Source organism: Gorilla gorilla, chromosome 4, assembly GCF_029281585.2.
Source record: "Gorilla gorilla gorilla isolate KB3781 chromosome 4, NHGRI_mGorGor1-v2.1_pri, whole genome shotgun sequence".
Lineage (NCBI taxonomy): Eukaryota > Metazoa > Chordata > Mammalia > Primates > Hominidae > Gorilla > Gorilla gorilla.
The window spans coordinates 32,513,269-32,645,997 of NC_073228.2; the positions used below are offsets into that span (position 1 = coordinate 32,513,269).

The 132,729-nt window shown below is 43.5% G+C and overlaps 1 long non-coding RNA gene and 1 other non-coding gene across 2 annotated transcripts; both read left to right on the forward strand.

Moving 5' to 3' along the window:
• Positions 1–8,077: 8,077 nt before the first annotated feature.
• Positions 8,078–8,218, forward strand: LOC115934708 (U4 spliceosomal RNA). The gene has a single exon (XR_004070475.1). It is a non-coding gene; the product is annotated as a U4 spliceosomal RNA (small nuclear RNA).
• Positions 8,219–49,710: 41,492 nt separating this feature from the next.
• Positions 49,711–113,201, forward strand: LOC109026839 (uncharacterized). Its single transcript, XR_010133595.1, has 3 exons — positions 49,711–49,882; positions 90,296–90,425; positions 107,847–113,201. It is a non-coding gene; the product is annotated as an uncharacterized lncRNA (long non-coding RNA).
• The last annotated feature ends 19,528 nt before the right edge of the window (positions 113,202–132,729 follow it).

Below are 132,729 nucleotides of genomic sequence, written 5' to 3' on the forward strand. Positions count from 1 at the left end.
GGGCAACAAGAGTGAAACTCTGTCTCAAAAAAACAAACAAACAAACAAAAATGGGCATGCATGAATATAGTTTCAAAGAGGCTAAAACTAGCTGGATGTGGTGGCTCCTGCCTATAGTCCTAGTTACTCCAGAGGCTGAGGCAGAAGGATGGCTTGAGCCCAGAACTTCAAGCCTGCAGTGTGCTATGATCCTGCTACAGCACTCCAGTCTGGGTGACAGAGGGAGACCCTGTCTCTAAAAAAAAAAAAAAAAAAAGAACACTACAGCTACATTAAACATATATTTGTGATTAGGAATTTTGAGGAGTCAGGTGATTTTCTCCAAAACGTACCTATGGTAATAAAAATAAAAATTTAAATTCAACAAATAAGTATTTACTTTGTGACAGGACTGTACTAGATATTTCAAGAACTATAATGCTAAAAATATATAGACTTTGCTTTCAAAACATATACCACATTAGTCAGGCACCATGGCACATGCCTGTAGTCCCAGCTACTTGGCAGGCTAAGGCAGGAGGATCCCTTGAGCCCAGGAGTTCGAGACCAGCCTGGGCAACATAGCAACAGAGCAACATAGCCTCTGCCTCTTAAAAGAAAAATCATATGCCATATTAAATGGATATGAGATGTGCAAATAAATAGAAATAATACCAGACAGAGTGTAGGGCTAGAATAAGACTAGAAGTAATTTTGGGCAGGGTGCAGTGGCTCACATCTGTAATCCCAGCCCTTTGGGAAGCAGAGGTAGGCAGATTTTTTTTTTTTTTAGACGGAGTCTCACTCTGTTGCCCAGGCTGGAGTGCAGTGGTGCAATCTCAGCTCACTGCAAACTCTGCTCCTGGGTTCATGCCATTCTCCTGCCTCAGCCTTCTGAGTAGCTGGGACTACAGGTGTCCACCACCACTCCTGGCCAATTTTTTTTTTTTTTTTGTATTTTTAGTAGAAACGGGGTTTCACCATGTTAGCAGAGGCAGACAGATCTCTTGAGGCCAGGAGTTCAAGACCAGTCTGGGCAACATAGACCTCGTCTCTATTAAAAAAAGAAAAAGAAAAAAAGAAGTAATTTTGCATTCAAGAAGGAGGAAGTACCTTCAACTTTGGCTAAATTGACTAACCAGCCACAAAGAAGAATTTAGGAGACATTCAGGCTTAGATGTTTTTGTGACAAAAAAAAAAGAAGAAGAAAGAAAGGCAAAAACTTTTCTTCTTCTCTTCTCTATTTATTTATTCTCAATTCAAAGTGAATCTGACAAACAACCTGTGAGTATATGTGGCTAAAGTAGATGCTATTTCATAGACTTCTACACTGATACCTCCCTCATTCTGATCTCTGCTTAAGTTTCCTTCCCAGAGAAGCCTTTCCTGATGATGCTACCTAAAAGAGTGTCTCATCACTCTCTATGCTCTCTTCTTTATTTTTCTTCTAATCATTGATTACTATTTGATATTATATTGTTTTTTTTTTCCTTTTGAGACGGAATCTCTTTTTGTCACCCAGGCTGGAGTGCGGTGGCACGATCTCAGCTCACTGCAACCTCTGCCTCCCGGGTTCCAGCAATTCTCCTGCCTCAGCCTCTCGAGCAGCTGGGATTACAGGTGCGTGCCACCACGCCTGGCTAATTTTTGTATTTTTAGTAGAGATTGGGTTTCGCCATGTTGGCCAAGCTGGTCTCAAACTTCTGACCTCAAGTGATCTGCCGGCTTTGGCCTCCCAAAGTGCTGGGATTACAGGCGTGAGCCACCGTGCCTGACCAATATTAAGTGTTTTTGTATTTATCATTTGTCTCCCCACATTGTTTTTAAGCTCCTTTCAGAAGGATCCATATGTCTTGTTCACTGTTGTGTCTCTAGCACTTAGATTAACACTTGGCATTCTGTTGAATGAATGAATGAATTTGACAAAAGGGTCTTTCTGACTACAACAACTCATCTCCAACTATTCCAGTCTTCACTTGAAGTTCTACCAGTTTTTCATTTTATGGTTATTTGACTTTTGCTACAGATTAATATCTTAACTATATTGAAGTAGAAATATACAGTTTTGAATCAAGGCACATGAAAGATTTGAACCCTAAGACATGCCTGTGGTTTCATGTAATCTTTTGAAAGTGAGTTGTTTCAGAATACTTCCCTCTTCTCTAGGCTCTAGCTTGGGTTACCCGGAAAACAGAACCTAAAAAAACGCTCATAGAGCTCATTTTTATTGTATGTGGGGAGAGGGAGGAAGATGAGTACCATCCTAGAGAAGGAGGAATCGGGGCTACAGCTTCTCAAAGAAACGCAACTGGTTGCCTGATCAAATGATAACATCGCTGGAAGGGCTGTATGGGTCTCAATAATCTGTTGGAGGACACAGAAGAAGAATAAATAATTCATCTCCCATGAGTCGTTACCTGACTTCTCCAAGAAGCCACTGGGGAAGCCAGAGCCTGCATACGTTCAGTCATGAGAAAGTAGGTTCCAGAAACTGCTGCTGCAGCCCAGTCCTCACCACCAAGAGGTTGCCTCTCCCTATTCCCTTGGTTATAAAGCCCTGGACTCAGCTACCATCTCCTAATACCCCTCTGGCAAGGAAGAAAGCCAAGTGACCGAGATCCTGAGAGGAAGACAGAGCCAAGCAGATCAAGGAGGGCATTTTTTGTTTGTTTGTTTCGTTTTTTGTTTGTTTGTTTTCAGACGGAGTCTCACTCTGTCGCCCAGGCTGGGTTGCAGTGACTGCAATTTCTGCCTTCCGGGTTTAAACAATTCTGCCTCAGCCTCCCGGGTAGCTGGGACTACAGGCACAGTGCCGCCATGCCTGGCTAATTTTTGTATTTTTAGTAGAGATGGGGTTTCGCCATGTTGGCCAGGATGGTCCTAACCTTGTGATCCACCCACCTCCGCCTCCCAAAGAGCTGGGATTACAGGCGTGAGCCACTGTGCTCTGCCAAGGAGGGCATTTATAAACACATCCCCTCCCCAGAAATTATTCAGGGAAATTATTTCTGGCAACCAAAGCCCAGGCACATGTGTGACATATGGATACATGTAGATTGTCTCCAAGTGCTCACTCTTCGGTGGTATTTTTAGTATAAATTCCCTAATTCTACACCTTGTTTGTTCTAAATGCCTACATTCTCTTCCAAAGTAGTAACGTTTGTTTTTGTTTTTTAACTTTGAGAATTTTGTTCAGCAATTTGAAATGATGAAAAACCCTGTGCATGGTAAAGTTATGCTTGAATATCCTTTCTTATATCAATTTGGCATCATTAATTCATTCAACAAATATTTAATGAGCACCTACTATATTTTAGATTCTATACTAAGTGCTAATGCTACTACTGCGAATAAAATAGACAGACATTCCTGGATCCCTGAAGCATACATTTTAGTGAAGGGAATCACAATAAACAATGTAAACAAAATATGTGTATTATGTTGGATGATTATAAGTGCCAGGAAAAAAAATAAAGAATGGTGATTTTCTTTTTGATTCAGTGATCTTTTGAATACACAATCTATGAAAGCCTTCAGGGAGAGAGGAAGAAGATGTAAATGGGGCAGTTAGACAATGAAGTGTTCAGTAGGATTAGAACTCTGAGTTAGGCCTGTGACCAGGGAGTAAGGAAGTAGCATGGAAGATGTAGAGCATCGTGGCATCTCTGTACGGGACACAACTTTTCATAACTTTCTTCAAGGAAGTAATAGGCAAGACACATGACACAGAGCAATGTATCTGTGTGAGATACAATTGCTATTAACTCAGCTTTACTCCACAAACAGATTATAGAAAGTACATACTACAGAGAGCTGGATTCTATCAGTTATACAGAAGGTAAATATACATTTTTTTCTATATAACTGATGAAGCCGCCTGATAACTCTAAGTTACTCTTCATGCTTACAACATGAGGTGTAAAGCTACAGAACTGGAGTTCTGTACTGGAGTGAGATACTGAGAAGCAACACTTAATTCTCCAAGATTTCTTGAAGTATATGCTGCACCAAGTTTTATGTTCCTTCTCTACAAATACTGGAAACTGAGCTATCATTTCCAAGCAGGGCACCTGAAATGCCCTTAACCATGAGAAGAACTTGGAGAACCTACAAACGACCCATATCGTTGGTGACCAAGAGAGCTGAGGGGAAGAATTCTCATATGGTAAATATCAGGTTGCTCTCTTAGGTGCAGATGAAGGACTTTTCAGAGAATCAGACAGCAGATGTCAGTCATTGATGACCTGTTTGATGTGGACATCTAGAAATGAATATCTTCAAATAAGGCATCATGTAAGCTGAACAGGTATTTGATTCCAGAATGGTAGAGCTGAATGGTCTTAACCAAACTGGATGATCAATTCTCATGATGCCAGGGCTCAGAGTAAAGTTTGGAGTTCCAGAAGCCAAAAAGTACAAATATTAAAGCTTACCTCTTAGACCACTGGGTAGATAATTCATTTCCCAATGAAGGATCTCATTTGTTCATGTATTCAAATAATCATAAGTGCTTACAAATTACCTGTACCAGGTACTTTGCTAGGTGTTGGAAAGACAAAGGTGAGCAAAAATTAACATGTATCTTGCCCTTACAGAGTTTATAGTTATAACTATAATTCTAACAAAGGCCATTAAGGAAAGCTTGAGACGGTGCTGTGGCTCATGCCTATAATCGTAGCACTTTGGGAAGCCGGGTCAGGGGAATCGCTTGACTTCAGGAGTTTGAGACCAGCCTGAGCAACATAATGAGACTTCTTCTCTACAAAAAAATTTTAAAAAATCATCCAGGCATAGGGTGCATGCCCGTAGTCCCAGCTACTCAGGAGGCTGAGGTGTGAGGATTGCTGGAGCCCAGGAGATCAAGGCAGCAGTGGGCCATGATTGCACCACTGAACTCCAACCTGGGCAACAGAGCAAGACCCTGTCTCAAAAAAAAAAAAAAAAAAAAAAGATAGAGAGACTAAGGATTCAAGGTTTTTTTTTAAAGTCATTAATAATTTTGATTTTTATTCAAAGATCAGTTACAAATCTATTACAGGTTTTTAAGTAGGAGATTTGAATTTTGAAATGATCACTCTGTCTGGGCGCGGTGGCTCACGCCTGTAATCCCAGCACTTTGGGAGGCAGAGGTGGGCGGATCACGAGGTCAGGAGATCCAGACCATCCTGGCTAAAACAGTGAAACCCCGTCTCTACTAAAAATACAAAAAATTAGGTGGGCGTGGTGGCGGGCGCCTGTAGTCCCAGCTACTCGGGAGGCTGAGGCAGGAGAATGGTGTGAACCCGGGAGGCGGAGCTTGCAGTGAGCCGAGATCGCGCCACTGCACTCCAGCCTGGGCGACAGAGCAAGACTCTGCCTCAAAAAAAAAAAAAGAAAAGAAAAGAAAAGAAAAAGAAAAGATCACTCTGGATGTTCATGGACAGAAGATTGTAGATGGATAGGAGGGGTTCAGAGACACCATTTAGAAGGCTGTTGCAGTAGTTTCAGGCAAGAGATAACAGTTGCTTTGACCAGGGAAGTAAGCCACTTACTTAGCAGAATTGCTTTTGAAGTGAACTTTATAATCAGCATTGTTCTTCAGCCTCCATCTCTTTCCCACCATTCCCCCATTTACTTTGTGTTTGTTGTTGTTGTTTTGTTTGTTTTTGAGGCTCCCAGGCTGGAGTGCAGTGGCACGATCTTGGCTTACTGCAACCTCCGCTTCCCGTGTTCCAGTGGTTCTCGTGCCTCAGCCTCCTGAGTAGCTGGGACTACAGGCACATGCCATGCCCAGCTAATTTTTATATTTTTAGTAGAGATGAGGATTCGCCATGTTCACCAGGCTGGTCTCAAACTCCCGGCCTCAAGTGATCCGCCAGCCTTGGCCTCCCAAAATGCTGGGGTTACAGGCATGAGCCACCATGCCTGGCTCCCCATCTACTTTTAAAACTTGTTTACGGCTGGGCATGGTGGCTCACGCTGGTAATCCCAGCACTTTGGGAAGCCGAGATGGGGGGATCACCTGAGGTCAGGAGTTCAAGACCAGCCTGATCAACATAGTGAAAACCGTCTCTACTAAAAATACAAAATTAACTGGGCATGGCGGCACATGCCTGTAATCCCAGCTACTTGGGAGGCTGAGGCAGAAGAATCGCTTGAACCTGGGAGTTGGAGGTTGTAGTGAGCCGAGATTGCACCATTGAACTCCAGCCTGGGCAACAAGAGCGAAACTCCATCTCAAAAAAACCCAACCAACCAACCAACCAACCAAACAAACAAACCTGTTTACAAGGACATTCCAGCCCTTTCCTCTGTGAGGTCACAGCCCCCAAAACACAGATTATTAAAGGTTTTTAAATGTCTTTGTCTCCGTTTTTTACTGATTCCAATAGATGCTCTCTACAAGCATCCATGCATTCTATGAGGTCCTTTCAGGCTAATGTGTGTTCCTTGAACAGTACTTTATTGCTCTGAATAAAAAAATTGAGAGAACGTAACATAATATAGGATATTTCGTAAGAACTTAAATGGAAGGTGTTGCCCTATTTTCTGAGAAACTCTTTAAGGAAAAATTCTGCTTTCTATTCAGTCATATAAACCACCTGCTTACTATGGACACTGTACGACAGTAAGAACTGAGGTTGCAATGGTTAAAAATAAAAATAAATGAAAAATTTAAAAAATAGCCCTTACTCTCACAGAGCTTATATTCTAGAATAGGAGGAAATTATAATAAAATACATTAAGCACTATAAGATATGAAGTACAGGAGACTAAGGAGACAGGATAACTAAATGCAATATGCTATCCAGGATTAGATCCTAGAACAGAAAAGGGACATTAGTGAAAAAAATTAGTGAAATGTGAATAAAGTCTGTAGTTAATAGTATCATAACTGTGTTCATAACTTAGTTTTGATCATGGTACCATGGTTATGTAACATGTTAACACTGGGGAAGCTGGATGAAGGGTACATGGGAACTCTGTGTACCATCTTTGTAGCTCTTCTTTAAATCTAAAATCATTTCAAAATTAAATATGTACTAGAAGAAGGAGAAGGGGAAGAAGAAAGAAGAAGAACAAGAAGAAGGAGAAAGAAGAAGGAAGAGGAGGAAAAAGAAAAAGAAAGGAAGAAGAAAGGGAAGAAGAAGAAGGAGGAGGAGGAGAAGGAGGAGGAGGAGGAGAAGGGGAAGAAAAAGGGGAAGAAGGGGAAGAAGAAGGGGAAGAAGAAGAGGAAGAAGAGGAAGAAGAAGAAGAGGAAGAAGAAGAAGAAGAAGAAGAAGGAGAAGAAGAAGAAGAAGAAGAATACAGGATGATTTGGGAGCTCCTAGCAGGGCACTCAACCTAGTCTGGGGGTGGGGGAGGCTTTCTGGGGAAGTGATGTTTAAGCTGAGACCTGAAGGACAAATAGAAATTAACCAGACAAGAGATATTGAAAAAGACATCCAGAAATAGTGTGTAGAATGTTTACAGTGCCAGAAGCAAGAGAAAGCATGACAAATTGTAGATAGTAAATAAAATTAAGTATGGCTAGAGCTTAGAATAGGGTGGGGAATGGGAAGGAGAGGAGTGGTAGAAGATAAACCCAGAGTGGTAGGACACCAAGTGCCTTAAAAATCATGTTGAGGAGTTTAGAGTCTAAGGACAATTTCAAGAAGAAATAAAAATGACTAATAAAATGTATATTTTAAAACCTTCTTTACTGGTAGTCAAATAAATGGAAATTAAAGTAATTGGATAATATTTTGACTTACTCATTTACCAAATATTTTAAAATTATAATATTCTTTGCCACCAAGAGTATGAAAAGAGAATTTCTTACTTTCTGCTGATAATATTAATATTTCTGGAATGCTATCTGGCAATTTAAATACAAAGGTCCAACAATGTTCATATCCTTTTATCCCTTCAGTTTTATGTCTGGGATGTTATTTTAAGGAAATAGTCAGAAATCTATTTTTAATTAACGTAAAAAGATGTTTCTTATCATTATTTATAACAGTACACAATTTAAAACAAAATTTAAAAAATTTAAAATTTAAAACAAAATAGGGACATAGTTAAATAAATGATTATGTTTCCATATGATTAAATAGTATGTGTTAAAAATAACATTTACAGCTTTGTGCAGTGGCAGTATCGTAGCCAATGAGGTTTATCCGAGGTGCGATTACTGCTAATTGAAAACTTTTCCCAATACCCCGCCATAATGACTTGAAATATAGTTGGCATTCGCAATTGTTGACAGTCTCTATGGAGACTGAACAAAAAAAAGAAAAAAATAACATTTACAAAGAATTTTAATGACACAGATTATACATATAATGTACATATTATATATAATATATATCTTACATATATGTTATTATATATATAATTAGTATGTGCATGTGCATCATCTGTAGACAGAACTGGATGTGTAATTTGCAGGGCCCAGTGCAAAATGAAAATGCAGTTCAAAATTATTAAGAATTTTAAGAAAGCAACAACAGAACCTCAAATCAAGTGTGGGACCCTTCTGAATAGGGGCCCTGCGTGACCGCACAGGTTGTACGCTCTTGTAACTGGTCCTGTCCCTAGAAAAAAAGATGAAAGGAAATATCCCAAAATGTCAATAGGGATTATCTTTGGTTTGGGGATTACTGATGATTTTTATTTCATGAATTTAAACAATTTTTCACAATAGACATATTTTATAATCAGAAAAAAACCCAGTATGCATCTTTTTTTAAAAGCCCCAAGTTACACTAAAAGCAGCACTACAATGAATTACATTATATTTTGCTTTTAGGCTCTTTTAAATATCCCTTTTGGGCCACTGGGAATAACAAATTCTATTTTTAAAGTTTCTATATTGTGTTTTTAAGTCACTGTAGAGAATAGAGCAGGATATAAAAATGAAATCAGTTCTTTGCTAAGTTTAAAAAAAAAGCAAGCACAAGCTGAACTACAAATAACACATTTCCATCTATTTTTGTCCCATATAGAATTAGCTATTTGGTTGGACATTGAACATTTGCTTGAATGGTATAATGCTGAAAATTCCTTCTCTAGCATCCTTAGACCTATATTCATATAATTGGCAGCCCACACTGGCAAAAAGAAGGCCTGCAAGACGTCTATTGCATCCTTGTCCAATGAAGAATTTAGCAATATATTTTTTATTTTAATTTTGATTTATTTGTTTTTGAAATGGGGTCTCACTCTTTCACCTATGCTGGAGTGCAGTGAAGTGATCTTGGCTCACTGTAACCTCTGCATCCTGGGCTCAAGCGATTCTCCCACCTCAGCCTCCTGAGTAGCTGGAACTACAGGCGCCCGCCACCATGCTGGGCTAATTTTTGTATGTTTTTGTAGAGATGGAGTTTCACTATGTTGCCCAGGCTATTTTTTTTAATGAAGAAAGGTTGCATCTGGAAGGCAATAAAAGACCCCTTAAATGAGAGAGCATTAAGTGACTTAAAAAATCATACAGATGGGCTGAGCACAGTGGCTCATGCCTGTAATCTCAGCACTTTGGGAGGCCGAGGCGGGCAGATGACTTGAGGTCAGGAGTTCGAGACCAGCCTGGCCAACATGGTGAAATCCTGTCTCTATTAAAAATACAAAAATTAGCTTGGAGTGGTGGCAGGTGCCTGTAATCCCAGATACTAGGGAGTCTGAGGCAGGAGAATTGCTTGAACCCAGGGGGCAGAGGTTGCAGTGAGCCGAGATCGTGCCGCTGCACTGCAGGCTGGGTGACAACAGCAAGACGCCGCCTCAAAAAAAAAAAAAAAAAAAAAAGTCATACAGATGGTATCTGCAACGTGAGAAAGAAAAGAAACTTTTTATCTGAGAAATGCAAGCCCCACTTTAAATTATCAGGCCCAGAGCATTGAAATGTAACAAGAGTCATGCTTCACTCCCCCTTGAGCTAGGTAATCACTTCATGAAGCTACTTGCTATGTGGGCTCTAGATTTACTGACCCCAAGTAGCTATAAATAAACCTAACAATGCCATACTCTGGACACCATAACTCATACTCTATAGTTCAGCAATGTATATTGCCAATCGTTAATCAATATTATTTCTGTAAACCAATGAAAATTCCTCACAAGGTAGCAGTGAGCCGAGATTGCGCCACTGCACTCCAGTCTGGGAAACAGAGCAAGACTCTGTCTCCAAAAAATAAAAAATAAAAATAAAAATAAAAGAAAATTCCTCACAAACGACTTCTGTAATCACCCCCTCTCCTGATTCATTATTTTTTCTTTAAAAACGTAAGCCTCAGCCAGGCTCAGTGGCTTACTCCTGTAATCCCAGCACTTTGGGAGACTGAGGCGGGCGGATCAACTGAGGTTGGGAGTTTGAGACCACCTTGACCAACAGGGAGAAACCCCGTCTCTACCAAAAATACAAAATTAGCCGGGTGTGGTGGCACAGGCCTGTAATCCCAGCTGCTCGGGAGGCTGAGGCAGGAGATTACTTGAACCCAGGAGGTGGAGGTTGCGGTGAGCCAGAGATCGCGCCATTGCACTCCAGCCTGGGCAACAACAACGAAACTCCATCTCAAAAAATAAATAAATAAATAAATAAAATTAAATTAAAATTAAAAAAATAAAAACGTAAGCCTCTCCTTTATTCTCTGGAGCACTTCCCAACATAACTAGGAAGTGTTTCCAGGCTGCAGTCCTCAACCTTGGCCCAAATAAACTATATTAATTTTGCCTCAGTTTCTTTCTTTAGGTAGACAAATGCATTCTTTTAGAAGTTACACAGAGAAGCCTTAACAAGTTGAGTTGTCAATTACATAACTAGCAAGTTTGGCACAAATGAAAGCCAAGGCAAATCATTTAATACTTTTAGTGCCCCTAAAGGACAATCTGTCTAATTACACAGGACTGTCCCTGCAGACCTCTTGAGTACAGGCTTCGTATTTTGGTATATGAGTACAGGCTTCATATTTTGGTATATGAGTACAGGCTTCATATTTTGGTGTATATATATATGTATACACACACATGCTTATAAATATATACATTTATAAGTTATACATATAAAACAAAACTATATATATCATTTTGTTTTGTTTTTTGAGACAGGGTCTTGCTCTGTCACCCTGGCTGGAGTGCAGTGGCACAACCAAGGTTCACTGTAGCTTCGACTAACTGAGCCCAGGTGATCCTCCCACCTCAGCCTCCCAAGTAGCTGGGACTACAAGCACACACCACCATGCCTGGCTATTTTTTTCTTTAATTTATTTTTTTGGAGAGACGGGGTTTTGCCATGTTGCCCAGGCTGGTCTCGAACTCCTGGGCTCAAGTGCTTCACCCACCTTGGCCTCCCAAAGTGCTGGGATTTCAGGGGTGAGCCACCACACCCAGGCTTTTTGGTATATTTTCTATTGTTTTGCGCTAAATGCACTACTGTTTTACGCACTCAATTAATTCTCCGCCCCACTTTGTGTAATCTCAGACAGAAGGAATATGAAAAAGAAAAAGAAAAATGATTATTTGTCATCCCTTCCTGTCTCCCATATTCTATTAATTGTGTATCCTGAAGAAAAGCTTTTCTTTAGAGTAGTTACTGGGGAGGTAGAGATGCAAACTGAAGAACCCAAAAGGGGGTCACTTGTTTCACTTCAGAAAAGGGAAGAGACCTACAGGGGAAGATAACAGGGAAAAAGAGGAAGAGGAAGAGAGGAAGTACGAGGGTCAAAGACGGGGGAGGGGGGGAGGCTGAACAGATTTGAGAGAAAGAAGAGAGAGGTCGGGTGTGGTGGCTCACACCTGTAACCCCAGCACTTTAGGAGGTTAAGGTGGGCAGATCACTTAAGTTCAGGAGTTCGAGACCAGCCTGGGCAACATGATGAAACCCCCATCTGTACAACAAATACAAATTTAGCTGGGCATAGTGGTACGCATCTGTGCTCCCAGCTACTCAGGAGGCTGAGGTAGGAGGATCATTTGAGCCCAGGAGGCAGGGGTTGCAGTGAGCTGAGATTGTGCCACTGCACTCCAGGCTGGGTGACAGAGTGAGATTCCATCTCAAAAAAAAAAAAAAAGAGAGGTGTGTGGTTCTCTCTCTCTAGGGAGAGAGAAATGCTTCAGGTAAGAATTGTTTGTTTGTGTGTTTGTTTTGAGACGGAGTTTCACTCTTGTTGCCCAGGCTGGAAGTGCAGTGGTGCAACCTCGGCTCACTGCAATCTCCACCTCCAAGGTTCAAGCGATTCTCCTGCCTCAGCCTCCCGAGTAGCTGGGATTACAGGCATGTGCCACCACGCACAGCTAATTTTTTGTATTTTTAGTAGAGACGGGGTTTCTCCATGTTGGTCAGGCTGGTCTCCAACTCCCAACCTCAGGTGATCTGCCTGCCTCGGCCTCCCAAAGAGCTGGTGTTACAGGCATGAGCCATCGCACCCAGCCTCAGGTAAAAATTTAAAAGGTGCTGGTAGTAGTGTATTTCATAACTTCCTCTTCTGTTTCCCTTGAAACCTTCAGTAAAAACATTACTCTCCAGTATTTTTGTAGTGGGATTTGCATTGTTTGGATGAGATGACATTTGAGAGTGGCCTTCCTAGGGAATCACAGAGTGCCGAGGAGGCTCAGGTATGTTCACATTACAGATCAGAGAGGGGAAACGAAGGATTCCATTCTTTCATGTTTATTTGTCACAGACAAAGAGGAGATGCACACTCATTTGTGTTTAAATTCATCTAGTTGCAAATGTGCACACATTTAAATTTCATTCATTCACTTATTACTCATCAGCTTAACAAATATCACTGCAGCTCCTACTGTTTGCCAGGTACTGTGCTAAGTTGTTCCTAGGGATAAACACCAAGTAATACAAACCTGCTTGCTGTGCTATTGTAGCTTACAGTTTAAAACTATATAGTCAAGTGTGAGGACAAGACCCAAAAGAAGTTATGAATAAATATAGTGTCTAAAGATACTATAATGTATGTTGTTGTTGTTGTTTTTTAAAAAGCAAAACTGGCCGGGTGTGGTGGCTTACACCTGTAATCGCAGCACTTTGGGAGGCTGAGGCGGGTGGCACACCGGAGGTCAGGAGCCTGACCAACTTGGTGAAATCCCGTCTATACTAAAAATACAAAAATCAGCCAGGCATGGCGGTGGGCGCCTGTAGTCCCAGCTACTTAGGAGGCTGAGGCAGGAGAATCGCGCGAACCCAGGAGGCAGAGGTTGCAGTGAGCTGAAACCGTGCCATCGCACTCCAGCCTGAGCAACAAGAATGAAACTCTGTCTCTCGGCCGGGCGCGGTGGCTCACGCCTGTAATCCCAGCACTTTGGGAGGCCGAGGCAGGCGGATCACGAGGTCAGGAGACCGAGACCATCCTGGCTAACGCGGTGAAACCCCGTCTCTACTAAAAATACAAAAATTAGCTGGGCGTGGTGGCGGGCACCTGTAGTCCCAGCTACTTGAGAGGCTGAGGCAGGAGAATGGCATCAACCACCCAGGAGGCGGAGCTTGCAGTGAGCGAGACAGTGCCGTTGCACTCCAGCCTGGACGACAGAGCGAGACTCCGTCTCAAAAAATATATATAAAAAAATTTAAAAAAGAATGAAACTTTGTCTCAAAAATAAATAAAAATTAAAAAATAAAAAAGCAAAACTTTTCAGACAATTTAGTTATAAGCAAATTGCAATGTTTTATTACAATCTGACTGCAAGGAAAAGGCCTCTAGCAGACCAATCCAAAGATTCACTCTTGGCAGAAATATTTTATAGGAAAACAGAAAGGTTAATCACTTTTAGATTAGATACAAAAGAATGTTTGTTTAAGGTCACTCTACTTAGTTAAATGGCTAGGTGATTGGTTTTCCCAGAACAAGTCATAATTTAAAGTTCAGAAAAATTCCTTAAGTATTTTATCAGGAATGCAATTCTCTCCCCAGAAGGAGCTTGTGAATTATATTCCAAAAAATATTCCATCCCAGTCCAGGTTTGGAACAATTTTTCTCCTATTGAATATTTTAAAATGTAGTTTTACAAGATGGTTCAATGTACTTATTCATCTCAATTTTTAGCAGCAAATACATTTCATTTCCTTACGTCTGTCCATACTTAGAACATAGTAATTGTTCCTTTCAGTTGTGAAACAAACAAAGGGTTAAGTTGGAGAATCACAATGGAAGTCCTGGTTTAAATAGAATGGACTGGGAAGACCTCTCTGAAGGGGTAAATTTGAGTTGCAGAAGTCATATTTAAGTTGAGGTCTAAAGGGAGACAAAAAAAGCTACTCAAGTGAGATGATAAGGAAACACATTTCACAGGGAAACAGCTTTACAGAGGCCCTTAGGAAAGGAAAGTGACTTTGAAGATGGTATTACCTGAGGAAGCCAACACAGAAAGTTGAAATTGATGCAGAAAGTTCAGAGATGGGTTCTGATTGGTCCATTCTGATGGGTTTTCTCTTCAAACCAACCCTTCGAGGTACAGTACTAAGAGTAGTATGGGAAGAACTAGGATGAGGTGCTATTACCAGAGGAAAGGGGATCAGAACCCAAGAAATGGGGAGGCAGAGGGAGTGACTCTCCTTAATATTTCCACATCCACAGACAAAAAGGAGACTTGTAGAAATAGACTCCCTGGGGGGTCCACACTGCACTATCCTTGCCTGCTCTTCCTTCAGGGAAAGATGAGTGACTTACCTGATTGCTGACATCAGGACAAGCTATTAGAAGCAGGAACCAGGAGCCATGCACTGAAAAGGGGGTTTGCTCTCTCACATATGCTTGCTATGCTATCTCTTCTGCAGTGCCAGGGTTTATGAAACAGATCTTGATCCTATGCACCACTGGCTTAAGGAGTGTCTTCCTGGCAGAGCCAACTTTTTCTAAAGATAGATTGGAAAGCCTGGATGTGAATAGAATTAGTGAAAGCCCTACTTCAGCTTTGGACTTAAGCCACATTGCTTCAACACAAGTTACAAGGAAACCCTCCCCAGATCTGCTTTCGGAGGGGTGGGATAGAGCTTGAAGGGAAAGAAAAAGGAAGAGCTTAGCCCTCAGACCTCTAACATGTGGATTTTGGTTAGATATGTGAATTTCCCTCCCTCCCTCCCTTCTCTCTCCCTCTTTCTTTCTTTCTTTGATGGACTCTCACTCTGTCGCCCAGGCTGGAGTTCAGTGATGATATCTTGGATCACTGCAACCTCTGCCTCCCAGGTTAAAACAATTCTCCTGTCTCAGCCTCCTGAGTAGCTCAGAATACAGGTGCACCCCACCACACCTGGCTAATTTTTGTATTTTAAGTAGAGATGGGGTTTCACCATATTGGTCAGGCTGGTCTCGAACTACTGACCTCAGGTGATCCACCCACCTAGGCCTCCCGAAGTGCTGGGATTACAGATGTGAGCCACTGTGCCTGGCCAGATATGTGAATTTCTTGAAATACAGGGCTATATTAGTTGGGACTCTTCATTATAAGGACAAAAATTCAACTCAAAGTAGCTTAAGCAAAGCAAAAAAAAAAAAAAAAAAAAAGTGGTTTATTGGCTCACATACTGGGAAGGACAGGGTTGTATGTGTCATTATGACTTTCTGCCTCTTCTTTGTCATCTCTACTTGGCTTGGCTTCATTCCCTGATTACTTGGTACCTTCAAGCTTTCTTCAGGGTGACTTTAAAGGTCGGGGAAGATAGCTCCAGTAGGCCCAGGCCTACATCATAGCCTAAGTACCTCAACTTTTCTCTCCAAACATGTACACATTGAATCCTAGGGAAGATCTATGGATCAAATGGGTAAGAGTTAGTTCCCACATGGTAAGGGGCACTCAATTATCAAAATACGGGGACGAAAAGGGCTGGGCACTGTGGCTCATGCCTGTAATCCCAGCACTTTGGGAGGCCAAGACAGGTGGATTATTTGAGGCCAGGAGTTCAAGACTAGCCTGGCCAACATGGTGAAACCCCATCTCTACTAAAAATACAAAATTAAGCCAAGCGTGTGGTGTGCGCCTGTAATCCCAGCTACTTGAGAGGCTGTGGCACAAGAATCAACCTGGGAGGCAGAGGTTGCAGTGAGCTGAGATCATGCCACTGCACTCCAGCCTGTGTGACAGTGAGATTCTGTATCAAAAAAAAAAAAAAATGGTGATGGGGGGTGGGGAGGAGGAAAAAGATGCTAAAGAGACAAAAATGACAAAATTTGGAATAATAAAGGAAGTTAAGTATAAATTGTCTTATGAGAGAAACACAAAAGATGTGTAAAAATTACACAATCCAGCTTGGCTTTACTCTCCCAGCATCCACTTAAAATACTCTGCCTAAAGAGTAATTTTTTTCATGAAATGAAACTCACGTTATTGAGAAAATGCAGCAGGATGGGAAATAATCTTGCTTTCCTCAGAGGTGTAGAGAAGGGCAAGAACTGGAAGAGAGTTCCTCCACCAAGGTAAAACAGGCATGGAAAGGGACAGCGATGGGCACAGGTGGGGTGGGGGGTAAATCTACCTTGGGCAGGTACAGCAAGAGACATTAGGTAACAGTCCAAGAAAAGTCTGTACCCACAGCCTGGGCAACATGGAGAAATCCTGTCTCTACAAAAAATACAAAAACTAGCCGGGTGTGGTGGTGCAAGCCTGTGGTCCTAGCTACTCAGGAGGCTGAGGTGGGAGGATAACCTGAACCCAGGTAGGTCAAGGCTGCAGTGAGCTGAGATCGAGTCACTGCACTGCGGCCTGGGCAACAGAGCACGACTCTGGCAAAAAAAAAAAAAAAAAAAAAAAGCCAGGATCAGTGGCTTATGCCTGTACGCCTGTATTCCCACCACTTTGGGAGGCCGAGGCAGGTGGATCACCTGAGGTCAGGAGTTCGAGACCAGTCTGGCCAGCATGGCAAAACCCCATCTCTACTAAAAATACAAAAATTAGCTGGGCGTGGTGTTGCACGCCTGTAATCCCACCTACTCAGGAGGCTGAGGCAGGAGAATCGCTTGAACCTGGGAGGCAGAGGTTGCAGTGAACTGAGATCACACCACTGAACTCCACCCTGGGTGACAGAGCAAGACACTATCTCCAAAAAAAAGAAAAAGAAAAAGAAAAAGAAAAAAAAGAAAAGAAAAGAAAAAATAAAGAAAGAGGAAGGAAGGAAGAAAAGAAAAGTCAGTACCTGTCGTCTCAATACAAAGAAGATGGAATGTCTCAGATGGTAGATGTTAAGTGTTTCCCTGAATAGATCTCCAAATATGGAGAGTTATCTGTCAGATATTTAGGCTGAAGTTGTGGAGCACACCTTCTGTCCCTAGGTATGATAAGAATAGAGACTCATAAGAACAAGGCAGGCCTCCAGGTCTAAAGAAAGTGTGGTTCTCAGTAGGTTTCTAAGTCAGGGATCCAGGCACAGGGAACAGACAGGGATGTAGTTACAAAAACTGGTTACCAGAAAGCCTGGTTTTGGAGACAAGTAGGAAGTCCAGTTATTGGAGCATGTCAGAGCTAGCCTAGCAATGAGTATGACTTTGTGTGCCAAATCTCTGAATGACGGACATGAGTGCCCTCCTGGGGCTGAGATTTGTTTTAGGGGCTGGAAGGTTGGTATCTGTTGGGAGATGAAGGATATAGAAGTAAGGAGTTAGGCAGGTTCTGACAGACACAAGGAAAGATTTTACTATGCAAGTTGAATAGCATGTATTTTGATCAGATCAATTCTGAAGCTATAAAGTACAATAAAGGAGATGTTTAAAAAATAAGAGGTCAGGCGTGATGGCTCACACCTGTAATCCCAGCACTTTGGGAGGCTGAGGTGGGTGGATCACTTGAGCCCAGGAGTTTGAGATCAGCCTAGGCAACATGGCGAAACCCCGTTTCCACCAAAAATACAAAAAATTAGTCAGGCATGGTGGTGCATGCTTATAATCCCAGCTGCTCAGGAGGCTGAAGTGGGAGGATCGCTTGAGCCTGGGAGGCCAATGGTGCAGTGGGCTGTGATCACGCCACTGCACTCCAGCCTGGTCAACAGAGTGAGACCCCATCTCAAAAAAAAGTGGAAGAGTCCACATCTAATTTGAAACACCCAGAGCTGTGGGAATAGCTTAACCAGAGCACAAGAGGTACAATATTGGGGCACATTTAGATAAGGGTAATTTGTATTATGGATTTGTATTCATCTCTAAGATGTGCCTCTCACTGTGAAGTTCCATGGATAAAGATTTGGCTTCAGTTTCTGTCTGGAAACCTGGCACCATTTACTTACAAATTAAAAATACAAGTGAATCATTTACATATCTCCTAGAAACCAAAGAGTTTGTATGTTATACCTCAAGTAATTTGGATAATGCCGTGGGTTGTGTTTTTTTCTTTTTTTAAATTCTAATTAAGCCGTCCATCACTTCAAGGTGATAATTTTCTCAAGTATGCTCTTCTTAAAACGATTGCATTTTATTTAGTATCTTACAGCGTGAAGAATTTTGACTCCTAGGGAAAATCTCATGTAAGTGATCATCTGTTATCTTGAGGGGAGGAGGATGGGGAGGAGTCTTTTCTGATCCTCTTCTTTTGAAAGCTATCACCCTCCCACTCTATGGGATTTAGGTGGGTCTGTCAGCTACATGGGTTTAAATCCAGAACCTGCTTGATTCCCAACTTCTGCATCCTTTCTCTCCCCACAGATACCAACCATCTGGCCCTAAAGCAAATCTCATCAGTTTATGAACCAGGCAGCCCAATCACAGTGCCTAATTCTCCCTATCACACAATTGGTCAAGGAGGGAGCAAGTGACATAATCTAAATTCTTTCCAAAGATGGATGCAAATGCTGGTAAAGCAAGAGTTGAAAAAGAGTTGAATTGCTAGCCATGAGGAAAATGTAAGCCTGAGCTGTTTGCTGGCCATCTTTGCTTCCACATGGGGACGGCCTGCCTGGAAATGAAGCCACACAGAGAAAACAGAAGAGCAGCGAAGAGAAGGGTAAAAGGAGAGATTCCATGACATGATTTGCACTCTTAGATCCAGTTATGCCTGACGCAGGACCCACCCCTTGGACTTCCCATTTCCAGGAGCTAAAACTAGACTGAGTTGAGTTTCTGTCACTTACAGTTGACAGAAAATATCAACAATCCAGCCACATGGAGCCTTGTGGCAGTACCACTAACCCTGGTCACCACATGAATACTGACCAGAGGTAAGCATTATTAGTTTCTGCTTTGTTGGAGGAACATTTGAGAATCTATTTTGTGTTATGTAATCTTACTTTTTGCCTCCAATGTCTACTTGTTGCAATTGCATGCAATGAAGGAACACAAAATAGACTGAATAATAAATGGGTTTCATTTTAATTGAGCACCAAGGAGTTAATATCAAGCCACAAAACTTTAGACGTTAACTTGCTTTGCTAATCATTTTTGATGACAATATTTTGAAAGAATTTAGTTCACATATGTGCTTGCAAATAAGGTGTAATCTTGCAAGATATTCAAGATTGCTCTGTCACTGGGTGTGAATGAAAAAGGTTTCTCTGTATCACTGGACATTTGAAAGAATGTATAAAAAGTGCAGGATGACTCCTTACTGGAATATAATGTTTCCAACTTTGCTATTCTAAAGTTCAAAGCCAATCTGACTCTTGATCCTTGAGTATGTGTTTTTTCTCCTCTCCAGAAGCTTTGAAGATCCCTTTGTCTCTGATGTTCTGAAGTTTCACAATCGTGTGTGTTGGCATGAGTCTTTCCCCATTCTTGTTCTGAGTGGATCCTTACACTCTGAAAATTGATTTCTTGCAGAACTATTTATTGATGGCCTACTGTGTGTCTGGTTCTATTCTACGCAATGATCGAACATACAAAATCCTTGCCATGGAGGATTTCACATTATAGGCAGGTATTGGACATTCTGTGGTGATCCAATAGGTTCCTTATTTTTTTTTCTCTTCAATTTCCACTTTCTTGTCTTTTTTTTCTTCTTTCTAAAAGAGTCTTCAATTTCATCTTCCAATTCCTTTATTAAAGTTTTTGCTCCTGCTATATGTTCAATTTCCAAGGGCTCTGTATTATTTCATAAGTGCGTATCTTCTCATCTCTCTGAAGACGTCTTTAACAGTTTTATTATTTATTTATTTTACTTCTTGCATTATCTCAATACCTCTACATTTTGTTGTCCTGTTTATTTGTTTTGGCCTGTTTTTTAATGATAAGAACTTTCTTTCTCACTTGTATGTAGGGGGCTACAGGACTAAGAATGTACTGACAGCTCTGTCTGAGACTATGGGACTTGTGAATTGAGCTTCATTAGTAAGGTGATTGGGTGAAACTTAAATTTCACTGAGGTTTTCCTCCCTCCATATTGTCTTATCTATAGTTAGTTGCTAGTGTTTACACATGATGTTCTAGCCTCAAGGTGGATTTACTCTAAAATTTATTTTACTCAAGCTTGACATAGAATGTTTTAAATTTTTGTTTGTTTGTTTTTTGAGACTGAGTATCTGTCATCCAGGCTGGAGGGCAGTGGCGCAATCTTGGCTCACTGCAACCTCTGCCTCCTGGATTCAAGCAATTCCCTTGCCTCAGCCTCCCAAACAGCTGGGATTACAGGCACCCACCACCATGCCTGGCTAATTATTTTTGTATTTTTAGCAGAGACGGAGTTTTGCCATGTTGGCCAGGCTGGACTTGAACTCCTGACCTCAGGTGATCTGCCCACCTTGGCCTCCCAAAGTGCTGGGACTGCAGACGTGAGCCACTGCACCCAGACTTTAAATTTTTATTCTACATAATAAAATCAAATTACAGAGCAGCTTCCTGGTACGATTTGTATAAAACAACTTATATTTGGGCCGGGCACAGTGGCTCACACCTGTAATCTTGGCACTTTCGGTGGCTAAGGTGGTTGGATCACTTGAAGTCAGGAGTTTGAGACCAGCCTGGTCAACATGGCAAAACCCCATCTCTACTAAAAATACAAAAATTAGCCAGGCATGGTGGTGCACGCCTGTAATCCCAGCTACTTGGAAGGCTGAGGCAGGAGAATTGCTGGAACCCAGGAGGTGGAGGTTGCAATGAGCTGAGATAGTACCAGTGCACTCCAGCCTGGGCGACAGAGCAAGACTCTGTCTTGAAAAAACAAACAAACAAAAAACAAAAACTGCTTATATTTGGAGAGTAAAAAAAAAACACAAAACAAAACAAAAAACAAGACTTTATTGCAGAGCTGCCCAATAGGTATGCCACAAGCGAGTTATAAATGTTCTGAGGTATGGACCCCTTCCCTCGGGTCAATAAAGTGAAAGTACATGTGTAACAACCAGCTCTCCAGGAAAAAAAGGCTTGATTTGTAGCATTTGTTAATTTCATCTTACTTTTTAGAGATAGAGTCTTACTATGTTACCCAGGCTGGCCTCAAACTCCTGGGCTCAAGTGATCCTCCTGCCTCAGCCTCCCAAAGTGCAGGGATTATAGACGTGAGCCGTTGGGCCCAGCTTGTATTCGATAATTGTTTTATTTCTGTGGTGTAAGTACTCCTACCATGGACAATTTCAGACTACCAGCAAGCTGTCATTAAGTGCAAATTGGGGAAGATATGTACACAGTTGGCTCTTGGGATCTGGTAGGAGCTGGCTCGAGCACATTTCTGAACACTTTAAACTCTTGGGAGTTCTGGTGGATGTCTCAGGTGCGCAGTGCCTGCCCTGGGTTATTGCCTTCTGCTGAGAGCAGTCTTGTCAATTTACCCCAACGTGCTGTTCAACTACTATCATTCATATATATATATATTCTTCTCATGACATGAGAAAGGCTGGGAAGCCCTGCTCCATCGGATTTGGTTTTTTTTGTTTTTTGTTTTTGAGACAGAGTCTCGCTCTGTCACCCAGGCTGGAGTGTAGTGGCACAATCTTGGCTCACTGCAACCTCCACCTCCTGGGTTCAAGTGATTCTCCTGCCTCAGCCTCCCAAGTAGCTGGGATTACAGGCATGTGCCACCATGCTTGGCTAATTTTTGTATTTTTAGTAGAGACAGGGTTTTGCCATGTTGGCCTTGCTCGTCTCAAACTCCTGACCTCAGGTGATTGGTCCGCCTCAACCTCCCAAAGTACTGGGATTACAGGCATGAGCCACCGCACCTGGCCGGATTTGTTTATTTCTAAAATATTGTGTGTTTGTATCTGTCTCCACACATGCAACTCAATTCACTAAAATATATTAATATTTTCTTATAAGTGTATAGATGGTATTACTTTTGTGGCCATACAAGAAGTTTCTTGAAGTTCGAAAAACAATTCATACAGAATATTCGACAACCCTGTTTTTCTGGATAAAACTTGAAACCGTGGAGAAACAAAACACTATCCTACCCTCAGAGAGCACACAATCTAGGAAAAATGATTCCATTTGAAATAACTCAAATACATTTTAAGCTCAGTAGGTTTATTAATATTAGGCAACAATAAATGGTGCTTAATATTCTTCATTTTATCCTTTAAAAATTTTGGCATTTCTATTTGTCGTTATTAAATAATATACATTAAAAATTGGAGAGGGAAAATGTCTTTTAACCTCACTGAACAAAAGAAAATAATTGAAACTTTAATTTTCATTTTAAAAGTAATTACATGCAGTGATAGCCTAATTTTGATGGCGTGGTAGTTAACAGACAGCTGCTTTTATTTTAAATGGAATTGCATTTTTAACAGAAACCACTCTCAGTGTTTGCTTTCATCTTCTAAATAGGAAAGCCAATTTGAGGGTTGAATATTTGGTGAGTTTGATGGAGCCAATTAAGATAATTCAGGTCAATAAAAAAATAATTTAATATGTTTCTCACTTAGCTGACTCATAAAGTTGACAATAACTCCTATCTACAATAGCTATACCAAAAAAGTCCATAATAAATTCAGCCTTCTTCTTAAAGGAAAAGCAGAATACTGTAAATTTTATTCAGAATTTATATTTTTAAACTTCATTAATTGTACACAATAAATTGAAGTGACGATATTTATATAATATAGATTTCAAGATTATCTTCTCAGCACGTATGAAGATTTGTTATGATGTTTCATTATAGCTATGCACCTACTTACATTAAAAATTAATGTATCACAGCAGTGTCTTTCAGGCAGTAGTTAAAATAAAGAGAAATACTTCACTAGATAGGATAAATACTAACAAGAGGTTGCTGCAAACCCCAAAGTGCAATTTTTTTTTTTTTTTTTTGAGATGGAGTCTTCCTCTGTTGCCCAGGCTGGAGTGAAGTGGCGTGATCTCGGCTCACTGCAACCTCTGCCTCCCAGGTTCAAGTGATTCTCCTGCCTCAACCTCCCAAGTAGCTGGGACTACAGGTGCACACCACCACGCCCGGCTAGTTTGTATTTTTAGTAGAGAAAGGGTTTCACCATGTTGGCCAGGATGGTCTCAATCTCTTGACCTCGTGATCCACCTGCCTCAGCCTCCCAAAGTGCTGGGATTACAGGCGTGAGCCAATGCACCCGGCCTGATGATTGGGTATCTTAATTTTTACCTGGGAGGCTAGAGTCACTCGTGTGACTACATCAGGGTGGCTATTTGGTTATTTTCGTGATTGTTTAATGTCTTTGTCTGTGTTCATGTTCAGATTGAGTAAGTTGCAATCTTGTTATTGTCTTGTTCCACCATGGTTACGGAGGGACCTTGTCTGATTATTGTTGTTATTCTGTGAAAACTGCTTTTCTTGCGTGAGGGAACGCTAGATAGCCGCCAGCTGCAGGCTGTCAGGGTCATCCTGTTGTGTATCACATTCTCAACCAGCTATTAAGCTTGGACTCTGACATGTGCTTGTTTCCACATAGGACTTTACGAAACCCAGGTCACAACGTGTGACCAAGAGTTGGGAAGAGGGATAGTCCCCCTGTTTCTGTAGTTTCCATGCAATGACTGAGAGTTTGCTGCTTCAGGAATGCTCTGGGCCTGATGGCAGCATCCTCTTCAGGGCTGGGGTCGGGGGTGAGAGGGAGCTGCTGCCCTCCAGTGGCTGTCTAGGAAATTACATCAGTGACTCTTCCCCCAACTCATGCTTAGATTTTCTGGGAACTTCCCCGAACGTGGCAAGGCAGAGCAGAAGGAAAGAAGATTCGCCTGGGAGTAAAAGCCAGCAACTTTTGGGTATTACTGTTAATATGGCCCCATGAGTACTCTCAACTTGGTGAAGCCTGGAAAAATGGAGATTATGTGACTTGTAGGTTTTTGATAATTATATATTGTGTTGCTTTTATAATCAAAGAAGGTATCTGTTGAAGATAGAAGAATAAGAACTTAAATATTTGTGGCCAGGCACGGAGGCCCATGCCTGTAATCCCAGCACTTCTGGAGTCCAAGGTGGGAGGATCGCTTGAGGCTGGGAGTTTCAGACCAGCCTGGGCAACAAAGCAAAACCCCACTTCTAAGAAAATTCTTTTTTAAAAATTAGATGGACATGGTGGTGCATATCTGTAGTCCTAGCTACTTGGTAGGCTGAGGCAGAAGGATCTCTTAAACCCAGGAGTTCAAGGCTGTAGTGAGCTATGATCCTACCACGGGACTTCAGCCTGGATGACCGAGCAAGACCTTGTCTCTCTATAAAAGGACCATGCAACTTAGAAATACAGCATAACGAAAGATAAGAGGGTTAGAAAAGTTTTTACTATCAAGGGTTACATAAATAAAGATTAAAATTTCACTTAAGTTGGAGAGGATGCTGAGAAATTGGAATCATTGTGCATTGCTGATGGGAATGTAAAAATGTGAAGCTGCTGTGGAAAACTATGTCAGTTCCTCAAAAAATTAAACGCAGAATTATTATATGATCCAGCAATTTCACTTCTAGGTATATGGCCAAAAAAATTGGGAGCAGGGATTCAAACCGACATCTATGTTCATGGAGGCATTATTCACTGTAGCCAAAAAGTGGAAATAATCAAAATGTCCATCGACAGATGAATGGATAAATAAAATGTGATATATCTATTCAATGGAATATTATTCTGCCTTTTCAGAGGAAGAAAATTCTGGTACTTACTACAACATGGATGAGTCTTGAAGACATTATGCTAAGTGAAATAAGCATAAGCAAAAGGACAAACAGTGTATGATTCCATTTATATGCGCTACCTAGCACGGTCGAATTCATAGAGACGGGAAGTAGAATGGTGGCTGTCAAGGGATGGGGAGGGGAGAATAGGGAGTTACTGATTAATGGGTATGGAGTTTCTATTTGGGAAAATGAAGGAAGTTCTGGAGATGGGTGGTGGTGACGGTTGCACAACAATGTAAGTGCACTTAACACTGAAGTGTACACTTACAAATGATTAATATAGTAAATTGTATGTTTTGTATATTTTGCCACAATTAAAAAAACAAAAACAAAAAAAAACCTGATTCTGAGCCCTAAGCCAAACCAATTGAGTTGGGGAGAACAAAGGGGGAACAAGGGGTCAGGGTCTGAGTGCAGGCTTTTTAAAAAACTTCTCAGCCAGGCACGGTGGCTCATGCCTGTAATCCCCGAATTTTGGGAGGCAGAAGTGGGTGAATCACCCGAGGTTAGGAGTTCAAGACCAGCCTGACTAACATGGAGAAACCCCATCTCTACTAAAAATACAAAATTAGCCAGGCGTGGTGGCATATGCCTGTAATCCCAGCTACTCAGGAGGCTGAGGCAGGAGAATTGCTTTAACCTGGGAGGTGGAGTTTGCAGTGAGCTGAGACTACGCCATTGCACTCCAGCCTGGGCAACAAGAGCAAGACTCTGTCTCAAAAAAAAAAAAAAAAAAAAGCTTCTCAGGTAATCCTCCCATGCGTAACGAAAGTAGAGTACCCCTGACCCAGATGATAGGTCTAAGATCCTGTTTTGCTTCAGCCGTCCATGATTCCAAGTAAAATGACCCAACAAGACTGCCAACATTTTGCCCCAGTTTCATAAATACAAGTAGCAGCTTCCTTTGACAAATTGTCTGAATCCAAATTGCTAATGAATGTACACTGCTTTTTTAAAGCTATTTTTTCTGCATATTAATTTTACTTATTTTCCTAAAATGAATTGATCTTTTCCACAAAGTTTCATTTGACAGATGTACAAGTTTCCACTCAAATAAGACTTTTATATGCAACAACAGATTCTAACATAAGTTGTTCTTATAGAGAGAGGATACTGTATGTCTACATTCAGCAAGATGTTTCTTTGCCAAAGCTAATCTGTTTTGAAGCCTGGCATTTCTGTTTTACTTGTCACAAATATCCAAATATGTTTTTCACCCAAGGCTTTATTTTAGAGTAATACTTTAGAATAATTTTTTCTCGATAAATTATTGTAAAATAATTGATTAGTAAGCATTAAAAGTACTGAGAAAGTTTTCAATAATGAACATTTGAAGTGACATAACGGAAGAAAAACATGGGTTATTTTTCCAGAAGTTTAATTGTTTTATAAAACAGTTGTTTTGAAATATTTCATCATCCTGATGCAATAATCACAGAATGTTGAGAAAGTCTACAAAATCAGGGCTAAGTCAAATTAAAGATGAAATGGAAAATAGTTTTAAATGTTTCATATCTAAAATGAGAGAAATGATGCATGTGAAATAAAAAGTAATAGCTTTCCGTTCTAGGAGATTTTTTAAATGTACATAACATATGCATCTTTTTTTTTTTTTTTTTTGAGACAGAGTCTCGGTCTGTTGCCAAGGCTGGAGTGCAGTGGCATGATCTTGGCTCACTGCAACCTGCACCTCCCGGGTTCAAGCAATTCCCTGCCTCAGCCTCCCGAGTAGCTGGGATTACAGGTGCCCGCCGCCATGCCCGGCTAATTTTTTGTATTTTTAGTAGAGGCAGGGTTTCACCATCTTGGCCAGGCTGGTCTTGAACTCCTGACCTCGTGATCCACCCACCTCGGCCTCCCAAAGTGCTGGGATTACAGGCATTAGCCACCGCGCCCGGCCAACATATACATCTTCTAATGAGTTTCTTTTCATTTACTAATGAGTTTTGAGTAAAAATTATTCTTAGTAAAACAAGCTTAATTGAATTCAAGCTTCTAGAAGTCAATATTTAAAAATTTTTGCCTTTCTCCGTTAAAATTCTGACTTGAAAATTTCACTTTAAAACACATAAGTTCTCAGTGAACGATGTGGCTTAAATGTGCTTTATCCCGATGATAGCTATGGAATTATTGAATCAATTTGCACTAACAAAGGAGCATATTTTTGTGCTTTTCAACCACATCAGATACTGGATTCAGACAAGGCATTTTTCTTGAAATCAGTTCAGAGCAGTCAAAAGTCCTGATAATGAAATGTATGATTTAGCTGCTTCCTGTCCTAGAAGAAAAAAAAAGTATGGTTTCAAAGAATAAACATAGTATTCTCTCTCTCAATCTCTCTTCCAAAAAAAATTTATCGGACATTTATGTGCCTTTGCTCACTCCTACGTATACAAAAAGAATATATCACATTCTTTGCCTTCGAAGAGCTCACAATGAAATGGAGAAAGTAGACAAATAAACATATAATATGCAATGATGAGCATAAACAAATAAATACATAATATGCGTATGCAATATGTTTAGATGCACACGGTATCTCAGAAGCACAGAAGAGAGATACCTATACTGGGAAGAGAGAAAGGGAAGGAGGCAGAGAAGGCTTCGCTGGAGCAGGGCACATCTGAGCATGTACTATTTCTTTGAATTAATGTAGAGAGTTTCTTATAATTTGTGATTAAAAAGCATCAAAATATACTTTTTTTTTTTTTTTTTGGAGATGGAGTCTTGCTCTGTCGCCCAGGCTGGAGTGCAGTGGTGCGATCTCGATTCACTGCAACTTCTGCCTCCTAGTTTCAAGCAATTCTCCTGCCTCAGCCTCCTGAGTAGCTGGGATTACAGGTGTGTGGCACCCCGCTCGGCTAATTTTTGTATTTTTAGTAGAGACGGGGTTTCACCATGTTGGTCAGGCTGGTCTCAACCTCCTGACCTTGTGATCCGCCTGCCTCGGCCTCCCAAAGTGCTGGGATTACAGGCCTGAGCCACCTTGCCCAGCCAACATACTTTTAATGTATTTTGGGGTTTCACTATTTTACATCTAAACATTAAGCTCTGGTTTTGTATAGAAAGCATTTAGTCTTACAAAAACAAAGTAGAATGTCCTCTTTGGTTTGATCAGAAAAGGTCTCAAGAAGGAAATGACAGCTGCTCCAGTCTTTCTCAGCCATTCGCTGTGAGGCCCACCTCTCTATCTGGGCTCTCTCATTTTGATTCCCTTCACTAAAATTACCACCTCTGTTCCCAGCAGTGTGGCCAATGCCCTTTTGCTGAGAACCAGAGAAACAAGCCTCTCATTCCTCCATGATACTCCACTGAGTCTTTTCTAAGGAAAATTTAAAAGGAATTAATTTCAGTAAATAGGCCAAGCACAGTGGCTCATGCCTGTAATCCCAGCACTTTGGAACACTGAGGAGGGCAGATTGCTTGAGCCCAGGAGTTCAAGACCAGCCTGGACAACATGGTGAAATCCTGTCTCTACAAAAAATACAAAAATTAGCCAGGCATGGTGGTGCACACCTGTGGTCCTAGCTACTCAGGAGGCTGAGGTGGGAGGATCTCTTGATACCAGGAAGTTGAGGCTGCACCACTGCACTCCGGCCTAGGTGACAGAGAGACCCTGTCTCAAAAAAAAAAATTTCAGTAAACATAAATATAACAATATATTATAGTATACAATATATAAATATTATATACTAATGTGTAAATATATAAAATATGATATGATAATATATAAAATAGAAATAAGAACCAAGGCAGTCTAAAAAGCATCTCCATCAATCTATATTTCTTCACATGGCATTCCAGGATTTTCATAGCCTGGCCCTCACTTTCTCTCCAGCCTTATCCCTTGCTATTTCTCTTTGTATATTTTGACTTCCACAGTGTCCGATTGCTCTCAGTGTCCTAAATAGGTCAATGCTTGCTCATACTTTCACACCTTGGAACACAAGGATAGGGTCCCCTGCTGGGGCATGAAATAACTTCTGTTCCTGCACCTCCTCTTCAGCTGTCACCTTCTCTGTGAGGCCATCCTTAACTCCCCAGGCTGAGTAGACACCCCACCTTAGGTTTCTCGAGCATTTGGGCACACACCTTTACATCTATGCTTCCTAGACTTTCCTGAATATACGACTCAACTTTAGTATTAGTTAAAAAACAGATTCTAGGCCAGGTGCAGTGGCTCATGCCTATAATCCCAGCACTTTGGGAGGCCGATGCGGGCAGATCATAAGGTCAAGAGATGCAGACCATCCTGGCCAACATGGTGAAACCCTGTCTCTACTAAAAACACACACACAAAAAACCTAGCTGGGTGTGGCGGCGCGCACCTGTAGTCCCAGCTACTCAGGAGGCTGAGGCAGGTGAATCGCTTGAACCCGGGAGGCAGAGGTTGGAGTGAGCCGAGATTGCACCATTGCACTCCAGCCTGATGACGGAGTGAAACTCTGCCTCAAAAAACAAAACAAAAAAAAAAACAAAAACCAGATTCTAAAACCTCAGAATTTACATGAGAAAAGTCTGGTAAGTTAAGTTCCATATTTCACAAGCGGCCCTGGGGATTCCCATCATTAGAAAAGTTTTGAAAACATTGCTCTATATCATGACACTTCTCATATTGCATTACAACTATGTGAATTACTGGACTCTCAATAGCCTGTGACCTGCATCTGTTCATTATTGTATTCCCAGTCCCAATACAATGCCCAACTCATGGAAGGAAGCAAAATATGAATGAATGAAAATTCAAATGTGTATGTTTCATTTATTTATTCATTTTTATTTTATTTTATTTTGAGACAGAGTCTCACTCTGTCACACAAGCTGGAGTACAATGTCATAATCTCAGCTCACTGCAACCTCTGCCTCTTGAGTTCAAATGATTTTCATGCCTCAGCCTCCTAAGTAGCTGGGACTACAGGAATGTGCCACCACTCCTGGCTAATTTTTGTATTTTTAGTAGAGATGGGGTTTCATGATGTTGCCCAAGCTGGTCTCAAACTCCTGGGCTCAAGCAATCCTCCCACCTCAGCCTCCCAAAGTACTGGGATTACAGGCCTGAGTCACTGCACCCAGCAAGTTGCTCTAAATATGTTTGTTCCTCTTTCTTAGCACCTCAACTCGGGACTTCTTTTCCAGTATCCAGATGCTACACATCACCAAAAGCTCACCAGTGGTGGGATTACAACTCAGTTTTCTTTGTATGAAGAGAACGTTAATAGTTCCTACTTCATGAGTTTTTTTTGTGAGAAGTAAATGGAATAATACATGTAAAACACTTAGTACGATGTCTAATATTAGGAAGTACTAAGTAAATGAGGTAATAATAATGACAAAGACCAGTCAGACAGAGTCACTTGGGAGATGTCATTCCCCTTGTGAAGCCAAAGTACAAAAAAGGAACCCACAAAGTCATGCTTTTAGCCGTCTTGAAGGGTACACTGCAAGATTTTAAAAACCCTTTCTGGCAGAGCATGGTGACTCACACCTGTAATCCAGCACTTTGGGAGGCTGAGGTGTGCTGATCGCTTGAGCCCAGGAGTTCAAGACCAGCCTGGGCAACATGGTGAAACCCCGTCTCCACTAAAAAGACAAAAATCAGCAGAGGAAGGTAGTGCATGCCTGTAGTCCCAGCTACTTGGGAGGCTGAGGTGGGAGGATTGCTTCAGCCCAGGAGGCAGAGGTTGCAGTGAGCTAAGATGGCATCACTGCACTCCAGCCTCAGTGAAACAGTGAGACCCTGTCTCAAAAAATAAATAAATGAAAATACAAACCCTTTCTTCTGTTGCCAAATGTCAACATCCTTTCTGATTCAGCCTCTCTTCCCCATCACTGTAATAACCCACATTTCATGGCAAAAAATAGTGTTATCAAGAGAGACAAGAATTGTTGGCACACGAATACAAACTTTGTCGCTGTCTGGAAGAGTTTGTTCTTGGAGATTTTCTCTAAATATTTGTCCTTCGCATTCTTAGCTTCTTGTAATGTTTAGTACCTTCCCATAAATACTGATTTCCAAAGGATCAGAACTTTAATCACCATCTTGACATCTCCCCACAATGTCCGGTACCAATACATCAATACCAGAATGTCATTGTTTCTGTGCTAGGGGAAAGATGATGGCCAAATATTCTGGGTCCAAAGAGAATGCAGGTTATTGACTCTTTTTAACAGACAAAGAAATGCAAAATGACAGAAGGCCACATTGTTGCCTAATCCTGGACAACAAAGGAGAAGAAACATTAACCCAAGAGATTTGGCCACATGCCCAGGCTGCTTAAGTGCTAATGCAGAATAGCTCTCAACTCTGACTGGTTATCCCACCCCCTTTTAACCTCCTCACTCAGCAAAATTTTCCCCTGCTAAAGGCCGATCTCCTTGAAAATATCTTTACCTACTTTAAACTGCCAAGATCCTTTAGGAGCTTCCTACTTAACCTTTTGAGGTTGACACTTCACAACATATTTGCAGAGTCTTTCCAAGCCTTGGCATCTGCTCCAGCCTACTCTGGTGCCTTCTGTAAGATTCAGATCAGACTGACCTAGGAGAAGATCTAGGTCTAGGGGGAGTCGTCTCCCCAAAGTATACCTATCTATCTTATTATATTATAATGTAATGAGATTTGAAATATAGAATCTATAAGACACAAGGTACTTTTTAAAAGCCTGAAAGTCGGCTGGGCAGGGTGGGTAACGCCTCTAATCCCAGCACTTTGGGAGGCCAAGGAGGGCGGATCGCTTGAGGTCAGGAGTTCAAGACCAGCCTGGCCAACATGGTGAAACCCCGTCTCTACTAAAAATACAAAAATTAGCCAGGTGTGGTGGCGCATGCCTGTGATCCCAGCTACTCGGGAGGCTGAGGGAGGAGAATTGCTTGAACCCAGGAGGTGGAGGTTGCAGTGAGCCAAGATCGCACCACTGCACTCCAGCCTAGGAGACAGAATGAAACTTTGTCTCAAAAAACAAAACAAAACAAAACAAAAGCCTAAAAGCTATTACATTTTATTAATTTATTTATTTATTTATTTTTGAGATGGAGTTTCGCTCTTGCCCAGGCTGGAATGCAGTGGCACAATCTCGGCTCACCACAATCTCTGCCTCTCGGGTTCCAGTGATTATCCTGTCTCAGCCTCCTGAGTAGCTGGGATTACAGGTATGTGCCACCATGCCCGGCTAATTTTATATTTTTAGTAGAGATGGGGTTTCACCATGTTGGCCAGGCTGGTCTCAAACTCCCAACCTCAGGCGATCCTCCCACCTCGGCCTCCCAAAGTGGTGGGATTACAGGTGTGAGCCACCATGTCCGGCCAGCCATTACATTTTAATGTGAAACCACCATAATAGCAACACTATTTGGAATATGTTACCGTCCTTATCCCATCTTGAGACACACTCAAGTGCTTTTAGTTGGAAATGCAGCTGCTAGCAACATTTCCTTTTTTCTGGTATTTAAAGTTGTGAGACTGAATTTAGACAGAGTATAGACAGAGAAAAGACATAATAAATCACTTCTCAAGTAAATGAAACTTCCTATATCAAATGACTTAATTATCTGCATTCAATTGGTCTGCCATTGTGTGGTCTGGCTCATGTGACCCTTCCATATTTACAAAGCATTTATTGAGTACATGTTATGTACTGGACATGGTTCTGGGTAAAATCTCAAACATTATCCTATTATTATCCATCACCTTTTAAGCATAAGGAAACAAAAGCTTAGTGAGTTTAAATACCTTGTCAGATTCTAAACGTAATTCAAAGCTGGTGCTACACCATTACTTCCTCTACCAAAATATAAAAAGCAAGATATCTTTGTACAAAGAGGAATTAAGAAATAAAATTTTCTTTTCCTTGTTTTCATAATTTTTTTTTTGAGACAATGTTTTCACTCTTGTTGCCCAGGATGGAGTGCAATGGCACAATCTTGGCCCACTGCAACCTCTGCCTCCCGGGTTCAAGCGATTCTCCTGCCTCAGCCTCCTGAATAGCTGGGATTACAGTGCGCCACCATGCCCGGCTAATTTTTTGTATTTAGTAGAGACAAGGTTTCACTATGTTGGTCAAGCTGGTCTTGAACTCCTGACCTCAGGTGATCCACCTGCCTCGGCTTCCCAAAGTGCTGGGATTACAGGCGTGAACCACCGCGCCCAGCCTGTTTTCATAATTTTTTCATTCAATAATTTTTTTTTTTTTTTTTTGAGAGACAGAGTCTCGCTCTGTCACCCAGGCTGGAGTGCAGTGGCACAATCTCGGCTCACTGCTACCTCTGCCTCCTGGGTTCAAGCAATTCTCCTGACTCAACTTCCCAAGTAGCTGGGACTACAGGCATGCGCCACCATGTCCAGCTAATTTTTGTATTTTTTAGTAGAGATGGGGTTTCACTATATATTGGCCAGGCTGGTCTCGAACTCCTGACCTCAAATGATCCATCCACCCACCTCGGCCTCCCAAAGTGCTGGGATTACAGGTGTGAGTCACTGCACTGGCCCATTCAATAATATTTAAGGAATATTTATTGAGCACTTATTATATGCCAGGTACTGTCCTAGACACTAGGAATGCAGTAGCAAATGAAATAGAATGTCACAGAGCTTACGGAGCTTACATAAGAATGGGAGGAGACAGAAAAAAAGCAAATGTCAACAGGTAGTATATAAATAAGATAGCAGTAAGTGTTAAAAGCTCCACATTGCTCAATCTAGTAATAAATTTCCTGTCCTCATTTTTCTTGTCCCAGAAATCAGCACCTAGTGCACCTGGTAGACAGCTGATCACTCCCTCCTTGATGCATTTTCTTCACTATATATAGCAGCAGCTACCCCAATGGCTATTCTTTCTCAGTCTGCCTTATTGGTTCCTCCTTATCTTTCTGACCTCTAAGCATGGAGTCCCAGGACTTGGCCCTCATATCTATTCTTTATCTATGCACATGTTTCATTCAGTCTTGCAGCTTTATTTTATTTTATTTTGTTTTGAGACAGAATCTTGCTCGGTCATCCAGGCTGAAGTACAGTGGCATGATCATAGTTCACTGTAACCTCAAACTCCTGGGCTCAAGTGATCCTCCTGCCTCAGCCTCCCAAAGCACTGGCATTATGAGTATGAGCCACTGCACTGGGTCTCATTCAGTCTCACAACTTTAAATACTATCATGCACTGATGAGTCCCAAATATGTATCTCTATCCTAGTCCTCTCCTCTGAATGTCTGACTGTCAGACCTTGGATATCTAATAGGTATCTAATAACTAATGAAAAAGAACCAGCCAGGCGCAGTGGCTAACACCTGTAATTCCAGCACTTTGGGAGGCCGAGGCAGGTGGATCACTTGAGGTCAGGAGTTCGAGACCTGCCTGGCCAACATGGTGAAACCCCGTCCCTACTCAAAATACAAAAGTTAGCCGAGTGTGGTGGCATGTGCCTGTAATCCCAGCTACTCTCGAGGCTGAGGCAGGAGAATCACTTGAACCCAGGAGGTGGAGGTTGCAGTGAGCCGAGATCATGCTACTGCACTCCAGCCTGGGCAACAGAGCGAGACTCTGTCAAAAAAAAAAAAAGAAAGAAAGAAAGAAAGAGAGAGAGAGGGAGAAAAGAAAAGAAAAGAAAAAAAAAGAAAAGAAAAAGGACCGAAACTGTATCCCAAACTTCCAGTTACTTAGGCCAAAAACTATGGAATCATCCTTGACTCTTCACTTTCTTTCATCCCAAAATCCAATTTATCAGCAAATCCTGTTTATTCAGCCTTCAAAATATACCTCTTATCTGTCCACCACTCTTAATTTCCACTGCTACCACTCTGCCCTAGACACCAACATCTCTCATCCAGATCATTGCAATATTCTCCTCCCTGGATTCCTGGCTTCTGCCCTTGCCCCCTCCATTCAACAACAAAATTAATTCTTTTAAAATATGTTAGCACATGTCATTTAATAAAAAAAAACCTGCCCAGTGGATTCTCATCTACGTTGAGTAAAACCATAAAGCTCCAATGGCTGTGAAGGGCTTGGATGGTTTGAACTTGTTACTTCTCTGACCTCATCTTCCACCCCACCTTCTTTCCCACTGCACTTTTAACACTCTGGGTTTTGTTTTGTTTTGTTTTGTTTTTGTTTTAGTTGAGGCAGGGTCTCACTCTGTTGCCCAGGGTGGAGTGCAGTGGTTCAATCGACACTCAATGTAAGCTCCAACTCCTGAGCTCAAGCCATCTTCCCACCTCAGCCTCCCAAGTAGCTGGGACCGCAGGTATATGCCAATGTCTCCAGCTAATTTTAAAATTTTCTGTAGAGACAGAATCTTGTCACATTGCCTGGGCTGGTCCTGAGTTCCTGGGCTCAAGTGATCCTCCTGCCTCAGCCTCACAAAGTGCTGGGATTACAGGTGTGAACCACCACGCCTGGCCACGTTTAACACTTTGACCTCACTGTTCTGTACGCATATACTCAACTCAGGGCCTTTGAATTTTTTGTTTCCTCTTGCTGGAACCCTGCTACCACTCATGGCTTACTCTCTCACATATTTTAGGTCTCTTCTGAAAGTCACCATATCTGTGAGATGTTGCCTGAGTCCCTTATAACACTTACTTCCCCTTGTCCAGCTTACAGAACTTGTCATAACTGATTCGCAATATACACATTTACTTTTTCTCCTTTTCTTCTCACTAGAATGTCAGTTTCTTTTTTCTTTTTTTTTTTTTCTTTTTTGAGATGGAGTCTTATTGTGTTGCTTAGGCTGTAGGGCAGTGGCATGATCTCGGCTCACTGCAACCTCCACCTCCCAGGTTCAAGTGATTCTCATGCCTCAGCCTCCCGAGCAGCTGTGATTACAGGCCCGTGCCACCACGCTCAGCTAATTTTTGTATTTTTTTTTTTTTTAGTAAAGACAGGGTTTCACCATGTTGACCAGGCTGGTCTCGAACTCCTGACCTCAGGTGATTTGCCCACCTCAGCCTCGCAAAGTGCTGGGATGACAGGCGTGAGCCCCCACGCCTGGCCGAGAATGTCAGTTTCAAATGCAAATCCAGGCCCACAGGGAGTTGTATGTCTTGTTGACTGCTGTTTTCCTACACTTGGACCATACCTAGCACACTGAAGGTATTCGATATTGGCTGACTGAATGATTCACTGCTAGGAGTTAGTTAGTTTCAGGTAATAGAAATCCCAGCTGAAACTATTTAAAGCAGCAGTCCCCAGCCTTTTTGGCACCAGGGACCCGTTTTGTGGAAGACGATTTTTCCATGGACCGTGAAGGATGGTTTCTGGATGAAACTGTACTGTCCTGTTGGCAGTACAGTACATCAAGCATTAGTTAGATTCTCAACAGGAGCCTGCAACTTAGATCTCTTGCATACTCAGTTCACAATAGGGTTCGTGCTCCAGTGAGAATCTAATGCCGCTGCTGATCTGACAGGAGGCAGAGCTCAGGTGGCAATGCTCGCTCCTGTTTGCTTGCCACTCACCTCCTGCTGTGCAGCCCTGTTCCTAACAGGCTGTGGACTGGTCCATGGCCTAGAGGTTGAGGACACCTGATTTTTTTTTTTTTTTGAGACAAAATCTCACTCTGTTGCCCAGGCTGGAGTGCAATGGCATAATCTCGGCTCTTGCAAGTCTGCCTCTCAGGTTCAAGCAATTCTCCTGTCTCAGCCTCCCGAGTAGCTGAGATTACAGGCATGCACTACCACACCTGGCTAATTTTGTATTTTGAGTAGAGATGGGGTTTCTCCATGTTGGTCAGGCTGGCCTCAAATTCCCGACCTCAGATGATTCACCTGCCTTGGCCTCCCAAAGTGCTGGGATTACAGGTGTGAGCCACCATGCCCGGCCAAGGACATCTGATTTAAAGGAAGAAAAGGGAATTTATTGGCTTGCAGAACTATCAAAGAACAAACTTTCAACAAAAAAGTTTAAAGATCCAATTGGCTTTTGTTGGTAATTCATGAATTGGGCAGCGTTTCTTCTATGAAATACAAAGGCACCCTGAGGAGCTGAGCAGAGGAGCTGGGCTTTACAGGCAGAAGAGGCAGAAGAAAGCAGAAATAAGGAACAAAAAGCAGTTTGGTTGTTTCAAAGTCCCTTTTCTTATAGAATTAAAGCAGAAGGGACTTCCTTATCATGCCAGCTCAGGTTGATGGGGCCTCTTTGGATTGGTTGCTGTGAATCTTCCTTTTTTTTTTTGGAAAACTGATCCACTTCTAAGTTCAGTTTGACTACGTAACAGCTAGCATGAGTGACTCCATTCTGGTTTGGTCTGATCTGTTGGGGCCCAGCGCAGGAGCTCAGTCCAAACCAATGGCATCCCCATAAGTTTTACTTAACAGAACTAAAAAGCCAAGGGATATACAGGCTTCAGGTATATCTGGAATCAGGGGCTCAAATGATGTTATCAGGACCACTGCTCTCCTGATGTCTCTGTTTTTCCTGCCTCTGTTCTGGCTTTATTCTGAGGCATACTTTCATTTTATGGGAGGAAGATTGTGACCAGTAGTGGCAGGTTTATGACCTTATAGCTCCAGGCAGAAAAAGAAAAAGCTTTTCATTGCCATCAATATAAAGTTAAGTCTAAGCTGGGCTTGGTGGCTCACACCTGTAATCCCAACACTTTGGGAGACTAATGCAGGCGGATCACTCAAGCCCAGGAGTTTGAGACCAGCCTGGGCAACATGGCGAAACTCTGTCTCTACACAAATTAGCTGGGTAGGGGGGCATGCACCTGTAGTCCTAGCTACTCAGGAGGCTGAGGCGAGAGGATCAATTGAGCCTGGCAGGTCCAGGCTGCAGTGAGCCATGGTCACACCACTGTACTCCAGCCTGGGTGACAGAGCCAAGACCTTGTCTCAAAAATAAAATAAAATAAGTTAAGGCCTGACATGAATTGGCCTGTATTGTAACATGTCTGCTTTCCCCAAAACCCATCACTGTGGCTGGGAATGCCATGATCTAATTATCCAGGTGCCATGCACACACCCCCTCCTGGAGCTGAGGGTGGAGCCAACACCGCAGAATTCCATGGATGAAAACCATGATGCTGCCAGTTGACTAAAGGTCGATAGATGCTGAGTCAACCAATAATGATTGTCCATTAGATCACCTATTGCTCACATTAGGCAGTCTCTAGTCTCTAAAGTAGCCACACAGCAAAATCGCGGTGGTAGCAAAATCATAGGAGAGCCCAGCCTAACTGCTGGAATGGGAATCCACAGGAAAATTGCAGCCTGGCTTTGCTTAAACAGGTCAGCCACAGTGCATTTTCAGTGTTGGCAGTACAGTCTAAGGATGTGACAAGATCCTCACAAGGTGACTCACAGCCATATGACATTTCTAAATGTGAGGAGAAAAGCGGAATGTCCCGGTTGTGGCCAACAACTTATTGCCACTTTGAGGAAAAAATAATTCCCAGCTTTGGTTTCCTCCTCAGGAAACTGCAACTGGTAAAACCTACCTTGTGAGTTATTGCAAAGATTAGAGAGAGGATCATGAGAAAATACTGTTACAGTGCCTGGAAGAGAGCAGTCATCTGATAATAGTTTCCTTTCCCGGGACTTAAATACTCTGCTCTATTTTAATGTAATGTATGCGAGTCATGTGTTTATGACATGCTAAACAGGCAACAGTTATAGGGCACTGACGAAGTGTTGGCCAATGGTCTAAGCACTTTACATTCAATAATCCATTTAATTTTTGGTCCCTCCCCACAAGTCTTTGGGGAAGAAAACATTATCCCCATTTTAGGAGATGAGGTGCTGAAAGGTTGAATAACTCACCCACGGTCTTACAGCTAGTTCGTGGCAGAAACTTATTTCAAATGCAGGCGTTCTGACTGTAGGGCAGATGCTCGAAACCAGGACAGCATACAGCCTCTTCCTGAGAACATCTATTTCTTCCACTCTGAGCTGTTTGTCTTATGTCTCCTGTCAAAGGATGCCACACAAACCAGCACTTAATAAATGCATGGAAATATGATGGGGTGACAGACATGGAGCCTTTTCTGTCTCCTGACAAGAAAGAATTCGAAGTTCAGCTTTTGGCCATTGTCTCCTTGGGTAGTCACTAGCCAATGACAGCACAGCAAGAATGCTAGGGCCTAGCCATTTCTGTTCAACACATGACTCCTCCAATGGGCAATCTTTGCCATAGAGCTCCCTGTTGGGTTGGCAGAGACTTTATAATATCTGCTCACTATTCTAACACTCTCCTTGCACAATCCGGCCTCCTCTCTTTTATCCTTCACAGACATTACTCCCTCTCCCAAGGAATCACCTGCATTCCTAACTCCTTCTCAGCATCTGCTTTAAGGAGTGGTGATAAGAGAGGGTTTGGGGACTGGACCACTCACCACTCAGCCTGCAAGGACCCCATCCAGGGTGGTATGTGGGATGTGAAGAGTTTGTGGCACAAGGTGGCAGCCCAGTTGGTAAAACTTTCACTGGCAGGGACTCGGGAGAATGTTTCAGTGAAGGGAAATGCCTTGGCTGATGCAACAATTTGGACTTTTGTACAGGGTTGAGGGTGAGGGGAGCATGGGAACAATGCATACAAGGACAGTGAGTTGGTTGGTTATTATGAAGTTGCACTATGCTCAATGAAGGTGGGATGTGAGGATAATGAAAAGCCAAGATCATTAACAAAGAATTGAAAACTACATATGAAGGCCAGAGGGTCTCTTTGGAAGTTTACAAAGAGGGCCTTAGTCCTGCAGTGGAAGGATAGAAAAAGCTAAAGGCCAAACTCCAGAATTAGCAATTGAGAGTTGCAGAGCTTCAAACCTGATTGATGCTCAGCTGAGTCAGTCTGTTATGCAATGATCAGGGCCCTGGTATGTAAAACCTGGAACCTGACACATGGGATGGAGCTGCCTGGCTGCATACCTCTAACCGGTTTGATTCCCTGGATTCCTCTGAATCTTCAGAGGCTGCAGAGTTGCTCCTCCTGCTTCCCTCTCCCAGTAAGAGCTTGCGTTCCCCAGTGTGAAAAGATACTGTAGAAGCCTCAACCTCACAGGACAACAGGAGTCTCCTTCAACATATGCCTCATTTTCTCTCCCAGCTGTAGGTGAACAACTATGTTAAATTGCAGCCTAATGTAGGTGGGATTGGTAGCAAGGAAGGGATTATACTCAAATGGAGCTTCAAGCATAAACTGGAGCATACCTGAAGGAGCCAGAGTACTTGTGGGACTGGATTTTGAGGGTGCTTGATCAAGGGGCCAGGACATAACACTGGCTGAAGGAAAGTTTGTTAAAATCTCATACGCCTACTCTCCCAGGATATGGGATTTAACATCCTGGCAAGGGCCCTGGGGGGATGGTGCAGACCTACTGCTAGGGTGGCTCTTAGAAGCATGGAGAAAGCAATGGTCCATGCTGAGCAAAGTTATCATATCAATATTGCCCTGGCAGATGGTAGAGGAAGGAATAAAGATGCAGAGGGAAGTGGACATGTTGGAATAGATATCTTCTGTGAGGCCAGAAGACCCCCAGAGGATTATGCGACACATAGGCCCAGAACTTATGCTTCACTTGCCAAGGACATGAGGAATACTCCAGGGAGGGGATGTCAGCATCAGGGAGAAGTTCAGTGCTGGCGAGGGCTGTGAGTAGGAGATGCTGTCACAGAGCTTGGCTCATGGATAGCAATGAGCATGGTGGGCTCCTGAAGCAAGAGGCCAGGGGCAGCACTTAACCACTAGAAGCCAGAGCGTTGTAATTATAGTAATGACCAGCAAAGCAGAATGGCAGCCAAGGGAGCTTGATCCAAAGAGAGTTGTGGAGATAGTTCACAGAATATGGTGTCCCAAAGGACAAAGTCAATGACCAGCCAATGGGGATGTTGCTTAATATGCACCATCAAAAGAAAGCAAGAATGAGGCTGGGCGCGGTGGTTCACGCCTGTAATCCCAGCACTTTGGGAGGCCAAGGCGGGCGGATCGCCTGAGGTCAGGAGTTCGAGACCAGCCGGGCCAACATGGTGAAACACTGTCTCTACTAAAAATACAAAAATTAGCCAGGCGTGGTAGCGGGCACCTGTAATCACAGCTACTCGGGAGGCTGCGGCAGGAGAATTGCTTGAGCCCGGGAGGAGGAGGTTGCAGTAAGCCAAGATCGTGCCACTGTACTCCAGCCTGGGCGACAGAGTGAGACTCTGTCTCAAAAATAATAATAATAATAATAATAATAATAATAATAATAATTAAAAATTAAAAAATTAAAAGAAAGCAAGAATGGAGGAGCAGGAGGCTGCAAGAGGTTGCCCTAATGAAACGTCATGGTTGGGGAAACAGCAAGAGTTCCATTTGAACTATAAAATATGGCTCCTGCCCCAGCATTTTGAATTCTTCATGTCCATGAACCAGCAGGTAAGAAGAGTTGCCATCTTGGCAAGGGTAATTGCCCCTGATTAGCAGGAGGAGTTTGGGCTGCTGTTACAAGTGGGGGCAATGAAGAATATGTGGAGAACTCAGGCAGTCCAGCTGGGTGCTTTATGATGCTCCCTGGCCCAACTGAGAACATACATGGATGAGTACAGCAACCCCAGCTTGAGATAAGTATGGTTACCAGTGGCTTCATTCAGAAATGAAAGTTGTGTCACACCACCAGCAAGTCACTGAGACCACTAGAGATGATAACTGAGGGAGAGTAAATTTTGAATGGATAGTGGAGAAGGGAGAGGATAAGTATCAGTTGCAGTCCCAAGACCAACTGCAGTGACAAGGGCTATAGTTCATCCCACTGATCTGCCTCTTTTAAGTGTCTCTGCAAGAGAGGCACACTGGAACCCTGGAGTAGCTGTTCCCTAAATGGGAGGGGAGCTGCATGGTGCACGGGGTGAACTGTGGCAGTTGTGAAGACACACCACTTGGCTCTCCGTTCAAGAAAGAACTTCCATTCAGCTGCAAGGAGAGTGGTTAGTTGACAGCCTCCAGCTGCAGCAGCTTCAGACCACCTCAGTTTTCAAGCTAAGGCCACACTCTTCCTGAATGGTCTCCAGATAATAACCGAACATAGTGGAAGTACTAGGGGCTGGCTATTTCTGGCCAATGTGGATATCTTCCAATCGGCAATCTTTGCTCTGGAGTTTCCCATTGAGTTGGCCAAAACTGTCAGGTGTGCATTGCATTCTGAGGTGCTCCTGTTCAATCCTGTTTCTTCCCCACTATTTTTTTTTTTTAAACAGAGTTTTGTTTTTGTTGCCCAGGCTGGAGTGCAATGGCATGATCTCAGCTCATCGCAACCTCTGCCTCCCGGGTTCAAGCCATTCTCCTTCCTCAGCCTTCTGAGTAGCTGGGATTACAGGCATGTGCCACCATACCTGGCTAATTTTGTATTTTTAGTACAGATGGGGTTTCTCCATATTGGTCAGCCTGGTCTCGAACTCCCAACCTCAAGTGATCTGCCCACCTCAGCCTCCCAAAGTGTTGGGATTATAGGCATGAGCCACCGCGCCCAGCCTCTTCCCCACTTTTTTTTTTTTCACAAGTGTCAGATTAATATAATGGCCTAAAGGCTTTATCTGTCCAAGCTGCTGATTCTCCCTTTTTTCTTTAACAGGCATTTCACCTGAATCAACTGTTTGTGTTCTTAACTCCATCTCCTCATCTGCTTCCTGGAAGACCCAACTGACATAGATGGTTACAAGAAATGATTTCCTCCTTATAAAACTTTAGGTAAATAAACTCTCTGAGCTTCAGCTTTCCCCCTGTAGAAGGAGCATATTAACTCTCTCACTGGGTATTTGGGAGGCTTAAATATATACGTTTTAGATTTTTATGAGAATTAAATAAGGCAATGCGTGTAAGATGTTTTGCAAACAACCTTGCACATAGTAAATGCAATAACTTATTCAAATGGAAGAGATAAAGCCAACCATGTGTGGAAACGTATTAGCTTTCTTCACTCCTGATGGATATGGCCATTTGCCTGGCACTGGAGAAGTGTTATTTTTTTCCCCGTTGCTATTAACATCTTTACCTTCAGTGAGAAGAGAAGTATTGGTTATGCCAAACCAAGAAGATGAGAATAGACCTTAAGTACAAGTGATTGTAGTGGTTTTTAGAAATACATATATATAATATTTAAGAACATATATGTACATATATATTTTTTTTGAGATAGGGTCTTGCTCTGTCTCCCAGGCTGGATGGAGTGCAGTGGCACGACCACAGCTCACCACAGCCACAAGCTACCAGGCTCAAGTGATCCTCCGAGGTTAGCCTCCCAAGTAGCTGGGACTACAAGTGCATGCTACCACACCCAACTAGTTTTTAAATTTTTTGTAAAGACAGGGTCTTGCTATGTTGCCAGGGCTGGTCTTGAACTCCTGGGCTCAAGTGATCCTCCTACTACGGCCTCCCAAAGTGCTGGGATTACAGGCATGAGCCACTGTGCTCGGTTATATATTTTTAAGTGATATAATAATGACAATGAAAATTTGAGATGAAAATTGAATTGTGATTATATAACCAAATGATTTAAATCTACAATGTTTAAACAGGAAGAACACTATACATTTTCCATATCTGAAAACTCTATTACAAGATTGGGTAATTTATTCTTCTGCAATGAATTTTGATGTAGTATTCACGAGTCCATAACCAAGATATATTTTAGTTTTCAATAATATGTGGTTTCCTTTTTAAATCAAAACTTTTCATTTGATTTCATTCTCATATATAAAAATGTACACATCACTTTTGGCTAAGTTTTTGGCAAAGCTAGAAAGTGGAATACCATTAGGAACTTTATCCAAATGCTTAGAAGAGCATAGCTCAGCAAAAAAAAATTTACCCATCTAGAGGCTATAAACTGCCTATGGTAAGGTTTGTGCTGAGTTTAAGTCACATCTGAAGTAAATTTATGGTACAGGTATTTATTAAAGTATTTATTACTTCCTCTAGCAAGTCCTTCAGCTAGTGGAATTTTAAGACATGTAACCTGGAGTATTGACTTAATTATATTCTGTATTTGATTTTAATGGAGAAACTAATCATTACAGTGCATGAAACCATAAGATAGAAATAACCATCCTTTAGGAGACAGGCTAAGCTTTTTATGTTTAATTTGGTAATTTTCTGACAGCCACACCATTTTCTGCACCTGTTGTTTTAAAAATTAATTTGGAAGAAATTTTCTTATTGTAGGTGGACAATTTGAAAATGAAAAATTCTTACCCTGTGAATTTCTCACCCAGAGCACTTTCTTTAACTTTTCCACCAAGGACGTCCCCCTCCCTTCAACTCAAATTGATGAATGAACAAGTTTGAATGCACATGCTCTTCCTGGGGAAAAAAAAAAATTTTTTTTTTTGTTATCTCTGTTGGTTTTGCCAGTTAGAATGAGAAGACTGCTTTTTCTGTTTCTTAGAATATTATCCTAAATTTCTGTTTCAACCACTGTCCTAATAACCTCCCTGAATGATCAGTTGGATATAAAATCATAAAGACACGCCGGGTTTGGAATAATAACCACATTTCCCCCACCCTTCTACTTTAAAAAGACGTTAAACCTTAACATCATATAATCCACATATTCCATACCTAGTCATTAGTTGCTATTTCACAAAAGTAAAGTCACCAACATGTCACTCATGTAATATTTCTTTCTGTTCCACTGCTCCTGCCTGCAACTGTTTAGAAGCTCTTCCTATCCCTGTCCTTGCTTCCAACATTGCACACATTTTCTTCTCGTGCTTAAAAATAAATGTCAAGTTCTTGATCTTTTGTTAAAGATTCATTGCCAAAGATGGTTTCACAGCAGGAGCCTTCCTAGGGAGAGAGTTGGCTCACATTCCTGCTAAGAATGTAACCTGGGAATGATGGAAAAATAATTATAATCAATGTCAGAGAGCATATGGGTTTCTACCGAGAAGGCTGCCAAGTAGGACCTGCACTAATCCTTTCCATCCATTATCAGCCAGTTGACTCTAGCAGAAAAATTCCTCATATTTGGATAAATGAAAGTCCAAATCTCACACATATTTCTCCCACATCTGAGAGGTTTCTGAGTGAAACCAGTGAATGCCTTGCATTTCTGAAGCTTAGTTTCCATAAAACTACATTATTGTGTTTTCTTGTCTGTAAATGTGGGATTGCCTTATTTCTACTGCATCCTTTAATGTGGGTGACCCACTAAGGTCAGTACACACATAGTGAAAGAAATGAGGCCATTCTAATATGTACATTGAAAAGAACCACATTTTAAAAGCTTTGTGCTGATGTGTGTTTCGGCTGGATATACCCCAACAGTATGTGTCGTTTTCTAAAAGAGGAATTATGCTGAGTTAATTAAGTGGAAGCAGAAACACCTGGTGCATATCATTATGGAATAAGGCCCTGGGTGATTTAATTAAGATCTTTATTGTTACCAAGTGGCTTTCCAAGTATTTTTCCACTGAACTTATATTTTACTTTACCCTCCACCCTGCTTCTCTTCAGATATATGCCAGGTGGTATATAGTTCCTTTTTTTTTTTTGAGACAGTCTAGCTCTGTTGGCCGGGCTGGAGTGCAGTGGTGTGATCTCAGCTCACTGCAACTCCTGCCTCTCGGGTTCAAGCGATTCTCGTGCCTCAGCCTCCCAAGTAGCTGGGATTACAGGCACATGCCACCGAGCCAAACTAATTTTTGTATTTTTAGTACAGATGGGGTTTCACCATGTTGTCCAGGCTAGTCTCGAACTCCTGGCCTCAAGTGATCCACCCATCTTGGCCTCCCAAAGTACTGGGACTACGGGCGTGAGCCACCATGGCTGGCCGGTATACAGTTCCTTTTAGGAGAGAATTTTCTCTCTGTAGAATCTCTGAATACAGGCAAACCAGACATGAATTTGAATTCTCCTTATAAGCTTCTGTGGTTAAAGGATTAGAGCAACTTGCCTCTTTTCTACATAGCAAAAAGATAAAATTCAGCCCGTCCTAAACCAACATTCTCTTATTTTCTAAGCATCAATAAATCAATAAACACAATAAATATGCCTTCTTGTTAAAAAAAAAACACAGAGTAGACAAAGCAGGGGCATTCTGATTTAGAATAGATGATTCTTCCAATATTTAGAACACCTCAAGCAAGGAGAAAAATGAACTGGAAATGAGGTTGCTGTTTGCTAGTATGGAGTTCCATTCATAGATCTAGCACTCAACACAGATACAATAAATTGGGCAGTGGCCTCTCAGTCCTCTCTGCTCCAGTGGAAATATTCGGTATGGCTGTCCAGCTCTCAAGTCATATTCTAAAACAAAGACTTTAAAAGACAAATCGTATATTGATATTGTGATGCCACTCAGCCATATAACTTGGCCCCAGATCCCACTGCTAGAGTTATAAAGATGAAATAATTTTTGGCTGGGAACAGTGGTCACACCTGTAATCCCAGCACTTTGGGAGGCTGAGGCAGGTGGATCACTTGAGTCCAGGAGTTTGAGACCAACCTGGGTAACATGGTGAAACCCTATATCTATTAAAAAAAAAAAAAAAAAAGAGAGAGAGAGAGAGACTGGGCATGGTGGCTCAAATCTGTAATCCCAGCACTTTGGGAGGCTGAGGCAGGTGGATCACTTGAGCCCAGAAGTTTGAGACCAGCCTGGCCAACATGGTGAAACACCATCTCTACTAAAAATATAAAATTAGCTGGGTGTGGTGCTGTGTGCTTGTAGTCCCAGCTACTCGGGAGGCTGAGGCAGGAGAATGGCATGAACCCGGGAGGCGGAGCTTGCAGTGAGCAGAGATCGTGCCACTGCACTCCAGCCTGGGTGACAGAGTGAGACTCTGTCTCAAAAAAAATAATAATAATAATAAAGAAAGAAAATGAGGGATCTACCCCAATGCTGCATTATCAGCTTTCAGGAAGACTTGTATTTTACTTCTTATTCACCTGCCCTCCCACCTCACCAGCATATATCTATAAAACCTATGAAAACTTCAGGGTGACCAATATCCCTAAAATACACCTGGGTGCAATTCTGTATTTGTAGGGTAAAATGAGTCAGATGTGGACATCCTCACACAGCAACTATTCAGAGGAGGATGAAAACCAGAACTCAAAGACTTAAAGCATTTTTAACTGAGAAAAAAAATTCTAGCTATATCTCTGCAACTGGTTTGACAGAACCTAGAAATCAAATTTTCCAAATACTGGTCCCATGTGTTTTGTGAGGATACTACGTATATCATCAAAAGGCTCCATAGTTCATTTGGTGTGGTGGCCAAATAAGATTATAGAAGTTTTCTTTTTCTTGAGCAGGCTGTACTGTGCTTATTAATAATAAAAACACTTCACCCACTTGTTCAGTATAAAGGCAGGCTCTAACGCCCTAGTGAATTGTGTCGTCAAGTTTATTAGTAAGTTGATTATTTAGAAATCAAAATTCCATAAACCCAGTGGTATAAATGGTAGTTAAATTCCAAGCATAAATCCCAAATAGGATTGACTTCTAAGTCATGGGAGCAAAACCAAGGCTGAGTTCCAGCTGCTGGGAGTGAACACCTGTGCTGGTTCTTCTCCATTTATTACCTGCTCAGTGCTCTGGAAGGCCAGCTTCCTACAGACTGATTTGTTCACCTGGGCTCCCTTGCTGGCTGGCTTTCAGTTGGCTTCAGCCAAGAAGGGGCACAGACTAGAAACAGGAGATGGGAGAAGGTGGGGTATTTCTTCATCTGTTCCTCTCCTGCTTAGCTGCCAGCAACTGGCAATGGCTATGTCCCTCCAAGACTATATTTCTAGCTGGGAAGCCTCTTCCACAGCCCCAGCCCTTACTGGGCTCTGGGAATATGGTTCCTTCCCTTTGGCCCCCAGTCTTTGGGGTATAACAGCTCCTTGCTCTTGCTCCTCGCTGGTATCTGAACATCCTGTGCTGGTTTTCTTAACCCTGTCTATGCCTCAGAGAATAATCTCTTCATTACAGTTTCTTCATTTGTACCATCTAAGGAGAATTTCATTGATCAAGATCCTGACCAGCTGGGCGAGGTGGCTCACGCCTATAATTCCAGCACTTTGGGAAGCTGAGATGGGTGGATCACCTGAGATCAGGAGTTTGAGACCAGCCTGGCCAACATGGTGAAACCCCGACTCTATTAAAAATACAGAAATTAGCTGAGTGTGGTGGTTTAAGCCTGTAATCCCAGCTACTCGGGAAGCTGTGGCAGGAGAATCACTTGAACCTGGGAGGCGGAGGTTGCAGTGAGACGAGGTCGCGCCACTGCACTCCAGCCTGGGTGACAGAGTGAGACTCCATCTAAAAAACAAAACAAAACAAAACAAAACAAAAAAAGACCCTGACCAAGAGAGTGAAGGAGGAAGAAGAGGAAAAAAATATTTCATGTTTCTTTCCTGAGTGTAGGAATCCCTGGTGGAATTTCAGACATGATAATTCATGGATCTAACAGGTATTAATCAGGTTCCTCTTATAAGCCATTCATAATGAATAAAGTAGATCTAGTTCCTGCCCTCAACAATAAACACACACATGAATAACCAAAATAGGTACACGTTTTGGAAAATCTTACGTAGGAAATAAACAGGGTGCACTGATAGAGTCACTCATGGGGGAGAGCAGTTTTGGATAGGGTGGTCAGGGAAGGCCTCTCTGAGGAGGTGACAGTTAACTGAGACCTCAAGGTTGAAAAGGAAACAGCCACCGTGCAAAGATCAGGCAAAGGGCAGGGAACATGTGTTCCAGGCAGAAGGAGCTGAAAGTGTAAAGGCTTGGAGGTGGGAAAAGAGCTTTGTGGGAAAACCAGGACGTATGGCAACTGTTTGACTTTGGAGGAAATTAAAGACATATTTGCAAGCCACATGGAGAGTGGAAGGAAGACAAATGCGACTGGAGGAAGGGCCAGGTGGAGAGTGGGAGAGACGAGGCTGGACAGGAGCTCAGAGAATGTAGGGCAGGCCCTGTAGGCCAAGGTGAAGATGACGGTTTTTATTCCAAGTGTAGTGGAAAGCCAAGAAGAGTTTTAAAGAGCAGAGTCATGCAATCTGGTTTATCTTTCTAAAAGATCGCACTTGCTGCTCTATGAAGAAGGACTTGGGGAGAAACAAGTAGAATCAGGGAGAACAGTCCGAGGGCGATTAAAATAATCCAGACGGAAGATGACTACGTTTTAGTCTGAAGTGATGGGAGTGGTGATGGAGAAAAGCAGATGTCTGCGAGTTTTATTTTGGAGATAGAGCCACAGGACTTGGTAAGGATTGGGCATGCGGGAGGCAAGGGGAAGGGAAGAGTCAAGGAAGCCTCCCAGGTTGCTGGCTTGGGCCTCTGTCTGGAGGGTGAAGCTATTTATGGAGAGGTGGAAGACTAGGGGAAGAATAAGGATGGAAAGATTTTTAAGATGAAGATGTCCACGAGACATCCAGGGGAAATATCAAGCCGGTAGATGGCTGCCTGAACCTGGAGCCCAGATGACAAGTTTGAGCTGGAGGATCTTTTTTCTAATCTCTTAGTGGTCAAGTAGGCATCTCGGGTCAACCCAGCTTATGCCAAAAGAGACCTCCACCAGGCCTGTATGGACCTGTTAAAACTCTATATGGGGCTTAGATGTGAAGCCCCACTTAGTAAAAAGCATCCCTATACCCTGCTTTGTCATAAGTACACATATTTTCTTTGAAGAAAAGGATTGCTAGTCAAAAACAAGATTTGAGAATTCCTAGGTCGCTGACTTAATACCCTCATAATCTTGCCCCTAGAGTTCCAATTTTAACATGACTTAATGGTATATTTAAAGAGAAAGCCCCAGAGTCCAGTTGGAGTGACAGACAATATTGTCCTCATGGGGAGACATGGGCCCATAGTAAGAGATAAAGTTCCAAAGCTTTTCCTTCTGGTTGTCATGGCAACAGCAGCAAGCGCTCTGGAAGTGGGAAGGAGGACAAGGAGGAGAGAGGAGCAACCAGAAGTATGGTGGCTGTTAGTCTGCAGAAAATAATTCAAGACAGATATTTGCAAGCTGCATGGAGCACACGCCCTGTACATCCAGGTTAGTTGTAAGTATACAGTTTGTAAGTGGACAATTTGTTCTTTTTAAGAACCAGAGATACACATAAAAGCTTTGTCAGACTAGGGGGCCAAGAGTACATCATGCATCTGTTTATCCCTTGTACTCAGTGGACTGCCTGGGGCTCCATGTACTTGAATAAATGAGCAAATGAGGTCTCAAAAGAAGAGTCACTACCCTGCTTATTTCATATGGGTTCAAAAGTTGCCAGGTGGATAGAGCCTTTGGATAAAGATTTTAGTTTACATCAGAACCATATGCATATTGTGGTCAGTGATTACAGAGTGACAAGAAGTGAAAAGAAGGCTAGCCCCCAAGCCAAAAGCCCAAGTCGGTGGGAAGTGGGACGTAGGTCTCGTTCCCCAAGATTGAAGCTGAAAATTATTCACTAACCATGGATAGGATGTTATATAATTGTACACTTCCCATCAGGATCCAGTTTATGATAGTTTTGGACTACATTCTTTTTTTTTTTTTCTTTCTTTTTTGAGACAGAATCTCGCTCTGTTGCTCAGGCTGGAGTGCAGTGGGGCGATCTTGGCTCACTGCAACCTCTGCCTCCCGGGTTCAAGAGATTCTCCTACCTCAGCCTCCCGAGTAGCTGGGACTACAGGCGTGTGCCACCATGACCAGCTTTTTTTATTATTATTATTTTTAAATAGAGATGGGGTTTCACCATATTGGCCAGGCTGGTCTCAAACTCCTGGCCTCATGTGATCCTCCTGCCTTGGCCTCCCAAAGTGCTGGGATTACAGGCGTGAGCCACCACACCCGGCCTGGACTAGATTCTTGAGGTGATTAAATATCATCTATAACTGGGAATGTAACAAAGGCTGTGGAAGTAAGGAAAGGTGATGGTGTGATAAAGAGTATAGACAAAAGGGCATGGATTCCTGCCTACCCTAAAAACAAGGAGACTTGAGGAGTTAAACTTTGTTCAAGAGAGTTTAGTATATCTGATGCACACAAATATCCAGATATTTGAAAAGGAAAACCCCCAGTGCTGTGGACCCTTGGAGAGCCTATTAAAATATCCCTCAAGACCTTTCATCTGTCTTTGCTCTAATTCTGTACTCACCAAGCAATCAATATTTTCATCACTAATTCTGTTTCTTTATATGCTGAAAAGGATACCCTGAATAAAAAACACGCATGTCTGATAATAGGAAAAGTACATTCCCCTCTCCAAATTGCACTGATAATAAAATTCAGACACCTTATCAAGGACTTCCAGCCCTCCTGATTGGCCTCTGATGACCTCTGTGATCTCAGCTGCTGTCCCTCTCCCCTGTGACACTAAGCTCTAGTCACCTGGACCTTCTTTCCATTCCTGCAATACCACAGACTTCCTGCTCAGTCTGCCCCTTCCAGTTTCACCTGCCAGCCCTGCTCTTCCCCAGATATTCCCATGCTTGGTTACCTCTTACCTGCCCATCAGATCTTAGTTCAAATGTCACCTCCTCAGAGAGATTGCTGTGCCCATTGTTGCAGCCTTTCCCCATTTTACCTCCCCTAATGGTCACTTTCTATCCCTTAGTCTGTTTTCTCTTTCACTAAATAATATCTTATTTGTATACTTGCTTATTATCTGATTCTCTCCATTGGAATACAAGTCCAATGCCACTGTAGCCTCAGCACTTAGCACAGACTCAAGACTCAACAAGTATTTGTTTAATGAATGGAATGTGGGAAAGAATAAAATACGAGCTGCTATAGATGAGAGAGAGGAGATACAAATAGGGAGCACAGACGAGGTAAACAGAACACACACACTGTGATTTTTACAACACACCACTCATTGCAAATACAGCTCATGCATATAGCTTGTCTGTCTGTGTATGTCCCTTTACCCCTACTCTACTTTATTATTATTATTCTTTTAATAGAGACAAGGTCTCACTCTGCCAACCAGGCTTGAGTGCAATGACATGATCATAGCTCACTGCAGCCTCAAACCCCTGGGCTCAAAGGATCCTCCTGCCTTGGCCTCCCAAGTAGCTGGGACTTCCAACGTGCACCACCATGCCTGACTAGTTTTTAAATTTTTTGTTGAGATAGGGTCTCACTATGTTGCCCAGGCTGGTCTCAAATGCCTGGCCTCAAGTGATCCTCCCATCTCAGCCTCCCAAAATGTTGGGATTACCGTGAGCCACTGTACCTGGCTCTACTTCACTTTAGACTGTGAACAACTTGAGGACAAGGACCATCTTGTTCATGTTGGCATCCCCATGACCAAATAAATGTCTGTGGGACACTTTAATGCCCTTCTGATGGAAATGGGAAGTTCAGAGAAAATTTTGAGATTTTCTATTGGGTGAGCGTGGCTTAATTGGCTGGGTGACAGCCTGCCAGAACAAGCAGTTTCTACAAGATAAAAGAAAAAAGATGTGTGGGTAGTGACAGCACCAAAAGATAGCCTACGGTGGGTCTTTTAGCCCTTCCTCCTCTGTAATCTCCATCAGCATCCTCCAGATCTAAAAAGATTCCAGGGAATTGCCTCAAGCTTCCCCCATTTTGCTGCCCCGATTGCCCCCAGATTGCTGCCCTGAACTTTTCCGGCTAAAAATACCATAGCCTCACCTATCACCAGGGATACGGTTAAAAACATAAAAATAAAAATAAAGAAGGAAATGCCAGAGCCATCCCTGTACATAAAAGTTAGACAGGGCTGGGTGCAGTGGCTCACGCCTGTAATCCCAGCACTTTGGGAGGCTGAGGTGGGAGGATGATGAGATCAGAAGTTCAAGACTAGCCTGGCCAATGTGGTGAAACCCTATCTCTACTAAAAAAAAAAAAAAAAAAAAAAATAGCCAGGTGTGGTGGCATGCACCTGTAATCCCAGCTACTCAGGAGGCTGAGGCAGGAGAATCGCTTGAACCCGGGAGGCGAGGTTTCAATGAGCTGAGATCGCACCATTGCACTCCAGCCTGGGTGACAGGTGAGACTCTGTCTCAAAAAAAAAAAAAAAAAAAAAGTTAGACAGAAACAGCTCTCACTTGACAAAAATCCGGAAAGGGACTTAAGAAGACAGGCCAGCTGAAAACAAGGGTGCACAAAAGAGCACCAGTGAGAACCAGCATTCAACAAGGAGTGACTGGAAAGAACTGTTTCATGTTTCAAACATTGCCAGCTGAGTAACATGAGCGCGAACTCGTTATTTAGCTCAACTATATATAGTTTGCATCCTGGAATCCACTCATACTATATATAGTAGAGTTTTATGCGTGCACTTGAACTGATTGTGTGTGCTGGACTGGAGTGTTCTTGTGGTGCCAGAAATGAAGAGAAAATGGAAATCTTCCATGGGCCCATGGGTATGTTCATTACCACTGTTGCCATTTTCACAAATGTATGACAGTGGCAGAAAGCTAATTGAGACCAGCCATGGAATAACAGGGCAGAAACGGGTAAGGAATACTTTGGTTTAAGGATTTCTCTTGGAAAGGTGCCTCCTTTCCATCTATTCCTTGTGGAGTATTTAAAGACTGCCTGTGGTCGTCGATCAGAAACAATATATATTAAGAGAAAGTTTCAAGGTCCAAATAATACCGAGGTGTTGTACCAAAAAAAAAAAAAACACACAAAAATAATTTATTGTCTGGTCTAACTCAACAAAACAGTTCTATCAAACTGCTCATCATTCCCTGGCTCCTAAAATTCAGTTTTTGGAATATAAGTAATTTTTTTGAACTTCTGCTTTTTCTTGATTAGAACAGCAATTTTTCTGACCTGCTTTGAAAAGTACAGTGTTCTCTGGATAGCCTATTTCAGGCCAAAAAAACTCTTATTTTAAATCAGGAGTCTCAAATCTCTTTTGAAAAGCTGCTTTTTTAGGTCAGGCGCAGTGGCTCACGACTGTAATCCCAGCACTTTGAGAGGCTGAGGCGGGTGGATTACTTGAGTCTAGGGCTTCGAGACCAGCCTGGCCAACATGGTGAAACCGCATCTCTACAAATAATCCAAAAATTAGCCAGGCATGGTGGCTCATGCCTATAGTCCCAGCTACTTGGGAGGCTGAGGCAGGAGGATGATTTGAGCCCGGGATGCAAAGGTTGCAGTGAGCCAAGATGGTGCCATTGCACTCCAGCTTGAGAACACAGTAGTGTTTTTTTGGTGGTTTTTTTTTTTTTTTGCAATGGAGTCTCACTCTATCGCCCAGGCTGGAGTGTATTGACTGCAATCTCGGCTCACTGCAACCTCCGCCTCCTGGGTTCAAGCGATTCTCCTGCCTCAGCCTCCTGAGTAGCTGGGATTACAGGCACCAGTCACCATGCCTGACTAATTTTTGCATTTTTAGTAGAGATGGGGTTTTGCCATGTTGGCCAGGGTGGTCTCAGACTCCTGACCTCAGGTGATCCACCAGCCTTGGCCTCCGAAAGTGCTGGGATTACAGGTGTGAGCCACCATGCCCTGCCAAGAGTAGTGTTTTTACTGTCCAATATCTAACATCCCTTCCTGATAATATACCCCAGTTTCACTTTTCTACCTATGCACTTCAGATGAAGCACTTCACTCCTATGCCCACAGTGGGGCATGTAACCTAGACTAAGCCAATGATGGCATGCTCTCTTTGGCGACAGTGATTGATGAGATGGGCAAAGGATTAAAACTGGGCCAATCAAAGCCCATAAGACTCAATTCTGGAACTTCTATGGAAGCTATTAGAGGAAAAGTGGCTCTTTCTTCCATAATTGGTTGTCGTGATGTTGATAGCCCGTAGCTGCTGGTGACCACTGGCAGGGTCTGAGAACAGAACCAACTCTGAGGAAGCAGAGCTGTGGACTGGATCCTTGTGTTCTCTAGTTTAATTCCTGAGTCAAGCTGTGCCTGAAGGTCTAGGCCTGGACTTTTCAGTTTACCTCAATCAATTCCCTTTCTTTGCTTAAATCAGCTGGGGTTGAGTTTTCTGACACCTGCATCAGATGCACGTGGAGCTTGCAGGAAAATGCGGTGCTTGAGGAGGGGAGGATTCAGTGGGTTGAGAATTCATGGAGCTGGTGGGAGCAATTGGCATGAGGGTCTACCAGGAAAGGTCTAGAGATAGCTCTATGGATCTCAGTCTACTGATTGAAGATCCTGATCTTCCAAGTAATTTTTATTTTAATTTAACTGTGTGTTTCATGATTCAAAAATCAAAACTAAATAGGAAGGTATACACAAATAGTTTCCATTCATTCCTTTGCCCCTCTTTCCTCCATGGGTAACAACTCTAATTTTTGGTCTATTCTTCAGTGTTTATTTATGCATATACAATCAAATATGAATATATTTTAAAAAGATATTATGCTTCGCTCTGTTCTACATGCATTTTATTTCTTCAATATATGTTCATTCAAAGAGTACCCTTCCTTGAAACTCTGTAGTGCTTTTGAATATTCCTGGTCACCTTCCACATAATACTTCAAGTGGCTCAGAGACTCATCTATCATATGCTACCACTTCTCTGCTCTATTACCTTGGAGACATCTTGGTTTAATACTGGAGAATCCTATTTCACTGGTGTCAGAAAATTACAATCAAGCAGCTAAAATATGGATCTGACTGTAAGTTAAAAAAAGAGAAACACACTTAGAAAGTCTAATATGAATAATACTAACAAACAGAGACTATTGCAAGGGGAAGGGAATTGCTACAAAAATAAAAAAGCTATGAAAAACCTAAATTTTCAGCCAAAGAGAGATTAACATTGATGGACAGGTACATAGGCAAATATCCCAGAAAGAAGAGTAGTGTATTAATTGCCACCAAATGATCTATGATTTTGAATTCAGTCAAAATTCAGTCCTCTTAGTTGGGCAAAAACCCCTGATCAAAGCAATACACTGGCCCACATGCTTTTAACATTCACAGATGTCTTACTAACCCTTTCAACCGACAGTGACTTAAACAGGGCTTAGATCCAGCCTGACAGCCTCGGAACTGAAAACGTAGGATAATTCACTTAGGGCAATGTGAAAAAGAACATTTCAAACTGAGCCTACACGGTGGAAGATCTAAAATTAGTCTTTTTCTAAAAAGTTATATTCAGCCTTTAGTATGGGAGAAAATATCTAAAAATAGGAATTTCAATAAAACGATGGAGTGCAAATGAAAGATAATCTGCAGATACACGTAATTTCACTGCAGACAGACTTGATAATTCACCCTGTTCTGTTAGGCATTTGGCACTTGGATGGACTGAGCCCAGTGCTTGGCATGACCTGGTTGCTGACTACGTCTTTGTGGGTGAATGAACACATGAATGTCTCTGCATAGTGTGTTCATCATTTTTCCCATAATACGTAGGGGCAAATCACCATCTGTAGATGATAACTTCTTGTGTTTTAGTTCTTATGCAAGGGCTTCTTAGCTGTATTTGATAGGAAAAAACTATTGTAAGAAAAGGAAATTGCCATTAGATCTCATTTTTCTGGCCACATTTTTTTCTGTTATATTACAAAACTGTGTATTGATACACTTAGGGGAGGTTGATGTTTTCTCTGGATTGGTTAGATTTTAAATGAGTTACATAAACATATTTCTATTTTTATGGTCTCATGCACGTCTTAATTAGAAGTAAATGAGTCAGGGAATATGTTCTTTTATCCTATAATAAATTAGTATTTATTGCTTACTTTCCTTTTGATCTTCTAAAATTCTAACTAGGGAGTTAGAAGAGTCAGGAGAAAAACATTTTTAAATTTTTAGATAAATATATTTGCCATTTGTGTTTTATCAAGCTACAAAACCCAAGGAATAAATAAAAATTCAAAGCAGACATTTTCAAAGATAATAAGCCTTATAACAATATACTGCAGTTTCTGTAAGTCATAGACTTAAAAATTAGGGTTAAAGTTTTACCTTTTTGGTCTGAAAAATGAAATACTTGTTCATTGTACAGATGATACTGTGAATGCATTTCCAGATTCTAGGATCTTAGGAACAATTGTTGAACATACTTTATATATAATATGTGCTATTTTAAATTAAGATACGTGGTTTATGGTATTGCCAAATTGCAATAACTTTATTTTGGGTGCAATAAGGCAATCAAATAACATGTATTTTGGAGCTAATGCTATTATTCTAAGAAAGCACATTTTACAAGGGCTAATTCAGCATTAAACTTATTCCAGTCATAAATCCGTAGACTCAAAATGTGATTTAGCTCATGGATTTACACTTGTAAAATAAGCAAGGTTTTAATTAAAAGTCAATAGATTATGCCTAAGCATCAATGAATTTTTTGCCCTCGGGCATAAACCATTTCTATATTAAGTAGCCTAATAGAAAACACTTTACTTTCAAGGTTTTATTTCTTCACCAACACACCATGTATGAAACAATCCATTCTTGGCACAATATATTATACAATGGAGTTTGATTATTTACATATGTTTCTGCCATTTACAAAACCCATATTGCCCTCAGAAGGTAGTACAGGGTATATTAGGCTACAGACTACAAACAACAGAAAAATAAATTGGTCCATGATTTGAGTAGACTAGAATGTGTAACCAAGGAACAATGGAGACACTCCTTGTTTGTGGCTTTTTTAGAATGTAGTAAACAACTGTCTTTCAGGATGGGCCACCAACCAAAAATTGTAACAAAACAAAATCTTAAGGAAGTCTTGCAGAAGAGAAAGTAGTGCATTAGATGAGCAATCCAAAGAGAAAAAATAGAGACAATGAAATGCGCAAGAAGATTTGGCCATGAGGAATCAGAACTTTATGTGTAACTTAACTAATCCAAGTCTGATTCTGTTATGATGCAGACCTAACAATCTAAAAACAAGTACCAGATCTAAAAACACATGGATCTAAAAACAACTACAACAATTAAAATCTTCCACTCTATTTCTTCTCTCTCTTTTTTTTTTTTTTTTTTTTTTGAGATGGAGTTTCACTGTTGTTGCCCAGGCTGGAGTGCAATGGCACGATCTTGGCTCACTGCAACCTCCGCTTCCCAGGTTCACGCCATTCTCCTGCCTCACTCTCCTGAGTAGCTGGAATTAGAGGCGCCCAACACCAAGCCCAGCTAATTTTTTGTATTTTTAGTAGAGACGGGGTTTCACTATGTTGGGTAGGCTGGTCTCGAACTCCTGACCTCAGGTGATCCACCCACCTTGGCCTCCCGAAGTGCTGGGATTACAGGCGTTAGCCACCGTGCCCAGCCTATTTCTTCTCTCCTAACAGCTAACTGTGCCTTTACTGAGCTTCCACTTCATCATACTTTGCTCATCAAGGATCTTTGATTCACTTTTACTCTTTACTAATTTAATTGACAATGATGCTGTTATAAATATCATATTATTCTTCATGAAATTATCTACTTTATAATGACTAAATGTCACCATTAAATTCTAAATCCACTTCCCTCATAAAAATGTCTTTGTGGAATGAGTCATTTTTCTTTCAGCGTTTCTTAGAGCTTCTTATCAGTCATAATTTAAAAAATAGTATCAGGGCACAGATCTGCTAGGTCTCAAATCATTTTACTGGGTGTTTAAGTCTAATACTGCATTGTACCCCTGTTGCATTTGTGTTAGGGCTGTTTGTACTGGATCTGAGGTTTTATGAAGTAGCCAATGAGGGATTAAATTTAGTTTAGGTTAGGTTTTTAGTCACTGGCTATCATAATGTACATTTTCTTTTTTCTTTTCTTTTCTTTTTTTTTTTTTTTGAGACAGGGCCTTGCTCTGTCGCCCAGGTTGGAGTGCAGTGGTGCGATCTCGGCTCACTGCAACCTCGGCCTCCCAGGTTCAAGCAATTCTCCTGTCTCAGCCTCCTGAGTAGCTGGGACTACAGGCTCATGCCACCATGCCCAGCTAATTTTTGTATTTTTAATAGAGACGGGGTTTTACCACATTGGTCAGGCTGGTTTCAAGCTCCTGACCTCAAGTGATCCACCCACCTCGGCCTCACAAAGTGCTGGGATTACAGGCGTGAGCCACTATGTTCGGCCTTACATTTTCTACTATGTACATATATCTGTACATTTCTAGAACATCATGGTTTTGCTGTCTAACTTTGTGGAATTTGCAACTCCTTTAATTATCTCAGAGAATTTTTTAAATCCTTAAAACAAGATTAAATCACTTACATTTAAAAATATAATACATATATTTTTAAATAAATATATACATTATACCCTGTTTGTAGAGAGAAGGAATAACTCCAAACTAAATTCAAATAGATGTGGACATTTCTTTACCCAAGATTCAGTTACTTACAACAGAGAACACTTTGTATAGTTCTCATGGTAAAGGAGAAGTCCTAATGATCAATATTCCACAGAATTCTATCCAACCAACCTGTATTGAGTTGCCTTTTTTCGAATGTTGTTTGCATAGTTTAGGCAAAAAAAAAAAAATGTCCAGAAAGCAGTAATGGGAGAGGAAATAAATTCCTGTAATGTTAAGTTCGTATACATGCACTCTAATGATTTAAACATTACCCAGCACACGTGCTGGTCAGCTCAAGTTGCTACATAAATATAGGTCCCGGGAGGCTAATAAGTCTACCTGTCACCTTTGGGGAACTCTAGTTACAGGTCAGCCATTTCCTCCTCCTGTCCCTAGGTCAACCATTTCCTCTTCCTGTCCCTATGTCTCAGTAAGTGACTTCTGTTTTACATTATCCAGAGTGACCAAGTCCAACTTAAGTAAAACTTCATGTGTTTTTTTGTTTTTGTTTTTGTTTTTTTTTGAGATAGAGTCTTGCTCTGTCACCAGCCTGGATTGCAGTGGCGAGATCTCGGCTCACTGCAACCTCCGCCTCCCGGGTTCAAGCAATTCTCCTGCCTCAGCCTCCCAAGTAGCTGGGACTTCAGGCACACGACACCACACCCAGCTAATTTTTGTATTTTTAGTAGATACGGGTTTCACCATGTTGACCAGGATGGTCTCAATCTTTTGACCTCGTGATCCGCCCGCCTCAGCCTCCCAAAGTGCTGGGATTACAGGCGTGAGCCACCTCACCCGGCCAACATCATGGTTCTTAATGAGAAGTTTCAAATGCCTTTATAGTTAGCTTTCCATGAACAGCCAGGACTAAAGAGCTGTTACTAAAATAGCTGTATTTTCTTTATAGCCAGTTCTTGCCCTGGGACTAAATCATGTTTGGTTAAGGATACTAAATTGAGACAGGCTCCTTCATTTAAAAAAAAAAAAAAGATTAGGACAAGTTCTGCAATGTTTTTGTAATAATTCAAACTGAAAGCAAATGGATGTTCAGTTTTTCAGCCATACAAAAAAGAACGAGTATATATTTCATCTTATTTATTTTTCAAGTTATTGCCAAGAAAAGACAGTTCTTTACACAAACCTATTTGGGCTGAGTTCTCAGAGGTAAAAGAAAATTGACTCAGTACTTGTCTTGAGAAGAAGGATGCTATGGACCCAAAACAAAGAGGGGACTGAGAGGGAACAGCAAAAATGTTACTCACTCAGACTTGAAGGGGCTGTCCTTGATTTGAGATACTTTAGAATAGCTTTAGAATATGTACTTTTTAAAAAAAGAATATTCTGTTAGTGTTTACCTTTTATACTTTTCTTCTTTGAAACCTGGCACTCTCAAATCCAATTACTATTATTATTATTATTATTTTGAGACGGAGTTTTGCTCTTTTCGCCCAGGCTGGAGTGCAATGGTGTGCTCTTGACTCACTGCGACCTCTGCCTCCTGAGTTCAGGCCATTCTCCTGTCTCAGCCTCCCCAGTAGTTGAGATTACAGGTGCCCGCCACCATGCCTGGCTAATTTTTTTATTTTTAGTAGAGACGGGGTTTCACCATGTTGGCCAAACTGCTGAGATTACTGGCGTGAGCCACCATGCCTGCCTATTATTATTATTATTTTTTTAGTGACAGGGTCTCGCTCTGTTGCCCAGGCTGGAGTCCAGTGACGTGATCAAGGCTGGCTGCAGCCTTGACCTCCTGGGCTCAAGTGATCCTTCCACCTCAGCCTCTCAAGTAAGTGGGACAATAAGCATGCACCACCATACTCTGCTCATTTTTATGTTTTTTGTAGAGACGTTGGGGGGGGCGTCTCACTGTGTTGCCCAGGCTGGTCTTGAACTCCTGACCTCAAGTGATCCTCCCACCTTGGCCAATTATTATTTTTATTCTCACTCCCGAACAGCTATACATGTCCCCATTACCTTCCCTCCACCTCTCATACTATATAGCTCCCTAGCTCTTCCTTGGTCTCTTCATTTTACCCTTCTTTGCTCTTTCTTACCTTTCCTCCTGAAGATGGCTTATTACTAAGCAGTGTTTCCAGGTTGTCTGTCACGTCCCAAGCATACATCTTAGGATCGCCTCAGGCCTTTCCTTTCCTCTGCCTACCATGGGCAGCCATGTGCTTGCTGCCCAGTCCTGCGATTCATGAATTCCTCTTGTCCTACTCTGTCCCTTTTCAAATGATAAAGACACTCTAAGGCTGAAAACACATCCAGCTAGAATGAACATGAAAACTGGCCAAAGAAAGAGCCTTCATTTCCCCTTCTCATGTTTAGGAGGAAATACAAGATGTGAGTCTACATCTGTGTTAGCTCACTTAGTTTATACAGTTCCTTCAAGAAAGAGTTTTGATTCTTGGCACTGCCACTTATTGTCTGGGTGATCTTGGACAATTTACTTAACCATTTGCCTGAAATCCTTTCTGGAACAAGGCAATGGTATAAATAAATGAACTCACTCAAACTTAATTTCCTAATTATGGAGGAAATCTAGCATAGAGATTAAAAGCATCGGCTCTGGACTTAACTCTAGTTTGTGGGGAGTCCTGGACTTTCCAGTGACTTGATAGGTGGCCTTAGTTTCCTCATTTGTGAAATAGGGCAAATAATTATGCGGTATCAACCTAATAAGGTTGTGGTGAGCACTGGATGAGAAATGCATAGAAAGCTTCTAAAACAGTGCCTGGCAGTCCATAAATGTTAACTATTACTATCACGAAGGCTGTTATTCTGGGTACCATTGGGCTGGGTGCAGTGGCTCACGCCTGTAATCCCAGCACTTTGGGAGGCTGAGGCAGGTGAATCACCTGAGGTCAAGAGTTCACAACCAGCCTGGCCAACATGGTGAAACCCCATCTCTACTAAAAATACAAAAAATTAGCCGGGTGTGGTGGCGCCTGCCTGTAATCCCAGCTACTTGGGAGGCTGAGGCAAGAGAATGGTGTGAACCCGGGAGGCAGAGCTTGCAATGAGCTGAGATCACACCACTGTACTCCAGCCTGGGTGACAGAGCAAGATTCTGTCTCAAAAAAAAATAAATAAAATAAAAAATAAAGCTCACAGGCTGTATTATAAAGTTAAAAGTGAGATACCATACTTCTAATCACCAGGTCTGTAGAAGAATTTTAAAAAATGTGATATATACCATTTTATGAAAATATATTAAAAGAATTTCAAGCACATTTAAGTAATATTGAGTCTACTTTGTTAACACTCTAAATAGTTTTTGATTTTCTGATTTTATTTTATTGTTCATTTATTAATTTACTTATTTATTTATGTTTTAGAGAGCAGGGTCTTGCTCTGTTGCCAGGGCTGGAGTGCAGTGGCATGATCATAGCTCATTGCAGCCTTGAACTCCTGGGCTCAAGCGATCCTTCTGCCTTGTACTGCAGGCATATGCCACCATGCCTGGCTGATTTTTTGTAGAGATGGGGTTTCGCTCTGTTGTCCAGGCTGGTCTTGAAATCCTGGCCTCCAGCAATTCTCCCTCCTCAGCTTCCAGAAGTGCTGGGATGACAGGTATAAACCATCTTGCCTGGCTTTTTCTGATTTTAGAAGTGAAAACGCACTTGCTTGCCAAAGATTTCAGTTCTTTTGAACTTTAAAAATACATATATAGGTCAGGCACTGTGGCTCACACTTGTAATCTCAGCACTTTGGGAGGCCAGGGCAGGCAGATTGCTTTAGTCCAAGAGTTTGAGCCCAGCCTGGCAGCATGGCGAAACCCTGTCTCTACAAAAGATACAAAAATTAGCCTGGTGTAATTATGCATGCTTTGGTCCCAGGTACTTGGGGATTTGAGGGAGAGGATTGCTTGAGCCCAGGAAGTTGAGGCTATAGTGAGCCGAGATCGCACCACTGCACTCCAGCCTGGGTGACAAAGCGAGACCCTGTCCTCCCCTCCTCCCAAAAAAAAAAAATGCATACGTATATATATGCTGAGTGTGGTGGCTCTTGTCTGTCATCCCAATGCTTTGGGAGGTCAAGGCAGAAGGATCGCTTGAGCCCAGAAGTTCAAGAAGTTCAAGACCAGCCTGGACAACATAGCAAGACCTCGTCTCTACCAAAAGAAAAAAAAATTAGCCAGTTGTGGTGGCAGGTGCCTGTAGTCCTAGCTACTTAGGAGGCTGAAGCTGGAGGATTGATTGAGCCCAGGAGTTTGAGGCTGCAGTGAGCCATGATTGCGCTACCGCACTCCATCCTGGGTGGCAGAGCGAGAGACCCTGTCTCTTAAGAAAAAAAATTACAGGCTGGGCGCGATGGCTCACACCTGTAATCCCAGCACTTTGGGAGGCTGAGGTGGGCAGATCACTTGAGGTCAGGAGTTCAAGAAGAGCCTGGCCAACAAGGTGAAACCCGTCTTTACTGAAAAGATATAAAAATTACGCAGGAGAATTGCTTGAACCTGGAGGGAGGCGGAAGTTGCAGTGAGCCGAGATCGTGCCACCACTGCACTCCAGCCTGGGCAACAGAGTGCGACTCCATCTCAAAAAAAAAAAAAATTACATATGTATGTTAATTTTTTAAAACTAGGGTCAAATACTGTTTATAGCCTGCCTTTTTCATTTAACAATATAAAATGGACATGTTTCCATGTAAACAAATGTGAGTCTACAACATAATTTCTAATGGCTATAAAGCACTTCAACATATGGTTATATCATCATTCATTTAACAAATTTCCTATTGTTGGCAATTAGGACATCTCCAATTTTGCTATTGTAAACAATAATAAAATAACCAACTATCTTTATTTTTGCTCACTCAATCAATTATTTTCCTTAGAAAAAGTCTTGAATGTGTTTCTCGGTTAAAGCGTATGAAAGAAAGAAAGAAAGGAAGGAAGGAAAGAAGGAAGGAAGGAAGGAAGGAGGGAAGAAAGGAAAAGAAAAAGATTTGGTATGTTACCTAATTGACTCCCAGAAGAAGCAGGAGCAATGTACTTGCAACAGTGGTGCATGGGAGCACCTATTTACACACATCTGCCTCAACAATGGGTCTTAGTAAACATTATCTTTGCCAGTCTGGCTACACTGATTCAGTCAAAGAGTTGCCATGTAACCCAAGCTTGGCCAGCCAAACTCCCTCCAGGACTTTGAATCTTGTTTGGAGTGACACAGAGATGGAAGAAACCATGCGGTTGAGCAGTGGGTGAGCAGCTCCTATTACCAAGACATTCTGGAAGCGCCAGGTCACTTTCTGTCTTCTTCGGCCTCCTTAACCTCTCCCATTCCTATTACTCTTTGAGGCCCTCACAGCTTTCCAATAAATTTCCTTTTTCTTAGGTAGCTAGAATTAGTTTTTATAGCTGGTAACCAAACAGAAATACCAAGTTGGTTGTTGAATATGCAAGTCTGGGGCTCAGCTAGGGGGTAGCCTGGGCAGGAGATGTAGATTTGGGAGACACTAACAGTGCTGTAACTGATAAACATACTGAAGATAATATGAACTCCAGAAGGAGATGAAGTTATTATTATTATTTTTTTTTTCTGAAATGGAGTCTCACTCTGGCGCCAGGCTGGAGTGCAGTGGCACAATCTCGGCTCACTGCAACTTCCACCTCCCGGGTTCAAGCGCTTCTCCCAGCTACTCAGCCTCCCAAGTAGCTAAGACTATAGGCACGCGCCACCATGTCTGCTAATTTTTGTATTTTTTGTAGAGACGGGGTTTCAGCATGTTGGCCAGGATGGTCTCAATCTCTCGACCTTGTGATCTGCCCGCCTGCACCTCCCAAAGTGCTGGGATTACAGGCGTGAGCCACCATGCCCGGCTGAAGTTTTCTAATTCCTTTTGTTGTTGTTGTTTTTTGAAACGGGGTCTCACTCTGTTGCTCAGGCTGCAGTGCAGTGGTGCAATCTCAGCCCACTACAACCTCAGCCTCCCGGGTTCAAGCAATTCTCCTGCCTCAGCCTCCCAAACTGGGATTACAGGCGCCTGCCACCACACCCAGCTAATTTTTGTATTTTTCTAGTAGAGGTGGGGTTTTATCATGTTGGCCAGGCTGGTCTGGAACTCCTGATCTCAAGTGATCCACCTGCCTCAATCTCCCAAAGTGTTGGGATTACAGGCATGAGCCCCTGGCCGCTCCTTCTAATTCCTAACCTAGTTCTTAGTAAAGTACTATAAATATTTTAAAGACATGATCTTGCTCTGTTGCCTAGGCTGGAGTGTGGTGGCCCAATCATAGCTCACTGTAATCTCGAACTCCTAGGCTCAAGGGATCCTCCCGCCCCAGCCTCCCAAGTACCTGAGACTATAGGTGTGCACTACCACACCTGGATAGTACTAATTTCTTTAGAACAAATTTGATTTTTTATTTATTTCACTGCCTTAGAAAACTATCAGAGGAAGCAAACTAACCATATTGGTTGACTTAAATAGCGTAGATATGTTTATTTATTTATTTATTTTGTTTTGTTTTCGTAGATATGTTTTATCTTGGAAAAAATACACACACACATTCATAGGATAAATATTGTAAAATTGTTTTTTTCTTAAATAAAACCATGTCAGGCAGAAAACATTTTTGAACTGGAGCCCAGGTTCACCGGGGACATTTCCTTAAAATTTGAATTAGTCTTTCTTAGGCCTGTATTCTCACAGTAGCGCCTAGCAAAGAAGACATTACACTTCGTTTGATTTAGAGCTTCTCATTTCCATTCTGAAAAGAAAGCCCAAACTCCAAAATGTCAGTCCAGAAATGTACCCTAAGAGTCCCAAACAGTATTGTGTAGAATAATACATTCTATTTGTCTTGAAGCAGTTTTGCCATGGAACTACCTGGAATGTAATGCCAGTTTCCTCAATATTTATATGCTCAAATGAGCAGAGTTCAGTATCATATGTGGTAGTTACTGAAGAAAAAGATCTTTTCTGAAAAGATGAGAAATCATGAAAAGAGTGTCCTAGTGCTGACTCTATTAAGCCTGCAAAAGCACGAAGAGGGTTGGGAGAAGGAGCAATTAGAAAGTCAGGTGCCCTACTGTGGTTATACCATGCCTAAATTTGGGTAAATGAGTGCCCTTAAACGATCTAAGAACAGTGCCTGGCAACTAGCAATAGTGCCTGGGTCAAATATATGTTGAAAGAATGAATAAGTTTATTAGTTATTAATAAATAAGAAATGTTTAAATAAAAGTTTGCATGTAAGTGAAAACCTAGGTGAATAAAATAAACATTTGCCTACTTTTGTTGTTATTGATTAGAAAAGTCTTGGCAATGCACAATGGCTCACACTTGTAATCCCAGAGCTTTAGGAGGCCAAGGTGGAAGGATCACTTGAGGCCAGGACTTGGAGATCAGACTGGGCAACATATGGAGACCCTATCTTTATAAAAAATGGAAAAAAAAATAGAAGTGACTTAAGTCTCTTTCCACACCTCAACTTATGAGTGAGAATATAAATATCCCCAGAGATTAATGACATTTGCAGTCACAATGTTAATGCTTTTGAAAAGTGAAAAGCAATTTTATTGTTCTGTATATCCTTAATTTTAGTTCTTATAGTTGATGATGGTTTCAGTTACTATTGCTGCATTAAAAATTACCCGAAAACATAGTGGTGCAAAAGAAAACTGTTTTTTTGTTTTTTGTTTTTTTGTTTTTGTGTGTGTGTGTGTGTGTGTGGCTTTTTTTTTTTTTTTTTTTTTTTGAGACGGAGTCTCGCTGTTTCCCCAGGCTGGAGTGCAGTTGCCTGATCATGGCTCAGTGCAGGCTCAACCTCCTGGTCTCTAGCAATCCTCCTGCCTTAGCCTCCTGAGTAGCCAGGACTACAGGTGCATGCCACAACATACATACAGCTAATTTTTAATTTTTTGTAGAGATGAAGTCTCACTACGTTGTGCAAGATGGTCTCACACTCCTGAAGTCAAGTGATCCTCCCACCTTGACCTCCCAAAGTGCTGGGATTACAGGAGTCAGTCGCCATTCCAAGCCAAACAAAACCATTTTATTTTGCTCATGATTTTGACAGTCAGGAAACTGGGAAGAACACTGATGGGCAGTTTGGTCTTGGGATCTCTCAGGTAGCTGCAGTCAGATGCTGGCTGGAGCTGCAGTTGCTTGAAGACAAGATTGGGCTGCACATCCAAGATGGCACCCTGCATTGGGTGGCAGCTAGTTGATGCAGGCAGTTGGCTGGGAGCTTAGCTTGAACTATCTCCTGGATTGCATACACATGGCTTCTCTAGCAGGTGGTCTCAAGGTTGTCAGACTTCTTACATGGTGGCTGACTTCCCACAGGACAAGGGTCCCAAGAAAACCAGGAGGAAGCTGCAGCACCTTTAATGACCCAGCCTCAGAAGTCACACACCAGCACTTCCTCTGTACTGGATTAGGCAGAGCAATCATAAGCGCATCCAGATTCAAAAGCAGAGGACATAGAGCCCACTGCTTAATGGGATGAGTGTCAAAGAATTTGGGGACCATTGTCCTAAAACCACCACAGCCAGGTTGAGCATTTTTTGGCATAGTTAGCCCATGCTTTAGAAGAGTTAATTTAGTTTGTGGTATAACTATCTCTAGATTACATTTTCAAACTTTTTATTATGGAGACTTTCAAACATATATTAAAGCAAAAAGAATGGTATAATGAACCCCTGTGTGCCATTTCTCAGCTTCAATAATGATGAACTTTGTTTCATCTGTACCTCCACCTGCTTGCCCCATCTCAAACTCTCATATTATTCTGATGTAAAGGTAATACATCATATTTATTTATCTGTAATTATTTCAGTACATATCTTTAAAAGATAGGATTTTTAAAATAGTTGTATCAATTATAAACAAGAATTGCTTAATATGATCAAATATTTAGTTGGCATTTAAATTTTCAATGTCTCAAAAATGTCTTTTTTTTTTTTTTTTTTTGAGACAGAGTCTCGCTCTGTTGCCCAGGCTGGAGTGCAGTGGTGCGATCTCGGCTCACTGCAAGTTCTGCCTCCCGGGTTCACGCCATTCTCCTGCCTCAGCCTCCTGGGTAGCTGGGACTACAGGCGTGTGTCACCACGCCCGGCTAATTTTCTGTATTTTTAGTAGAGATGGGGTTTCACTGTGTTAGCCAGGATGGTCTCGATCTCCTCACCTCATGATCCACCCACCTCGGCCTCCCAAAATGCTGGGATTACAGGCGTGAGCCACTGCACCCGGCCACAAATGTCATAATTTTATATTTGTTTGAGTCAGGATCAAAATAAGGTCCACATATTGCAATTTATCAATGTGTCTTTAAAGTCTCTTTAAGGCTGGGTGCAGTGACTCATGTCTGTAATCCCAACACTCTGGGAGGCTGAGGTGGGAGGATCACTTGAGCCCAGGAATTTGAGACCAGCCTGGGTAACATAGTAAGACCTGGTCTCTAAATATTTAAAAAAAAAAAAAAAGAAAGAAAGAAAAAAACAGAAAAATTAGCTGGGCATGGTGGGCCTGTGCTCCCAGCTACTCAAGAGGCTGAGGTGGGAGGATGGCTTGAGCCCAGTAGGTTGAGGCTGCAGTGAGCCATGATTGTACCACTGCACTCCAGCCTGGGTGACACAATGAGACCTTGTCTTAAAAAAAAAAATTATAATTATACAGGCCAGGCGCAGTGGCGCCTGTAGTCCCAGCACTTTGGGAGGCCAACGTGGGAGGATCACTTGAGCCCAGGAGTTTGAGACCAGCCTGGGCAACATAGGGAAACCCCATCTCCTCAAGAAATACAAAAATTAGCCAGGCTTGGTGGTGCATGCCTGTAGTCCCAGCTTACTCAGGAGACTGAGGCAGGAGGATCACTTGAGCCCAGGAAATTGAGGCTGCAGTGAGCCGTGATCGGGTCACTACACTCCAGCCTGGGTTACAGTGAGACCCTGTTTCAAAAAAAAAAAAAATTACAAAATGGTGTTATTTTAGGCTGGGCATGATGGCTCATGCCTATAATCCCAGCACTTTGGGACACCCAGGCAGGTGGATCACCTGAGGCCAGGAGTTCGAGATCAGCTTGGGCAACATGGTGAAACCCCATCTCTACTAAAAATACAAAAACTAGCTGGGAATGGTGGCGGGTGCCTGTAATCCCAGCTACTCGGGAGGCTGAAGCGGGAGGATTGCTTGAACCCTGGAGGCTGAGGTTGCAGTGAGCTGAGATCGTGCCACTGCACTCTAGCCTGGGTGACAGAGAGAGACTCCATCTCAAAAAAAAAAATGGTGTTAGTTTAATTCAAACATTCTTTTTTTACTTGTTGGATGGAAGGGTTTAATAAAGAGAAAATTTTCCTCATTAATGCTGCCGTTCAACTTTTTGTGTTCTAACTGTATCCTTGAGTAACAAACTTGCAGATGAGGAAACAGTTGAAACAGTGAGTTAGTAGATTACTTTAAAAAATCAAATAGGGATTTACTTTGCAAAAAACAAACAAACAAACAAACTTTAGAAGGTATGTGGTTTTTTTTTTTTGGTTGGTTTTGTTTTCTACATTTTAATGACACATAAAAACAAAAAGCTAGGAATTCCCAGATTGTCAGTTGTGTGCAGCTGTTGAGAGCACTCTGCCCAGACAGAACAAAGGAAGTTTCTGGAAGAGTTCTAGGAAAACTATGGAAATTACATGTGCGAATATTTGGGAGACATTTTGATATGTAAGTGACAGAGGTATTGAAATGCTTGGGGGAAAATTGGATGAGTTCGTGGGCAAACAGGCAAATAAAAAAATTGCAATTTTTAATATAGGAAAAATGTAAATACAAGAAAGGAGGTGTGGTTGAAAATAGAATACTATTTAATACTGTCTGATTTGGTTGTCACCAATATTTGCTCAGCCATAATAATATAAACACTGACTTTGGATATAACATAAAATGTCAATATGCTTAGGTAGAAAAAGAGATATGAGATGTCAATATGCTTACATAGGGAAGGTGGGAGAAAGGGAAGTGGAAAAGGTGATATGGAAAAGGGAAACCCTCATCTATGATGGTGGGAAATCAATAGATTATACCTAAAATCTATCAGCTAAGAAGTTAAATAAAAACATATTATTTAAAAAGTGATTATAAATGTTAGAAGGAACAGCTGACAGCTGAGGTGATTGTCTCAAGAGAGTAGAAGTATATAGGGATCAGACAGGGAACTTTTTTTTTCTTTTGAGATGGGGTCTTGCTTTGTCACCCAAGCTGGAGTGCAGTGGCACAATCTCGGCTCACTGCACTGTCCGCCTCCCGGGTTCATGCCATTCTCCTGCCTCAGCCTCCCCAGCAGCTGGGACTACAGGAGCACGCCGCCATGCCCGGCTAATTTTTTTGTATTTTTAATAGAGACGGGGTTTCACCGTGTTAGCCAGTATGGTCTCGATTTCCTGACCTCGTGATCCGCCCGCCTCGGCCTCCCAAAGTGCTGGGATTACAGGCGTGAGCCACCGCTCCCAGCTTGATTTTTTTTAATTAGAAATCTTTAGGCAATGCTACCCTTTTATACTATTGTGTACAGTTATGCACTGCTTAATGATGGGAGACATTCTGAGAAATGTATCACTGGGCGATTTCAACATTTTGCGAGCATCATAAAGTTTACTTACACAAACCTAGATGCTATGGTGTACTACACACATAGGCTATATGGTATAGCCTATTGCTCCTGGGTTACAAATCCGTACAGCATGTTACTGTACTGAATACTGTAGGCAATCATAACATAATGGTAAGTGTCTGTGTATCTAAACATATCTAAACATGGAAAAGATGCAGTAAAAATATGGCATTATAATCGTATGAGGCCACCCTCATATATGCAGTTCCTCATTGCCCCAAACCTCATTATGCAGCACATGACATTACATGTATAAAAACAAAAATTAACCTGAAGGCTGGGTGCAGTGGTTCACACCTATAATCCCAGCACTTTGGGAAGCTGAGTTGGGTGGATCAGTTGAGCCTAGGAGTTCAAGACCAGCCTGGGTGGCATGGCGAAATCTCATCTCGACAAAAAAAAAGAAAAAAAAAAAAAAATGTACGTGGGTGTGGTGCATGCCTATAGTCCCAGCTACTTGGGAGGCCAAGGCAGGAGGATCAATTGAGCCCAGGAGATGGAGGCTGCAGTGAATGGTGATCATGCCACTGCACTCTGGCCTGGGCAACAGAACAAGACCCTGTCTCAAAAAAAAAAAAAAAAGAAAAGAAAGAAAGAAAGAAATTAACCCTAAAGTACAGGGCTACATTGTCCGTCCAATGTGAAAAATGTAGAAAAAAGAGAGCTGCAAAGTAAAGATTACTCTAAGATCAGAAAAAACAACACACAAATGTTTCAGCTTGTGTTTTACATGTGGATTTAATGATGATCTCTTTTCACCTGATGGACTTAACAGTGGCTTCCTACTGCCTTAAAAACCAGGATCATTTTTTTTTCTACTTCTAGTGCATTCTCAGTCATAATCACTAGCTTTCATTTCACCTCTTCAAAGATTATTCAAAGTCACTTCATTTTATAATTGTATTCTTAACTCTAAGCACGATTTCAAGCTAAATCTTCTCCTGGAAATGACCTATAATTGCATTGATCTCACTGGACTACCCCAGGCCATTACAGAATAGTGGTTAAGGACTTGGAGCTCTGGAATCCAACAGACCTGGTTCTGTCCCCACTGGGCCACCTGGGGATTAGATGACCTTGGGAAAGTTGCTCTCTATAGATGCCTCAATTTCTTCCTTCATCTGTTCATGGGGGTAGTAAGAGCACCTATCTCACAGGTGCAAGGATTAGAAGAGGTAATATCTGTAAACAGAATAACTCTTCCAAATAAAGATGTGTTATTAAAGACTGGGCTAGTGTGCATTCAGAGGCACCTCTGCTAATTCTCATCTACAGAAATTCAATGCAGTGTATTGCTGAGCAAGTGAACTAGAGAAGTCGGTTTACAGAATAACTGTGAGGGACCAGCTCGTGGTAGGCAATGGAGGTATCAAAGATGACTAAGACACATCCACGGCTTTCAAGAGGCCTAAGACGAGAGCCGGGCACGGACAATAGTCCCCCCACTTATTTGTGGTTTTGTTTTCCCAGATTTTAGTTACTCACGGTCAACAGGGGTCTGAAAATATTAAATGGAAAATTCCAGAAATAATGCATCAAATGTTTTAAATTGTGTCACTCTGAGTAGAATGATAAAAGCTTGTGCTGTCCTGCCCTACCCCACCGGGGACATGAACCATCCCTCGGTCCAGCATATCCAGGCTCCCCGCCCTGTTAGTCACTTAGTAGCCCTCTTGGTTATTGGTTATCAGATCAACTGTCATATCACAGTGCTTGTGTTCAGGCAACCTTTATTTTACTAATAATGGCCCCAAAGCACAAGAGCAGGGAGGCAGTTGATTTGTGCAAGGGCATTTAGAAGGAGATTGTAGACTCTTCCCCTAGTGCCCCAAAGACAAACTCTTTTTTTTTTTTTTTTTTTTGAGACGGAGTTTTGCTCTTGTTGCCCAGGCTGGAGTGCAATGGTGCGATCTTGGCTCTCTGCAACCTCTGCCTCCTGGGTTCAAGCGATTCTCCTGCCTCAGCCTCCCCAGTAGCTGGGATTACAGGCACACGCCACCACGCCGGACTAATTTTGTGTTTTTAGTAGAGACAGAGTTTCTCCATGTTGGTCAAGCTGGTCTCGAACTCCCGACCTCAGGTGATCCACACCCCCTCAGCTTCCCAAAGTGCTGGGATTACAGGCGTGAGCCACTGCACCCAGTTGAGAAACTCTTTTGTAAAGCAGATATCCCTTCCCAACAATGGAATAAAGACATGAAATTTACCACCACAGTAGCAGGGATAGTGGTTGCAGTGGTGAGTCTTGCAATGGGTAAGAGCTGGTAAGCTCACCATAGACAGAATCAAGTGTCTCCTGAGCTCCATCCCACACTCCGATGGACACATGGATGATAACAGCACTGTGCTGGCCAGGCGAGACAAACACTAGGAATACTGCCAAGTGGGAAGGTCTGATAGATGCTAAAGGAGCAAAGTCGTTGTGTAATGAAGAATTAACCTGCCCCAAAGAGAGGTCTGGCTGTTGTCCTTGGCTACCAAGAGGTGATCTCTAGACCCCTGGAATGTCCTGACTGATAGGACTGTTTTTGTTTGCCTATAGGCTTTGGCCATTGAGCAGTCTAACAGTGTGATTTATGATGAAGGCTTTGGGTCATGTCACATCAGTTCTGACCTCTGGAAAGGACTAGATACCAAAATTCGTTGTAATTGAACTCCCACAAAAACCCTGAACACCAAAGGCTTAGGTGACCTTCTCATGTTGGCAATACAGAAGGTCTCTGACTTAGGATGGTTTGACTTAGATTTTTTGACTTTATGATGATGCAAAACTGTCACAATTTCTATGCAGTATACAGTATTCAATAAATCACATGAGATATTCACCACTTTATTATAAAACAGGCCTTACATTAGATGATTTTGCCCAAATATAGGCTAATATAAGCATTCTGAGCACAATTAAGGTAGGCTAGGCAAAGCTGTGATGTTCGGTAGTTTAGGTGTATTAAATGCATTTTCGATTTGCAATATTTTCAATTGGTTCATTGAGAGGTAATTCTATTGTAAGTCAAAGGGCATCTGTACTATATATTATCACACATCATGCTCAAGACTCCATGATTCTATGGGGAGATGATGACCAGCAGCTCCTCAAGTGGATATCGTTTGAAATCTGCTCTTGCATCTCTTCCCTTGGCTGATTTGAGTTTATCTTCTTTGCTACAATAAAACTGTAAACATAGGCCGGGCGCGGTGCCTCACCCCTATAATCCTAGCACTTTGGGAGGCCGAGGCGGGCGGATCACGAGGTCAGGAGATCGAGACCATCCTGGCTAACACAATGAAACCCCGTCTCTACTGAAAGTACAAAAAATTAGCCAGGCGTGGTGGCAGGCGCCTGTAGTCCCAGCTACTCGGGAGGCTGAGGCAGGAGAATGGCTTGAACCCAGGAGGCGGAGCTTGCAGTGAGCCAAGATCATGCCACTGCACTCCAGCCTGGGCAACGGTACAAGACTCCGTCTCAAAAAATAAAATAAAAAATAAAATAAAATAAAATAAAATTGTAACCGTAAGTATAGCACTTCCTGAGTTCTGTGAATCATTCTGTGAGGGTGGTTTTGAAAACCTCTGAGTTTGTAGCCATATAGTCTGAAGTGAGGGTGGTCCTGCAAACCCACAAACTTGTGGCTGGTGTCTGAAGTGAAGGCAGGCTTGCAGGGACTGTTCCCTCCAGCTGAACAGTTAGCTAAACTCCAGTGCAGCAGCTCAGCACTGGGAAGCTGCCAGAACAGAAGGACCACGTGGGAATGGAAGGTCCTTGTAGGTGAGTGTCAGGCCCTGCTTAGCTCTCCAGACTCTGCCGTGCCCTCTCCTCACACTTGTAACCACTGAGTACCCACCTCAGGCTTAGCACCTCTTTCCCACAGTGCCAAGTCTCAGAGACCAATGCTGACCTTAGATTGCAGGCGTTTAAGGAGCACTGATCCGGCTGGGCATGGTGGCTCACACCCATAATTCCAGCACTTTGGGAGGCTGAGGTGGGCAGATCACCTGAGGTCAGGTGTTCGAGACCAGCCTGCCCAACGTGATGAAACCCTATCTCTACTAAAAACACAAAAATTAGCTGGGCGTGGTGGCATGCACCTGTAATTCCAGCTACTTGGGAGGCTGAGGCAGGACAATCGCTTGAACCCAGGAGGTGGAGGTTGCAGTGAGCTGAGATTGCGCCACTGCACTCCAGCCTGGGCAACAGAGCAACACTCTGTCTCAAAAAAAAAAAAAAAAAAAAAAAAAGCACTGATCCAATGCTCTGGGACTCAAATCACCATGCTGGCTGGAAAACAAAGAGAAGAGTAGCATGGGAGTTCAGGCTAAAGCCTTCAGCAGTAGACAGACCTGGTACAGCAGTCAGAGTCTTACCAGAAAGACCATAAGTCAAGAAGGACTTATTATAAAGAGGCTTCCTCCAAAAGAGTGGGCACTGGACAACCACAAGGGATAGAGCAGTAGCAGCTCTAGATTCAAAGACACAGAGAAGGAAATAGAAGGAGAAGATTCTATAGAGAAAACCACTTTGTGGCACCACAAGCCAAAAGCACCCTCTCCTTTCTTCCCTCTTGTCTGTGGGGCTCTCCACTAACAGACCCAACTGGTGCTAGCGGGGAAAGGGAGGCTGTTGATGCAGCTCATGAGGTCAGCCTCTGGGGTGGAGAAGGACAGCAAGCTCAGCTGGAGGGATAAACGGAAGGTATTCAGCGCCTGGGTTCAAATCCTTGTTACCTACCGGCCATGTGATCTTCAACGTGTCACATGAGTTCCTCCATCTATAAAACTGAGTGCTTTGGTAAGTAGGCAAGGACCAAAGGAGGTAAGGCACATGAGGTGCTTGCTGTAGCACCTGCTTCATAGGAAGGGCTCAGTGTCCAGCAGACCGTAGTACTAGGCTTGCTGCTCTGCCTCTGGCTCCATGCCCAGCTATAATAACTGGGCTTCCAACTTGCTCCTGAAATCCAGTTGCCCCCAGTATCCCACTCTGATCATTGGATCCAGGTTATTTTCCTTGTGCCAGAGGCCCCTGTCTTGCTATTTGCTTAATCCAGGGGTCTCCTGGGAATGGCACCTTGCTGTATGCTTGTAGGTAACCACGGAAACTGGCTACCTTTGTCAGATAAAAGGCAAGTTGGTAACAGCCTGAATGGTGATGGGGAGAGAGGCTGAGAACAAAGATTTTTATGAATCATGTTAAGCAAAATCCATGCTCCAGGTTAAATATTTTCATCCCTCAAGAGAGTTAGTACGTACCCAGTTCTACATTGGGAACCGTCTCCCTTAAACCACATTGAACATAGGACACAGAGTATCTTCACCCTGCAAGGTGGAGTGTAAGGTCCCCATGCTACTCTGCCTGCCAACTTCCAATGAGCTCTGCATACCCATGAGCTCTGCTGGAGCCATTTTTATTGAAAAGCTCTCTGCAGATCTGCCTCTTCTGAAGCCTGGGTTCAGGAAACCAGGACTAGATTGGCCAGAAGCAGACTGGAACAGGCCTAGAGTTTTAGAGAAAAGAGGTGCATTTATTTTCTAGGGCTGCTGTAAGAAAATACCACAAACTGGGCCTGGTGTGGTGGCTCACACCTGTAATCCCAGCACTTTGAGGGGCCAAGGCGGGCGGATCACAAGTCAGGAGTTCGAGACCAGCCTGGCCAACATAGTGAAACCCTGTCTTTACTAAAAATACAAAATATTAGCCAGGCGTGGTGGCAGGCGCCTGTAATCCCAGCTACTCAGGAGGCTGAGGTGGGAGAATTGCTTGAACTCACGAGGCGGAGGTTGCAGTGAGCCGAGATCATGCCACTGTACTCCAGCCTGGGCAACAGCGCGAGACTCTGTCTCAAATAAAAAAAAAAGACAAGACCAGACCACAAACTGGGTGTCTTCAACAACAGAAGTGTATTGTCTCACAGTTCTAGAGGTCAGAAGTCCAAGGTCAAGGTGTCAGCAGGGTTGGTTCCTTCTGAGAGCTGTGAGATCGAATTTTTTCCATGCCTCTCCCCTCGCTTCTGGTGGCTTGCTGGCAGTCTTTGGCATTCCTCAGCATGTAGAACCATCACCCTGATCTCGCCTTCATTTTCACACAACATCCTCCCTGTGTGTGTATCTCTGTTTCCAAATTTCCCTTTTTTTTTAAAGAAATTATCTATTTATTTTGAGACAGGGTTATGAGACTGGCTAATTTTTGTATTTTTGGTAGAGTCAGGGTTTCACCACGTTGGCCAGGCTGGTCTCAAACTCTAGGGCTCAAGCGATCCATCCTCCTTGGCCTCCCAAAGTGCTGAGATTACAACTGTGAGTCCCTGTGCCTGGCCCAAATTTCCCTTCCTATAGGTACACAAATTATATAGGATTAAAGCCACCTGAATGACGTCATCTTAACTGCTTACATCTGTAACAACCCTGTTTGCAAATGAGATCACATTCTGAGGTATTGCGCCTTAGGACTTCAACATAAGAATTTGGGGAAGACACAATTCAACCCGTAACGGGGAAAAAGAGGAGAAAGTCTACCCTATGACATCTATCCTGGTTCTTAAATATTGACCCTTCTTGAATTTCTCAACCCAGTGCTACCTTGTTATCAGAAAGCCTCTGATATTCTACGTTGTGCCTTTTGCCCTATGACATCTAGTCCTGGCCCTCTACCTGTCCACTTTGGCAATCTAATTCTATCTAGTTCCAGCCCTCACTGCTGGGCAGGCATCTCAGTATCCCTTTTCTGCCAGTATTTGTTCTGCCAGCCATAGGAGACTTCCTCCGAGTTGAGCACGTTCCTGTTAGAACTGGCCTTGCCTTCGGCTGGCACAGTGACTCATGCCTGTAATCCTAGCACTTTGTGAGGCCGAGACGGGTGGATCACCTGAAGTCAGGAGTTTGAGACCAGCCTGGCCAACATGGCGAAACCCCGTCTATGCTAAAAATACAAAAATTAGCTGAGCATGGTGGCAGGTGCCTATAATCCCAGCTACTCAGGAGGCTGAGGCAGGAGAATCGCTGGAACCCAGGAGGCGGAGGTTGGGGTGAGCCGAGATCGCGCCACTGCACTCCAGCCTGGGTGACAAAAACAAAAAACAAACAAACAAAAAACTGGCCTTGACTCACAGGGTGCAGCTAATCCAAGTCCTTGTTTGTTTAGCTCTGCCCCAACCTTTGCAGGTGGTGGGGCCAAACCCAGCTGCACCCTAAGGCAAGCCAGCAGGGTTTGAAGTGCATGGAAGTAGGGACAATAAGCAGGTATTTAAAGCCAGACGGGCAGGGTTCAGAGCTGGGCGGAAGCATGCTGCAGCATGGCACAGGGGCAGGGCTAGAGTGCAGCCTAGTGGATCTAAGGGTGTTTACTCTTGGCTTTATTTCTACTGCCCCTTGTATGGATGATCCAGGCCCACAAGGCTGGACATGGCCATACGAAGGTCTGCAGATGAGTCTTGCCCAGAGTAAAGCAGGAACAGTCTGGGGGTGGTTAGAAGCATAAACTTTGCTCACTAAGCCTCAATTTCTGCATCCATAAAATAAGACCTTTAACAAAACTCATCTGATGGGATTTTTGTGAGGATTAAATGAGTAATGAATATATAGCCTTTTTTTTCTTTTTTAAAAATTTGTTTCATTTATTTATTTTTTGGAGATGAGGTCTCACTCTGTCGCCCAGGCTGGAGTGCAGTGGCACCATCTTGGCTCACTACAACCTCTGGGCTCAAGTAATTCTCCCACAGCCTCCCAAGTAGCTGGGATTATAGGCATGTGCCACCACACCCGACTAATGTTTATTTGTTTGTTTGTTTTTGTAGAAATGGAATTTCGCCATGTTGCCCAGGCTGGTCTTGAACGCTGGGACTCAATCCACATGCCTCTGCTTCCCAAAGTGCTGGAATTACAGGTGTGAGCTACCCTGCCCGGCCAATATATGGCCTTAACTCAGGGCCTGGTACAAAGTAAGCATTCAAAGTTGGGTGTAGTGGCTCATGCCTGTAGTCCCAGTTACTCAGGAGGCTCGCTTGAGCCCGGGAGTTTGAGGATACAGAGAGCTATGATTGCACCACTGCACTCCAACCTGGACGACAGAGCAAGACTCTGTCTCCAAAAACCAAAGTGTTCAGTACATGTTAGCCATGGTGATCATCATGACCACTTATAGCATTTTACTGCCTCCGCAGAGTTTCATGATATTGGCTATCAGGTAGTTTCTGGGTATGACAGACTAAAACAGCTGCTCCTTTCTTATTGAAATAATGTACCCACACAAAATTAAACAGACTCTCAGGAAAATGATGGCACTTCTTTGAGATCTTTTTCTTTCTTTTTTCTTTATCTTTTTTTTGAGACAGAGTTTAGCTCTTGTTGCCCAGGCTAGAGTGCAACAGCACAATCTCGGCTCACCACAACTTCCACCTCCCGGGTTCAAGCCATTCTCCTACCTCAACCTCCTGAGTAGCTGGGATTACAGGCATGCGCCACCACCTGGTTAATTTTGTATTTTTAGTAGAGACGGAGTTTCTCCATGTTGGTCAGCCTGGTCTCGAACTCCCGACCTCAGGTGATCCGCCCGCGTCCGCCTCCCAAAGTGCTGGAATTACAGGCGTGAGCCACCGCGCCCGGCTTCTTTGGGATATTTCTTAGTGTTATTGGATTATGACCATTGTTCCAGGATAGGAGCTATCAATGTGCAATCTACCTTAATCTTTTTTTTTTTTTTTTTTTGAGACAGTGTCTCATTCTGTCACCCAGGCTGGAGCACAGTGGCACGATCTTGGTTCACTGCAACCCCTGCCTCCCAGGTTTAAACGATTCTCCTGCCTTAGGCTCCTGAGTAGCTGGGATTACAGGTGCTCACCACCACGCCCAGCTAATTTTTGTATTTTTAGTAGAGATGGGGTTTCTTTCTTTTCTTTTTTTCTTTTTTTGTTTTTTTGAGAGGGAGTTTCACTTTGTCACCCAGGCTGGAATGCACTGGTGCAATCTTGGCTCACTGCAACCTCCGCATCCCAGGCTCAAGTGATCCACACACCTCAGCCTCCCTAGTAGCTGGGACCACAGGCATGCACCACTATGCCCAGCTAATTTTTGTATTTTTGGGTTTCGCCATATTGCCTAGCCTGATCTTGAACTCCTGGACTCAAACAATCCTTTTTTCTCAGCCTCCCAAAGTGCTGGGATTACAGGCTTGAGCTACTGTGACCAGCCAGTTCCCGAGATTTTAACACTGGGCTAGAACTAGGTCCTCTGAGTGCTAACAATTATCCTTCACACTTCCAAAATTAGCTCAAAAATGCCCACGCTCATAAGAACAGGGTCAGGAGCACCTGATCATTTTGAAGAGATAATTTCCTCAGATGAGAAGCCACATAAGTAGTCATTATGTGCATCCCCTCCTGCCTCGTCTTAGAAGCCAAGTATAATTTAATGTATTTTAGGAACTAAAGTTCAAAATGTGAATTTCCCGTGTAGAAAAAAAAATCTGTCAGAAAGCACTTAGGAAAAGGTATGGCAGTCAGATCAAATAGTGTTCAAAGATCTGTCCTTGGCCCTCTTTTCTGATTTTCCTTGACAATGTCATTCAAACTCGAGCTTGTGATAGAGGATCACTCCCCTGCCTGTGGCAGCAGCCTCGCCCCATCTCTGGAGAGCTGGGTTCCAAGTCTCTACTGCCTATTCGAGACCCATCTATAACACTGTGAAATCAACATATCTCAGAGGGAAGAGACCGTGTCTCTGCTCTTCCAGCCAACCCTACCTCCTTATGTCTTGCCTGTGACCCCTACTTGCATTCATGTTACTACCATCCTATTGGTCATCTAGGCTTGAAACCACTAAGTCCGTGATTTTTAACTTTTTTTTTTTTCTTGAGACACAGTCTGGCTCCATCACCCAGGCTGGAGTGCAGCGGTGCAATCTCAGCTCACTGCAACCTCTGCCTCCCGGGCTCAAGCCATCCTCCCATCTCATCCTCCCATCTCAGCCTTCCAAGTAGCTGGGACTACAAGCACAATGCCACCACACCTGGCTAATTTTTATGTTTTTTGTAGAGATGGGGTTTCACCATATTGCCCAGGCTGGCCTTGAACTTGTGAACTCAAACAATCCACTCGCCTCAGCCTCCCAAAATGCTGGGATAACAGGCTCCAGTCACCACACCCGACCTTCCTTAGCCTTTGTTGAAATCTCAGACACCTTTGAGGTTGGATGGGAGGTATGAACTCTCCCCAGGAAAAGAAGCATTCACACAAATATTTGCTCAAAATTTCAGGAGGTCTTTAGGCCCCCCTAGCTAAGTGATCTTGATTATTCTTTTTTATTTCCTAATAATACCTGCTCAAAAACCTTCAGTGGTTTTTGAGTGGCTCCCCACTATCCATAAAATATGTCCATGTTTCTTAACTTAGAGCAGACCATGATCTGACTGCAGCTTCTCTTTCTAAAATAAATGGGTTAGGTTGGGCGCTGTGGCTCACGCCTGTAATCCCATCACTTTGGGAGGCTGAGGTGAGTGGATCATTTGAGATCAGAAGTTCGAGCCCAGCCCGACCAACACAGTGAAACCCTGTCTCTACTAAAAATACAAAAATGTGTCGGGTGTGGTGGTGCATGCCTGTAATCCCAGCTACTGGGGAGGCTGAGGGAGGAGAATCGCTTGAACCCAGGAGGCAGAGGTTGCGGTGAGCCAAGATTGCACCACTGCACTCCAGCCTGGGTAACAGAACGAAACTGTCTCAAAAATTAAAGCAAAACAAAATAAAACAAAACAAAATAAAATAAAATAAAATAAAATAAAATAAAATAGTTAACATGTGCAAAACCCAGTAATGGCACCAGGTGAACTGTGGAAGTGTCAGCTATTACTGCTGTTGTGTCCTGTGTTTCAGCCCACCTAATGTCTCACTTGTCCCTTTACCTTTGCATGTCCTGTGTTCGCTCCCTCTGTGTCTTTTTATTCTCTCCTTGCCAATCATGTGTCCCTAAGTCCCCAAGCCTTCTCAGATCAGTTTCCCTAACTTAATCCCCCATCCTATAGGAAACTCGATCTCTTCTTCAATATTTCTGAACCCACCCAGGGTTATTTCACCTTCTCCGGAAGTAAGCATTCAGTATATATTAGCTGAATGGTAAGTGGTCATCATGACCATCATAGCTAACCTGTGCCCAATGCTTACTTCTGGGGCTTACCTCCTCCTGCTCTGAATACCTGTCCTGGCTTTTTCTCCAGAGACTCTGGCTGTTGCACAGCTTTGGGAACCCCCTACTCCTTGTCACCACAAACATGGACACAGCCTCCCCCTCCATCTCCCCCACTAACTAACCCGGCAGCCAGAGCCATCTTTTTAAAATGTCATGAATCAGCTCGTCACTCGTCTAATAGCTTCCCGTCATACACAGAATAAAATCCAAATCCCTTCTTTAGCAGCAAACCGTATATCTTCTTGTACCTAGGGAAAGATTTAGGTTTTGTGGCTCCTGGAACTTACACAATTTCGTAAAGAGGGAGGAGCCTCTTTACGAAAAAAAATATAAAATCACAAATATTGTTACTTTTATTTTTAATTAATTTTTTATTTTTTGAGACAGAGTCTAACTCTGTTGCCCAGGCTGGAGTGCAGTGGCACGATCTCAGCTCATTGCAACCTCCACCTCCCAGGCTCAAGCGATTCTTCTGCCTCAGCCTCCCAAGTAGCTGGGATTACAGGTACACACCACCATACCCAGCTAATTTTTATATTTTTAGTAGAGACAGGGTTTTGCCATTTGGTCAGGCTGGTCTCGAACTCCTGACCTCAGGTGATCCACCCGCCTCGGCCTCCCAAAGTGCTGAGATTATAGGTGTGAGCCACTGCGCCCGGCCTAAACACAAATAAAACACTAAATTGAAAATGAATATTTAGCTCAGCACAGTGGCTCACGCCTGTAATCCTGGCACTTTGGGAGGCTGAGGTGGGAAAATTGCTTAAGCCTAGGAGTTCGAGACCAGCCTGGGCAATGCAGGGAGACCCTGTCTCAAATAAAAAGCAAATAAATTAGTTGAGTATAGTAGTATGTCCCTGTAGTCCCAGCAACTGGGGAGGCTGAGGCAGGGGGATCCCTTGAGCTTGGGAGATCCCGGCTGCAGTGAGCTATGATTGTGCCACTGCATCCCAGCCTGGGCAACAGAGCTAGACCCTGTCTCAAAAAAAAAAAGAAAAGAAAGAAAATGAATATTTGTTTAGAATCCAAGAAGAAACCACAATAAATTTCAAATTTTCAAAAACTTGCAAAAAATATCACCAAGTTTAGGAAAATAACCATAATTATATATTTATTACTATATTATATATTTATTACTACATATATATGTATGTAATTTTTTAAAATGAAACAGGGTCTCACTCTGATGCCCAGGCTGGTCTTGTACTCCTGGGCTCAAGCAATCCTCCCACCTCAGCCTACCAAAGTGATGGGATTACAGGTGTGAGCCACTGCACACAGCCCAAAATATATTTTTTATGAATTAACTTATTAACACAACTAGAATACTTTTTGCTACATTTTTTCACTAGTCTTTGTCTCTTCATATGACAATTTAAAATATCTTTTTTTTTTTTTTTTTCATAGCTTACTGCAACCTCAAACTCCTGGGCTCAAGTGATCCTCCTGTCTCAGCCTCTTGAGTAGCTGGGCTACAGGTGTGTGCCACCACACCCAGCTAGTTTATTTCATTTTATTTTTAGTAGAGACGAGGTCTCACTAGATTACCTAAGCTGGTCTCAAACTTCTGGGCTCAATCAATCCTCCCGCCTCGGCCTCCCAAGGTGCTGGGATGGCAGGCATGAGTCACCATGCCCAGCCTAAATATCATTTTTAATTTCATTTTCTAAGGAAAGGGTAGAAAGATAATTCTCTGTCCTCCAGCATGGTTGCTTGAAATTTGTTTGTTTGTTTGTTTTTTGAGATGGAGTTTCACTCTTGTTGCCCAGGCTGGAGTACAATGACGCGATCTTGGCTCACTGCAACCTCCGCCTCCCAGGTTCAAGCTATTCTCCTGCCTCAGCCTCCCGAGTAGCTGGGATAACAGGCATGCGCCACCATGCTTGGCTAATTTTGTATTTTTAGTAGAGATTGGGTTTCTCCATGTTGGTCAGGCTGGTCTCGAACTTCCTGACCTCAAGTGATCTGCCTGCCTCAGCCTCCCAAAGTGTTGGGATTACAGGCGTGAGCCACCGCACCCGGCCGAAATTTGTTTTTTATGATATTTTAAAAGAGTGTCTTTCAACTACCTGATTCATTATTATGTAAAATTTTAGGACTGTTGTTAAAACCTCTATCAATTTTCTATCCCAAATGAGCTGTAAGATTTTAGGGCATTTCATGTTTTCTTGTTAAGATTAATCTTAAGTATTCTTTGATTTGACAATAACCATTATGAGTTTGTTGTTGAAGTCCTTGTTTTAGTGGTGAATCCTCAGCGTTATGTGACTTTTACTGGTGTCAATATTTTGTGTTAAATCAGCAAGAACTCAAAATCTTTTTCTTAGGGGTTCCTATCTTTCCCTTATCTTCATTAATGGTATTATCCAGCAAGCTAGAAGCTTATTTATTACCTCTATTCAAGTGTTGTCTCTTCCTCTTAACACTAGTACTTTCTGTAGAATCTGAAATTTTTGTTGTTAATTCTTTTCTTGATGTTGGAGTATGTACTAATCACATATCTTCATCACTTTTGTTTTAATCACATATCTTCATCACTTTTGTTTTATATTCTACTGATTTTTTTCACCCTGTCTTGTTTTTTGTTTTTTTGTTTGTTTTTTGAGATGGAGTCTCACTCTGTCTCTCAGGCTGGAGTACCGTGGTGCGATCTCAGCTCACTGCAACCTCCGCCTCCTGGGTTCAAGTGATTCTCCTCCCTCAGCCTCCCAAGTAGCTGGGATTACAGGCACACACCACCATGCCTGGCTAATTTTTGTATTTTTAGTAGAGATATGGGGTTTCACCATGTTGGCCAGGCTGGTTTCAAACTCCTGCCTTCGGGATCTGCCCGCCTTGGCCTCCCAGAGTGATGGGATTACAGGCGTGAGCCACTGTGCCCAGCCCTCATCCTGTCTTATGGTGCTGATAGTCTATTAATTTTTAATCTGAAATTTTTACAGTTTCTTAATAAATAAATGTAAAAATTTCAAAACAAGATACTCTTCATATTCAAGTCAGGAGTCTGTGGCTTCTAGCTTTTTGGTTGATATGTTACAGAATGTCATTTCATTTGCTTCATGGGTAAAAATCAACCTCACATTCCAGTGCATGTTCCCAGCCTCCCCCATGGCGTGCTGCAGCCACCTGGCCATTGGGTTCTTTGAACAAGCCAAGCTTGTTCCAGCCTTGGGGCCTTTGTACAGATCGAGATCTTTCCCTAGAATGCTCTTTTCTCCAGATCTTTACTTACCTAGCTGCTGATTACCATTCAGACCTCAAATGGTAAAAGTTCGGGGATTACAGGTGTGAGCCACCTCTTCAGAGAGGCCTTTCCTGGCCATCCTGGTCTTAAGTAGCCACCAGTGCTATTATATCAACCTACCTGAAAGCTTTACAATGCAATTATTGCTATCTATCATCTGTTTATCTTTCTGTTTCCCTCACTAGAATGTAAGCCCATGAAAACAGAAACCTGATCAGTCTTTTTTTTTTTTTTTCTGAGATGGAGTCTCGCTCTGTCACCTAGGCTGGAGGGCAGTGGAACAATCTCGGCTCACTGCAACCTCTGTCTCCTGGGTTCAAGCGACTCTCCTACCTCAGCCTCCCGAGTAGCTGGGATTACAGGTGCACACCACCACGTCCAGCTAATTTTTGTATTTGTGGTAGAGACGGGGTTTCACCATGTTGGCCAGGCTGGTCTCAAATTCCTGACCTCAAGTGATCCGCCCACCTCGGTACCCCAAAGTGCTGGGATTACAGGCGTGAGCCGCTGCGCCCGGCCTATTTTGGATAACGGAAGTGTTTAATAGGTACCGCCATTGCTGAAGTCGGTTGGCTCCTGCCATGGAGAATTTAGTAACTGGCCCACTCTTCTTGACCCACAACATGTTGCCCTTTGCTGACTTCTCTTTTTTCATAGAATTTCATTACCTCCTTCCTCCTTTGAGTTCTAAGCCTCCTGAACTTCTGTTCTGAGGCCTGCCCAAAGGACATAAATATCATTTGACATTGCAACAACATCTCTGTCTCAAGAAAGACACAGATTTATTGGCTTCTCCAGAGGAATTCAGCTTCCTCTGGACTTCTACTTTCCCTCTCTTCCTTAGGGCTTGCGTTTCATAACCAAAAGACCCATCCATGTTTTCTCCTAAAACAGAAGGAATTCTGTAGCATCCCTCATAATGTGAAAACTGTTGCCATCAAAAAATTTTTTAAATACAGGTAGTAATTTTCCCTTCCTTTGACACTTATTTCTGCACATCCAATTTTTTCCTCCAGTCTCTCCAGTCCCAAGTATGAGGACTACCTTTTCCACAAGGCCTTTCCCAACTTTCCAAGTCAAAAATAAATCTTTTCTTGAACTTCAGTTGTACTTTTTCTGTATGTGCCTTATACTTACTGCTTTCCATATTATGTTTCTTTATATACGTATCTTATCTCCCCTGTAACATTTCAAACTCCTTGAGGTTAAGATCTGTGTTTGGTTGATAGGAAACAGTGCCTTGAAAACAGTGGATGCTAGCTTTAGGGTTAATCATGACCATCTAGAAGATCTCAAGGATATCCTCAAATAGTGCTAGGATCTTCTCAGCTGACACAGTTTCCACTTCCTGGAGAAATGAAACTGGGATGATCTTGGAAAACAGTTTCACTTGTAAGTGGGCCAAGTAATTTGAATCTCCTCACCATTTACTTAGTGTTAAAAGATACCCTTCAGAACTGGGAGCCAGCTTTGGAGAAGATCTGCTAGTGAAGAGGTGTTTTTTAATTTATTTTTATTTGTGTGTGTGTGTGTGAGACAGGGTCTCACTCTGTTGCCCAGGCTGGAGTGCAGTGGCATAATCATGGCTTACTGCAGCCTCAACCTCCCTGGGCTCAAGGGATCCACCAATCTCAGCCTCCTGAGTAGCTGGGATTACAGGTTCCCGCAACCATGCCCAGCTAATTTTTGTATTTTTAGTAGAGACAGGGTTTCACCATGTTGCTCAGGCTGGTCTCGAACTCGTGACCTCAAGCAATTCACCTGCCTCTGCCTTGCAAAGTGCTGGGATTACAGGCATGAACCACCAAGCCTGGCCTGTATTTTTTTAAATGACATTAAAATTTATTAACAAAGGGGATTCACTTCATTTTCGTACTAGAATGGGAACTTAAGAAAATGGATATAGGATGGGAATATCATTAAATACTAAGCAAAATAACCCTGGAAGGTAGAATATCTATATAGATTACTGGAACAGGAGTTGAAGAGAAGAAACCCAGTATTTGCTCAGATAGAGATATGCAGAATAAATAATAATGAGGAGGAAGAGGAAAAGAAGTATTTGTTGAGTTATTTGTATGTGCTGGGTACTACAGGTACATTACCTCATTAATCCAGCAAGTGTTAAGAGACTGAATGTTTGTGTTTCCCCAAAATTCATATGTTGAACTCTAAACCCCCAATGTGATGGTGTTAGGAGGTAGGGCCTTTCGGAGGTGATTAGGTGATGAGGGTAAAGCCATCAAGAATGAGATTAGTGCCCTTAGCAAAGAGACCCAGAGATCTCTCCAGCCCTCTTTCTGCCATATGAGGGAGGATACAAGCAGAGGTCAGCAGGCTGCAACCCAGAAGAGGGCCCTCCCCAGAGCCTGACCCTGCTGGCACCCTGATCTCAGACTTCTCGCCTCCAGAACTGTGAGAAATAACACTGTTGCTTCTAAGCCACTTAGTCTATGGTAGTTTCTATAGCAGCCTGAACCAAGACAGGTAGGAAATATTCATTACACAGGTCACTAGATAGAGATGACTCAGAATGTAAGTCATGGAGCTGGGATTCAAACCCAGTCCTGTCTATTTCCAGGGCACAAGTTCTCAAGTGCTCAGTGGGCAAACCCTGTTAGAAAGGAGTGGGCTCCCAGAAACTAAAGACGCCAGGACAGGTCAAGGCCCCTCTCCCTAGCACTGCTGCCAGCAGCCGCAGGCATCCCAATCCCCCTGCTCAGCCTCCCCAAAGAGCAAAGCTCGCTGCATTCCTAGGGGAGTGGGGGCAGAGAGAGGTGTCACCACCAAGGCTGAGAGGGAAGAAAGGGACCTTACTGTGTTCACAGTGTTAGGTGATGTTGGCTGGAATTGTTTGCCTTCGCCTCTAGCTGGAAAAATGGAATTTGCAGGCAGAGGTATTGTATGATCTGCAGCTGTGTGCCAGGAACAGTACTATTGAGTCATGATGACAAGAAACAGCCCAGTTTTACAGAATGTTTTAGGTTCTGTTTCTTTTTTTTTTTCTTTTTATTATTTTTTTTGAGACAGTTTCACTCTTGTCATTCAGGCTGGAGTGCAGTGGTGTGCGATCTCGGCTCACTGCAACCTCTGCCTCCCGGGTTCAAGCAATTCTCCTGCCTCAGCCACCCGAGTAGCCAGAATTACAGGCGCCTGCAACCATGCCCAGCTAATTTTTGTATGTTTAGTAGAGACGGGGTTTCACCACATTGGCCAGGCTGGTCTCGAACTTCTGACTTCAGGTGATCTGCCCACCTCAGCCTCCCAAAGTGCTGGGATTACAGGCGTGAGCCACCGTGCCTGGCCTAGGTTCTGTTTCTGTTGTGACATTCTCACTAAGAGCCAGACACTGTGCTAAGAGTGATATGGGCATTATCTCATGTAATGTTTACAACAGCCCTTGTGACACCAGGGTTGTATTAACTGATAAACAACTAAACTTTGGAGAGATTAAGGAATTGTCCCCCAGGTCTTGCTGCTAGAAAAATTCATTTAGCAGGGAGTGAAGGCTCATGCCTATAGTCCTAGCTACTCTGGAGGCTGAGGAGGATGATCTCTTGAGCCCAGGAATTTGAGTACATCTTAGGCAACATAGTGACACCCTGTCTCTTAAAAAAAGAAAAAAAAGGCCAGGCACAGTGGCTCACACCTGTAATCCCAGCACTTTGGGAGGCCGAGGCGGGTGGATCACGAGGTCAGGAGATCGAGACCATCCTGGCTAACACAGTGAAACCCCGTCTCTACTAAAAAAGTACAAAAAAATTAGTCAGGCGTGGTGGCGGGCGCCTGTAGTCCCCGCTACTCGGGAGGCTGAGGCAGGAGAACAGCGTCAACCCAGGAGGCAGAGTTTGCAGTGAACCAAGATCGCACCACTGCACTCCAGCCTGGGCGATAGAGCAAGACTCTGTCTCCAAAAAAAAAAAAGAAAGAAAAAAATGTAGCAAGTGGAACCCAGGTCTATTAGGAATTTTATTGCTCTCTCTGCTAACTCCTCATGAAGTTGTAGCTCACCATAATCTCTGTCAAAATGCTCATGTGATCCAGCTTAGAAATATCCAGCCATTGAGGCTGGGTGCGGTGGCTCATACCTGTAATCTCAGCACTTTGGGAGGCTGAGCTGGGTGGATCACTTGAGGTTAGGTGTTTGAGATCAACCTAGCCAAAATGGTGAAACCCCGTCTCTACTAAAATACAAAAATTAGCCAGGCGTGGTGGTGTGCGTCTGTAGTCCCAGCTACTTGGGAGGCTGAGGTATGAGAATCGCTTGAACCCGGGAGGCAGAGGTTGCAGTGAGCCAAAATTGTGCCACTGCTCTCCAGCCTGGGCAACAGAGGAAGACTCTGTCTCCAAAAAAAAAAAAAAGAAAAAAAAAAAAGAAATATCCAGCACAGCCTGGGCACAGTAGCTCAAATCTATAATCCCAGCACTTCGGGAGGCCAAGGCAGGAGGATCACTTGAGGCTAGGAGTTCAAGACCAACCTGGGCAACATAGCAAGACCCCCGTCTCTACAAAATTAAAACATTAGCTAGGCATGGTGGGGTGTGCCTGTAGTCCTAGCTACTATGGAGGCTGAAGTGAGAGGATAGCTTAAGCCCAGGAGGTTGAGGCTGCAATGAGCCACAACTGTGTCACTGCACTCCAGACTTGGTGACACAGTGAGACCCAGTCTAAAAAAAAAGAAAAAGAAAATCCCAGCTACAGTCTTTGTACCAGCAGTACCTAACAAAGTGTTTTCTACATAGAAACTGAATTGAAGGTTGGGCAACTGAGCGAGACCCTGTCCCAAAAAAATAAAATAAACAACTTTTTGGTAGCTTAAATAGTATGAAAAAAAGGAAACAGGCAGTCAGGGTGCGGTGGCTCACGCCTGTAATCCCAACACTTTGGGAAGCCGAGGCGGGTGGATCACCTGAGGTCAGTAGTTTGAGACCAGCCTGGCCAACATGGTGAAACCCCGTCTCTACTAAAAATACAAAAATTAGCCAGGCGTGGTGGCAGGCGCCTATAATCCCAGCTACTCGGGAAGCTGAGGCAGGAGAATTGCTTGAACCCAGGAGGCAGAGGTTGCAGTGAGTCGAGATCGCGCCATCGCACTCCAGCCCGGGGGACAAGAGCGAGACTTCGTCTCAAAAAAAAAAAAAAAAAAGAAAGAAAGAAACTGAATTGAATTAAAATATGCTGACAGATCTCTTTAATTATAGATGTCAATGTGATCTTTCACAAGCACACTGAAAAATTCACACCGTGGAAAAGAACTAAAGTCCCATCCTAATTCATCAGAGCCTTCTGTTTCCTGTAACAAAGAAGAACTCACAAGATCAGGATTCCAAGGTGATGCGTTTTTCTCTGACTAAAAGTACAAATGAGTCAGATGCTGTAATTGCTGCTGGAGATAGTAGTTAGCTAGGCACGTCTGGCTTCGTGAACAGCTTCCTCCTCAATGCTTCCCCTGCAGTGATGGGAAGAGTCTCAGCTGCCTGCTTTGGCTCCCCCTGTATCCCAGCAGCTAACAGTCCCTGGCAGGTAGGAAGCTCTAGGTAAATCGGTGTGGAAGGTCACTGGGCTGTTCTTAGGGTACTGGGACTGGGAAAAGTAATTCATGTTTATTGAGCACCCACCGCGCATCAGTACTAAGCTAAGTGATAGGGGTACAAAGGTGACTTCAGGACAGCTACACCATTTGCAGCGCCCAGTGCAGAATGATGAAGGGCACCTACATTTTATTCAGATACCGTAGTATTAAAAATTTCAAGACAGTGACAGCAGGGCATTGAACAAAGTGTGGGGTCCTTCTGATCATAGGGTCTTGTGAGACTGCACAGCTTACATGATTGGAAAGTTGGCCATGTGTGAAATACATATATATATATTTTTTTTTAATTTTATTTTTTTTAGAGATGGGGTTTTGCTATGTTGCCCAGATTGGTCTCAAACTCATGGCCTCAAGCAATCCTCCCTCCTTGGCCTCTCAAAATGCTGGTATTATAGATGTGAGCCACAGTGCCTGGCCTATTCTTGATTTTTATTATTACTATTATTTTTAGGGACTGGGTCTCACTCTGTCACCCAGACCAGAGTGCAGTGACACGATCATAGCTCACTGCAGTCTCTAACTTCTGGGATCAAGTGATCCTCCCACCTCAGCCTCCCAAGTAGCTGGGACTATAGGCATGCATCACCACACTGGGCTATCCCTGGATGAATTAGAAAGTTTCTGTCATCCCAGGGGTCTCAGTTCAGTGGACAAGACAGACAAAGACATACACAGTGATAATTTGGTGTGATAACTATGTGTGTTTCAGGGGAGGAGAGCAAAGACTCATTTAGACCTCACACAGACATTATAATCATTTTTTTAATCTAAAATATTTTTTATCTATTTCTTGTTTAACAGATTTATTGAAACATAATTTGCCTACCATACCATTCTATTCTTTCATTTAAAGCGTACCATTCACTTGTTTTTAGTCTATTCACAGAGTTGTGCAACCAGTACCACGATACATTTTAGAGCATTTTATCACTCCCAAAAGCAACCCCATACCCATTAGCAGTCACACCCATTTTCCTCCATTTCTCCCAATCCCTGGAAACCACTAATCTACTTTCTGTCTCCATGGATTTGCCTGTTCTGGACATTTCACATAAATGGAATGATACAATATGCTTTTATGACTGTCTTCTTTTGCTTAGCATAATATTTTCAAGGTTCATCCATGTCGTAGCATCAGTATTCTATTTCTTTTTGTTGCCAAATAATATTCTACTGCACGGATATACTGCATTTTATGTGTCCATTCACCAGCTGATGAATATTTGGGTCTTTTCCACTTTTTGGCTATTAAAAATAATGCTGCAGCCAGGCACAATGGCTCATGTCTGTAATCCCAGCACTTTGGGAGGCTGAAACAGGAGGATTGCTTGAGTCCAAGAGTTTGAGACCAGCCAAAGCAACATAGTGAGACCCCATCTCTATAAAAAATAATTAGTTGGGCTTGGGGCCAGGTGCGGTGGCTTGCGCCTGTAATTCCAGCACTTTGGGAGGCCAAGGCGGGCAGATTACCTGAGGTTAGGGGTTCAAGACCAGCCTCACCAACATGGTAAAACCCCATCTCTACTAAAAATACAAATATTAGCCTGGTGTGGTGGTGCACACCTAGAGTCCCAGCTACTCGGGAGTTTGAGGCAGGAGAATTGCTTGAACCTGGGAGGTGGGGGTTGCAGTGAGCCGAGATTGTGCCACTGCACTCCAGCCTGGGCAACAGAGTGAGACTCTGTCTCAAAAAAAAAAAAAAAATTTAGTTGGGCTCAGTGATGTGAGCCTGTACTCTCAGCTACTTGGGAGGCTGAGGTGGGAGGATTGCTTGAACCCAGGAGGTCAGTCAAGACTGCAGTAAGCCACAATTGCACCACTGCACTCCGGCCTAGACGACAGAGCAAGACATTGTCTCAAATAAATAATAATAATGCTGCTATGAATATCCATGTCAAGTTTTTGTGTGGGCATGTTTTTATTTCTTTTTCAGGTATATATCTAGAAGTGGAAGTGCTGGGTTATATGGTATGTTAGTCCGTTTGTATTGCTATAAAGGAATACCTGTGGCTGGGTAATTATAAAGAAAAAGGGTTTATTTTGGCTCATGGTCCTGCAGGCTGTACAGGAAGCATGGTGCCGAAGCTGGTGGGGGCCTCAGGGAGCTTATGATCATGGCGGGGTGAAGGAGGAGCAGGTATGTCACACAGTGAAAGAAGGAGTAAGGGCTGGAGAGGTGCCACGGTCCCCCAAACAACCAGATCTTGAGTCAACTCATAGAGTGAGAACTCGCTCATTACTGTGAAAACAACACCAAGCCATTCATGAAGGATACAACCCCATGACCCAAACACCTCCAGTTAAGGAGGGCCTTCCAATCACCTCCCAACATTGGAGGCCACATTTCAACGTGAGATTCAGAGAGGACAAAACATCCAAACCATACCATATGGTAACTCCATGTTATTGTATTTTTTTAAATAAGAACTTCATTGAGATAGAATTCACATAAAATATACCCTCTTGAAATGTACAATTCAGTGGTTTTTAGTATATTTACAAAATTGTGCAACCATTATCATCTAATTCTAGATCATTTTCCTCACCCACCCCCCACCAAAAAAAATCCCCACATCCCTGAGGCAGTCAACTCCCATTCCCCACTTCCCGCAGGACCTGGCAATCACTCATCTATTTTCTGTCTCTATGGATTTGCCTATTCTAGACATTTCAGAGAAATGGAGTCATAGAATATATGACCTTTTGGCCAGGCGTGGTGGCTCTCGCCTGTAATCCCAGCACTTTGGGAGGCCAAGGCTGGTGGATTACCTGAGGTCAGGAGTTCGAGACCAGCCTGGCCAACATGGCAAAACCCTGTCTCTACTAAAAATACAAAAATTAGCAGGGAGTGGTGGCACATGCCTGTAGTCCCAGCTACTCAGGAGGCTGAGGCAGGAGAATCGCTTCAACCCAGGAGGCAGAGGTTGCAGTGAGCCGAGATTGTGCCATTGTACTCCAGCCTGGGTGACAGAGTGAGACTCAGTCTCAAAAAATAATAATAACAATTAAAAAAAATAATATGTGATCTTTTGTGTCTAGCTTCTTTCACTTAGCATAATATTTCCAAGATTCATCCATGTTGGAGCATATATATATATATATATATATGTGTGTATGTATAATGTCCTTTTTATAGATGAGGAAATCAGGACTCTTGGAAGCTAAATGATTTACTGAAAGTCACACAAGTGGCAAGTGGCAGTATTAAGGTGACCAACCCATCCCAGTTCACCGAGGACTATCCCAATTTTAACACTGAAAGTCCCATGTCTTGGGAAACCCCTTAGTCCTGGGCAAACCAGGACACCTGGTCACCCTAGTTGGGATTCAGTAAAAGGTGAAAGAACCAGTGTATTCCTAGTTAGGATTCAGAATTGGTGTGCCTGAAATGCACACCAATTGTGAATACTAACTAGGAATACTTGAAATGGCTTTGTGTGATTAAAAGTGCAGTATTCTTCAGGTGAAACCAAACCAGCATATCCCAGAATAATAGAAAATTTGGACATTATCTCAATATTCCCTAAATCAATCTCTATGCTTCTTTCATTTATTTATCTAAGTCTCCACTTTAGTATTTCCCAAATTGTCCCCTAACTCCTACTCGACTGTTTTTCCCACAATTTATTTACTTATTATGTTTAGTGTCTCTGTCTGTCTCTCCCCCCCGGAATACAAGCTTCACAGGACCAGAGATCTCTGTTTTGTTCATTCAAGTATCCTAATTGCCTAAAATCATGTCTGGCTTGTAGTAGGCCAGACTCAAATAATGTTTACTGAATAATGCCTATGTGATACCTACAGCTTGTGTCAGAATGTCTAGCTAGTACATCTTAATATCTACCAGAAGAATAACAGTTACAATAAAATTCCGAGGCATAGTATGAAGTTTCTATTTTGGGAAAGTTTTACACTTCCAAACAAGCTGGAATAATAGTTCAATAAACATCCTAAACCTTTTACATAGATTTGCCAATCATTAACATTTCACCACATTTTCTGCTACACACACACAGAACACTTTTTTTTTTTTTTTTGAGTCTCGCTCTGTCACCCGGGCTAGAGTGCAGCGGCGTGATCTTGGCTCACTGCAACCTCTGCCTCCCAGGTTCAAGCGATTCTCCTGCCTCAGCCTCCCGAGTAGCTGGGATTACAGGATCCCACCACCATGCCTGGCTAATTTTTTGTATTTTTAGTAGAGACGGGGTTTCACTATGTTGGCCAGGCTGGTCTCGAACGCCTGACCTCGTGATCCACCAGCCTTGGCCTCCCAAAGTGCTGGGATTCCAGGCATGAGCCACCGTGCCCGGCCAGCACACTTTTTTAAAGGTAGTATGCAGCTGTTGTGACACCTCACCCCTAAATATCTCATTACAGATCTCCTAGGAAAAGGTCATTCTAGTATATAACCACAATAACGCTCACTACAATCAGAATAAGAAAATTAACATCAATTCAAGAAGACAATTTAATATACTATCTCCAATGATCTTAAAAATGTCTTATCTAGCAGGCTTTCCCCCTCCCATCCAGGATCTACTCAAGGTTTACATATGGTATCTGGTTATCTCCTTGGTCTCTCTTAGTCTCAGAAAATCCCCACCTTTTGGTGTTTTCCATGACATTGAACTTTTTTAGAATCCAGGCCAGTTATCTTGCAGATTTTTTCCAGATTCTGAATTTCCTTGATTGTTCCCTTATGTTTATTTTCAGGTTAAACAATTCCAGCAGAATTCTATATATGGGTGTTGTGTATCTCTTAGTGCATTATAACAGGAGGCCATCCATTGTTTTACTATTAGTGATGCCAAGTTTGATTGCTTGGTTAAGAGGGTATTTACCAGATCTCTCCATGGTAAAGATACATTTTCCCTTTGAATTTATTAATTTTTTATTTTGAGGCAGAGTCTCACTCTATTGCCCAGGCTGGAGTGCTGGAGTGCAGTGGCACGATCTCAGCTTACTGCAACCTCCACCTCCCGGGTTCAAGCAATTCTCCTGCCTCAGCCTCCCAAGTAGCTGGGATTACAGGCGTGTGCCACCACAGCTGGCTAAGTTTTGTATTTTTAGTAGAGACAGGGTTTCACCATGTTAGCAAGGCTGGTCTCGAACTCCTGACTTCAGGTGATCCACCCACCTCAGCCTCGCAAAGTGTTGGGATTACAGGCGTGAGCCACCGCACCTGGCCTGAATTTATTAATTGATCTGTAGGGTGCAACTCTGGAACCATGTAATTATCCTATTCCCCAACATCCTTTCACTCAATGATAAAATCATTGATGATAGCCAAACTGAATCAATTATTACACTGGCAGTTACAAACTCAAATTCTATCATTTGTCTACATTTATTAGCTGGCATGCTTCTGAATCACTGTGAATTCATAAGGCTTTTACATTTCATTTAACATGTTATAATCCATTATTTTTTCATGTACAAAATACATCAAATTGTCCTAAATTTGGCAAGTGGGAGCTCTGATGTTTGAAAGATCTTTATAATCATCTAACGTATATGTCACAAAACATGATGAGTTTGGAGGACATAAAACTCTAAAATGTAGCCAGGCGCGGTGGCTCACACCTGTAATTTCAGCACTTTGGTAGGCCGAGGCGGGCGGATCACATGAGGTCAGGAGTTCAAGACCAGCCTGGGCAACATGGTGAAACCCCACCTCTACTAAAAATACAAAAATTACCCTGGTATGGTGGCGGGCACCTGTAATCCCAGCTATCTGAGAGGCTGAGGAAGGAGAATCGCTTGAACTCGGGAGGTGGAGGTTGCAGTGAACCAAGATTGTGCCACTGCACTCCAGCCTGGGCAATAGAGCAAGACTCTATCTCAAAAAAATTAAAAAACTCTAAACTGTAGACTATAGTCATATATATATATAATTTATTTTCATTTTCATTTATTTATTTATTTTTTTGAGACAGGGTCTTGCTCTGTCCCCCAGGCTGGAGTGCAGTGGCACTATCTTGGCTCACTGCAGCCTCCATCTCCCGGACTCAAGCGATCCTCCCACCTCAGCCTCCCAAATAGCAGGGACTACAGGCACATGCCACCATCCCAGGCTAATTTTGTATTTTCTGTGGAGACAGGGTTTCACCATATTGCGCAGGCTGGTCTTGAACTCCTGGGCTCAGGCAATCCTCTAGCCTTGACCTCCCAAAGTGCTGGGATTACAGGTGTGAGTCACCATGCCCGGCCCTATTTATATATTTTAAACACATTTTGGATAGTGTGTTGGCATAAAATGTTTGCTACCTAAAACAAGTTCAAAAAAATCTGTTGACAATTGCTTTGATTTTCTTAGCTGTATTACAGAACATTTTCTTTGAACTTGATGTTGATGTATTGTAATAACACTTCTTCCTAAGAAACTCAATGGATTTTGATCTTTATATGTTATTTGAGTTTGTAACAAGATTTTAAATAATGTTAACTTCAACTTTTTAAAGTGGCACAGGAAGAGGGGGAGTTAATACAACTGCATTGCATGCCAGATCGCTGTTGCGTTTTCATTTCCTGAGCAATGTTGATGGACTGTGAAAATAGGAGGAAACTCTAAATAGCCCCAAATAGAAAGGCTTAGGGTTAGGTTGCAGGTAATAGAAAGCCAGATAATAATGGTTTTACTCCATGGGGACTGTATTTTTTCTCAGGTAATAAGAAACCCAAAGGTATTCCACTCAGGGCTAGTGATGCTGCTCAATGATATCATTAAAGCTTCCTCTTTCTCTCCACTCCACCATCCTTAGTTTGTTGTTTTTGTCCTTGCGGTCACAAAATGGTTGCTGAACCTCTAAGCTATTGCATCTGTGTTCTAGGTCAGGAAGAAGAGGGAAGGGTCATGAAGCCAAATGGAAGCATCCCTATTAAGAAATTTTTGCTGGGCGTGGTGGCTCACGCTTGTAATCCCAGCACTTTGGGAGGCCGAGACGGGCGGATCACGAGGTCAGGAGATCAAGACCATCCTGGCTAATACGGTGAAACCCCGTCTCTACTAAAAAATACAAAAAATTAGCCAGGCATGCTGGCAGGCGCCTGTAGTCCCAGCTACCTGGGAGGCTGAGGCAGGAAGATCGCTGGAACCCAGGAGGTGGAGGTTGCGGTCAGCCAAGATCCCACCATTGTGCTCCAGCCTGGGTGACAAAGCAAGACTCTGTCTCCAAAATAAATAAATAAATAAATAAATAAATAAATAAAATGATATACTGCTTCATTTGCTCTCTTTAGAACATATTTTTGAAAGTTCCAGGTAGGAAGTTCTAGGACTCTGGAAACAATCAAGTGTACTCAGCTTCATGTTGCCTCTTCACTACAGTTTCTTTTCTTTTCTCTTTTTTTTTTTTTTTTTTGAGACGGAGTCTCTGTCATCCAGGTTGGAGTGCAGTGGCACAATCTTAGCTCACTGCAGCCTCCATGTCTCAGGTTCAAGCAATGCTCCTGCCTCAGCCTCCTGAGTAGCTGGGACTTCAGGTGCATGCCACCATGCCCAGCTTTTTTTTTTTTTTTTTTCAGTAGAGACGGGGTTTCACCATGTTGACCAGTCTGGTCTCGAACACCTGATCTTTGGTGATCTGCCCTCCTTGGCCTCCCAAAGTGCTGGGATTACAGGCATGAATCACTGTGCCTGGCCGCTTTTCTTTTTTTTTTTTTCTTTTGAGACAGGGTCTTGCTCTGCCACCCAGGCTGGAGTGCAGTGGCACAGTCTTGGCTCACTGCAACCTCTGCCTCCTAGACTCAAGCGATCCTCCCACCTGAGCCTCCTGAGTAGCTGGGACTACAGGTGAGAGCCACACAACAGATTCAAGCCCAACCAAAACACAGAGGAATCGAACCACTCCACTGAAGTAACTATTTTAGTCAAAAATATGATGTTTTTGGCCAGCCATGGTGGCCCACACCTGTAAACCCACCACTATGGGAGTCTGAGGCAGAAGGATCAATTGAGCCCAGAAGTTTGAGACCAGCCTGGGCAACATGGCGAAACCCTGTCTCTACAAAAAATACAAAATTAGCCAGACGTGGCGATGCATGCCTATAGTCCCAGCTACTTGGGAGCCTGAGGGGAGGATCGCTTGAGTCCAGGAGGTTGAGGCTGCAGTGAGCCATGATGGAGCCACTGCATTCCAGCCTGGGTGACGAGTGAGACCCTGTATCAAAAAAAAAAAAAAAAAAAAAATCAGTGTTGTCACCCAAAATATAACTTAAAAACCGTAGCAATATTACTCTAATTCCTTGTCTTAGTAGGCAAAATATAAACATGTAAATATTTAAAAATAAAACTGTTGCATTAGGCTGCAAGCTCTCTTAAATCTTCTACATCTGAGATTGGCAAACTATGGCTTACAGGCCAAATTTGGACTGCTGCCTGTTGTAAATAAAGTTTTATTAGAATGCAGCCATATCCATTAGTTTATGTATTGGCTAAGACTGCTTTGTGACTACAAAGGCAGATCTGAGTAGTTGTGATGGAGACTGAATGGACCTCAAAGCCTAAAATACTTACTATTTGGTCTGGGCATCATAGCTCATACCTGTAATCTCAGCACTTTCGGAGGCCAAGGCAAGTGGATCACCCGAGGTCAGGAGTTCAAGACCAGCCTGGCCAACATGGTGAAACCCCGTCTCTACTAAAAAGACAAAAATTAGCTGGGCCTGGTGGCGGGCACCTGTAATCCCAGCTATTCAGAAACCTGAGGCAGGAGAATCACTTGAACCCAGAAGGTGGAGGTTGCAGTGAGCTGAGAATGTACCACTATACTCCAGCTGGGGAGACAGACTGGGACTGTGTCTCAAAAAACAAAGAAAAAAGAAATAAAGTAAATACAATCTGACACTTTTTATAGAAAAAGTTTTATTTATCTTTTTAAATTTTTATTTATTTTTATTTTATTTTATTTTATGTATTTTTTTTTTTTGAGATAGTCTCACTCTGTTGCCCAGGCTGGAGTGCAGTGGCACAATCTCAGCTCACTGCAAACTCCGCCTCCCGGGTTCAAGTAGTTCTCCCTGCCTCAGCCTCCCGAGTAGCTGGGATTACTGGGGCCCACCACCATGCCCAGCTAATCACCTGACCTCAGGTGATTCACCTGTCTTAGCCTCCCAAAGTGCTGGGATTACAGGCGTGAGCCACGGCACCCAGCCTATTTATTTATTTATTTATTTATTTATTTATTTATTTATTTATTTATTTTTAAGACAGAGTCTTGCTCTGTCATCCAGGCTAGAGTGCAACGGCACCATCATGGCTCACTGCAGCCTTGACCTCCTGGGCTCAAGTAGTCTTCCTGCCTCAGCCTCCCAAGTGGCTGGAACTACAGGCATGCACCACCACATCCAGCTAATTTTTAAAATTTTTTGTAAGATGAAGATGAAGAGATGAAGTCTTCCTGAGTTGCCCAGGCTCTTCTCGAACTCCTGGGCTCAAACAATCCTCCCGCCTCAGCCTCCTAAACTGCTGGGATTACAGGTGTGAGCCACGACACCCAGCCTATTTATCTTTACTTTGCATATATTAGGTGCTCAATAAATGTTTCATGATTTATTGAAAGAATATATCGGAGCTTTCTAGTTGGACATGAAAAATTAACAAACTAGCTCTTTATATAAATTTCTAGGCACAATAGTCAATTTTAACAAATCGTAACACAAAGCATTTTGCAGTTCCCCAATTTACCTGGTATTTGCTTGTTGCTTTGTCATTTGTTATTCAGAAGAAGACCACATGCCTTGAAAAAATCATATTAGTGCTTTAGCGTTCCAGATTGCAAAATGCTCTGTATTCATGTTTTCAAAGAGTTGGCCTTTGAGCTAAATATGTCTCATTGATATGTTTTATTTGGCTCACAGAGTACTGTTGTTTGTTTTTAAGCAACATTAGCTGCCAACATTTAAAAATAAGGTGACTTCACATAATAATCCAAGTTTCCAGCTTCTCCTGCAAATTTGAAAGATCTAGCAATGTGGGTACACGGTTTGGTTAGGCCCATAATCACCTGGGACTGCTTGTTTCTGCTTCCTTAGATGGAGTGAGTACTCTCCTGTTTACCACAGTCCCCACCACTCCCAACAGCCTTACCTCTGGCTGCCTCCATCCAAGTACGATATCTGCGTGGCCTTTCTATAGACATTTGTATTTTGGATCCTTAGTCTAGGGGAGTATCATTTGCTACAAAGGCCCTTGAACTGCAACAGTAGCTGAAAACCATACATTTGCTTCATTTTCCAGGCTTGAAAACAGATTTGTGCATCTAAAGACAAAACAGGAAAGAATGACAATGCTATTAAGATGATGACTTTCATTCCAGCTAAAAGGCAACTTCATCCTCCCACCCCCTCTTTCCTTTTTCAAACAAGCCAGAGGACTTCACCCTCTTTCCTTTCCGCTATTCAGCTCCTTCCACCCACTCCATCTCCTGGTGTTGTTTACCTCAAACCCTGGGGTGCTGTCTCTCCCCAGTTCCCTGCTTCCTTGCTGACCTTAAAAACAACCTTGGTCATTTTTGTTTTTAGAGTTTTACTGCTAATCGCTGCAGCGAAACAGACAGGAAATAACAATACGGAGGAAATTATAAAGTTTAGAAGACCTTGTAGTTCTTAGTCATAGTCCCTGATTCCCTTAAAGCGGTGGCACCTGGAAGTGCATTATTTTTAGTCTCTCCTGTTAGACCCTCATAGCCGGTGGACGGAGAACAGAAAGGAAGAGTCTACCCTGCCTTGATAGAAGAGGGACCACTAGGTGGCAGCACAGGGCGTGTCTTTTCAGGTTTTTCTACAACAGGCAGGCGGATGTGAGGCACCAAATTTTCTAGGAAGGGATAACTTAGTACCATATCAGGGCAAGCATTTGGGCTGAGACCAGTGAGAGAATACAAGTCAGCCAAGAGACTCCAGTCACATTGTGCTGTCAAGTAGCCAGCGGTGGAATTCTTGTCTCTTTGCCTTTTTCCCAAGTTGGCTGTTAGTTAACCTGTTAGGGCTGCTAGGAATCTTCCAGCCCAATACCTTCATTTTACAGATAAGTAAACCAAGGCCCTGAGAGACTTGACTCTCCTTTATTTATTTATTTATTTATTTATTTTGAGACACGGTTTTGCTCTGTCACCCAGGCTGGGGTGCAGTGGGGCAATCATAGCTCACTGCAGCCTTGAACTCCCAGGCCCAAGCACCTCAGCCTCCTAAGTAGCTGGGACTACAGGTATGCACCACCAGGCCTGGCTAATTTTTTACTCTTTTTGTAGAGATGGGGAGGGGGGGGGGGGTCTTGCCATGTTGCTCAGGCTGGTCTCAAACTCTTGGCCTCAAGAGATCTTCCCAGCTCAGCCTCCGAGGTGTTAGAATTACAGGTGTGAGCGATGGCATCTGGCCTTGACTTTCCTCTTGCTGGTGTCATGCTAGGAGTCCAGCCAAGTGTCTTTCTGGTTTCATTAGTGCCGGCTTATCCTTCTGGTCTGTCCTTCCCAGTTAAAAAGCATTTATTGGCTAGGATCATGCCTGTAATTCCAACACTTCGGGAGGCTGAGGTGGGAGGATCACTTGAGCCCAGGTGTTTGAGACAAGCCTGGGTAACATAGGGACACCCTGTCTCTATTTAAAAAGAAAACAGAAAAACGTTTATTGAAGTCTATTTAGTATGGTTAAAGGCTAATTTTCCTAGCTTCAGAGGTGAAACTAAGAGAGAATTCTTTGCCTCTGATGAAGTGGGACTTTCCACAGGAAACAGAGACTTACCAGGCACAGGAAAATAAAAGCTTTATGTCTGCTTCCAGCTACCTAACCCACCTGGGGGAAAAGCGAAGACCCCTTGTCCAGAAGGGGGTGTTACAGCTGTCAGCACTCTATGCGGGCTAGACTGTTTTCCCTTTTTATGGGATCAGCTGGTATAATTGTGGCGCTTATCAAGAGAATCCTAGGATTGCAGGGCTAGGCCATGCATACCCAAAATAACTCACCAATCTTCTCAAATTACATTAGTAAAACTATTTGTATTCCTAGATTTAAACACAAATTCAAACAACTGCACTATAACAAAAGCATGTCCTCAGGCTTCAGTTAATTTAGGGGGCAGTCTAGTGATCAAAGAGGAAAAGCCTTATTGCAAGGTAGAATTTGCTTGAAGGGCTTGGGCCTCAGAAGGGAATTTTCCTAGAATACTACCAAAAGTCTTGCTTGTTTATGTTGAAGCACTATTCTGGGAATTACAAAGCCTTGCCACTCAAAAGTGTGGTCCTCCAACCAATAGCCACACTTAGGTTGGCAATGCAGAATCTAGCCAGGCATGGTGATAGACGCCTATAGTCTCAGCTCCTTTGAGAAGCTGAGGTGGGAGGGTTGCTTGAGCCCAGGAGTTTGAGATTGCAGTGAGCTGTGACTGCACCACTGCACACCAGCCTGGGCAACAGAGCAAAACTCCATTTAGAAAAAAAAAGGAAAGAAAGAAAGCGAAGGAAGGAAGGAAAGAAAAGGAAGAAAGAAAGAGAGAGAAGAAACAAAGACAAAGAAATGCAGGATCTCAGGCCCAACCCATTCCTACTAAATCAGCTCTGCATTTTAGTAAGAAGCATTTAGCATTAATAAACATTTAACAGGTAACATTAATAAGCATATAATATGTAACAATAATAAGCATTTAATGTGCTTGTTAAAGTTTAAGAAGCACTGCTTTAGGATATCCAAGAGAAAAGGCCAAGAACAACAGCAACCAAACAAACCACACCCTTTCTCCTCCCAAATAGTCCCCACCTCAAGGAGCTTGTAGACTGATTTAGGAACACAAACCACACATATGGAAAGTGGCATGAAAATGATCATTAAGAAAGATGTCGTTAATGCCGTGTGGGCTCCCCTAGGACATGTAGGACACACGCATTTGGAGAGGGTGCAAAAGAATGATTACAGTTAAGAGGCTGGGTGTGGTGACTCACGCCTGTAATCCCAGCACTTTGAGAGGTGGAGGCAGGCAGATCACTTGAGGCCAGGAGTTTGAGACCAGCCTGATTAACATGGTGAAAACTCATCTCTACTAAAAATACAAAAATTAACCAGGCATGGTGGCGTGCACCTGTAATCTCAGCTACTCTGGAGGCTGAGGCAGGACAATTGCTTGAACCCAGGAGGCGAAGGTTGCAGTGAGCCCAGATCGGGCCAGTGCACTCCAGCCTAGATGACAGAGTGAGATTCTGTCTCAAAAAAGAAAAAAAAAAAAAAAAAAAGAATGATTACAGTTAAGAGGGGTCAGTCTGGGCAGTCTTCCTGCAGGTGGTGAGATTCTCCTTGGCTCTTGAATAAGGTGATAAGCATGTATTAATGGAGAAGGAAAGGACAGAGAAGGGCATTGCAAGTGGACAGATCAGGATAAATCTGGGAGGAGGCAAACTGTAAATTCTAGACAGTGGCCTACAAATACTTAATTCTTTTATGCATGTTCCCAGACTTTCACTAGATCCTTGCAGCTACATACGTCACACATTAACGTGGCTGCACACACATGTTATTTCATCACGTTACATTTTAGTCAGTGGTTCTCATGGGACTTCTTCAGATGTGTTCACCCACATACAGACTTTTTTCTTTGGATTCGTACAGGCAGGTCTTCACCTCTTCCTCTCTTGTGTCTTCAGCTGTGTTTTCTAGCTCTTCTTTCTAATCCGGTGGAAGGAAATCCCTTACATGTGCATTCTCCTGAATTGCCAGAGCCTTTCTTAACAGCGGTGCAAATCTTCTCTGTAAAGCTCTTAATCAGATCTCATAAACGATTAGCCCAAATGCGTTTTCAGTTTCTAAAGTTAATCATCCTTGAGGGCCAGGAGTTAACATGAAAATGGGGAACTTGCGGTTGTTCCCCTGTCTTAACATCCAGATTTAGTTTGCAAAGCAAAAGTCATTCCACAGAAGATGAAATCAAGAGTCTCAGCGTGTATTTTCCAAATGAGGTGGTGTGATTGTATCCTTCTCATCCTTGCACATATGTGGCAACCAAAAGAGTTGTCCCAGAGGTGAAATAGTGGGATGAAGTGAAGAGTGTCAGAGCAGCCCACTGGGCGCCTGAGGGAAAGTACACAAAGGGAGCTGACCCCACAGCTTCCTGAAGTAACACCAGGAAATGAGACTCCGGATCATTTGGGGGGACATAATACCCTTTACATAGTTCTTTAGAAGAGTTCTCCCAGGCTGGGCACGGTGGCTCATGCCTGTAATCCCAGCACCTTTGGAGGCTGAGGCAAGAGGATTGCATGAGCCCAGTTCAACACCAACGTGGGCAACACAGGGGGACCCTGTCTCTACAGTTTTGTTAATTAGCCGGTCATGTTGACACACGGCTGTGGTCCTAATTACTCAGTAGGCTGAGGCAGGAGAATCGCTTGAGCCCGGAAGACTGAGGCTGCAGTAATGCGGTGAGCCAAGATCATGCTACCTGGGTGACAGAGCAAGCCCCTGTCTCAAAACAAAACAAAAGGAATAGTTCACCCATAAGCTGAGAGTCTCTTCCCTTGTCTGAGCCTTGCTGTGGGTTGCTGAAATCAGCATGGAGCGCTGGGTCTGTTGGGGTGGTGTATGCTCATCGGCTTCAGGGCTGCAGATTCCTTTGCCCAGCAATGCCCTGGCAAGGACAGTGTTGACTGCCCAACAGCAGCCAAGTGTTCATCTCTGTCAGGGCCTATCGACAAGCAGCTTGTCACCAGCTGCCCAGCACACCCGGAAAAAATGGCTCCTATGTTCACACAGATAATTTGGGTTGATAGGAATAGCATCAGGGGAAGACAATGGTGTCACCAAATCAATACTTGTGCTTCACAAATTAAAGTCTTGGCTCTGGCCCTGAGTTTATATTCAGGAGGGCACGACTCCCGGACAGAGACTAACTGCAACAGACATTTTGCTCCCAACGACAGCAAATTCTCTTTTCTTCGTAAGGAGTCAACTGGAGACTTGATATATGAAAGAAAATCCACTGAGGCTCATGCCCATAATCCCAGCACTTTGGGAGGCTGAGGTGGGTGGATCGCTTGAGCTCAGGACTTTGAGACCAGCTTAGGCAACATGGTGAAACCCTGTCTCTGCTTAAAAAAAAAAAAAACATATATATCTATATATATATATAGAGAGAGAGAGAGAGAGACAGACAGACAGAGAAAAATCCATTGAGAGCATCCCTTAACTGTGAATTTATGTTTGTTGTGGCATCTCTCTAGAAAATAACGTTGGTAAGCTAGAAGAGGGGACCTGCATGCTGGCGTAAATGAAGCTTTCTACACTCATGTTTGTAGCAGCATTATTCACAACAGCCAAAAGTTGGGAGCCAATCAAGTGTCCATTGATGGATGAATGGTAAACAAAATATGGTAGATACATACAGCAAAATATTCAACTTCAAAAGGAAGGAAATGTCAACATATGCTACAACATGGATGAAACTTGACAACCTTATGCTAAGTGAAATAAGACAGTCACAGCAAAGCAAGTACAGTATGATTCCACTTCAATGCGCTACCTAGAGTAGTCAAATTCATAGAGACAAAAAATAGAATGGTGGGCCAGGCGCAGTGGCTCACACCTGTAACCCCAGCACTTTGGGAAGCTGAGGTGGGCAGATCATGAGGTCAGGAGATGGAGACCATCCTGGCTAATATGGTGAAACCCCATCTCTACTAAAAATACAAAAAAATTAGCTGGGCGTGGTGGCGCACACCTATAGTCCCAGCTACTTGGGAGGCTGAGGCAGGAGAATGGTGTGAACCTGGGAGGAGGAGCTTGCAGCAAGCCAAGATCGCACCACTGCACTCCAGCTTGGGTGACAGAGTGAGACTCCGTCTCAAAAAAAAAAAAAAAAAAAAGTTGAATGGTTGTTGCCAGGGACTGGAGGTAGGGGGTGATGGGGAGTTATTGTTTAACGGGTACAGAATTTCCGTTTGGGAAGATGAAAACACTAGAGGTGATGTAGTGATGAATACACAACAGTGTGAATGTCTTTAATGCCACTGAACTGCACGCTTAAAAATGGTTAAAATGGTAAATTTATGTTATGCACATTTTGCCACAATAGGAAAAAAAAAAAGAATGAATCTTTTACTCATCAGCCAGAGAGCAAGTCCTGTATTTAAATGGATCACAACATCGTGGGCTCTGTGGAGATTTCTTAGAAATGTTCAGTAGAGTAGAAAGGGTTTAGCCCCTGATTGAGTTTGCTTTTGGACATAAATTAGTAATCATAGAGGCTGACAAACTGATTACTCATAAATCTGTCATGCAAAACAAAACACAGATTGCAACACAGTACCCTAAGTTTTACCAACTAGGCAGTTTTCCTATCTTGTAGATCAGGACTTTTCAGACTTGAATGTGCATGGGAATCACCCAGGCATCTTGTTTAAAATGCAGATTTGGATTCAGTATGTTTGGGGTGGAGCTTCAGATTTCTGTCTGTACAACCAGTTCCCAGGGGATGCTGATTCTATTGGTCCAGGGACCCAGTTTCAAGTAGCAAGAGTGTAGACCTTTCTGTAATTAAGATTCCTTTCTTTGCTCATTTGGCAAGAAAAAAAAGGTTCCTGTCCACACCTTGGAGGTAACAGCCTCCTCATGAAAATCGAACACAGGCATCTCCAGATTTAGATGGAAGAAAAGTCTGTGGGAGATAGGAATTATTCCTGGGATCCTCTCATTTTGCTACTTACTGCCATCAAAAGTCAGGTTTCAGGGATCAACTCCATCTTTTTCTCCACCCAACCATGGACATACTGCAAATAAATCCCTTGCACTTATTCTCTTTGGGTATAGACCAGATCAGCTGCAATTTCATAAAGAAAGAGAGAGAGAGAGGGAGGGAGGGAGGGGAGGAAGGATCAGCTGCAATTTCAGAAAGAAAGGAAGAAAGAAAAAGGGAGAGAGAGAAAAAAAAAGAAAAAGGAAGGAAGGAAAAGAGAGAGAGAGAATGGGAAATAAAAATATGAGAAGCAAACGACTTCCTTTGAAGTGCTCTAACATAATCATTCAGCATCTCCTCATTGCTTTTAGGCTCAAGCTCCGAATCCTTAGAAGGGCTTCTGGGGTCTGATGAGGTCCCTGCCCACCCAGCTCATCTCTCACTCTTCCCCTGCTTGTACTCTGTGTTCAGCCATACTGAATTTTTTTTTTTTTTTTTTTTTTTACAGTTGCTGTCTCCTTGATCTGGAAGCTTGTCCCTCCTTGTAACACCTGGCAGGCATTGTCTCTTCTGGAAAGACTTTACGCCACTGCCCTCTTTTGCTGCCCTTTGAGTTGGGTTGTCTTTCTCTGCCTTCATTTGCACACTGTGCTTACCTCTGGCACAGCACTTCTCAGTATATTTCCATTGTATTCCCCTGTCTATGTCCCCCCTGAACTGTGAGCTCCTTGAGGGATGGAAAGATGTCAAAAGGCTGACAAACTCAGTGTCTCGAACATATGAGGTGCTCAACGTTGAAAGAATGGGCAAATGAAAAAGAACTGTAACATTGTATGACATTTGAAGAAGACATTGCTGGCCCGGCGCAGTGGCTCACGCCTGTAATCCCAGCACTTTGGGAAGCTGAGGCAGGTGGATCACTTGAGGTCAGGAGTTCGAGACTAGCCTGGCCAACATAGCAAAAACCCCTGTCTACTAAAAATACAGAAAATTATTGCTTGAACCTGGGAGGCAGAGGTTGCAGTGAGCCAAGGTCACTGCACTCCAGTCTGGGCAACAGAATGGAAGGAGTAAGAAAGAGGAGGAGGAGGAGGAGGAAGGAGAAGAAGGAGGAGGAAAGGGGAAAGGAGGAGGGAGGGGGGAGGCGGAGGGGGAGAAAGGGGAGGAAGAAATTGCTTAGTTCCTAAAACACCATGATGTTGCCCTCACAATGACTTTTGTAAAGGCCAAACACATTGACACCAATTTCTGTGTTCCAGCAACTGCAACTGAACTCCTCTGTTCTGATAAATTATATTGCCCCAGCTTCCTCATTTTATATTGCTGACCATGTATCTTCTCCTGAAGACCAAATACGAAGAAATACACAAGGTGGTAGTAATAATTTTTAATGGAATTTGAGGAAAGCTAGAATCTCTTTTAATATTGTACTGTTTTTGGCTGGATTCGGTGGCTCAAGCCTGTAATCCCAGCACTTTGGGAGGCCGAGGTGGGTGGATCACAAGGTCAGAGTTCAAGACCAGTGTGGCCAAGATGGTGAAACCCCATCTCTACTAAAAGTACAAAAATTACAGCACGCCTGTAATCCCAGCTACTTGGGAGGCTGAGGCAGGAGAATCACTTGAACCTGGGGGGCAGAGGTTGCAGTGAGCCAAGATTGTGCCACTGCACTCCAGCCTGGGTGACAGAGCGAGACTCCATCTTGAAAAAAAATTTAAAAAAATTTAAAATATATATATATATAGTACTGTTTTTATTGCTAATTTGACCTTTAAATAACACTTTAAAATTGCAATGTTTCCAGATTTGAGGTCTCTGGGCATCTAGCAGTTACTAGCAGTCTCCAAATTGGTACATCTATATGTCTATCTATAGATCCTGGCACAGATACTGCCTGCTTTATACAAAGTACTGTGCCAGGAGTTCCTACTGTCACAGGCTTTGCTCTTTAATGGGGAAATGTCACAAATGCTACACTAGAATTCTCAGCAGCTCTGACCTACTTGACTGCCTCCTCCTCTTGTCTCCTATGCCTTCTAAGATGTTGGTCTCTGCCAGTTCTCCTGGCTGTTCTCTGGACACCTCTTTTTACTTTCCTTTTCTGGCTCCTCTTTGATCAATTCATTTATGTTAGTGCTCTGTAGGGTCTGTGCTGGTGTCTCTTATCTTCTCACTTTCCAGCTGTACTTGGTGGGTGTGTGCCCTTTATGTCCATAGCCTTGGCACCTATTTATTCCCAGCTCAATCACTAGTCTCCAGCTCTCTCATTAACTCTAGGCAGAGATTTCCAACTGCCAGTGGGGCTTGTCCACTTGAATGTCGTGCAGGCATCTTAAACACAGCATGTCATTATCCTGTCTTTATCTTTCCTCCTGTTCTTCTATTCCCTACTGTGGTTAATGGCACCTTTGTTTCCTCAGCTGCATGGACTAGTGACTTCTAAATCATTCTTTTATTTATTTATTTATATTTATTTATTTGAGACAGGGTCTCACTCTGCCACCCAGGCTAGAGTGCAGTGGCTTGGTCATTGTGCACCACAGCATCAATGTCCTGGGCTCAGGTAATCCTCCCACCTCAGCCTCCTGTGTAGCTGGGACTCCAGGCACGTGCCACTAAGCCTGGCTACTTTTTTGCTTTTTTTTTTTTTTTTTTTTGTAGAAATGAGGTTTAAGCCATGTTTCCCAGGTTGGTCTTGAACTCCTGGGCTCAAAGGACCCACCCACCACAGCCTCCCAAAGTGTTAGGATTATAGGCGTGAGCCACCACACCCAGCTCCAAGTCATTCTTAATGCCTTCTTTCCCTACATAATCTTCCTTCCAAACAATAACCAAGCTTTGTTGATTTAATCTCTCAGTTCTTTCTTGAACCCATTCTGTTCCCTCTTTTTCAGTCATCAAGATGTTATCACTTCTCACCTAGATTAGTGAAATAGCGTTCCTGTTGATTTCTTGGCCTCCAGTCCTTCCCCACTACTACTCTTCCTTCAGACTGCTTCCAGAACGTCTTTCTAAAGCCCAAACTTGATCTTCTCAATCATTTACTTAAAATTCTTCAACAAATCCTTCTGTCTACACAGTTCAAAGCCCATAGCAAGATCTATGAAGCTCTGTGTGACTTACCTTTTAGCCCACTTATGTTTTCAGCCTCCTCTGCTGACACTCTCCCCACATACCCAAAGATCCCCACATACCAAACCACTCAGCATTTCCTCACACACCATTCTGGCTCCTCTTTCAGGGGCTTTCCAGCTACTTTGGAAATCCAGCCTAGGAAACTCCTGTTATTGTCAAGATCCACTCAAATATAACTTCTTTTGTGAAGACTTCACCTCCAACCACTCAGGGCATATTTCTATTATAGCACCTCTCATGTTAGATAATAATTTTTTTTTTCTTTTAGAGACCAGGTCTTGCTCTGTCAGGCTAGAATGCAGTGGCACAATCATAGCGTACCGTGACTTCCAACTCCTGTCCTCAAATAATCCTCCCTCCTTGACCTCCCAAAGTGCTGGAATTACATGTGGAAGGCACTGTGCTCAGGCTATAATTATGTTTTTTATGGCTCCTCCCCTCCTAGACTGAGCTACAGAAACCATGTCTCACTCTATTTTGTATCCTGGCCCTTGACACAATATTTAGCACATATCAAGCCTTGCATCAGTGTTCAAGGAGTAACCAAATAATTGAATGAATAAATAACCGACTGTGATACAAGTTAGAATAAGAGCAGTAGGCAAGGTGCAAATAAACTGCTGCTGTAGGGCGTTCAGAGGACTGGGTCACATTTCTTTGAGCAACCAAAAAAGACTTTGTATAATTGATTGCCATCTCTCCACTTAGCCCTATATATTTGTTTATGACTTAACACAAAGTCGGTTCATTCCATCCCAGATATAGCCCACTTCTTCTCCAGCCTCCACCCAAATACTGAAACTAGTTTTCTCTTTTCTGTCTCCTGTGTAATAGCAGATCTTTAGTTCATTTTAGCTTTGCATATAATTTTTATAATCATTTACCTATTTATAAAGGGAGGTCCCTTCTTTATTCTAAAAAGGATTTAAGTGCCTGCCTCATAAACTGATTGTGTGTTTTTATTATAGCTTCTTGTATAGAAGATACCTAAAAAGTGTTTGCTGAATTAAGAAATAAAGGATTGCTCAGGCACCACTGGCACTTTAAGTTGTTCAGCAAGTACTCGTGCCTCTTAAGAACTGGCCAAGGGCCGGGCGTGGTGGTTCATGCCTGTAATCCCAGCATTTTGGGACGCCGAGGCGGGCAGATCACGAAGTCAGGAGTTCAAGACCAGCGTGGCCAACATGGTGAAACCCCATCTCTACTAAAAATACAAAAACTTAGCCAGGCGTGGTGGCCTGCGCCTGTAGTCCCAGCTACTCGGGAGGCTGAGGCACAAGAATTGCTTGAACCCACGAGGAGGAGCTTGCAGTAAGCCGAGATCGCGCCATTGCACTCCAGCCTGGGCAACAGGGCAAGACTCTGTCCTGAAAGAAAAAAAAAAAAAAAAAAAAGAACTGGCCGAGGTCTTAGCTGGAGCACTCTCTCTACCCTGCATGTTTGACTGCATTTCTGTCCATTTTCAATCCGTTTTGGTTATACGTTTTTTCACACAGGTCTGTTGAACTTAGAACACCGAAGGCCTGTGTATTTTCATGGCTCACAGCTCATGTTGTGTTGACCTGCCCCACTGCGGTTAATGTTTAGCCCCTAAACCACCAGCTGAATGTCCTTAAATCTGAAAGAATAATGAACACACGCCAACAGATAGCTTAGGTTTATTTGGTGACTTGTGCCACATACTTTGCGAATATCATCTCAGTCATCCTTTTAGCATCTCTCTCAGGCACATACTCTCCTCTGTGGTGGCTCATGCCGGTAATCCCAGCCCTTTGGGAGGCCGAGGCGGGCAGATCACTTGAGGCAAGGAGTTCAAGACCAGCCTGGCCAACACGGTGAAACCCCATCTCTACTAAAAATACAAAAATTAGCCGGCTATGGTGGCATGCGCCTGTAATCCCAGCTGCTCGAGAGGCTGAGGCAGGAGAATCATTTGAACCCAGGAGGCAGAGGTTGCAGTGAGCCTAGACTGCACCATTGCACTTCAGCCTGGGTGAGACCCCATCTCAAATATATAAATAAATAAATAAATAAGGGAAAAGCTATCACACAGCAGAATACAGTCCAAGGGTAACTACTGAAGGGCCAGATCAAGGAGCAAAGTCTATCATGTATCAACCTTTACAGTGTCCCCAAGGGTCAGCTGTGTATAGGGGCCCACACAGAATTTGGAATCCAAATACATCTCTGGATCCCCAGGCCTGTGTTTGACTCGCCAGGTAGTAATGAGATGTCTCCATTTTCTGCAGGCTGAATGATTCCCTCAGAGCAGAAGTATAAGCATATTTATTGTTTTTCCTTCTATCATAAACAGTTATTGGTTGTGGCCCTTTCTCCCTTCCAAATAGGTGCCCAAATTTCTGGAAGTGAAAAGGGCCCAACTTTCCCATATCAGGGAGTGGGCCCCACTGGGCGTGAGCCAATCAGTGTCTTCTGTCCTGTGAGCTCCCGATTTATGCTGGTCTATAACCTGAGATGGCCTTCTCAGGATGGACCTCCGGGGATTGCTGGAACTTGGACTCTTGTCAGCCTGGTAAATGGTATGTCTTAGATCTGCTGCAGCCGTCGTGGAAAGCTTGAAGCTGCCAGGAGAGAGGGGTTCCAACATGTGGTGGCTAAAGAATGAATCCAACTCAAAGGAAGCAGAGCCAAGAAATGGATCCATGCTGTTTGAATCTTAGATCAAATTGTGCCTGGATCTCCAGTGAGACAATAAATTCCTGTATTACTCAAGCCTATTTGAGATTGTTTTCTTTCACTTGAAACATTAAACTTTTAAATTGATACACCCTAGTTAAATTATAAACTGTGTGACAGCAGAGACTGTGTCTCTCTCTCTTTTTTTTTTTTTTTTTTTTTTTGTTTTGAAACAGAGTTTCACTACCGTCACCCAGGCTGGAGTGCAGTGGTGTGATCTTGGCTTACTGCAACCTCCGCCTCCTGGGTTCAAGTGATTCTTGTGCCTCGGCCTCCCAAGTAGCTGGGACCACAGGTGTCTGCCACCATGCCTGGCTAATTTTTTGTATTTTTGGTAGAGATGGGGTTTCACCATGTTGGCTAGGCTGGTCTCAAACTCCTGACCTCAAGTGACCAACCAACTTGGCCTCCCAAGATGCTGGGATTACAGGCGTGAGCCACCGCGCCTGGCCCAAGACTGTTTCTCTTGATCACTTATGTGTCCCCTGGCATGTGGTAGGGATTCAATAAATAACTTGAATGGATGCATTTTAGCGCAAGGAACACCCATAAACTCTCTTTTACTCAGCTGACAGCTAAGGAATCTGGTGTTATATAAGAAAGTGATGATGTGGATCTATAAGTTGGACCTTACCCCAACACTGGGATTTTTCTAATCACAGGAAATCTTCCAGTAAATATGTTGGGGTCTTTGAGGAGGCCCCAAAATAGCAGTCTGCTCCCTTCTCTGTGAATTTTGAATTGAATCAGAAGATAGCAGCAAGCTAGATGAGGACCAAAAATAACCTTTTCTACTGATAAAGCTGATATTAGAGAACGTGGCTTATATCATCAGACAATCGAGCTTCCCGATACTCAACTTCAGAATTAGGCAGACTTGGCGGCTCGATGATAGGCAGCTGAGCTGGAATGGGCCTACTCTTCCCACCCCATGGGAGCGAAGCTTGCTCCCAAGAAGAAAAGAGAGGATGATATAAGGCACAGTTCCTCCTTCCAAACTCACCAGTCATACTAAACCACTCCTCCTTCTCAGGGAAGAGGGGGCAGGTGGAGAGAAGCAAGGAGTGTTTGGACTCCTTTCAGAAGAAAGAAAACATCAGGAGTGGAAAGACCCAGTCTCCCTCACACACACACGTGTGATTTGGTCAGGTCTTTGATTCTACTTTGTTTCCAATCAAAATAGGTGATAATTCCAAGTGGTGGGATACGTTTGCTGTCTAAAATATAGAATAGCTCACATAGAATAGCTCCATAGAATAACTCACACATCACAATATCAAGCTCCCCAAGGAGTTAGAGATCTTCATTTAAAATTATGCAAAATTCAAAAGAAGAAACAAGAATTCACGACGAAATTACACAATCAGGGGCACTAGGTGGCAATAAGCCTTTTGCTCTCTCACCATGCCCATCAAAGGCATTTCAAGAGCACTGAAAGCTCACACACTTCCCACGCCGACTGTCAGTTTCTTTCTGGATGATCTCAGAGCCACACAGAGCATTCTTAGTCACTGGGAGAACAGAACCAAAGCTTAACTCCTTGGTGGCACCAGGGGAAATGGCACTTCAAGTTGGATTCCAGGAAATCCAGGGAAACACTTGACATAGGAAGTCTGCGACCACATTCCCAGTTTCCCCAGTGTCAAGGCTGGGGCCATGAGCATTGTTCAAAATACTCAGGCCTGCATTGTGTCTGTCTGCCACATGCTTTTGGTTTTACTCACCAGGGCACTTTTTCCTGTTTCTGTTTTTTGGAATTTTTTGGTTTTGCTTTTTAAGGTAAACATGTACCATCTAGGCTTCAAGAAACTTCTTTGAATAACCATCGTTTGTCGATTTGAAGTTTGATACACAAACCACCAGCTGAATTGGACAATCATAACCCCCCAAATGAGCCAAAAGTACATTTAAAATTCAACATGGATTTTCCTAAAACTGGTATTGGCTGTTTAATGTGACTGAGCCCGGTGAGAAACAGGATGCCCTGAACTCAGCAGGGATCCCCTCTGTTCTTGCTGCCAAGATAAAGTTTTGCTCTAATCTTTTTTTTTTTTTTTTTTTTGATACGGAGTCTTGCTCTGTTGCCCAGGCTGGAGTGCAGTGGCACGATCTCGGCTCACTGCAACATCTGCCTCCCGGGTTCATGCCATTCTCCTGCCTCAGCCTCCCGAGCAGCTGGGACTACAGGTGCCCACCACCACGCCCAGCTAATTTTTTGTATTTTTAGTAGAGACGGGGTTTCTCCATGTTAGCCAGGATGGTCTCGATCTCCTGACCTCGTGATCCACCCGCCTCAGCCTCCCAAAGTCCTGGGATTACAGGCGTGAGCTACCACGCCCGGCCTGCTCTAATCTTAAGTAGCTTGCTGGTGGACTATTTGCTGGAGGTCACTAAGTAGACTTTGCTGGCCAGTCTTGGGAGAGAACCCAGGCTGACAAAGGAAACCTCGAACACAGCAAGATTGAAACAATATGTTCCCATCCTCTCTTCTCAAATGCAAAGCTATTTTCTCATCTATTACCTGCCCCTATTTTTACCATGAGAAGCTCTCCAATGCCACTTTAGCTATCGATAATTGGCAGTGAGTTTTGCAATTAACAGCTGCCCAGAATCAATTCCAAGGATGCGCAACTGAAACCACTTTTAAAAAGGCAGAGTTGGGGATTACTCAGCTGCCCACCTGACCTCCAATCTTTTTTCTTACCCCATACAAACCATTTGCTGGAAGAATCTGAAACTTGAACCACGTACCTAAATGCCCAGTTCTGGGTATGGGGTAGATATTTGAGAAATACTTCGATTGATTGATGTGTGCCCGGGGGAAGGGTACGGGCAGATCCACAAGGAGTTGCTGTGTAATTCATAGTGAGGAGTGGCTCTCCTGCTGACTCAAAACTCCTTTCTTATTTCAGGCCAAAGACTCCAGGGACAGATTTGGGTTAGAAACCTGGCCTCAGGGAAAAGCAAATGAAGCCTGTTCATTCCCCAGAAGAGAAGCAATAGAGAATTGCTCACCGCGATGGGCACACCTCAGCTTTGCTAATTTATCGTCCTCATGAACCGCACCAGCAAGGGGCCTTCTATGAGGCTGAACTTCCCACTCACCCGAGCCTGTTGGAGACATGACCCAAGGCTTTGGGGGCTTTCTCGCAGCTTCTGCTTAAATGGAGGCAAGGAGGGAGCCAGTCCTTTCACCATGACCTCTAAATGACTCCAGTGCTGAAGGCTGTGGGGCCTTCGATCACTCGAAAACTAGGAGACATATATTTTTAGAGACATGCTGTCATCTGGGCAGCCTTAAGTGGATGTTTTCTCTGTCTTTCCTCAGATCTAGTGGGTTTGCAAGAAACCCTCCCAGGGCAGCAGCCTTAGAGGAAGTGCCTGCTAATGCAAGAAGGAGGGCAAGGGGGACAGCAAGCTGGAGCCTGGAGCTCCTCATGCGCTTGGAATCCTCGGCGGGCGCAGGCGGGGATTTACGGACCTGCCTTTTCCCTCATCATTCCGCAGGAAGCTTCTTTAAATGAGCCTCAGCCCAGCAGCTCTCATGGGGCCTGGTGTTTATAGTGGAGACTGAGATAAAAGAACCATGGAGATGCCAGCCCTGGATACCGACCCCACGGTCCAGGAATCATCAACTGGGCCCGAGGGCAAATTGTGTTCTGTTTTCTCTGTGCGAAATGCCAGAATGCTCCTGCCTCGAAGAGGTTGACTCTGTTGTCAGCTGTGGGAAAAAACAGCCAGAGTTGCTATTTACACCCTGAACTGCAAGCTGGGTAAAAATAGCGCTAGCAGCTTGGTCCAGCTTCAAACCCCACTGCAGAGAGATTATTTTTGGAAGAGAAGATTTTCCTCCCCACCCACAGATCTGAAAATGGTCACCTCCCCGGAAGAAAGGAGGAGAGATGATCCCACGCAAAGGTGAAACCTACCCCCTTCCCACTTTCCCTGCCCAGGACAGCACATCAAGAGACAGACAAGAAATGCCCTCCCCTGACAGCAGGTCAGGCCCAGCACAGCCCTGCAGCTGACCTAGTTCAAGGTACAGTGAGAATTAATTAACTTTGACTAAGTGAGAGGAGGCAGCTTTCTGAACCTGGATGCTGCACCATCCTGTTGCTTGTTATGGCTAAAGGCAGAAAAAATAATCGATCAAAAGAGTACGCAAGACCCCAAAACAATAGCTCAGAGCCTGAGGGTCAGGAAATTACTCTCCAGCCCTCCCACTCCGGATAGGCCGTTACACGGCTGTAAAATGATGAACAAATTCCCAAAAGCTTGGTCTGGTCCTGCTTCTGTGTTGAGAACCCCTGGCAGCTGGGGGCTGAAAATTCTTCCCTCAGCTACTTGCTAGAGCTCAGGACCTGGTGTCTGGAGTTCCAGAACCTCCTTCAGGTTCAGGAAGTGATCCACATGACAATCAGTGGAAGACAAGTCATTCCTTAATAGCATGCCCTTTATTCTGTAAAAAGATATTTTATAGGTACATCTAAGTATGTGGATTATGCTATCTTAGAACTCTAAAAAGATATACACATGTGGATAGTTCTTATCAGGTAAAACTATATTAAGACTATGTGAAAAACAGCAGAGAAAAATACCAGATCCATGGTGTCATGAAATTGTTCTATAATCTGAAAGCGCCCAGGCTGCCCAGAGCTGAAACCAAGAGGTGCTTAATAAGTATTTTTAGGGAGGAAGAGAAAACACCTCCCACATCCTACCTCCATCCAAACCTCCTTCTACGGAGATCCAGGAACCAAAATGAATCTTCCAGTTTGAGAAGACATACCTCGGCATCCCCACCCACCTGAAAGAAAGGCAAGAGAATGACATAGCGCTTCCCCAACCTCTCAGCACCCCCTACCCAACACACCAGATCTTCACTACCCTGGCCTCAGTGTGAGCACTGGGGTAGCAACAAAGTCGGGGACACCTGGGTCTAGGTGGAAGTGGCACAGATGGGCATGTGCCAGGGGCACAAGGGCAGCTCATGCCTGGCTTCTCCTCCGGCGGCAGACAGACTGAGGTTTTAGTCTCATCATTGTCACCTGCTAGCTGTATGACCAACTCACTTCACCTTTTTGAAATCTGTTTTCCTCGCTAAGAGGGCTGATACCACCCACCTGCTGGGGTTGGTGAGAACGAGCTGAAGCAGCATGTGCGAAGGCTGTTTGGTGGCTGCTGCAGAGCGAGGGCTATTGTGCATCCAGGGGCAGTCCTGTTTCTCTGGGGCATATCCTGGGCCAGATTTGGAGATCTGTCTTACTTCCAGCTACCTGACGATGGGGAGTCTACCAGACGGCTAAAGTCTGAACTCTCTGAGAAATGCATGGCATTAACAGAAATTGCTAAAAATGTCCTTTCTCCACAGTGTGAGGCCCTCCTGCACCCTGCCCTTCATTTACTGTGGCCCTTCACCTGAAATGAAAATGGTCACCTCCAAGGAGCCAGAAACAGAATCTCCCTAATTGGGTGTCTCTGCCAATGGGTTGTCCGGCCAGCTAAGGGCTGGCTCAGCACTGGCTTCTCAGCTGAGGGAGGTCACGGAAATGGAGTCCCAGTGCCCCTTTCCAAGTCTCATCTACTCATGACATTGGGAGGGAAGAGTTGCCGCTCTGCTGAGTCATAGCTATTTAAGCTATCAGTACTCCAGGCTCGGAGACTCCCCAAGGACCTGGGAAAGACAGCTCAATATCCCTTTGATCAGGACTGCTTCGGGTTTCTATTTCCAAAGATGAGAAATCCAGATGATGCTGACTCCTGCCCAGGAACAAAGTGAGCTCAGGTCTCTCTCACTGACCTCCTGCTGAGAATTGTAGGCCAAGGTGGCCGGGCTCTCCCTTCCAGCCTAAGTCAGCTTCCTTCTGAGTCAGCTTTCTTCACCTCCCTATTAATAGCCACTGCTTTGGCTGACTCCATGCACAGTATGATTACAGTTTAATAATACGTCTCAAACCAGGAAGCAGTCACCTTCCTGGAGCTGGGCTGTGGAGGGCCCCCAGAGCAGAGGCTCCATCCCAGAAAGCAGAAGCCAGAACAGCTGCAGAGAGGCTGGGGAGACAACGTAACTGGCCTGCAAGACAAGTCACTGCTTTGGGGGTTCTGTCTCACTGAGCTTCCTTTTGTTTAGGGCAGGAGACATGGACACAGGCTAACTTTCATTTTATTCTCACAGATATTCTTGGGCAGGACTGAAAAAGTGTGGCTATCTTATCCAATTATGCAGACCCCTCAGCTCACTGGAATGGCCAGTTCTAGGCCAACCTGGGGTTAGCCCCTTCCAGTGTCACCTTTTCCCTGTCACGACAGTAACACGGTGGCCTACTTAAAAGAGGCTCAGGGCCAGGTGCAGTGGCTCACACCTGTAATCCCAGCACTTTGGGAGGCCAAGGTGGGCGGATCACGGATCACCTGAGGTCAGGAGTTCAGGACCAGCCTGGCCAACATGGTGAAACCCCATCATTACAAAAATACAAAAATTAGCTGGGCGTGATGGCGGGTGCCTGTAGTCCCAGTTACTCGGGAGGCTGAGGTGGGAGAATCACTTGAACCCAGGAGGCAGAGGTTGCAGTGAGCCAAGATCGAGCCATTGCACTCCAGCCTGGGCAATACAGTGAGACTGTGTCTCAAAAAAAAAAAAGGATCAGATTGTCCAGATGGGACGGGATGCTGAGACCAGATTGAACCCCAGCAAAAAATAAATAATTTTTTTTCACTTCACCCCTCTTCCCTTTCTCTGTTTCTCCCCAGGAAAGGCAAACAAGCTAAACGTGCTTTAGCATTAGATCATACTAAGAAGCAATGAAGTCAGGCCACCCGGTAATTTGTTCCAGACTTCCCATCCCTTGTGGGCCCTGAATGGGCAAAACATACAGGTTTAGGAGCCAGACATCCTGGGTTCAAATTCTCACTTAGCCTCTAAGCTGAGAGGGCTTAGTAAATTTACTCCACTTTTCTGAACTTCCATCTTCTTATGTATATAAAAGGGATAATAATATATCCTGAAATGATTTTAATGCAAATGAAATGAGACAACCTTAAAAAGTATGCCAAGTACTGTGCCTGGAGTATAGTAAGTGATCAATAAACTGTCTTAATTTTTCTTTTCAAAAAATAAAAAATGGGGAAATGTGAGGACAAGCCAAGATCATCCAAACCCCACACTGGTGGGAAAACATGACCAGCACCTCTCAGTGTGCAGGCCCATGATGTAAACGTCTGTGGTATGAGGGCCCATGAGAACAAGCAGAACGTTGTTTCTCTCCTCTGGATTCATACCATTCAGAAATTCCAAAGAGTGGCACAATCTGGACCGTGACAGGTTCCACTGAAGCCAAAGTGAGGCGTCTCCTGGCTCCATTTATCCTCCCTGTTAACAGTTCTCAGAAGTCCCACAGTTTATAGGCTGGGCGTAGTGGGTCATGCCTGTAATCTCAGCACTTTGGGAGGCCGAGGTGGGCAGATCACCTGAGGTCAGGAGTTCAAGACCAGCTTGGCCAATGTGGCAAAACATCGTCTCTACTAAAAATACAAAAATTAGCCGGGTATGGTAGCAGGCACCTGTAGTCCCAGCTACTGGGGAGGCTGAGGCAGGAGAATCGCTTGAACCCGGGAGGTGGAGGTTGCCGTGAGCCAAGATCGCACCACTGCACTCCAGCCTGGGTGACAAAAGGGGACTCTATCTCAAAAAAAAAAAAAAAAAAAAAAAAAAGTCCCACAGTTCATAAACAAAGGATGGCACCATGAAAAACACAGGCAAGCCGAGGGTACAGAAGGGCTTCCATGAGGCTGGGTGTTTATCTATATTTCAAGGTCCCCCTTAAAAGAAACAGGTCAGCCAGGCCTCTGGGTGAACCCTGCTATCAGGAAGGCCAAAGGAGAAACAAAATATCATGGGTGCCCTGTTTTTCAACCTGCTGAGAAATAACCTGCCCCCAGACACCTGATTATTAGATGACAAATAATGGTCTCTTTAGCCCAGTCCCAATTGGCGTCCCTCAGCAGCCTTCAAGTCTGGGAAGGGTGGGGGTGGGGTCGGACTTTGTTCTTGCCACAGCTCTCTTCCCTCTTGCTTGCCAAGAGCTCACATATATCTGATGGGAGCCAGCCAGCACTGCTGGCAGCACAAAGTGGGGCCAGCCCCCCCATGACCTCCCCTCACCCAACATTGCCCCCAGCTGACTAGGGGCTTCTGTGGCAGAGGAGAGAGCGGGCACTGAATTGACTTGGGCTCATTGCCATAGAGGCAGCCCAGAATTCCCCTCACCTCAGTAGGCAAAAGAGTGGTCCTTGTGTCCTTTGTGTTAACTCTAACCTGGGTTCTACCTACAGGCAGATGTTGAGGGGGATGAGAACACTGTCTTTTTTTTTTTTTTTTTTTTTGAGATAGGGTCTCACTCTGTCACCCAGGCTGGAGTGCAGTGGTGCAAACACAGCTCACTGAAGCCTTGACCTCCCTGGGCTCAGGTGGTCCTCCCACCTCAGCCTCCTGAGTAGCTGAGTCTACAGGAGCATATCATCATGCCTGGATAATTTTTTAAAATTTTTTGTAGAGACAGGGTTTCGCCACATTACCCAGATTGGTCTCAAACTCCTGGCCTCAAGTGATCCTCCCCTGTCAGCCTTCCAAAGTGCTGGGATCACAGGCATGAGCCACCACACCCAGCCTACACCATCACTTATTTACATGCCACAAAGACCGCCCAATTTAAGGATCAGCTACCCTAACACCATTCACTCCTGCCGCCACTCAGCAAATAGTTTTTGAACATTTACCTTGTGCCAGCACTGTTCTAGGTTCTGAATGCACATTGGTGAATAAAACAAGATTGTCTCTGCCCTAGGGGAAGAGCCAGACAAAGAACTTGAAAATTAATTGCAAATTGTGAGCAATGCTATTGAGAGAAGTACTTGGGGACAGTGATAGAGAATAACGATGGTGAGGGGAAGGTGTCTGATTTAGATGAGAAGGTGAGGGAGGACCTTTCTGAGAAGGTGACATTTAAGGACTTGGGATTTCCTCTTTCTGCTCAGCTAAAAGTTCTCTCAGTGAAAGGCTCTGAGAAGAATGAAAAGGTACTTCAGCCAGAGGTGCAGTAAAAAGCATTCTGGAGACTGGGCGTGGTGGCTCACCTCTGTAATCCTAGCATTTTGGGAGGCTGAGGCAGGAGCATTGCTTGAGCTCAGGAGGTCGAGGCCAGCTTGGGCAACATGGTGAAACCCCATCTCTACAAAAAATACAAAAATTAGCCTGGAGTGGTGGCACGCACCTGTGGTCCCAGCTATTCGGAGGCTGAGGAGGGAGGATCACCTGAGCACAGGAGGTTGAGGCTACAGTGAGCCGATATCACATCTCTGCACTCCGGCCTGAGTGACAGAGTGAGACCCTGTTCCCAAAAAAAACAGCATTCTGGAAGGAGAGCAAGGGCTACAGAACCCTCGTTCCAAGTTTCCTGCTGTGGATGCATTTACCCTTTCTGCCCCATGCTCAGCATCCATCTTTCCTCCTTCCCAGGGCCTTTCTAGCACCTTGTCCTGTCCCCTAGCATGTTCTCTTCTCTGTGAGGACATTGCTCTTCCTTGCATGACATCTGACATGGACACACTGTCTTTGAAAACACTTTTTTTTTAAGACAGAGTCTCACTTTGTCACCAGGCAGGAGTGCAGTAGGGTAAACTCTGCTCACTGCAACCTCTGCCTCTTGGGTTCAAGCAATTCTCCTGCCTCAGCCTCCCAAGTAGCTGGGATTATAGGTGTCCGCCACCATGCCTGGCTAATTTTTGTATTTTTAGTAGAGACGGGGTTTCACCATGTTGGCCAGTATGGTCTCAATCTCCTGACCTCATGATCCACCCGCCTTGGCCTCCCAAAGTGCTGGGATTACAGGTGTGAGCCACTGCGCCCAGCCTGAAAACACTTTTCTCTAGAGACCCTACAGTCCTGGCCTTGAATCTCTGCAAGTCAAATAGTTCTGATCTGTAGGAGATAAAACTTGCCAATCCTCCTGGGCCAGCAGGCTGATTACAGAATCTGCTTTCTATAACTCTCAGGACTGTTTTCCCAAATTAGCATTAGCTAGGTGGCTATCAGGCCATCTGCCCCGAGTTAAGGAGTTGGCCCCGAGATTGTTGTGAAAGCAACCCAGACATTGCAGCCAAACAGACCTGGGATGAATCCTAGCTCCTTCTTTATCAGCTTTGTGACCTTAGGCAAGTCACAGGGCTTCTCTGGGCCTCAGGTTCCTTACATGCAAGATTAGGAGGAGGATAACACCTACTCCCGCAGAGTTGGCGTGGCAATTAGCTAGGAGGCATGCAAGATGGATGGAAGTCATATGTACTCCACAAATGGGAGTCTTTGTTATGACATCAACTATAAAACAATCTGAGTAGAATTTTGGCAGTGCCTTTTATGAAGGTGACTGATTGCTCCATTAAGAATGGTGGCCAGGTTTCCGTTTCAGCAACCATTTGGCCACAGGAGCTTTTTATTTTTTATTTTTTAATTTTTTTGAGACGGAGTCTCACTCTGTCGCCCAGGCTGGAGTGCAGTGGCGCGATCTCGGCTCACTGCAGCCTCCGCCTCCTGGGTTCAAGCAATTCTGCTGCCTCAGCCTCCCGAGTAGCAGGGACTATAGGTGCACGCCACCACGCCTGGCTAATTTTGTATTTTTAGTAGAGATGGGGTTTCACCAAGTTGGCCAGGCTGGTCACGAACTCCTGACCTCAAGTGATCCGCTCACTTCGGCCTCCCAAAGTGCTGGGATTACAGGCGTGAGCCACCGTGCCCAGCTGACAGGAGCACTTTAATCTGGGGATTGCTAAGAACCAGGTGAAAGGAGAACACTTTGGGACCTGGGAAAAGGCATGGCTCCCAGAATCCCAGATTGCTAAGAATTCTGAGAAAAGTCTAGTCCAAGTTTTTACTATCAGGCAGGATTGAATTTAAATCTCAGATATGGGTAAGCATATTTCCAGAACTTAAAATGAAATAAAAAGTAAATCTCAGGCAGATGGAAATATTTCCAATACACAGTTGAACAGCCATCTCAAATGCTGCCATGGCTGTACTGCGTGATAATATGCTTTATTGTAATTACTTCACTCAGTCATTTAATTATCAATTCAAAAACATATTTATGGCCAGGCGCGGTGGCTCACGCCTGTAATCCCAGCACTTTGGGAGGCCGAGGTGGGCAGATCACCTGAGGTCGGGAATTCAAGACCAGCCTGACCAACCTGGAGAAACCCCATCTCTACTAAAAATACAAAATCAGCTGGGCGTGCTGGCACATGCCTGTAATCCCAGCTACTCGGGAGGCTGAGGCAGGAGAATCACTTGAACCTGGGAGGTGGAGGTTGCAGTGAGCCGAGATCTCGCCATTGCACTCCTGCCTGGGCAACAAGAGCAAAACTCCATCTCAAAACAAACAAACAAACAAAACGAAAAACAAAAAAACATATTTACGGAGCACCTACTATGTACCACGTACTATTCAAGGCATGTGGGATATACAGGCAACGAGACAAGGTCTTATTCCTTGTGGAAACCACTTACATGTAGAGATAAAGTAAGAAAAAAAAGAGAAGAAGAGAAAGAAAAAGGAAAGGGCTGGGTGCGGTGGCTCATTCCTGTAATCCCAGAACTTTCGAAGGCCGAGGTGGGCAGATCACTTAAGTGTAGACGCTCGAGACCAGGCTGGGCAACATAGATGAGAACCTGTCTCTATAAGAAATACAAAAATTAGGCGAGTGTGGTGGTGCACACCTGTAGTCCCAGGTTCTAGGGAGGCTGAGATGGGAGGATCACCTGAGCGCAGGAGGTTGAGGCTGCAGTGAGCCAGGATTGTACCACGGCACTCTAGCCTGGGTAAAAGAGTGAGACCCTGTCTGAAAAAAAAAAAAAAAGAGGAAGAAAGGAAGGAAATGGTGATAAGTGATATGAAGAAAATAAAACAAGGTAATAGATAAAGAGTGACTGGAGGAGGAAGGGGTAAGGTGGGGCTAGAAAGGGCCAACATTTGAGCAGAGACCTGGTGGGTAAGAAAGAGCCAGGTATGAGAGAACCCAAGGAAAACCATCCTAAGCGAGGAGTGCCGAGATCAGCTCGGTCAGGGAGACCCTAACCCAGCGGCGCTAGAGGAATTAAAGACACACACACAGAAATATAGAGGTGTGAAGTGGGAAATCAGCGGTCTCACAGCCTTCAGAGCTGAGAGCCCCAACAGAGATTTCCCCATGTATTTATTAACAGCAAGCCAGTCATTAGCATTGTTTCTATAGATATTCGATTAACTAAAAGTATCCCTTATGGGAAACGAAGGGATGGGCCAGAATAAAGGAATAGGTTGGGCTAGTTACCTGCAGCAGGAGCATGTCCTTAAGGCACAGACCGCTCATGCTATTGCTTGTGGCTTAAGAATGCCTTTAAGCGGTTTTCCGCCCTGGGCGGGCCAGATGTTCCTTGCCCTCATTCCGGTAAACCCACAACCTTCCAGCGTGGGCATTGTGGCCATCAGGAACATGTCACAGTGCTGCAGAGATTCTGTTTATGGGCAATTTGGGGGCCAGTTTATGGCCAGATTTTGGGGGGCTTGTTCCCAACAAGGAGACCTCAGTACAAAGTCCCTGAGCAGAAACAAGCTTGATGTGTTCAAGGGACAGAAAGAATGTCCAGGTGCTTGTGGTCACGAGGCTGCGAGTGACAGACAGAATATGTAGGACCTTGAAGATTCTGAGTTTCATTCTGATTGCAGAGGAGCAGCAAGGTCTGCTTTATACCTTGAAAAGCTCACTGTGGCTATTCTTGGAAATGTACTATAAGGGGCATAAGTGGAAGTGAGGAGACCAGATAAGGAGGTTATTGCTGGAGTTCAGGCAAGACATGGTGGCTTGAATCAGATTGTAGCATTGGAGATGATGAAAACCCGTCAGATTTGAGACCTCTTTTGGGGGCAGAGCTAACAGGACTTGCCTAGGGGTTAGATATGGGTGAGGCGTATTGGCAGAGAGGAATCAAAGCTGACTCCTGGATTTTGAACCTAGTAAACTGGGAGGATGGCGATGCTTAAATTAGATGGGATTGTTGGGAGAGATTACTTATTCCATGTCTTCCTCCTCCTCTAGAGAAGCTGGAGCTATTCAGAAGCATCATTCGTTACTTCCATAGCTAAAAAGTACAACAAATCTTAGTCGTGGCCCATGAGGATCAGCTCACAATGTTCTTAGTACTGCAGCCTTCTCCAGGAGTCTCCCCTCAACCTAGTGCACATCCACGCGATGACCCAGGCCAGGAACTTGGGACCCAGGCTACAGCCCTCCCTTCCTCTCACTAAAGGATAAAAACAGAAAAGTAGCTGAGCACTTCCTGTGTCAGACACTGTGCTAAGCACACGGATCTCATTTGATTTTTGCCACAACCCTGTGCTGTAGGTGCCATTATTATCACCATTTTACTAATGGAGAGACTTAAAGTTAAGCAACATGATCAAGTTCGCTGCTAGGAAGTGTTGGGTGGAGCCATAGCCTGTGAAGTAACCAAGCTACTACCTCGTGGTGAAACAGCCCTCGACTCCCATGGCTCTGCCTTCCTTATCTGTTTCTTCCTCTCTGTCCCCACGGGCACTGCCCTTGGTTAGGCATTTCACTTTTTCTCACCTGCAATATTGCTACATCCTCCTCAATCACCTCTCGCCTCCATCCAGCCTCTGTGCCTCTCTGTAGTCCTTCCTTCCATAACTGTCCAAGTGGAAATGTGATGTGTATCTGACAACGTCATGCTTCCGCTCGAAAATCTTTTTCCCCCACCCCATAAGTAAGGAAACAAGCTTGAAATTCTTTAATGACTTCTTGATGCCTATGAGTTAAAACCTAAACACCTTACAAGGCCCTTCAAGACCTGGCGCCAACCTCCCTGTGTGGCCTGATCCTCTCTTCTGCTGTTTCCCTTGAACTCTGTGTTCCAGGCATACCAGATGCACTTGAAGTCTCAGGTCTGAGGACTGGGCCAGATGTCCCCTCTGCCCACAATGCCTCTTCCTTTTCTCTTCTGTGCAACCCCTGTGCATATGCACACACACGTGTTACATACACATACACATACACACAGCATATCCATTTGGTGATTCCCACAAATTCTTTGAGACTCAGCTCTGAAGATGCCCCCTGGGAAGCTCTTCCTCACACTCATAATCAGATATAGGCACCTATTCCTCTGACACCACCCCTTCAGCCCTCTGATGAAGCAAATTATTTTTTATTGTAATTTTCTCTTTACAAACTGTCCGTCTTAGAGAATATAAGGTCTGTGAGGGCAGGAACCATAGTTATGTTGTGACTGTTGTATCCTCAGCATCTGTACATGTTCATAAATATTTGGCTTTTTGTTATTTATTTTTTTCTTTTTTTGACACAGAGTTTTGCCCTTGGTGCCCAGGCTGGAGTGCAATGGCATGATCTCAGCTCACCGCAACCTCCACCTCCCGGGTTCAAACGATTCTCCTGCCTCAGCCTCCCAAGTAGCTGGGATTACAGGTGCCCGCCACCATGCCCGGCTAATTTTTGTATTTTTAGTAAAGACAGGGTTTTGTCATGTTGTGCAGGCTGGTCTCGAACTCCTGATCTCAGATGATCCACCCGCCTCAGCCTCCCAAAGTGCTGGGATTACAAACGTGAGCCACTGTGCCCAGCCTAATATTTGTTAAATGAATAAATAAATGGCTTCTTGAAATGAATTGATCTTCAAAGTAGATTCTGAAATCTTGGAAACACTTTGTCCTCACATTTTCCCTTTGTTGGACTTACTTTCCTGGGGATTTTTGCTATAGTGGGGCTTGGGTTGGAGGCTGGATATATAGTGGTTAAAATATAGACTCCAGGCTGGCCATGGTGGTTCACATCTGTAATCCCAGTGCTTTAAGAAGCTGAAGCAGGAGGATTTCTTGAGCCCAGGAGTTCAAGGCTGCAGTGAGCTATGATTGCACCACTGCAATCCAGCCTGGGCAACAGAGCAAGACCCTATCTCTTGAAAAAAAAAAAAAGAAAAAAAAGAAGTCACCATCTCAGCCTCTGTTTTATTTATTGTAAAACTGAGTTAATAATAGGACCTACCTTAGAGGGTTAATGTGAAGGCTAATGAAAAAGTACATGTAGGCCGGGTGCAGTGGCTCATTCTCTAAGAGTGCCTGTAATCTTAGCACTTTGGGAGGTTGAGGCGGGCAGATTGCCTGAGCTCAGGAGTTGGAGACCAGTCTGGGCAACGTGGTGAAAACCAGTCTCTACAAAAATACAAAAACTAGCCAGGCATGGTGGCGTGTGCCTGTAGTCCCAGCTACTTGGGAGGCTGAGGCACGAGAATTGCTTGAATCTGGGAGGCGGAGGTTGCAGTGAGCCAGAATCACACCACTGCACTCCAGCCTAGGTGACAGAGCAAAACTCTGTCTCCAAAAAAACCAAAAAGTACATATGGAACATTTGGTGTCTGGCACAGAGTGAGTGCTCAATACAAATGAGCTATTATTAGCAGCTATTTTCCTGACAGCTTCACTTGACCCCATTGTGTCACCATCACTTTTTGAACCAAATGTCTGGAGTCTGGTTCTCAAACATGGGCACTCGATTTCAGCAGGCTTTACATTTGCCATCGTACTGGGTCACACTGTATACTAGGCCTTGGGGGAAATGGATCCAGATGGTGTCTGAAACTAGGGAGTAGCCTTTTGCTTGTAAGTCATTATTTATTGCCTAGAAACGAAAAGTAAGCATTACCCACCAGTCAGCAGATTACCTGAATTCTTCAAAAGTCCCACCAGTCTATTCCCTGCTGCCCCTCGCTCTTTCTCAAATTTGGTCAAACAGAGGTGACTGGTGATTGTTGCAGCAATTTCCCCTTGGAGGAAAGGAAGTGGGACGCACAGACCCTCAGAGTAAGCTGCCGGATGTTTTGCTCCTTCCGTTGGCTACACAGGGTGTGTAAGAAAGCAACTCTGGGTAGACGGAGACCCCATTGTGACAGTCCCATACACAGCTGGAAGAAATGCCTTTCTTTCAATACTCAGGCAGAAGGAGGAGGTTGTAGTCTCCATTCACGCTTGAGTTTTCTAGATGCTGGTTCAGCAGCCTCTTTGAGAGGTCATAATAGTCTCACTGGAGCCTTGAACTAAATAGCCCAGATTATAAATTGGGAGATTGGCCAGACATGGTGGCTCACATCTGTAATCGCAGCACTTTGGGAGGCCAAGATAGGTGGATGGCTTGAGCTCAAAAGTTCAAGTCCAGCCTGGGTAACATGGCGAAACCGCGTCTCTACCAAAAACACAGAAAATTAGCCAGGTGTGGTGGTGCATATCTGTGGTTTCAGCTACTCAGGAGGCTGAGGTGGAAGAATTGCTTAAGCCAGGGAGGCGGAGGTTGCAGTGAGCCAAAATCGTGCCACTGCATTCCAGTCTGGGTGACAGAGTGAGACCCCATCTCAAAACAGACAGATAAATAAACAGCAAATTTGTATGCTAATGAAGTGAGGAGTGACATGATTTAAAGTAACAAAATGACTCCTCAAAAGGATTAAATGACTCTTCATGTCAAATGACATTTTTTTTTTTTTTTGAGATGGAGTTTTGCTCTTGTTGCTCAGGCTGGAGTGCAATGGCGAGATCTCGGCTCACCGAAACCTCCACCTCCCAGGTTCAAGCAATTCTCCTGCCTCAGCCTCCAGAGTAGCTGGGATTACAGGCATGTGCCACCACGCCCGGCTAATTTTGACTCCCAACCTGAGGTGATCCACCCACCTTGGTCTCCAAAAGTGCTGGGATTACAGGCGTGAGCCACCGCACCCGGCCTTTTTTTTTTTTTTTTTTTTTTTTTAGGCAAAGGCTTACTCTGTTGCCCAGGCTGGAGTGCAGTGGTGCAATCTCGGCTCACTGCAACCTCAGCCTCCCAGGTTCAGGCAATTCTCATGCCTCAGCTTCCTTCATAGCTGGGAATACAGGCATACATCATCATGCCTGGCTAATTTTTGTATTTTTAGTAGAGACGAGGTTTCACCATATTGGCCAGGCTGGTCTGGAACCCCTGGCCTCATGTGATCCACCTACCTAGCCTCTCAAAGTGCTGGGATTACAGGCGTGAGCCACCACACCTGGCCTAGTTTCTTATAAATTTAAACCTCCGCCTTACCATATGACCCAGCAACTCCACTCCTAGAAATTTACCCAAGAGAAATGAAAATGGAGGCACAATATCCATAAAAATCTGTACACAAATGTTTATAGCAGGTTTTTCAGAATAGCCAGAAACTGGAAACAAAACAAATGTCCATCAACTGGTGAACATATGATGGCATATCCGTACAATGGAATACTATTCAGCAATGAAAGGAACAACCTATTGATCCACGCGACATTATTGTTGAATCTCTAAAGCATTATGCTAAGTGAAAGAAGCCAGACTCAAAACGCTTTGTATGGCATTCTGAAAAAGGCAAACTATAGGAACAGAAAACAGGATTGTCAGGGGCTGGGGCTGGAGGAGAGAGGTGATTACAAAGGGGACATACGGAATTTTTTGAGGTGATGAAAATATTCTGTATCTTGACTGTGGTGCCTGACAGTATACATGACTGTGTACATTTGTCAAAACTTGTAAAACTATACACCTTTATAATTATGTATTTATTTAGAGACTGGGTCTCACTCCATCACCCAGGCTGGAGTGCAGTGGTACACAGCCTGGAACTCCTGGACTCAAGTGATCCTCCAGCCTCAGCCTCCCCAGTAGCTAGGACTACACGTGTGAGCTACCACACCCAGCTGATTTTTAATATTATTTTTGTAGAGACAGGGTCTTGTTATGTTGCCCAAGCTGGTCTCAAACTCCCGGCCCCAGCAATCCTTTCACCTTGGCCTCCCAAAGTGCTGGAATTACATGTGTGACCCACGGCACCCACCTTTTTTTCAAAGGTGAATTTTACTGTTTGTAAATTATATCTGATTTGAAAAAAATATGTGTATCTATCTCTCTGGCTCTTGAGTTTCATAATCCTAGGCCATCAAGGGTAAGAAAAAAAAAGAAGATTCTCAGTAAGGGCAAAGTATTTGGGAGAAAACACCATAAAAGAAAGCCATGTTTTCCCACCTCCATCTCTCACTTGAAAGGAAAGGAAAGAGATTCCCTAGAGCAAAGAACAAGGAATAAGAGAGATTAGTGGGGCCTGGAGATGAAGAGGCTGGTCCTAAAGGGACCCCGCTGAAAGTTTTGCAGTCCATGCTCACTGACTGTGCAGCCTCTGACTTCGTGGGCTCATACATTGCTTGCATCCAGGCTCTACTTGTGAGAACTTCCTTTGGGCAACAGAGAGCACACCGCCCTCTGACCAGCCCCCTGAAGGGATTCCTGTTTGTGCTCCCAAGACTTTGCTCAGCTCCCTGTCCAGCATAGCCCATGTGGAGAAATCTGCCGCTTTGCTACTCCATGAGTAACTGCTAATCACCCCATTCTTCCCACCACTTGTACTTAAGTTGGACTGAATGGAACCATTTGAGGACCTTCCTTGCCCCCACAACACTGGTTGTAGAAAATATCTTTCTACATGCTTTACTTACGTTTCCCGTCCTCTAAGCTTCTCTCTCATTTACCTTAGAGTTTCCAGTGGAATAAGGTAAAAGCTAAAGTAATCTTTCCTTTCTCCCGCATATGTTCAATAAATATCATGAGTTTCCTTTTGGGTTAGAGTTGAAAGGAAGAATTCTTTGAGCATCTGTATATCCACTTGATTATTCCTTCATCAACCCTTCATTGAACCTTTAGTCTGGGTAGCTGTAAAGAAAGAGTCTGGGCTGGGCACAGTGGCTCACGCCTGTAATCCCACTGGGAGGCTGAGGTGGGAGGATCACTTGAGCCCAGGAGGTCAAGGCCACAGTGAGCTGTGAACATGCCACTGCATTCCAGGCTGGGCAACAGAACAAGACGCTGTCTCTAAAAAGAAAAGAGTCTGGGTCCCTGCCCTCAAGGAAGGGCTAGGGAGGGACACAGATAATACAACTCGATAAGGACCATACCAGAGGCCTGGGCCAAGTGCTGCAGGGACCCAGTGAAGAGGGGCCATGGTGGCAAGGCCCATGGGAAGCCTTTCTAGAACTTTACTTTCTAGTCCAACCAGTAACTGCTGTGGCAACACAGATCTTTCCTTCACTGGGCAACTACCCACTCCCCTTTTTGCATAAGCATTCCCAGGGGGACTGAGAAAACTCCCTAAGGGCAAGAGACCTTGTCTGTTTATCCCTAGCATAAAGCCTAGCTCATAAATATTTGTTGAAAGAATGTGTGAGTGATTGTCTTTGGGGATATTTAGCATTTGCCAAATTCCCTGGAAAGAAATATAAAATAAAACATGTTTAGAAAGTACATGCTGGGAGCTAAATGATCAGAACTTAGAACACAAAGAAGGAAACAGACACTGGGGTATACTTGAGGGTGGAGGATGGGAGCGGGAGCGGAGCAGAAAAGACAACTATTGGGTACTGGGCTTAATTCCTGGGTGGTGAAATAATCTATATAACAAACCC